The 135,494-nt window shown below is 46.7% G+C and overlaps 2 protein-coding genes and 1 pseudogene across 4 annotated transcripts; all 3 read left to right on the forward strand.

Annotated features, from left to right (window-relative positions):
• Window positions 1-250: 250 nt before the first annotated feature.
• Window positions 251-6,780, forward strand: LOC115136937 (uncharacterized; annotated as a pseudogene).
• A 3,594-nt stretch (window positions 6,781-10,374) lies between these two features.
• LOC115136938 (alpha-actinin-4-like) lies at window positions 10,375-63,232 on the forward strand. 2 transcript variants are annotated; one of them, XM_029672859.2, is made up of 21 exons: window positions 10,375-10,694; window positions 34,361-34,475; window positions 34,869-34,988; window positions 37,899-37,985; window positions 38,869-38,956; window positions 40,509-40,587; window positions 40,685-40,766; window positions 42,418-42,503; window positions 43,496-43,588; window positions 49,931-50,161; window positions 50,497-50,644; window positions 51,018-51,168; window positions 52,924-53,032; window positions 53,261-53,401; window positions 53,808-53,990; window positions 54,215-54,349; window positions 54,621-54,800; window positions 55,287-55,433; window positions 59,147-59,227; window positions 60,874-61,032; window positions 61,187-63,232. In XM_029672859.2, exons 1-21 carry the CDS (start codon window positions 10,560-10,562, stop codon window positions 61,343-61,345), a joined length of 2,709 nt encoding a protein of 902 aa, XP_029528719.2. In that variant the 5' UTR covers window positions 10,375-10,559; the 3' UTR covers window positions 61,346-63,232. The 2 variants fall into 2 exon arrangements, with proteins under 2 accessions (XP_029528719.2, XP_064880635.1); XM_065024563.1 differs by lacking the exon at window positions 42,418-42,503 and adding an exon at window positions 41,148-41,233 and having other exon boundaries at window positions 10,376-10,694.
• A 463-nt stretch (window positions 63,233-63,695) lies between these two features.
• LOC115137635 (SPARC-related modular calcium-binding protein 1-like) lies at window positions 63,696-81,798 on the forward strand. 2 transcript variants are annotated; one of them, XM_065024565.1, is made up of 12 exons: window positions 63,696-64,177; window positions 68,282-68,456; window positions 69,458-69,561; window positions 71,637-71,736; window positions 72,082-72,138; window positions 72,298-72,378; window positions 72,468-72,660; window positions 76,440-76,519; window positions 76,878-76,971; window positions 79,180-79,475; window positions 80,606-80,786; window positions 81,259-81,798. In XM_065024565.1, exons 1-10 carry the CDS (start codon window positions 64,106-64,108, stop codon window positions 79,472-79,474), a joined length of 1,251 nt encoding a protein of 416 aa, XP_064880637.1. In that variant the 5' UTR covers window positions 63,696-64,105; the 3' UTR covers window position 79,475; window positions 80,606-80,786; window positions 81,259-81,798. The 2 variants fall into 2 exon arrangements, with proteins under 2 accessions (XP_064880637.1, XP_029529817.1); XM_029673957.2 differs by lacking the exon at window positions 80,606-80,786 and having other exon boundaries at window positions 63,697-64,177.
• The last annotated feature ends 53,696 nt before the right edge of the window (window positions 81,799-135,494 follow it).

Consider the following 135,494-nt stretch of genomic DNA (forward strand, 5'->3'; position numbering starts at 1 on the left):
GTTGTTTTTTTGTCATGAAGGCACAAAGGTCTCCTTGCCTACTGTATACATGTTGTATTCACTTTGTTACTCTCCATTGAAGATGGAGTCTTGGGTCAAAACGCCTGTCACCATAGATCTAGGCACTTTTTTCAGTTTATTTGTGGTAGGCCTAGTAGTGATCAGTCAATCTTAAATCATAAAAGCAACAGTGAGGACCGGTGGGTTAAAGTCTCTACACTACTTTAGATTATGTAAACAGAGTAGATTTATGTCCCTGGTATGTTGTTATCCACTTCATCTTACCCAGTAAAGGGGACACTCAGCTAAAAGTCTGTTAAGAGGCATGTTGTGTCTTGCTTTCTCTCCCCTCTCAGGATATCTGCCCTTCAGCACAGATCATAGTGGATGGACCACCACGTATGGACGTGTGTCAGCGAGTTCTGAGTAAGTGGAACATGCCATGTGTATGTTGCCCGACACAGTGTCTTTTCACCTGCCTCCTTACATATTAGGGCCCTGTTCAATGCGGAAGTTCAGCTTTACAGCGTGATTGACATTTAAAGGCAATGTTCCCGCTTTGCTGGAGGCTTCATTCACCGTAAACACTGCATATGTCTGCTGGGAAATGACCTTCAATTCTACTATGGAATATGTAACGCTTCAGCTTTACTGATTGAATAGAGCCCATAGTCTTGTTTCCAGCCATTGCAGTACCACAATAAACTGGGATGTGGTTGATCTGTTTCCTTATTACCCAAAGTTTTCTCCCATTGTCTCCCATAGTTCTACCCAAGAGTACAGAATTGCTTTGACATCATGAATGAATTGAATGTCTGACATACTGTACAGTAAACGCCAGGTGGCCATCATCAAACTACTTACCCAGTGAAGTGAATGTGATATATAATATTCCTTTACCTGTTCCTCTGTCCTCCTCTGCTCTCTGTTGATTAGATGACTGCTGGTTCCTGTCTGCGGTGGCGTCCCTCTCCATGCATCGCCCGCTGAGATTTACAATGGCAGCTTTTACTTCCAGGTCAGGCTCGGGACGTTAGGCACACCTAATTAGGCTGTCATTATCTGTCAAGGGTTGTTGAATTTGCACTCCTGTATATAGGAGATATGGGCGAATAACTATTTGGTTGGAGTTTGTTGATGCCCATCTCTGAGATTAAAATGAAAACCTGTGTGTGTTTACCTGTCTGTAGTTCTGCAATACGACGAGTGGGATAAGGTGAAGGTTGACATGTGTTGTGTGTGTGGGGGTTGATTTTCCCACAGGGCCCCCTTGAGCAGAGAAATGAGTTTGGAATCCTGTCCAGTCATGCCTACTCTGTAACCGGGATTGAACAAGTAAGACTACCCCCTCTGCTGGATACTAAGCACTGTTGTCAAATTCACGCTCATATTCATGACTGCACACCAAGGCCGACAGTGTCCAAATGCCGCCAGCCAAAACCTGCACTCATACATTGGTGTTGGGTTTCCTGTGTTTAATAGTCAAATATGTTTTCAGGTTGGGCGACTCTCTGTCTCCCCCCACTCCTCCACTCCCTCAGGTGAAGTGTGTGTGTGTGTGTGTGTGTGTGTGTGTGTGTGTGCATGCATGCATGCTTGGGGCAGGTTCCTCAAAGTGTTTGTCCAAAGGCCTGAGTGGAGTTGTCCGTGAGGAAGGGCAGAAGCGTCTGGACAGGGTTCAGAAGGAGGATCGGGGCGTTTCGGTAAGTGGACCTTCATAGACTCTCACTTTGTGCCTCCATACTTCACCTGTTCTCATATATTAATAACCTCTCTCTCCCTTTACTCTCTGTCTGTCTCGCCCCCTCGCTCTTTCTCCATCTCCCCCTTCTCTCCCTCAGGACGGCGGTGTCAGACTTCTGTCGGAACTTGGGCGTGGTGGAGGTGTTTCACCTGAGTGAGGAGACCCTGAGCGAGCTAGGCGCCACACAGAGACCATGGAACTGCACAGAGTTCTGACGGAAGTCTGACACCACCATCCTGAGGGGGAGAGAAGGGGGAAGAAAGAGAGAGGGGGAGAGAAGGGGGAAGAAAGAGAGAGGGGGAGAACTGGGTACCACACATCTCCACCGGGGGTTCCCCAGAGGGGGTAAGATAAGGCACAATCCTACTGACCCACACACAAACTAGGACATAAAGATGAATTTGGTCATACATAATCTGAGAAGAATAGATTGATATCCATGTGTTTCCCTTATTGTACATAAATAGTTAGTAATGTACATATTGCACATAATCTTTATGTACTGGATATGTATGTGTCCAGGCTGGTTCTGCCAGAACCCTCAGTTCCACTTGACCCTGTTGGAGGAGGACAATGACCCCAGTGACCTTGAGCTGACCTGTTCCTTCCTGGTGGCCCTCATGCAGAAGCACCAGAGACTTAGAGGAGTCCACCTGGGCATCGGCCTGGATACCCACACACCTGCACATGAACGTATGCACACATACACAAACACACCCAACAGGAAATACAACCAGAGTAGATTTAAATGAGCCACAGTAAATGTGAGAGAGAAAAGAAGAGAGGAACAAGTGAGGGAATATTTGAGTGTGGCAGCATATTTCTCAGTGTGGAAATGTGTGCACACCCTACGGTATCTAACCCTCTCTTCCCAGGCATGCTCAGTGTGCTTACCTGTCCTCTCTGGACCTGAGCTTGCTCCGCCCACTCATCAGCACCTGGAGGTGGTGATTCGCGGTCGCCTGGCACCCGGCCATTATGTCATCATCCCCTCCACCCTGGAGACCAATCAGCAGGGAGAGTTAATTCTGTGGGTGTTGACAGAAAAGTGACTGGACCAGTCCATGACTGGAGGTTGGAGGAAGAGTTACCTATGAAATATGTTAAAGTATCAGGGCACTCAGTCAAGAAAAGGCTCTCTAAATTACACTGAGTTTACAAAACATGAGGAACACCTACTCTTTCCATGACATAGACTGACCAAGTGAAAGCTATGATCCCTTACTAATTTCTCTTGTTAAATCCACTTCAATCAGTGTAGATGAAGTGGGGAGACATTTTAAGAAGGATTGTTAAGTCTTGGGACAATTGAGAATGTGTCATTCAGGGGGTGAATGGGCAAGACAAAATATTGAAGTGCCACCGGTTTGTGTGTCAAAAACTGCTTCACTGTTGTGTTTTTCACACACAACAGTTTCCCGTGTGTATCAAGAATGGTCCACCTCCCAAAGGACATCCAGCCAACATGACAACTGTGAGAAGCATTGATGTCAACATGGGCCAGCATCCTTGTGGAACGCTTTCGACACCTTGTAGAGTCCATGCCTCCACGAAATAAAGCTGTTTTGAGGCAATAGGGGGGGGTGTAACTCAATATTAGGAGACGGCACTGATAGAAGCCCTACAGGTAGAAGTCATGGCATGCTATTGAAGTCCAAAGTATCCACATTCCATCACCCCCTGTTGAGTGTCTGTGATGTGACTAAATGGTCCTGTGTGTTTCACTGTGGATCTCCCTGTCGGCTCTCCTGAAGCCACACGACAGGTGAGAACACCACCTCCGTGTAGTAGGTTCCATGTAAACTCTTCCATTCTAGCCTGAGATATGCAATATTTACTCTCCAAACTTTTTCCTAACCTCCCAGTGAAAGGGGAGTGTCGACCTTTGGAGCTTCTCAACCTGCTAACAACGGCCATAAAATGCGGAGGCAAGGGTTTGGCTCCAAACATGGACACCTATCCTCCCTCAAAAATGGGAGCCAAGACACACCTTTTGTGTACACACTTCCCCTTTTACAACATTGCCTCGTCCACATGCATCTTGGAAATTCTGGAGAGCTGTACGAATCCCTCTGCTGATTTAGTAGTCTTCCATAAGCCATAACCACTGTGGGAACATTCAGGAAGAAGTGACGTCACTGCAGGAGGAGGTTTTATCTTTTCCTAACTGATGTTTTGTCTGTGTGGAGCAAAATAAGCTGGTCCTGGAGCACTGCAAGGGCTTTGTGGTCCTCATGCATGTATCCTTTCTCTTGGGGAAAGAAATACATGTATGGCTGAACCAGTGTGCATCATGTCTCAGCATGGCTGTATGGTTAGTAGTTGATATAGATCAATAGCCATGTTAATATAGGTTAAATTTATGCCAGATTCTGGTGTAGCGGTCTAAGCGCATATGTCCCTGGCGAAACGGGGTTCGAGCCACGGCTTGGCCGATTGTTTGAAGGTCATAGCTCCCCCCAAAAAAGGGCTATGCAATGTGTAACGTTACACACATGCCATGTATGTACATAGACATACAAAGGTAGGGTAACTTGTCTACCATGACCTCACTTGGTCTGCTGATCTACCAAGACCTTAATTTTGTCATGCGTTTTTGATGGAACATTCCCTTGACTGCAGTGTCAACCCAGAGTCGGGGGTTAGCTCACTGTGTTCTAGGCACTGTGGGACAAGATCAGGAAATGTAAATGGACGATAAGGTCTAAACCATACTAGACCGTCTGTCAGTGGAAGGTTTACAGTTTCAATCATTCTGTTCTTTCAAAATGATGAAAGTTTGGACAATAGTTTGATTGGCTAAAGCATGCTTTGTGTCTTGGATGTCTAATTTGGATTGGCTAAAGGAAATATTATAGTGACTTGTGACTTCTGATTCAATCATGTGTCACTGAGCTAATTCAATCACACGACCTGTTGCGATGCATGTGAAGTGATTGAATTATATTTGTCTGAAAATATTATGCTGGCCTTGATCTTCCACTTAACAAAAGGATATATTCATGACGTTTGACAATAACAAATCCCAGTTGCTGGAGCACCCTGAAGTATCACCTGCCTCAAGCTGCAGGTAGGACACACTTATGATATGACAAGCTTCCATTGGTGCCTTTTAGGGGGCACCAAAACACCATTCTTCATGTTCAGTCCCTATTGGTCCATATGAACAGTATGCCAACAGCATTTACACTGCTGAAACAGCAGGGGATGTGGTTGAACATGAATTGATCTGTGTTCGTCTGGTCTGGTCTAGGCATGGCGGTGGATGACTTCGTCCTGCAGCTGATTGGCCTGCGCAACACGGAGCCGGACATGACATTCAGTTACCCCGGTTTCCTTTACCTGCTGATGGAACTGGACAACATGATCCGTAAGTGAGGGCAGAGGTGTAGAGAAGGGTGTGGTCCAACAAGTGCTGAAAATAGGAATTTAGGAAGACAAATTGATGTGGGATTTAAAATGAGTGAAGAGAAATGGAAGAGAGGATGAGATGCTACTTTTGGGGTGCACTTAGGATTTACATTTTAAAAATAATTATCATGCAAGAGCAAAATGTGTGTGTGTGTGTGTGTGGGGGGGGGGGGGCTAATTGGTCTAATTCATCATATTTTGTCCATTCACAGATACATTTCAAGACTTTGTATGACATTGTGGGAATGGGGACCATGTCAGTCAGCTACAGACAGGTAAGAGCATACAGGACAGATGATCCACACCTACTCTTTTTCTCACAGCCTAGTTAACATGCAGAATACGGCATACTTAAAATGAATGAAAAAACTGCTTTTGCATATGATCACACATATCCAGTGGTGTAAAGTACTTAAGTAAAAATACTTTAAAGTACTACTTAAGTAGTTTTTTGGGGGTATCTGCACTTTACTTCACTATTTAGATTTTCGACAACACTTTCTACTTCATACATTTTCTCCGACAACCAAAAGTGCTAGTTACATTTTGAATGCTTGGCAGGACAGGAAAATGGACAAATTCAAGCACATATCAAGAGAACACATGGTCATCCCTACTGCCCCTGACCTGGTGGACTCACTAAACACACGGTCATCCCTACTGCCCCTGACCTGGTGGACTCACTAAACACATGGTCATCCCTACTGCCCCTGACCTGGTGGACTCACTAAACACACGGTCATCCCTACTGCCCCTGACCTGGTGGACTCACTAAACACATGGTCATCCCTACTGCTCCTGACCTGGTGGACTCACTAAACACATGGTCATCCCTACTGCCCCTGACCTGGTGGACTCATTAAACACATGGTCATCCCTACTGCCCCTGACCTGGTGGACTCACTAAACACATGGTCATCCACATGGTCATCCCTACTGCCCCTGACCTGGTGGACTCACTAAACACATGGTCATCCCTACTGCCCCTGACCTGGTGGACTCACTAAACACATGGTCATCCCTACTGCCCCTGACCTGGTGGACTCACTAAACACATGGTCATCCCTACTGCCCCTGACCTGGTGGACTCACTAAACACATGCATCTTTTGTAAATAATGTCTGAGTGTGGGACTGTGCCCCAGGTTGTCCATACATTTAAAAAACAAGAAAATGGTGCTGTCTGCTTTGCTAAGTATAAGGAATTTTATACTTAAGTATATTTGAGCAATTACATGTACTTTTTATACTTTATACTTAAAACCAAATACTTTTAAACTTTTACTCAAGGAGTATTTTACTGGCTGACTTAACTTAACTTTCTATTAAGGTATCTATACTTTTACTCAAGTATGACAATTGGGTACTTTTTTCCACCTCTGCACATATCCACATTGGCCTGGACAGCCATTTAAATAAATATTGATTTGTTGTGTCTCACCCTCTTTCTGGTTGTAGTGGCTCCACATGACGATATACAACTGACGATGGCTCCACATGACGATGTACAGTACAACTGACCCGATGTGCAACTGATCCAATCTCACTGGATTTCAGCCCCTCCTCCGCCTGTTCAACTGGTTTTTGTTGCAATATTGTTTTAAATAAAAATGTACCGTAGATTCACTTTGCAATAAAGACTTCCAGTTATTTGTTCCGAACATCAGATTTGAGTCATTCCATAACAATGCTATGTCATCATAGCAACTAAGTGCATGCTTTAATTTTGTTAACTTTATGTTGCCTCCTTTTCAGCTGACTGATTAAGTGTAGAGAAGAGGAGTTTGACACTGGGAATGTTTTGAGAAATGTTTATTCTGCAGAGAGACCTTGACTTTTGGTATGTGTAAATATCCGCTTCAAAGCATCACTCTCTATGGACGGTCTTAATATAGAGTACCAGTCAAAAGTTTGGAAACACCTACTCATTCCATGGTTTTTCTTTATTTTTACTATTTTCTACATTGAAGAAAAATAGTAATGACATCAGAACTATGAAATAACATATATGGAATCATGTAGTAACCAAAAAAGTGTTTTATTTTATATTTGAGATTCTTCAAAGTAGCCACCCTTTGCCTTGATGACACTCTTCTCTCAACCAGCTTCATGAGAAATGCTTTTCCAACATTCTTGAAGACGTTCCCACATATGCTGAGCACTTGTTGGCTGCTTTTCCTTCACTCTGCAGTCCAACTCATCCCAAACCATCTCAATTGGGTTGAGATCAGGTCATTTTGGAGGCCAGGTCATCTGATGCAGCACTCCATCACTCTCCTTCTTGGTCAAATAGCCCTTACACTATTTGGACTCCCGAGTGGCCCAGCGGTCTAAGGCACTGCATTTCAGTGCTAGAGGCATCACTACAGACACTCTGGTTCGATTGCAGGCTGTATCTCGACTGGTCGTTATTGGGTGTTCCATAGGGCGGTGCACAATTGGCCCAGTGTCGTCCGGGTTTATCCCGGCGTAGGCCGTCATTGGAAATAAGAATTTGTTTTTAACAGACTTGCCAAGTTAAATAAATATATATATTTTTAAATAGACAACCTGTAGGTGTGTTTTGGGTCATTGTCCTGTTGAAAAACAAATTATAATAAAGTGCAAACCAGATGGGATGGCGTATCGCTGGAGAATGATGTTTTAGCCATGCTGGTTAAGTGTGCCTTGAATTCTCAAAAAATCACTGACAGAGTCACCAGCAAAGCAACCCCACACCATCGCACCTCCTCCTCCATGCTTCACGGTGGGAACCACACATGCAGAGGTCATCCGTTCAACTACTCTGCGTCTCACAAAGACACGGCGGTTGGAACCAAAAATCTCAAGTTTGGACTCATCAGACCAAAGGACAGATTCCCACCGGTCTAATGTCCATTGCTTGTGTTTCTTGGCCCAAGCAAGTCTCTTCTTATTATTGGTGTCCTTTAGTAGTGGTTTCTTTGCAGCAGTTAACTTTTAACAAGGCACACCTGTTAATTTAAATGGATTCCATGAAGCTGGTTGAGAGAATGCCAAGAGTGTGCAAAGCTGTCATCAAGGCAAAAGGTGGCTACTTTGAAGAATATCAAATATAAAATATGTTTTGATTTGTTGAAAACTTTTTTGGTTACTATGTGAGTAGATATGTGTTATTTCATTGTTTTGATGTCTTCACTACAATGTAGAAAATAGAAGAAATAAAGAAAAAACATTGAATGAGTAGGTGTGTCCAAACTTTTGACGGTTACTGTATGTATAGTCAAAAAAGCACACTACGGACCCAGGGGGACTGTGGCAAACTTTCAAGCTATTTCCTGTTGCGCCATTATTACGCTTGTGTTAGATAACTCAGAAGCAAAAAATTGAGCTTGAAGAAGTACAGCTGCTCATTTTGTACTTCTCTCAACACACACACACCCCAGACTCATTAAACTATCTTGAATAACGGAAATTATGATCAATAAACATTGATATCAAAGGAGAACAGCTGTAGATGCACACCTTGAATTAATTTTCCTTCTCATCATGTATTAGCTTCACCTGCAACAGGCTGACTTTGGGGATAAAAAAAAAAAATAGGTGCCAAATATCGGCCTAACTGTCATTACAATGAGATAGAATTCATTATAAAATGGTACGACGCTTTGATGTGTAATCATTTAACCGTGACATTGTACACACCACAATGATTCCTTATAGTAATGGGGATGGAGTCCAATGCGAATGGGATTTCTGTATATCAGAAAACGATTAGGAATGTGGCACTATGTGGCAGTCATGGAAACATCACAAAACATGAAAGGGAGCGATGGCGGCCTGCGATCATTTATATGGTATGTTGGGCCTCGATGATGATAATTGGCACAGACACACAGTTAGAGTGTGACCTACTTAATGTAGTGTCTGGGCATGTCAGCCAGACCCAGCCTATGAAATTTGAATGGTAAATATAAGCTGCTTTACACACGACAAACAAAAGCGTAGGCCGAAGTGAATTTCATACGGTTTTTGTTTCGATGCACCTGCATGAAGGACTATTAGTTTGGGCACCAGTGAGGTGGCATAGGCTCTCCATGAGGGGACAACAAAAATCTGAGTAGGGTAACAAACACCAATGGGCTCACTGGCTAAATGATTCATGGTGTAGCATGTCCTCATTAATATTACATAGAATGGGTGGGTCTTGTTATGGGCTCCATCTGATTCTTGTCTTGCAAGAAGAAGAAGCATTGTAGAATGTTGCAGATAGAAATTCCATTAATAAAGCTGCCACAATTCAATTCAGAGAGGTATGTTTGTTCTACATTGTATATTTGTATCCGAACGATCCAAAATGTTGCACTGCTGAAAGCGCCCCTGTGTAGAGTCATATACTTAGACTAATATATGACTCTTGCTTGCGCTTAAAGTAACTCTCCAGATTTCTATTAAATATGACCTAAAATGAATTACAATATGAGATAAATAGTTTGTTAAAAATAAGCTTTTCTGTGTTGGAATGGTGTGGGCGTACCCCTAAAACAGAATGGTGTGGGTGTATACTGGTTGTTAAAAAATATGACTGTGAGTAGACCCCTGATTGGCCAGCCTATCCTCCTCAGGACATCATCCACAATGAGGACATAGCAGGCATTTTTTAAATATCTGTTTAAGATACAAGTTGAGGTGGGGTTTTTAACGTTTTTTTCTCTCAAATGTATGAGAGAAACGTATTGGCCACGTATAAGATGAGTCAACAACATTATTTGGATATGAGTTAACATAATATGAACTTCTAAAAGTGAAATTTTAGCTGGACAGTTACTTTAATATTCTATGGATATTATACAGGTAGCAGTTATCAGAACTATTGTAGTTTAGAGCTCCAAATAATGTTTTAATTCGTAAATCTGTCTATACTGGCTACAAATACATTTGTGCATTATTTTATTTCACCATTGTATCGTTTTAAGGGGCTGGCATTAATTGCATCTTACATTTTGATACAATGTTGCAATTATATAGCAACATGTACAGACTTCCATCTGCAATGATTTGCGCTACTTGACAAAGGCATTAGGCTACATATCAGGCATAATACTTTTTAGAACAATACTTTTAGTAGGCTATAGTCTACTACTAAGTTATGTGTTCTCCAGCCTTTCGGGTGCAGTTTTTCATGAGCTCATGAATAATAAGCAGGTCACTGAATATTCATGAGCTATTTGGGCCTGGCAACCTACTCCAGTTTTGTAGGAGCGGCTCTTTGCTTGCGACCACACTATTCCCTCCTCGGTTGGAGATTAAGCGTTCTTGTAGCGGGTATTTTCAGTGTATAGATCGGATATTCCTGACCGAACGTTGAAACAAATAGAGTTACCGCAACTGGGTCACATCCCCTTTTATTTCTCTTTCTATAGCTAATAGCTTGACTACCATAGACTATGGTAGATTATCACGCTTCTAATAGTCAAGCATCGTCTGGAGGTCCAGCCATTTACATGGACCCAAGAGAACAAGAAAATGACTGGGACCGGGACCTGCTGCTGGACCCGGCCTGGGAGAAACAGCAGAGAAAGGTAAAATGACAGGGAGAGGTCGGGGACTGAATTTGGGCCCTGGTTGCATCTATAAAGCAACGAGATTTTATTCCGTCTCAATGTAACGAACTTTCCTGTGTCGATATGGTGGTATACGTTTAACAAGAAATGGGCTATAAAACTCTTTCCACATGCGTCATTTAGACAACTACCGGTATTTTCTAACTCGACTGGGGACAACGGTGATTTTTCTTTTTATTGGAATGAAACATTGTAGCCTATATAGTTCTGGCGTTTATTTAGCCTTAATTTTCCAGGCGATATTTCTGCCATTTTTCTTGAGAATAACAAGATTCAAGATGGCCAACGTAATATGCATAATTTCGATGTGACTCAAAAATAGCATACGGAATGGTGTCCTCTAAGTCCTATCAGATGTTCTGGGTCGAAGCAGATCAAACACTGCTGAGTTCAATTGTTTTTTTGTTATCTACTTGTTCTGTCGCACATTATCGCAGCACCATTTCCAGCTGAAAATATTTTTACGGTTTTTAGACTTGACTTAATCGTTTAATGTTCGAGCCCATGTAACTATGATCAATCCCTGGAATTGTGAAATGTGGAGTAAGAACAATTGATGATTTGAAGCAACGTTGCTTGACAGTCTGGGATGATTGAGGGTGTTTAGTGTTACACATCTCACTGTCAAAATTGTTTGCGTTAATTTAGTGGAGTGACACCACACCGAGCATTCTATTACAGCCCGTCGTTACTCAGCGTTTTGACGCTCAGCATTATTCATTAAACGAACTGATATAGCCTAACCCTGCGTTCAGCTTTACCCTCTATGTATGTCGATATACTCTAAATATGTCTGCCTGTAAAAGAAGGGAGGCCAAAGTTTCCCCACAGGAAGAAAAATAATCAATGATTGACTCAGATGGCCTACAAACGCAGGCAATGGGGACTAATTAACTGAAATCAACACCGGTTACTGAAGAATGTATAGATTTTTGGAACACTTAAAATGTGTATCCTTAAATGTAAGGAATAAAAATAAAAAAACACGCTACTTAAATTCAACATGGAGTTTGATTGGACGAGAAATTGGGGAGGCGTGACATTAATTTATTTCAGAAAAGTCGGCGGGGGAATGAAGGGCAAATTCCTGTGGCGTTTTCACTGCCGCTGTGCCAGTTGCATAAAGTTAATGAATGCCTCCCACCAATGATTCTACACTTAATGTAATGTAGCCAATGTATTTAGACCTACTGCATGTATGTGGAAATCAGACGTCAAGTGGAGGCATTAAGCAGAGTATGGACAAAGTTCTCATGTCAAAAGAAACTGTCAATTATCTATGAATGGCCTACCTAAAGTGTTTTTTCCAACACCCAAGTTTCGTCCTGCTCAGTCTAGTCCAGTTTACTACACTGGTTACAACTTAACACACTTCAGAGAGCTCCATTTCAGCTTGAGAAACATTAAGTCCAACCTAATGCATTAAATCAACTGCAGGCTGAGACATGTTGTAGTACACAAAATTCTGTGAGGCCATTCTTTTTGTTTTATTGCAATTCTAATGGCAATGTTGGAATCAGTGTCCATGCAAATGTCTCTCGGGATGTCAGTTTGCCAACCCACTTAAAGGCAAAGGACATTCAGCCACCAAATATGTGCAAAAGGGGTAAAAGCCACCCAAAACCCAACCACTGTCAGTCTGATGTGATGGCAACACTTTTTCGTACCCTGTTTTGATATGGTCGCTCACATTATTCAATTGAACGGGAATTTGTATCACTCCTCATTTCCCTATTATCACTGCGCTATCAAAGTACCTGCCTTGTTTGCATGACTGTGATTTGTTGGTGACTGACAGTCTTTTACAACTCAGCCCCACCGAGAGAAACGCTTATTCTCTCCTAAACTGACTCACCCATGTCACAGTGCCCTGACTTGCACAGATTAGCACACTGCTAAGGTGGGCAGTGTTCTAAATGTCTTACTTCCCCTCCCAGTTCCCATAAGATATTCATTTGACTGGCTGACTCAATCAGTTTGGGGCTGGCTGGCTGGTTTGGTTTCTCCACACGTGGCGTGGCCATGGCTGTTTTAGGGAATTGTGGCACAAAGCACTGGACTACTGGGAGTGGCTGATTTTGATTTCTGTGTTAAAATAAGGCAGTTCTCTCTCCTTTGTTGATTTTATGTGACTGGGGCTGATGTAGGGATGAGCAGGAAAGACTTGATTGTGGGTGTGGATATACCCGTCTCCGCCCATAGAGAAACTACACCTGAGTTTCAATTGTTTCATCTGCCCGAGGGCCTTCTAGCTGCCCACTTTTTTACAGGTGTGGTCCCTCCCTAATCTCACATCAGTGTTCGGCCTGTCATCTGCCTGGGAGCAATACTGCTGACCCTGATCTGAAATCAGCGGAATGTAAAACGACCAGGCGGCGAGAGGGACAGAGCAGAATGGAATGTAACCCCTCTCCCTCGCTCCCTTTTTCGCTCACTCCCTCTTCTCTCTCTCCCACAGCAAGAGCATGCAGGGGGAAACATTCCATTTGTGGCCCATTATAGCTAGTTTCAGGGGGGTGGGGTGTCCTGTTTTTTGTGTTTTTTTTTTGTTGCCTGACTGAAAAAGAAGGGGGTTTTGCAGGATTGCAGATGTGGACAATGTGGCGCGCTGGGAAAGTCCTCCAGGGCAGGCAGGCCGGCTAACCGGGAAATTGCGTGGTCACATTGAGGGCAAGGAGTGTCGTCCTACCCATCTTTGGGTGCACTTGTTTTTGAAGTGGTCAGTGGGGGGCTGTTTGTTTTTCCATGTCAGCCATTCTTTCTGGTCTGTTTCTCGCTCCCCCTCCTGTTTGTTTGTGGGGCTACATTTTAGGGGATTGTGGAGAGGTCCATCATGCCTTCACATGGTAGAGGCCATAGATGGGGTCTTTGAAAACAACCCACACGCTATAGTAGTGTTGCTGTTGGCTAAGGTTAGTGACTTGTACATCTTCTATATCCTACTTATCATTAGTACTACTACTCTGCGTTTCTGTTGGGAGATTGTGTTCTGAGCTGGTGCCAACATGCCACTGTGTTTGGCTATAGATATCAACCCACAAATCTCATTTTGGATTGTTTAAAGTCAGCACTCAAATATCTGCAATGTGCAGCTCCCCTACTTCCGTCTGTGGTTTCTGTCTGTACGTGTGAGATATATATCACATCACATTTTTACATCAACTAGAAGTACTGCCTGTTTGTACGTGTGTGTTTCTGTGTTGATTGGACCAGGGCCTGTGCTTTTGGGGACTTGTAGGCAATTGGGAGAAAGGAATGTTTGTTTAGGTGTGGTGGTCTGTGCAAAATTGGGAGGGGCTGCATTATTATGGGGCAAAGAGGGGAGTGGGAGGGTGCTTTAGGAGAGAAGTTAGTTTCTCCACATAGCAGAGAAATTACTGTGGGGTTTCGCCATGGGTTGGTGGTAAACATTGTTCCGTCTAACCAAACAAAGTTCCTCCTCCTGTTTCATGTTCTGGCAATTTAGCCAGTCAACGCTAGTAGATTGGTGTGTGTGTGTGGAAAAATAAATGCATGAGCATTTTTTTGTCCCTTCAATCAGCAAAGGTGTGTGTGTCTAACATTTGTCTGTTCTGATAAAAGCCTCACCAAGGACGCAGTGCAGGTAGCATTTTTGGCAGTTGTGGACTAGTCATTATTTAGTCTACCTGTGAGAGCCAAGCTTAGTGACGCAGGGGAGCCAGACCACAGTGCTGCACAGCAGGGCTTTTAGCAGGTGGCCCTCTGTGCTGCTATTAAAAGCACCACTACTGCAATCCACTGTCTAATCATGGCCTTGTGTCTGAGACTCTAATTTCATAGACACCCATATATTATTTTGTATGTATTCTAATGCAGAAGTGGGCTAAGTTAGCAGCCTAAGTAACCCATACAAACTATGACCGGGGTAGGCAACCCTGTTATTGGAGTGCCACAGGTCCTGCAGGATTTTGTTCCAACTCGGCACCACACCTGACCAACTGAGCTAATTGATCAGTTCAGCGATTGCCTATATTCCCCACACCTGGTTTTCCAGGTCGGTTAAATGAAAAACATACCTGTGGCACTCCAGGACCTGGGTTGCCCCCAGCCCTGCACTGAGATACTTTTCTTTAGAAGTTCAGATTAAGCATCTTGCTTTAGAGAAAAATGGCAGTTCTAACCAATTTCCGATCTGAGTCACCACCATCAACACTGGCTTTTAGTCACCAGTGCGTTTGTCTAGCTGGCTCTACCACAACGCTCATAGTCAAGGACTTAAGTGTAGGACCTGAAATACCGTCCTCTAGTGCAGCCTACCAGGTTTCACTAGATGTCATTTGTATCTCTGTCAATTGACCCATGTTACTGGTCTTGCCAAGTGCCACCACCGCAGCAGCAGTAGATGTCCCCAATCTGTTCTGGAAGTTAACCCTGGCCTGAACCCTACACATCATATTTCCCACAAATCCCCTGAAACCCCCCCCAGGAAAGACTGTCTGGATAAAAGGCTGGTTCTAATATTTGATATCATATCCAGTCAGTGTCAGGCCACAGGGAGACCCTGTTACTGGGAGCAGATGTGCAGAGACGACTACGTTGTACTTTACATCAATATGTTGCTGCAGAGAAACATGTTGTCTGTATGAGTCTGCTGAAGGCCTTCGTCTCTGCTATTGGAAAGGCTCCTCCACAGTGAAACACAGACATTTCGGCTGGTAGAATGCCTACTACAGCTACGCAGTCCACCTGAATTCACAATGAACCAGAGACCAGTTACTTTTAAAGGTGACCTTCGACTGGGTCATCATCACCAGGGGCATGCCATCATTGGATGGCTCTATCCCAACCACATCAGTGATATACTCCAGGCGGTTACAGTCTGGCGCTATACCATTTGGTAAAGATCTGCCTTGGACAACACCGTTTTTAAAGTTGACTCGCAATAGAACATTTTCTACCATTGACCCCATCCTCCCACTGACTTGTCATTGAGTTTTTAATGTATCTAGTGTTTGTTTAACCGCAGCACTTGGTGTCTGAGCTGCATCAAGCTCTGGTAGCAGGCTGGCCCCTGACATGATCTCACCCTTATCCCAGCTGGAGGAGAGGCAGCTGCATCAAGCTCTGGTAGCAGGCTGGCCCCTGACATGATCTCACCCTTATCCCAGCTGGAGGAGAGGCAGCTGCATCAAGCTCTGGTAGCAGGCTGGCCCCTGACATGATCTCACCCTTATCCCAGCTGGAGGAGAGGCAGCTGGATCAGGGGACTTAATAAGAACATGGCTCTGGTAGCAGGCTGGCCCCTGACATGATCTCACCCTTATCCCAGCTGGAGGAGAGGCAGCTGGATCAGGGGACTTAATAAGAACATGGCTCTGGTAGCAGGCTGGCCCCTGACATTATCTCACCCTTATCCCAGCTGGAGGAGAGGCAGCTGGATCAGGGGACTTCATAAGAACATGGCTCTGGTAGCAGGCTGGCCCCTGACATGATCTCACCCTTATCCCAGCTGGAGGAGAGGCAGCTGGATCAGGGGACTTAATAAGAACATGGCTCTGGTGGAAGGGCTAAGGAGGATCAGGAGGGCATGGTCAGAGACCCACAGTATCGGTAAGCCTTTTGGTCAGTGACTTTACATAGCTGTGGAGAATGCTGCTCAAATGGTAACCTTGAGCTAAAGGACACATTCCCAACGACCTACTTTACAGATCTGTTTGGATAGAAGTGATGCAAGTGTTGGCTTATAAACTGCAGGTTTGATGGGTTTAACCGTCGGTCAGCTGAGTTTGGCTCAGGAATGGTTGGTCTGGATAGATGTGGTTCGATCTGATGAACCTGCTGCTGGGGTGCTCCTAGCAGGTGTGTATTAACAACCAAAGTGAACTGCTTCCTGTCTTTTTGAAGGATCTATACTAGTTAGTTCATTGGCAGACAATACTGCTTCTCACAACACCTTTTTATGGGGCTCCTGATACCCTGTAGCCATGATAAGGGAAGGTCATAAAGAAGAGCAGCTCTTTGAAGTGTTTTCTCTGAGGCCGTCTCTCATTTCTATTGTGGCTTCTCGTTTTATTATTAAAGACCCTGGTAAGTGGGGCACAGTGTGAGAGAGGGTCTCAAAACTAGGCCTGTTGGGACTTGGGATGTTGTTAATTGCCCCCGGACCTTGGAAAACAACAGAAAATAAACAAGTGCCTGAACACACGCATACAGTCCCTGTCTGACTTTGTCGCTGTCTGCCGGTTCGTGGTTTCACCCTGCATCCAGTCAGAGGGCACAGAGAGAATCAACCACAGCAACACTTCCTCTGTCCTTGGCCCATTGTTTGCATCTAATGTCTGCAGCGCCACTGAAAGACTCAAGTGTACAGGGCCCAGACAAAAGACTGTAAGAGGATTAGAGCACTGCCCACGGGAATACACAGGCTTATTTTTAGGATTTAGGCTATATATTTATATTTTTGGGCCAGCAGCCGGTTAGATTTTGTCTTCATCAGCAAGCTAGTGCGGTTTAACATTTCAGCCGTGTGGTTGGGTCCTCGTGTGGGAGGCGCTCTTTCTAGTCAGGCATTTACAGAGGCAGACCGGCAGATTGTAAGGGAGGAAGTGAAATGCCTGTCTTTTTTGCCTTGAGTGTGTTGCAACACAAAGGCAGCTCTTCAGAGACTGTTGCTAGCACACAAACAACCTTACAAAGACCAGAAGTGTACAGCTATGCCAGACAGTTCACCCACTAGACTCATAAATGTTTGTCCTCTAACTTGAGAGGTTATTCGGGCTAGGTTGGGCACAGCCGTCACCATCTCTCTAGTATGATGTGTCAAGACCACTGGCTCATCTCGTGCCGTAGATGTCCCCATTTAAACTCGCCCAGTCCCGTGGGCTTGTTTGCCCTAGTTCAGCCCAGTATGTGACTCCTACTAGAGTCCATCTCAAGGGAGTAGCAGGAAAGGGGAAGAAAGGTTGTGGCTTCTGTGGTTTTCTGTTGCTTCCTTATTCAACTCCAGTTGTAAAAGTAGCCCTGAGAATCAGATCACTCTGTGCCTTTCAGTTCCACAAAGTAGGAGAGATTTGGGGCCATAAGCGTAGCGTGAGGCAGATTGGGAGCGAATACAGAGTGATGATCCGTGTTCACTGAAGGAGGAGGATTGCCCTTGATGTGTCTCCCTCCACCCTTAACCAGGCCTGTTAGTGGATAACCTGCCGGATGAGAGATGAGGAAAGGACTTGGGGTGATTTATCTCTGTCTGTACTGTGACCTGCCTTTCCCTGTTGGTCACTGGCCAGCTGACAGAGGACCTTATCACAGCAGGCCCAGGGTGTGGGTCAGAGATATGTTTCCCCCCAGTGAATTCCTTCCTCTCCTATACTCACTGGGGAATCATCCAACTGCCTGCATCTCTGTTCTCCTTCCTCAAAGAGCCGTGCAGGCCAGGGAAGTGCACCAGACAATATCTTGGACAAATCAAAGCCCCCAAAGGCATTATTTAACAAGAGAGCTTTTAACAAAGAGTGCTCTGTACAGGGGGCCCTCCACCGCAGCTGTGTACTGGAAAATCTAACAACCTGCAGCAGTGTAGGCCCAGCCAAACAGATGGGTGAATCTCATGTGTGAATGAATGCCTCAGTGTGTCACCGTTCACACCACCAGCGTTCACACTGTTCTCATGTGTCACACAGTACCACTGTTCTTTGAAGTGTTCTTTACATTGTTGTTGGTATGATCTTGTACAGTCTCTCTGAGCTCAGTCTTTGGTGTTGCTCTACTACCATGGTCTTTAGGGACCAGGCCAGTGTAATTCATTTCCAGGATGTAAGAATGTGAAGATATCGGTTTCTGAAGCTTACACAGGACTGGTCCACGCAGCAGCCCAGAGGGGGAGGGGGGTGACTCCAGTGCATTATGAAAGTCATTAAGAGGGCATTACACTCAACGGCCTTGTAATGTCCCCCACCTGCATGTATGGTACCCCCCCCCCGGCTTAGCACCCCAGGCCAACTGTCTCTGTGGGGGTCAATCTGAGACGGGCTCATTGTATCAAATCCACTTAGATTGGGGGGAGAGTGGGGTTAAGTACTGTACATGTGTTTATGACATGAAGCAGCAGTGAGTCTGATTCAGCGGAGACCCCTGGAGAGGGGAGGGGCGGTGGATGGGGAGGGCGGGGAGGTGGGTCACAGCCAGTCAGTCTCTCCCCAGTCAGTGATGTGGGTTGTGGCCGAGCCAGAGATCCTGCTCCGGGTTGGTTCTTAAGAGGCTCTGTATGCCCCCCTCTTCTGCAGAGGGGCTGAGCTCCAGGGCTCCCTCCCTGCCCACTCTCACCACATCACACACACATCACCTGTCACACACTCTGACTGCAGGAGAGGGGTGTGGTGTCTGGTGATGTTCTCTCCCTCAGCACCGCCCCCTTCTCGTCTTATTCATAATGTTTGGGATCAGTGTTTTGTTTAGAAAAGGCTGGTTGGATGTTTATGTGTTGGGTGAGAGTTATGTGAGTCTGCTCTCGACTGTGTATAGGTACGATTAGGCAATGGCCATTTGGACAATATTTAAGCAAGAATCTTGGCATCCTGTATGTGTAACTATGTTTGTATATGCCTTTGCAATATGTGTTGAACAGTTTCTTGGCATCCATTGTGTGTGTGTGTGTGTGTGTGTGTGTGTGTCAGACATGAAGGGCTGTGAGTCATAAAGGGTCGGGTTAGCTGTGGAATGTCTGTCGGTGGTGGGGCGGGTTCTGACTTCCTCCTCCTGCCCCCCTCCTAATGACCCACAGGACAGTAACTCACCAGCCTCCACTGCAGGGTATCTCAGGCCACGCACATGCACACATTGGACTTTGCTATAGGAGACCTTTCCTGAGACCGGGAGCATGACGCCTTCTCCAGTGGCAGGATGGAGGGTGCTGTTTGCACAGTTACAGAAGCTACAGCAGTAATGCAGTGTGTTTTCTCTCTCTCCCTGTTTTTTTCTTCTTCTTCTTCTGGCTCATAGGAGGTGGGGGTGGGTGTGTGTGTCGTGTTTCACATTCCTTCACTTTAGAACAAACACACACACATCCAGGACACAATTGTTGTGAAAGGATGTGGGGGTTGTCGCTTTAAGATGCAGGCCATTATTTGAACAAACTTTTTCATCTGATAAAGAGGTGTTTTTGAAGAAGAAGAAAATGCTTTGCGTGTGCAGGGGGGGTGCACTTTAAGCTGTTACATCATCGCCACAGTGATAACGCCACCTTATAAGGCAACGAGTGCGAGAGGCAGGCAACGACAGGAAGAGGCAGTTAAATGTGACAATGCTGTCTACTGGGCCAGCCTGCCTTTCTGGTTTGGTTACATTTTCCTCAGGCTCGCTCTCCCGCTCCCTCTGTTTCCCTCTCTCTATCCTCCACATAGGATTTCAAAGGCTTTCTACAAATAGCCCACACCTTCCCCTCTGTCACATTCTGGCTTTTGCCTTGGTCTTAAAGCCTTTGCCTGACTTACTGTTAATGAGAAAGATATTTATGATTGATTATTCCACTGCCATGTTTTGTCCTCATTTATTTATTAATATATAATATATTTTTAATCTCCGGCCCCGCAGGAGGTCTCGTGCTAGGCCGTCATTGTAAATAAGAATTTGTTCTTAACAGACTTGCCTACTTAAATAAAAAATGTAGTCTGAACCAATTTCACAAGATGAAACATTAGTTGAGTAACTTCAAGACAATTGAATCTATAAGCCTAGGCTATGTTTCATAAAACAGGCCGTGGAATCCATAAAATCATCAACTACATTTAAAAAAAAAAAATTAAGTGGAAGGTTGGGTTGCAGGAACATAATTACAAATTGACTGCAAGAAGCACAAACATGTATGTTTGACTTAAACAACTTCAAGCCTTGCTTACATTGTGCACACCATCGTGTGTATACGTGGGAACACTTCAACAACTTCAAACCTTGCTTACATTGTGCACACCATTGTGTGTATACGTGGGAACACTTCAACAACTTCAAACCTTGCTTACATTGTGCACACCATCGTGTGTATACGTGGGAACACTTCAACAGATTTCTTACATTTAAAATCACTTGGAGCTTATTTCCTGATGTTTTTAGTCTTATTTCCAACAATGAGAAGGATTTATTGTTTTGGGGGTAAAACTACCCACTGGCCAGTTAGGGAAGCCTGCCATAGACCATTCATGTTTAATATATTCTGATCTTGCAGACCAGGCTGACTGTCGCTATTAAAGAGATGATTCCAGGCTGTGCTATTGCTTGTGGCTGTTTTAGACATCTCCTCTGACTCTGAGAACGTGACAGATTTCGAGGAGATGACAGATTTAGAGGAGGTGACAGATTTAGAGCAGATGAGGTGCAGGCTAATGAGGCCGGAGTTACACACTCCTGCCCCAGTGGGAATGTCTGGAATAAAGCAGAAATGTCACGCTCCTTTTTCTCTCTCTCCCACCATCGCTGTGAAACGAGTCCCAAGGGTTACCTAAGCATGTTCATCTGGGCACAAAGGCCAGCGTTCCCACTGAACATCTCTTGTTCTTACATCAGTGGTGTTGGAGCCATGAAGTTCAGACTCTTGCCGACCGTTCACAAATTCCTTGGTCTTAGGACGGCGGTCAATTCCAGCCCTACACCCATTTGAGGAAATGACTATCCTCCCCCATAATCCTCTGTCTTTGACTAAATGGCTCATTGGTAGTCCAGTTCAGTCTGTGTTGAGATGTCTGGGACAAGGGCAGGCATCAAGTTCACAGTAACCTGTTACAAATGTGCTGTCTGTGTGTAGGTGTCAAACTGCGCACCCACACAATCTTGGCTGCCTGTCCAGCTTTACTGATGGCGGGGGCTGCTGGAGATGTCATATTGGCCAATTTAGAGGAGGCAGACGTGGTTCTACCAACCGAGCACCCTGTTTGGTTACAGTGAGTCTTGGGATTAAGTTTGAAATAACTCGCGCCTGGTTGAGTAAAGTGAGAACTATCGGCTTGAGGAACATCCTGCTAATATTTGACCACAGTTGCCTTGTTTAGAGTGCTTGCGGTTGCTGTATTTGTTCCTCAGCTGTGCTTCACTGTCCTGTACTTCTTGTTTCTCTTTGTAATGGCTTCCTCTTTCAATGGCCAGAAAGATAAGGTCAGCAGTCACTCTGGTTGGACTGCTTCACGCTCTGGTAAGCACCTACAGAGAAGGAGATGCTGTGGCTTAGCCTCTGTACAGTCAGGAAATAACATATTTAAACTGTATGTCATCCATAATGTTACTCAAATAGTGTTGTTTCATGGTAATATAAAAAATGGAATGAATAGACAACTCACTTCTCATAAATTTGCTTAAAAAAAAATCTATTGTAGTTTGAGTGATGGGTGGAACCACACCCTTAAGTCGTGACCCATCCTCCCATCATCGTTTAGCCCACAGTAGGGTAAATCTGCGCATCTGGATGTATTATGTGGAAAGTCTGTGTCATCATTATGGTGACCAGCCCCATTGATGCTGTCATCAATCACTGCTTACTCATAAAGGCTGCAGGAAATGCTGACTGATCTGAGCCATATCAAAAGCATCCATCCTGTTGGGTGACTCGCCTCACACTACACATCCTCCCTGTTTGGCAGGATTGGACCTAGATTCCCTCCAACCCAGCACAAACAAACATGCATATCCCTAGAATGAGCCATGTAATGACAGAGCCGTGTAATGACATCAGCTTATTATGTGATTGGCTGAACTGCTGCGTTGTTACTAAAGGTCAAAGGGTGGATAAAGAGCTTCTGGAAAGTAAATAAATGTATTTTGGGGTGGCTGAAGTCTGTAATATGTAACTCGATCAAAGGTCTTGCATTACAATCGCAAATTCACTCAAGGCCATTTCTCATTTCAAGCCGTGGTCAAGGTCAATTTTGATACTCTGATTGTATATAATTGACGTAAATACAGTTTCATGACTACTAACATACAGAATAATACAAGCAGGTGAAGAATCAGACCATGATTTATGGTCTATCAGAATGTCTGGGCCGTAGACAATGGTCTGGATGTGCCCCCATAGAGGTCAGTCTGCACGCCTCCATTGTGTGGGATTCAATGGTTGTGTTTCCAGGCGTTGGCCTCGAACTGGGAGGAGACTGAAAGGGATCCTTATCTCATGTTTGCCATTTGAAGAATCTGGATAAGGGCACAATCCTTAAGCGCTCGCCTCTGCAGAGGAGTGGGGGTGGAGGGTTTGGGACGGAAGGAAGGAAAACCCTTTAATTGAATTTTTCATTTATTTCCGTACCTCCTGTCATGCATTCTACATTTACTATGTGAACCTTGCCACAGTATCTCCATCTGATGTGATTGATTTGGGTGATGTACCCAATGTATTTAATAAGTGTCCATGTCATAGTGGAATGTGAGTTGGGGTAGAGGTTTAAAAGGGGTAAGGCCCAGTCCTCCCCTAAGCCAACTGCCAAAAGGATGAGGCCTGAGCTCGCTATTTAGTCTGCACACTCTTATCTCCTTTCCGTACGGGCTGGGTTTGTTTACATTTGGCATATACTCTGAAAGTGATCCTTGAGCGGCTATGAAAGCATTTCCTTGACAAAGACGTCTGCTCACAATAATCGAGATGATCATTTGTCTTTGGGCATGAAATAGCTGTAAACTTCACATCTGAGCCATTGGAATTTGAGGATGTCATGACCTGAAAAGACCATTTGAGGACTTGGACCAACTTGTCACTACCTAATTTATACTAGAGGTGTGACTCTTGGTCAGGAAAAGTCACGGGTAACAAGGGACACCACTAGACTGCTAGATGTTCACATGGGGCGGTCTATTGACAAAGCTCAGAATGTGGGGGATTTAACCACTTGACTGTAGTTCCTTAAGATTTACACTTTCACTTGCTATTATAGCACATAAGTTCCAACCCATAAAAACGTAAAATACCCTTGTGTTGCTGTACCTCTTGAACCCATGAACAAACATGACTATCCCCATCTTATCTTGAAGTGATCTCAGCTATTTTAGATGCACCAACATAGCGTGATACTTTAAGGTTGACTTCATTTCCTGTGGTTTAGTTTCCTGGTGTCTACATTGTTAACTGTGGTGGTGTTACACTGATGGATCACTATCATTCCTAATGATTCATCTCAATACAATCTTCTTCCTGGATGGATGTAGACTAAAGGATGGACGTCACCGTCACCCCCCGGTTTTCCTGTCCTGTGGCTCGTTAAACAGGAAGTTGATTTGCGGTGTTTGTGAACGGGTGGTGTGAGGTGTTGCAGTGAGATTTCATACTGACTCAGGGTGACTAAGGCTGCTTACTCCAGTGGCTGCAAGGGCTGTGGAGCCTAAAGTTCTATTTACTAAGTCATCGACACGGTCTCGTAAATATCCAATGTAGACGTTTTTTTAAAAACTATATCAAATTATTTCTGGGTAACAATTAAAACTACTATTTGTAACTTTTTGGGCGACCTGACCAAATTCACATAGAAATGTGAGCTATAGATATTCCATTCTCATTGAAAGCAAGTCTAAGAAGTGGTAGATCTGTTCTATGTGTGCTATTTCGTAAATTTTGTTTTGGAGTTTATCATTTCGTTTTTGTACACCAGCTGAAAATAAACCAATTAAATTTATGGAAAATATATTTCACAGCTGTTTAGATGGTACAATGATTCTCTAGACAATGACTGCTTGTTTTGTCACAAACTAAAATTGGGCAAACCATTTTAGCAACAAGGAACTTGCAGAGACTTCTGCATAGTGCATATTTATGTACCTTACTGTGATTGTTTCCAGTTAAAATGGTTAAATTAGTTAAGAGCAATTTCTCAAGCAATAATTCTGCTCGGTCGTCTGGTAGTGGTCTGCGCAGGGAGGGGAAAACTAGCTGGTATTGATAGAGAGGTTGGGAACTTTCTTATTGGTCTAACTAATTTTCCATCTGGTGATTTTCACCGGGCTGGCAAAAACTCCATCCCACCTAAACAGGCTGAAATGTCAGGCGGCCTTTTCAAAAAGCTCTTACTGCCCTTTTAGTGTATCACATTTTTCACAATTTGACAGTATTATTCCAACCTCAGTGTGGAAATGTATATTAAACACATGAAAATCACATTTTTGACACCCCTGGGCCTTTAAAATTAGGTTAGATATTTTTTGTAGGTAGTTTTCATCTAAAGCATCACTAACATATGTAGCTTAAGAAACACGTTTAATGAAATCAATAATTTGCTAGTAACAGATGACATTCATTCTGTCGATCTCTGAAACTCACTTAGATAATACTTTTGATAGTGGTAGCAATACAGAAATGTTTATATCACTGATGAAGGATTATGAGGCTGATTCCCTGACCTGTCAATGTTTTTAATTTGCTGTTTGCTCTTGTGAATTCAATGGTTTTTACTAGATTACTTGTTTTTCATTTTGTCGGTCTGTAATTTTTTTGTAATGACTTGGTGCTGCCGATCTTGGCCAGGGCGCTCTTGAAAAAGAGATTTTAATCTCAATGAGCCCTTCCTGGTTAAATAAAAAAGAAATGCCAAAGGTGGAGGTGTGGCCTTTTTATATTCAGAACCACATTCCTGTAAAGCTTAAAGAATCATGTTAAACACCCTTGATGTAATATGGCGACAGGTTCATCACCTCACCTAAAGCCCATTCTGGTGGGAGCTGTTTATACATCACCAAGTGCAAGCAGTCACTATCTGGATAACGTGTGAAATGCTTGATAATGTATGTGATATCAACAGAGGTATATTTTCTGGGTGTTTTAAATATTTACTGGCTTGCATCAAGCTGCCCACTCAGGAAAATACTTCAAACTGTAACCAGTGCCTGCAATCTACCAGGGTAGTTACAATCAGCACAGGAATGAAATCATCATGTATTGATCACATCATTACTATTGCTGCAGAAATGTGCCAAATCCATCAGATGTAGTTATCACATTATATTAGCCATATCTAGGAAGACCAAAGTTCCAAAGGCTGCGCCTATTACAGTGTACAGAAGGTCATACATAAAGTTTTGTAGTGATTCCTATGTTGTTCATGTAAAGAATATTAGTTAGTCCGTGGTGTGAAATGAGGAGCAACCAGACGCTGCACTTGACGCATTTATGAAATTGCTTATTCCTGATTCTAATTAGCATGCATCCATTAAAGAAATGACTGTAAAACAGTTAAATCCCTGTGGATTGATGAGGAATTGAAAAATTATATGATTGAGGGATGAGGCAAAGATAAATGACAAAGATTGATAGTAAAAAGCTTTGGAGCCCCTTAAATGACATTTTGGGCAAAAAGGCAAACTCTGCTTCATCATTAATTGAATCCGATGGCTCGTTCATCGCAACACCCACTGATCTTGGTCATTACTTTATTGATTTCTTTCATTGGCATGATCAGTAAATTTAGGCTTGAAATATGTCAGCAACAAACACTGACACTACACAGCCAAGTATCTCTGATCAAATTATGAAAGATAAGCTTTGTAATTTTGAATTCTGTAAAGTAAGTGTGGAAAAGGAGAAAAATTGTTTATCAACAATGACAAGCCACCGGGGTCTGACGACTTGGGTGGAAAATTACTGAGGATAAAGCAGACGATATTGCCACTCCTATTTGCCATATCTTCAATTTAAGCCTACTAGAAAGTGTGTGTGCCCTCAGGCACCTGTCTAACAGAACACAGAGGGTGTTCTTTAATGTAAACCTTGTCAATATAATCCAGGTAGAATTAGGAATTCCCCAGGTCAGCTGTCTAGGCCCCTTACTACTTTCAATCTTTACTGATGACAAGTTAGGGACAAATCATTCACTAAACCTCAACTAAATATTGTAATGACTAATGTGGAAATTGAGCAAGTTGAACTAAACTGCTTGGAGTAACCCTGGATTGTTAACTATCATGGTCAAAACATATTGATACAACAGTGGCTAAAATGAGAAGTCTGTCCTCCATAAAGCGCTGCTCTGCCTTCTTAACAACACTATCAACAAGGCAGATCCTACAGGCTGTAGTTTTGTCGCACCTGGACTACTGTTCAGTCGTGTGGTCAGGTGCCACAAAGAGGGACTTAGGAAAATTGGCTCAGAACAGGGCAGCACGGCTGGTCCTTGGATGTATACAGAGAGCTAACAATAATATGCATGTCAATCTCTCCTGGCTCAAAGTGGAGGAGAGATTGGCTTCATCACTACTTGTATTTGTGAAAGCTATTGACTACTGGCACACAGCTCAGACACCCATGCATACCCCACAATACATGCCACCAGAGGTCTCTTCACAATCCAGAACAGAATATGGGAGGCACACAGTACTACATAGAGCCATGACTACATGGAACTCTATTCCACATCAGGTAACTGATGCAAGCAGTACAATTTGTTTTTTTTTTAAACTGATAAAAATACATTTTATGGAACAGCCGGGACTGTGAAGCAACACACAGATTTTGTGTTGTAGATATGTGGTAGTAGAGTAGGGGCCTGAGGGCACACACTTAATGTGTTGTGAAATCTGTTAATGTAATGTTTTTAAAATATATAACTGCCTTAATGTTGCAGGAAGAGTAGCTGCTGTTTTGGCAGACTAAATACAAAAAATGTGTGTCCCCTCCCACCACCACACTTCAGTCGTTAGAGGTCCCTCTGACTGCATGGCCCCCTCCGGCCTCACTGTTCCTTCTGCGGTTTTGCCCAAAATGCCATGACCCAAACCAGCCGCCTCTCAGAAGTTTGCTATCAATAGACATAGTTGGCATTCCTGACATCTCTATCGTTCTAATTAAGATGACGGTCATTCCTTCGACGGCTCTCGTCACCAACCCTCCCTCTCTCTCCCTTTTCCCCCTCACTCTCTCACCCCCCCTCCTGAATTGAAGGGGGTCTATACTGGACCGCAGATGAAAGGAACCGTGCAAATATTTGGAGATTCCCTCTCAGGTCACTGCCACAGCCTCTCATTAAACACTCTTTTATCCTCTCGCTGAGCAGGGAGTGGGAGGCTAGGGTGGGCGGCCATATTGCCTGTGTCAGCTGAGCTGCCTGTGGCCTACATACTTTACCCAGCCATGTGCCATGCTGCTGCTGAATGGATGCTACTAGGCCGTTTCACCTCACTGTGACTGCTGCCTGGTGCCTCTTTTAATGTCATCCTTTATAAGGTAACAGATTCTCCTAGGACTGCCTGCTCGGCCCTACTAAATCCTAGGCCAGTAACTAGAATTACAGCATGTACGTCAAATGTGTGTGTCCATGGTCAGATAAAGTTGTCTAATTTGTTCTGTGTATTGAGCATCGGAGCTGCAGCTGTTTAAGACTTGAGTATTGACACAACGTATAGGCTAATTGGCAGTTGTTGACATTAAGCAACAGACTGTGCTCAGAGCACTACTATTGACACACAACAGTCCACATTTGCACAACAGTGTGTCCTCACTGTCCTGAGTGTTGACATGTTGGTCTGTAGGATGTGTGGCCCTATCCTGCTCTACTTCTGTAGCTGTACCTCTCCTCCCAGTCTGTCTCATCCCCCGGGTCTTGGCTGGTAACAGAATCTGGCCCAAGGCAGGTCACTGAAAGGGTTAACAGCGCAGTAGAGCCCCCTTGCTCGGTGCAACCCAACCTGGACTCGCACAAAGACAGGAAGCCACATAAATCAACAAATAAACACTGCTTCCCCCTGCTGGAATTTCCTGCGGTGTGTGAAAAGTCCAACAATTTGCCCCCAGGATTTTACTCTCCCTCTCTGTTCTACCCCCCCCCCTGCTGCAGGAGACTTCAAAAGAAGGTCCACAGAGCTGCAGCACTAATACTTCTAGGTCACTACTTCTCTTTAACCAGAGCTTCCTCTAGTTGAGTCTGACCTGGGGACAACTCTCCTGCCCACCACCGCTGTGCAACACTGTGTCCCACTCCCAAGTCTCTAGTTCCAAAGTGTGCAGTTGTTAACGTCCTTGCACGGATTTGAAAGAATTTGAGGAATCTCCCACCAGCCCATGCCTCCACCAATCCAACACTTTTATTTTTGTGGGCTGTAGTGAACATCAGGAGGAGGGAGTGATTTATTTGGACACATTCTGAGACTCTTCCCTATTAGAGGTGTACCCTACACCCATCACATAACATGAGGTGCAGGTCATGTGTGGGTCACTGTCATGCTGCAGGGCTTTGACATTCGTACCTTCATGCATTATGCTCACACCTTAACCAAATCGTGTTCCCGCTTTTCATCTCTGTTTTTCTGGGCGACCATAAGAGAGCCCACTAGAGATGTGTCAGGATAAGCTCTCATTTATCAAACTGTTTGTCAGCTTCTGTTTACAGCAGTTTGCCCTAATGGTCACTTCTACTGGCAAACTGAAACAACACTTTCTCACTGGAGGAGAATCTGTACTCCGATGAGTTCCTCTTTTTAGTGTTGGCTTGTCAGCACACGAAGAGAGGGAGGTTTGTGTGTGATATGTTTTTTTTTTTATGATCACCTGTCCAGACCTGACAGGGTAATGAGAGCAGAGTGACTTCAACACCAGGGCATACTCTTTAAAGGCTTCTGTAATAGATGGCCTGTCCCAGGGAGGGAGCGAGTTGCAGGGAACAGCCCAGGGCTTCTGTAATACAGGGGCAGGATCAGGGAGGAGCCAGTCAGGGAACAGCCCAGGGCTTCTGTAATACAGGGGCAGGATCAGGGAGGGAGCCAGCCATAGGGAACAGCCCAGGGCTTCTGTAATACAGGGGTAGGATCAGGGAGGGAGCCAGCCATAGGGAACAGCCCAGGGCTTCTGTAATACAGGGGTAGGATCAGGGAGGGAGCCAGTCATAGGGAACAGCCCAGGGATTCTGTAATACAGGGGCAGGATCAGGGAGGGAGCCAGCCATAGGGAACAGCCCAGGGATATGAGCCAACCATGAACTATCTCTAACAGAAAGTCTCTGGGAAATGGTTGAGGATGAGTGCTCACTACTTATGGTAGCTGGCTAGATTATTACCATGCGTGAGTTTGGACTGGAGACCGGAGCTATGTAGATGGTCTGTAGGGCCTACAGCAATAAGAACATTCTGGCCATCAAAGAATCCAATTCCCTCAAGGTTGCCTTTTGTGTTGCTGTATTGAGTCATTGATAAAAGGTGGAAGACCAAGGTGGAGTGGTGCTTCACTGTCTATGGTAGAGCTGACCTTGAGAGAATTCTGATATTGTACAAACAGCTGTTTATGCATTCAGCTGGAGTGCGGCTCTGATATTGTACAAACATCTGTTTATGAATTCAGCTGGCGTGCGGCTCTCTCTCTCTCTCTCTGGCGTGTGTGTGTGTTACAGAGGCTGAACACTGGGGGAAAATGAACCCTGCCAGTGCATTTTAGTGCACCCTAACCCCCACTACCTCACACCAGTCCTGTGCGCCCTATGGATGTGCTGATTCATTGCATGGTTCCCTAGCTATGTATCGTGTGTGTGTGTTGTGTGTGTGTGTGTGTGTGTGTGTGTGTGCTAAAGGTGAGAGGTGGTGTTATAGAGCAGCAGGGTGTGTTTGTGTGCCTTCCCCTATAAGCTGCCACAGGGGGTAGGTGAGAGTCAGCACTGTACAGCCTTTCCAGATTACATAGCCAGCCAGCTCCCCCAGTGTGTGTCATGTTAAGCTCTGTTGGGGTACTAGGTGGGTTCGTTCTATAAGGAATGTGTCTAAAATGAAACCTGGGCCCGTATTGATAGTGCCTCAAATCAGGATAGCTGATCCAGTTTGTTTTAGATCATAATGAATCCGATTAGAAAGATCGGGGGGACCTGATCCTAGATCAGCCCTCCTGCGTTGCTTTATGAATACGGGCCCTGGTCATTCTTCCATACATGATTTGATCCGAATGGCCAGCCAGCCGTCAAACTTGAAGGAAGTGGTGTTGGATAATCAAGCTTCCTCCTGCTCCAAGTGTGTTTGTGTGCTCTTGTCAGGAAAATGCTATTACTCCTAATAGTCATCTAGTGAAATAGTCTGGCTGGTGGGCAGGCACAATGAGCTACCTGTTCCAGTGTGTTTGAACAGAGGGGCTATTATGCGACTACTGACTGAGACGATGGGCACCTCACAGACCTCTAGTGCGTCGGCCACCAGGCAGACCTAGCTAATTGAGCCGTAGCCTAAGAATAGGTGGCCTTGTGTGGGCCAAGGTGTTGACGACTGACTCCCAGACCTCTGCCTGCCTGCTACCTTCCACTCCCTGTACTCAGTCACAGGTGGGCGACACACACCTCTGCTATCGCCTCTCACGAAATCCTCACAGGAGCTCCATAACAGCACACAGCCCCCTCCACACCTCATACAGGAGCAGTTATAATGATGACAATAACTTTATAATCAGTAGCGTGGGAGCTTCCTCCCTGTTCATTGGTTTCCTCACCTCTGTGACTATTGAGAGCACACACTCACTGTACCCACCACCAGTCCATGTCCCTGACTGGGCCTGTCAGCCGTTGTCCCTTAGGCCTTAATGATTTTAGGGCACACACACATGGTTGGGGCGTAGCTACTAGCTGACACTCCCAGAGCTAAGCTGGCCTTGCTGCATGTTGCTGCCTGCCTTGTTTTCTGACTGGGAGACAGCGTGTTACTGACTGGGAGACAGCGTGTACATGTATGTAGTTACAGAACGAGCACAATATGGTGAGAGAGTGAGCTCATCAGTGAGTGATTGGGTAGGCTGTCATTCATTACAGCAGTGGGCGGGTCATCACATCATGGAGTCATGCGGAATGCACAGCGGTTGTGCAACAGCATTGTGTTGCGAGCCTATGTCTGTCTTTCTAGGTGCAGCCAGCCACACCCTTACCCGTTTTAGTGTGTCACAAAAGCAGGTGTTTGATTAGGGTGCTGCGTGCGTCGTCAGGGATAGTGTGTGTCAGAAGGAAGGAATGGGTGTGTAGGTTGTCGGTTCTTGCGTCTCCCTTGCATTCCTGCTCAGGGAGTGCTGCTGGTCTGTTGGCAGGCAGAGACCTGAGTTGTTTGTCTCCTTGTTGTCTAAAACCTGGGCTCTCCGTCCATCTACATGACCCTTAAGTTAACCCTTGTTAGGCCGAATTGAGCAGAACACAGCGGAACTTGAGTTATTCTGATCCTCATTAGTCAAGCGTGGACATACCGGTAGCTTTGGAAAGAAAAACGCATGGCTTTTATCTCCAGATAGTGAGACATTGTCTCAAGGTTTCCTCTTGGCTGTTGCCCTGTGTGTCTGTGTCCAATTTTAGTCGAGGTCATTGGTTGTAGACAGAGAGCAGAGATCCCTGTAATCCACTTGACCTGTTTTACTAGGATCTGTCCTGAGTGGCAATGATCCTGCTCTGTCCTTCAACACGACAAGAATAGTGTCCCCTCACGGACACTCAACCAACACGTACCTGGCCATAGAAGGGCAAACTATTTGAGCAACTCTGAGGTGTAAAATGCCACCGCTAATGCTAACAGGTCTGCCATGCCCCATCCCTTCCTGACTTAGAGATGCCCACCTGTGTCGCTGTGTGACATCATGCCTGTTAGGGATATGGCGCCGGAGCCTTGGCGCTTCCTATTAGGGTTAGTAGTAACCTAGTGGTGTCGCTGAACACTGTTACCACAACAAGGAAGTAGAATACAATAGATATTTTCAGCTGGTGGTTTTGTATCATATAGGCTATTGGTGTCTAGCTAGAGTAATTAGAATGTGACCTGGTTTACTCTGTCTATGTTCAAGTTAGTTTGTTGTGTTGGTAATTATCTGTGCATGTTAATGCTGCTGTGCTGCGCCACATCCCTGCTCTGTTACAGGTCTGATGGCGAGCTACACCGTGCGGGAGCAGTGTTTGCAGGGGTTGTTTGTTTGTGTGTCAGCCCTCCTCTCCTGCCCCTCCCCTGTCCCCGTGGGTCTCGCTCAGGCAGGGGCTGGAGGGCATGGAGGGTGCTGAAGGGACTCATTATATACATGCTGCTCAATGGGCCCTTTGTGTGGCAGCCCAGTGGAATGGGGAGAGGGCAGGCCCAGGCCCATGTCATAATGTTGTCATACTTCAACACACATCGTAACACCCTGCCATGCCTAACCTTGGGGGAGGGAGGGGAGACTGATCCCAACTCTGGGTTGTGAAACAGGGTGATACGGGGAGACGGTGAAACAAAGTTATTGGGGGGGGGGGGGCAGCAAAGGGCAAAGTGGTGTGTTCAAATGGTAGCTCCGAGGTTGAATGGAGCCATATTGGGTCTCGTTGACTCTGGACAAGGAGAGAGGTGTACGAGGGTTAGTGTCTCCCATCTCTACTGTTTAACCCACTCAGGAATCGCTGTGTTTTATTGGTGTTGGTGTGGATTACAGAAGCTATGTTCCAGTCGACTACAACCCACAGAGTTAAGAACTGCAAGTCCTCTTATAATGCCATTTCTGACGGATAAGAATAACCCAGTCAGGAAGGAACACTATTTAGCTCACATTTCAGACGCTAGTTTCCTTCTGAGGGATTTTTTTTCTTTTTTAAAGAAAGACCAGGAGTTTGGTGAGAACATTTTTAACCCTCCACTAATGAAGTCTGTGCCACAACTTTTCAAAATAAGCAGATTCAAAACACATGTTTTCCAATTACTGTCACTAGAAAGTGCCTCGTGAGCTAATGTTGGTGGGATAAAATGCAAAAAAAATGTTTTGCGTTGGTGCCGGCCTAGTTTTTAATAATGTGTACAGTTAGCCCGGTCCCATATCTGTTTTGTGCTATCGTGTCAACTACTTGTCATACGAGCCCTTTTTAAAGAATGTGTCACTGAGCACAGAAACATGTTTGTCATGACGGTGAGGGACTAGGAGTTAACGTGATGGTACAAGCGGATATGTGACCAGGGTAGCGTACACTGCAGTATATCAACCTTACAGCTCACTCACTTACCTCATGAAGCACTCTGGTAAATACTGACTGTTAGTTGAATTAAAGAGATTAGGGCCTATATTCACAAAGAGGCTTGAAGTAGGAGTGCTGAATTGGGATCAGTTTTGCCATTTTAAATCCTAATGTATAAGATTGTATGGCCCGGGGGAGACCTGATCCTTCAATAAGCACTTATACTCAGAATTACGTCAACCAATCACAGCGCACTTCCTGTCACCTGTAACCTACTGTCTGTGCGCCCTGAGGAACTGCAGCTCCCCTCTTCCTGTTTTCTGTTTGTTCCTTTGTCTGTTTTTTTACATTTATTTAACCCTTATTTTACTAGGTAAGTGTACAGCAACAACCTGGGGAATAGTTACAGGGAAGGGGGGGGGTTGAATGTGCCAATTGCAAGCTGGGGTTGACTGGGACAATTGCAAGCTGGGGATGACTGGGCCAATTGCAAGCTGGGGATGACTGGGCCAATTGCAAGCTGGGGATGATGGTGGCGATGATGGTATGGACACCGAGGTTAACACTCTTACGATAAGTGCCATGGGATCTTTAGTGACCACAGAGTCAGGACACCCGTTTAACATTCCATCTGAAAGACAGCGCCTTACGCAGGGCAATGTCCCCAATCACTGCCCTGGGGCATTTGGGATATCTTTTTTTGACCAGAGGAAAGAGTGCCTCCTACTGATGCCTCCTATTGGTTACACCAATCTGTGACCTCTCTTCCGCCCACTCTGACCTCCCTTCCTCTCTCTCCAGACGTTCACGGCCTGGTGCAACTCCCACCTGAGGAAAGCAGGCACGCAGATCGAGAACATCGAGGAGGACTTCAGGGATGGCCTCAAACTCATGCTCCTGCTGGAGGTCATCTCAGGTGAGCCAGCCCATTGACTAGATCATTATGACACATGCAGAGCGCTACTACCACAGCTAAGCGCTAATCTACTTTACTGCACTCAGCACCAATCTACTGTGGCAGAAAGTGCAGTGCCAGAAAAGGACTGTAAACGCATTAGTGTCCCCTGTTCTTTTGATACCTTTCAAGTAGTCTGGTCGTAGGCCATGGTTCTGGCCCTGTAGAGGATGCTGTCTGTTTTGACTCTGAAGGTTGATACTGTGACTTTAAAAGGAGCTGTGCCTGTCTGTTCTGCTGAGACAGTGGAAAGGGCTGTTTTCGTCATGAGACTCTCTGGGCTCACTGCATTTTGTTTGCCTGTGTTTTTGGCTGTTTTTGTGTGTGTCTGTGTGTGTGTGTGTTCATCCACAGGGGAACGGTTACCTAAGCCCGAGAGAGGCAAGATGAGGGTCCACAAGATCAACAACGTTAACAAAGCGCTGGACTACATCGCCGGCAAAGGAGTTAAGCTGGTGTCCATTGGCGCGGAGGGTCAGTTTACCTACCTCACAAGCACTCTACACACACACACACACACACACACACAGAACATTGAAAAGCTCACAGCATCCTGCCAAGTACATCTCCCACTCGGGAGCGAAGTCATTTGGCTGGAGAGGAAGGGAGCTCTAGAGGAGAGGGAGCAAGAGGCCCTTCACACGGCCAGTAAATCAGCCCGAGAGTGCACGTCCGACTCTGTCGCCGTGACAATGACCTTTCTGCTCCAGCTATCTTGACAAATGGCCCGGCCAGCCTCCACCCCTCATTCTTACTGCATGATACACACGGCCTAGTTGAGGTTCAGCTTAGCCCCCACCACCCTACACTGCCAAAGGTCACCTGCTGGAAGCATCCTGACCCCAGGGAGAGAGACAGAGAGGCGGACAGAGATGGAGAGACAAGGACAAATGGCAAAAGAGAGAGACCGAGGCAGGCACAGAGAGAGAGAGAGAGAGAGAGAGAGACCGAGGCAGGCACAGAGAGAGAGAGAGACCGAGGCAGGCACAGAGAGAAAGAGAGAGAGAGAGAGAGAGAGAGGCACAGAGAGAGAGAGAGAGAGAGAGACCGAGGCAGGCACAGAGAGAGAGAGAGAGAGAGACCGAGGCAGGCACAGAGAGAAAGAGAGAGACCGAGGCAGGCACAGAGAGAGAGAGAAAGAGAGAGACCGAGGCAGGCACAGAGAGAGAGAGAGACCGAGGCAGGCACAGAGAGAGAGAGAGAGACCGAGGCAGGCACAGAGAGAGAGAGAGACCGAGGCAGGCACAGAGAGAGAGAGAGAGACCGAGGCAGGCACAGAGAGAGAGAGCGAGAGACCGAGGCAGGCACAGAGAGAGAGAGAGAGAGAGAGACCGAGGCAGGCACAGAGAGAGAGAGAGAGAGACCGAGGCAGGCACAGAGAGAGAGAGAGAGAGAGAGGCCAGAGGAGAGGCCGAGGCAGGCACAGAGAGAGAGAGAGAGAGACCGAGGCAGGCACAGAGAGAGAGAGAGAGAGACCGAGGCAGGCACAGAGAGAGAGAGAGACCGAGGCAGGCACAGAGAGAGAGAGAGAGAGACCGAGGCAGGCACAGAGAGAGAGAGCGAGAGACCGAGGCAGGCACAGAGAGAGAGAGACCGAGGCAGGCACAGAGAGAGAGAGAGAGACCGAGGCAGGCACAGAGAGAGAGAGAGACCGAGGCAGGCACAGAGAGAGAGAGAGAGAGACCGAGGCAGGCACAGAGAGAGAGAGAGAGACCGAGGCAGGCACAGAGAGAGAGAGAGAGACCGAGGCAGGCACAGAGAGAGAGAGAGAGACCGAGGCAGGCACAGAGAGAGAGAGAGAGACCGAGGCAGGCACAGAGAGAGAGAGAGAGAGACCGAGGCAGGCACAGAGAGAGAGAGAGAGAGACCGAGGCAGGCACAGAGAGAGAGAGAGAGACCGAGGCAGGCACAGAGAGAGAGAGAGAGACCGAGGCAGGCACAGAGAGAGAGAGAGACCGAGGCAGGCACAGAGAGAGAGAGAGAGACCGAGGCAGGCACAGAGAGAGAGAGAGAGACCGAGGCAGGCACAGAGAGAGAGAGAGACCGAGGCAGGCACGAGGCAGGCACAGAGAGAGAGAGAGAGCGACCGAGGCAGGCACAGAGAGAGAGAGAGAGCGACCGAGGCAGGCACAGAGAGAGAGAGAGAGAGACCGAGACCGAGGCAGGCACAGAGAGAGAGAGACCGAGGCAGGCACACACAGAGAGAGAGAGACCGAGGCAGGCACACAGAGAGAGAGAGAGAGACCGAGGCAGGCACACAGAGAGAGAGAGACCGAGGCAGGCACACAGAGAGAGAGAGACCGAGGCAGGCACACAGAGAGAGAGAGACCGAGGCAGGCACACAGAGAGAGAGCGACCGAGGCAGGCACAGAGAGAGACCGAGGCAGGCACAGAGAGAGACCGAGGCAGGCACAGAGAGAGACCGAGGCAGGCACAGAGAGAGAGAGAGACCGAGGCAGGCACAGAGAGAGAGAGAGAGAGAGAGACCGAGGCAGGCACAGAGAGAGAGACCGAGGCAGGCACAGAGAGAGAGAGAGACCGAGGCAGGCACACAGAGAGAGAGAGACCGAGGCAGGCACACAGAGAGAGAGAGACCGAGGCAGGCACACAGAGAGAGAGAGAGAGACCGAGGCAGGCACACAGAGAGAGAGAGAGAGAGACCGAGGCAGGCACAGAGAGAGAGAGAGAGAGACCGAGGCAGGCACAGAGAGAGAGAGAGACCGAGGCAGGCACAGACACAGAGAGAGAGAGAGAGACCGAGGCAGGCACAGACAGAGAGAGAGAGAGAGAGACCGAGGCAGGCACAGAGAGAGAGAGAGACCGAGACCGAGGCAGGCACAGAGAGAGAGAGAGAGAGAGACCGAGGCAGGCACAGAGAGAGAGAGAGAGAGACCGAGGCAGGCACAGAGAGAGAGAGAGAGACCGAGGCAGGCACAGAGAGAGAGAGAGAGACCGAGGCAGGCACAGAGAGAGAGAGAGAGACCGAGGCAGGCAGACAGACAGAGAGAGAGAGAGACAGGGAAAGAGAGCAGCACAGAGAGAGTGGGGGATAGAAACTAACACGCTGACTCCATGATGAACCGTTGGAGGGTCACGGGGACAGACACAACCATAGTCTCTTACCTGTTCAAAGCTGCTGTAACACCTTGGGACTTTGCATTATTGGGACTTTGCATTATTTATGCTGTACCCAGCCCATCACTGTGCATATTTGCACTATTCATATTTTAAGCCTACAAATATATGCAGAACTTGTCCCAGATCTGTTTGCGCTATTATGACAAGGAGTTGACCTCATGTCACAAACAGATCTGGGACCAGGCTCATGTACAAGAGTTGATATTTATTGTATTTCTGAGTGATTATCTGGTCTCCCCTCCTTAGAAATTGTGGATGGCAACGCCAAGATGACCCTGGGCATGATCTGGACAATCATCCTCCGTTTCGCCATCCAGGACATCTCTGTGGAAGGTCAGTCTCTCGCTCTCCCCCTGTTAGGCCTCATCAATAGGCAGCTAGGATTTTAATCAGCCCCTAATGTTGCTTTAGAAAACACTTTGCTTTATGTTCTTCCTGTTCTCTTTTAAATCAGAAACTCATCTGGAAACGTTATGACTGGTTTTAAATAATTTTCTTTGAACCTGGGGGATGACACTGTCCTTAAATCACCCCTCATTCATTATATCCGTGCTGCTCCACATGTTCTTATGCCAGAAACAGAGCAGGCATTTCCCTCTTCCTCCACACACACTCCTATTCAAAACACAGCTGTGCTGAGGGGATTCCACCGGGAAGTGGAGTGGAAGCAACTGGGTCTCTCAGATGCAATGCATCTCCCCTGCTCTGAACTGTTCTGCTGAGACCACAGGGGGTTGAGTGAGCCGAGCCAAGTGAATACCAGTCTGGCCTACATGCCTGTTCTGCTCTCACTGGTACTTGACGAACAATGTCAGGAGAGATCGTTAACCCACGGCTCCACGGCACACTCTGACCGGGAGAGAAGTTAAACACGTTGGCTATCTATACTGCACTCTCAAACATGGTGGAAGATGGGTCTAGGCTGCGTCTGACTCTGAAATGTCAACTTATTCCAAGAGGGCTCTGGTCAGAAATAATGCACTATATAGGGAATAGGGTGCCATTTTGGACATAGCATAGACCCTTCAAATTCTAATCTGGACCTCGAAGACAGTTCCACTGCTTTTTCCCCTTCTTCCCCTCTAAGCAGGGACTGATTTTTAAACCTGGGACACCAGGTGGGTGCAATTTAATGATCAGGGAACAACCGGCAGTACATCACACTCCGGAGCTCCTGCTGTAGACTGGTATCTAACTCTCCTTCTCCCCTTTCCAGAGACCTCTGCCAAGGAGGGCCTGCTCTTGTGGTGCCAGAGGAAGACCGCGCCCTACAAAAACGTCAACGTGCAGAACTTCCACATCAGGTAGCAGCGCACACACACATACACCACACACACACACACACACACAAAACCTCGACAAGAGCTAGACGTCATTCCTGGCGACAGAACCTGAGACCGGAACTGGTTACAGTATTTCTCCAGACATTCTTGTTTGACCTCTATAAAATTCCACAGTAGTGAAGCCTGTTCAAACATTGCGTTACCCACACACTCCAGCAAACTCCACCAGTGCTTCTAGAAAGGCTGCCCTCTGCTGGTGAAACTGTAACGGTTTTGACTTGAGGTTATTATTTATAGGGGTGCCAGGTAGGTTGTGCCTACCAGAGAAAACATTGGTTTCTTCTTTTGGTTTGGGAGGGGATGAGTCCCATCTGGTCCGTCAAGTCTACACCAATACAAAGGACTTATGTAAAAGTCAGGATGGAAATAAACTTTTCATAAACCCTTAAAACATTGGAAAGAACTTCAAAAACAACTTATTTTGCGTGGGTTGTATTACCAACATAAATGATTACACACACATATCATAGTATACACAATGAGTTCTGATTCCTCCAGAAATGTCCTGTACCTCGGGCCTAAAAAGAGTCCAGCCCGGTAAAGGAGTTCAGGGAACTCAAGTGACCTTTGTCACGCAATGTTTGTCCGTTCATTCAAGTGTAGCGTAAACCCAGTATTAATCATACAATCAATGTAACAATTATTTTACCACAGAACTTTAAAGCGTATCAACTCTTACCAAGTCCTCAACTACAACTAACTACACAAATCATCACCGTATACATCACATCAAAACAAATGAAATACCGTATACAAAAAGGTTGTAGTCAGTCAGACAATCCAATCCGCCAACAGATCTCCAGTGGAGAAAGGCCACAAAGAACGGAGAGGTGTAGTCCACGGACGCAAAGAGTGGATCCTGGGTAAACTCTCTTAGGCTACAAAACACATGTTTAACGGCAACAAAAGAAACGGAATAGAGAAGCTTCGGAACTGAGGGTTGAACACATCCTCATTCACGTCTCCATCACAACCCCACTTTTGCGCAGCTGATGCTGGCTATTTAATTGGGAATTAAAGGGAAAGCGCCCTATTGGAAGGAGCACTATTTAAATGGGAATTTGAAGGGGAAGCACCCTATTGGAAGGAGCACTATTTAAATGGGAATTGAAGGGGAAGCACCCTATTGGAAGGAGCACTATTTAAATGGGAATTGAAGGGGAAGCACCCTATTGGAAGGAGCACTATTTAAATGGGAATTGAAGGGGAAGCACCCTATTGGAAGGAGAAGCACTGAGATGGTTCAGAAAAATTCAGGGCCGCCACAAAACGTAGGAGAGACGTTAGAAGTGTGTGCATAAGGGAAAGGGGGATACCTAGTCAGTTGTCCAACAGAATGTATTCAACTGAAATGTCTTCCGCAATTAACCCAAACCCCTCTGAATCAGAGAGGTGCGGGGGGCAGCCTTAATCGACATCCACGTCTTCGGCGCCCGGGGAACAGTGCATGACCTATGTATGTGCTTTGTAGAACAGTCTTCCTGATCTCTCTCGCTCTCTCATATATTGCCAGCTGGAAGGATGGCCTTGCCTTCAACGCTCTGATCCACAGACACAGGCCAGAGCTCATTGACTACGACAAGCTAAGGAAGGTGAGTGGGTCAGCACGTACTCCCGTCAGCACATCTCTCTTTGAGTGCATGCCCCCTTCTGTGGCTTGTTTTTCTCACCTTCTAATTGGTTACTCAGGATGACCCCTTGACCAACCTGAACAATGCCTTTGAGGTGGCTGAGAAGTACCTGGACATCCCCAAGATGATGGACGCTGAAGGTATGCACAGGGCACAGTTGCGTGTGTGTGTGGCGTGTTTCCTGCATGTTCATATCGTATTCATTCATCTGACTGCTCTTCCATCCCAAGACTCCAGTGTGCAGGTGGATGTGTTGTGACATCACGGCTGCTGTGGTCATCCTTACACACAGACCGTTAGCCTCAGCCCCGCCTACCCCTCTCTCCCTCCATCTCTCTCACTGTTTTTTCTGTTGGATCGTCCATTCCCCATTGTCCCTTGTCTGTGTGTTCGCAATTCTATCCTCCGGTTTGTATACCTGTTGTAAAGTGTTTGTGTCTGTCCGCCTGTGTCTCCCTCTACGTGTGTAACTATCTCTGTCTCCGTCTGCCTGTATGTGTGTAACTGTGGTTTCCCTACAGACATTGTGAACACTGCCCGTCCGGATGAGAAAGCCATAATGACCTATGTGTCCAGTTTCTACCATGCCTTCTCTGGAGCCCAGAAGGTACCCCATTACCCCACCCCCACCTTACCCCTGCTCCGATACTAACCCTAACCCCCCCCGGTCCTGTCCTCCACATCTACCCCCACCCTCTGCTCCTCTCCTCTCCAGCATGGCTTTCTCCCGCAGCATTGGTGTCGACCTCATGGGAAACTGGTTCGGGACCCTCCTTTAACTCAGACACAACACACACGCTGTCTGGAAGTCTCTGAATCTTCCTGTCCTGCTGGTAATAACAGGGCCCTCTTGCTCCTGTGTACTGGCCTGTCTGTGTATAGTGATTGAGTTGGAGTGCATCGGGCCTCAGGGGCCCTTGGTAGTTAAACAAATAATTTTAAATGAGGCACTGAGCCCTGGGTCAGATGGTATCTGAGCAGAGAGGAGACAAGTCAGAGGGACTTTGAGAACTCTACATAGATGTTTTATCTGTTTGTGTTTTCACCCTCTAGCTCTCTCTGTCTGCTGTATTCATCCTCTGTCCCCCACCTCTTTTCCCTCTCCGCTTTACCCTTCTCTCTCCCTGTAGACTGAGAACAGGAAGCCTTCTGACGGGCATGTTTTTCGACGGCGCTTTAATGAGTTTTTTTATTCATTAAGAAGTTGTTTATGAGCTCCAATCTCAGGAGGGGTGCACGTGCAGAACTGTTTGCCACAGTCCCACTGTTGCCTAGACTACAGAACACCACAGTAAGCTGCTAGTGGGCCGGGTTACATACGGCCATTTGAACAATCATTGTTCATTATGGAAAACAGCCGTTAATCGTGAAACAGTATGGACACTGGTTAGACTAGTGTACCCTTCTCTTTAGTTTTGGGACCAGGAGGACCTTTTCTGTTATTACCAGCTTGACAGTTGAAATATTATAGTGTGTGTTGAGTGAAGAGGTGTGTCCCAACCTCTGCATCGTGGCCCCGGCAGACTCCTCCTCTCTCCCGAGGTGGACACGCCCGCTCTCTCTCTCCTGGTTACCATGGTACCCCCCCCCAGTGCATCATTGGAGGCTCCAGAGTGGGGGGGGGCAGCGGCAGAGGAGTCCGGGGTCTACTCCCCTTACTACAACCCCTCCCCTCATCTCACCCCCCCACCTCGCTGTGTGGCGGGACCCTCTTGCTTTGGGTGGCTTTGCTTCACCACCTCTCTCTCTCTCTCTCTCTCCTTCGCTCACTGCCTGGCCGTGGTTGTGTAGACATCGTGGGCACGCTGAGGCCCGACGAGAAGGCCATCATGACCTATGTCTCCTGCTTCTATCACGCCTTCTCTGGCGCCCAGAAGGTGAGCACCGCCACTACGCCACCTTTAACCCCTGACCTCTGTGACACCAGCCGGGGTCACAGGCAATGTCATACTGGCCAAGGACACTCACTGACGCTTTGGGCTCACAGTACACCTCTATGGAACAACAAACACACACTCTTCCCTGCTCTAGAACTGCCCTGTTTCAACTCTGCCCCCATAGACTGGTCGTTAGCAGTGTTTCTCATAGCTACAGTTAAGGCATGACATTTCATAACTGATATGTTAGAGTATAATCTAAAGTGGGATGAAATAAGCTTCCACTGATCTGTGGGAAACACTGTTAACGACGGTTCAAATGTCCGCCTATTAACACTACAGCTGTTTCAATGTGTATAATGTGTTTTTCTGAGATGACTCCATAGTGTGTTAAGATCCAAGGGCATAATACAGTTTCTTACTGTTTCTTTATTTCAGTGGTTTAAGTTTAAGTCCCTAAACACACCAGCTGACGTGGACAAAAGCGGTACAGAACCAGACTGAATGCTCCCATTGTATAGGAGAAGCATGTAGCTTTCTGAGGCACAGAGTGTGGAGTTTGGCACACAGAGTCCGTGGAACTAACCATTGTCAGCTGTAGCATGTTGCATTAGCCTGTACCCTTACCACTGTACAGCCATCCAACAGGTGTGTGTGTGTGTGCACGGTGTTGAAATAATCTGTGAATTCAAGTCACGGCTAGTGTGTGGTTTTTGCGTTCACACTCAGTTTACTATGTTGTTCATAGCTAAAAAGTAGAAATGACACTCCGTCCAGTTGGACATGAAACTAACTGGAGTTGAGTAAGGCCGGCACACAGTACGTAGTACTTTCAGTTTCAGCTTCCACTGCAGTTGTACGTTGTCTTTGACTGGTAGGCAGCTGATCTGAATTGTAAAAAATGTGCCCAAGCCACACGTTCGTGCACGTGCTCCTAATCCATAACAAGCAACCTGTGTATTGGCTCTGCTGACGACTTTCATCCGTGATAGGCTGAGACTGCAGCCAATAGGATCTGCAAGGTGCTGGCTGTCAACCAGGAGAATGAGCACCTGATGGAGGACTACGAGAAGCTGGCCAGTGACGTGAGTAGTACACGTCTGTCGGTCTGTCTGTACCTCCCTCTATCCTCACCACACGTCTACTGTCTGTCTATACCTCCCTCTATCCTCACCACGCGTCTACTGTCTGTACTTCCCTCTATCCTCACCACACGTCTACTGTCTGTCTGTACCTCCTCTATCCTCACCACGCGTCTACTGTCTGTCTATACCTCCCTATATCCTCACCACACGTCTACTGTCTGTCTGTACCTCCCTCTATCCTCAACACGCGTCTACTGTCTGTCTGTACCTCTCTATCCTCAACACACGTCTACTGTCTGTCTGTACCTCTCTATCCTCAACACACGTCTACTGTCTGTCTGTACCTCTCTATCCTCAACACACGTCTACTGTCTGTCTGTACCTCCTCTATCCTCAACACACGTCTACTGTCTGTCTGTACCTCCCTCTATCCTCACCACACGTCTAATGTCTGTCTGTACCTCCCTCCCTCCTCACCACACGTCTACTGTCTGTCTGTACCTCCCTCCCTCCTCACCACACGTCTGTCTGTCTCTGTCTGTACCTCCCTCCCTCCTCACCACACGTCTGTCTGTCTGTACCTCCCTCTCCCTCACCACACGTCTGTCTGTCTGTCTGTACCTCCCTCCCTCCTCACCACATGTCTGTCTGTCTGTCTGTCTGTCTGTACCTCCCTCCCTCCTCACCACATGTCTGTCTCTGTCTGTCTGTACCTCCCTCTCTCCTCACCACACGTCTACTGTCTGTCTATACCTCTCTCCCTCCTCACCACATGTCTACTGTCTGTACCTCCCTCTCTCCTCAACACACGTCTACTGTCTGTCTGTACCTCCTCCTCCACATCACCACCTCACCACATGTCTGTCTGTCTGTCTGTCTGTCTGTACCTCCCTCCCTCCTCACCACACGTCTACTGTCTGTCTATACCTCACCTCACCACACGTCTACTGTCTGTCTATACCTCCTCCCTCCTCCTCACTGTCTCACCACACGTCTACTGTCTGTCTGTACCTCCCTCTATCCTCACCACACGTCTGTCTACTGTCTGTCTACTGTCCTCCTCTCTCTCCTCACCACACGTCTACTGTCTGTCTGTACCTCCCTCCCTCCTCACCACCACACTACTGTCTGTCTGTCTACCTCCTCTATCCTCACCACTCCTCTGTCTGTACCTCCTCACCACACGTCTACTGTCTGTCTGTACCTCCTCTATCCTCACCACACGTCTACTGTCTGTCTGTACCTCCCTCTATCCTCACCACACGTCTACTGTCTGTACCTCCCTCTATCCTCACCACACGTCTACTGTCTGTCTGTACCTCCCTCTATCCTCACCACACTGTCTGTCTGTACGTCTCCTCACTGTCTGTCTGTCTGTACCTCCCTCTATCCTCACCACACGTCTACTGTCTGTCTATACCTCCCTCTATCCTCACCACACGTCTACTGTCTGTCTGTACCTCCCTCTATCCTCACCACACGTCTACTGTCTGTCTGTACCTCCTCTCTGTACTCCCTCTATCCTCAACACCTCTACTGTCTGTCTGTACCTCCCTCCTCCTCACCACACACGTCTACTGTCTGTCTGTACCTCCCTCCCTCCTCACCACACGTCTACTGTCTGTCTGTCTGTACCTCCCTCTATCCTCACCTCACCACACGTCTACTGTCTGTCTGTACCTCCCTCCCTCCCACACGTCTACTACCTCACCACACGTCTACTGTCTGTCTCTATCCTCACCACCTCCCTCTATCCTCACCTCACCACGCCTACTGTCTGTCTGTACCTCCCTCCCTCCTCACTCTACTGTCTGTCTGTACCTCTATCCTCACCACACGTCTACTGTCTGTCTGTACCTCCTCTATCCTCACCACACGTCTACTGTCTGTCTGTACCTCCCTCTATCCTCACCACACGTCTACTGTCTGTCTGTACCTCCCTCTATCCTCACCACACGTCTACTGTCTGTCTATACCTCCTCTATCCTCATCTGTCTGTACTCACCACACGTCTACTGTCTGTCTATACCTCCCTCACCACGCCTATGTCTCACCACACCCTCTGTACCTACCTCACACGTCTGTCTGTCTGTACCTCCCTCTATCCTGTCTGTCCTCATCCTCACCACGTCTACTGTCTGTCTGTACCTCCCTCTATCCTCACCACACGTCTACTGTCTGTCTGTACCTCCCTCTATCCTCACCACACGTCTACTGTCTGTCTGTACCTCCCTCTATCCTCACCACACGTCTACTGTCTGTCTGTACCTCCCTCTATCCTCACCACACGTCTAATGTCTGTCTGTACCTCCCTCCCTCCTCACCACACGTCTACTGTCTGTCTGTACCTCCCTCCCTCCTCACCACACGTCTGTCTGTCTGTCTGTACCTCCCTCCCTCCTCACCACACGTCTGTCTCTGTCTGTCTGTACCTCCCTCTCTCCTCACCACACGTCTACTGTCTGTCTATACCTCTCTCCCTCCTCACCACATGTCTACTGTCTGTACCTCCCTCTCCTCACCACACGTCTACTGTCTGTCTGTACCTCCCTCTATACTCACCACACGTCTACTGTCTGTCTGTACCTCCCTCTACCTCACCACACGTCTACTGTCTGTCTGTACCTCCCTCTATCCTCACCACACGTCTACTGTCTGTCTGTACCTCCCTCTATCCTCACCACACGTCTACTGTCTGTCTGTACCTACACCACATCGTCTACTGTCTGTCTGTACCTCCTATCCTCCCTCCTCCTCACCACACGTCTACTGTCTGTCTGTACCTCCTCCTCTATCCTCACCACACGTCTACTGTCTGTCTGTCACCTCCCTCTATCCTCACCACCACGTCTACTGTCTGTCTGTACCTCCTCTATCCTCACCACACACGTCTACTGTCTGTCTGTACCTCCCTCTCACCACACGCCTACTCTGTCTGTACCTCCTCTATCCACCACGTACTGTCTGTCTCCTCTATCCTCACCACACGTCTACTGTCTGTCTGTACCTCCCTCTATCCTCACCACACGTCTACTGTCTGTCTGTACCTCCCTCTATCCTCACCACACGTCTACTGTCTGTCTGTACCTCCCTCTATCCTCACCACACGTCTACTGTCTGTCCTCTATCCTCACCACACGTCTACTGTCTGTCCCCTCTCCTCTCCTCACCACTCCTGTCTGTACCTCCCTCCCTCCTCACCACACCCTACTGTCTGTCTGTACCTCCTCCCTCCTCACCACACGTCCTACTGTCTGTCTGTACCTCCCTCTATCCTCACCACACGTCTCCCTCCCTCTCCTCACCACACGTCTAATGTCTGTCTGTACCTCCCTCCTCCTCACCACGTCTACTGTCTGTCTGTCCTACTCTGTACCTCCTCACCTCACCACACGTCTACTGTCTGTCTGTCTACTGTCTCCCTCCCTCTATCCTCACCACACGTCTACTGTCTGTCTGTACCTCCCTCTATCCTCACCACACGTCACTGTCTGTACGTCCTCACCACACTACTGTCTGTCTGTCTGTCTGTACCTCCCTCTATCCTCATCCTCACCACACGTCTACTGTCTGTCTGTACCTCCCTCCTCATCCTCTGTCTGTCCTCACCACACATCGCCTAATGTCCTCCTCTATCCTCACCACACGTCTACTGTCTGTCTGTACTCTCACCTGTCTGTCTGTACCTCCCTCTCCTCAACACACGCCTACTGTCTCTGTACCTCCCTCCTCACCACACGTCTACTGTCTGTCACCCCTCACCACACGCCTACTGTCTGTCTGTACCTCCCTCCTCCTCACCACACGTCTGTCTGTCTGTACCTCCTCCTCCTCACCTCACCACGTCTACTGTCTGTCTGTACCTCCCTCCTCCCTCTATCCTCACCACACGCCTACTGTCTGTCTGTCTGTCTGTACCTCCCTCCCTCCTCACCACACGTGTCTACTGTCTGTCTGTACTGTCTGTCTCCCTCTCCTCACCACACGTCTACTGTCTGTCTGTACCTCCTCTCCCTCCTCACCACACGTCTACTGTCTGTCTGTCTGTACCTCCCTCTCAACACACCTCACTCACGTCTACTGTCTGTCTGTACCTCCTCTATCCTCACCACACGTCTACTGTCTGTCTGTACTCCTGTCTGTACCTCCTCCTCCTCACCACACGCCTACTGTCTGTCTCCTCCTCTATCTCCTCACCACACGTCTACTGTCTGTCTGTACCTCTCCTCACCACACGCCTACTGTCTGTCTGTACCTCCTCCCTATCTCACCACACGTCTACTGTCTGTACCTCCCTCTCCTCACCACACGTCTACTGTCTGTCTGTACCTCTCCTATCCTCACCACACGTCTACTGTCTGTCTGTACTCTGTACCTCCCTATCCTCACCACACGTCTACTGTCTGTCTGTACTGTCTACTGTCTCCCTCTCTATCCTCACCACACGTCTACTGTCTGTCTGTACCTCCCTCCCTCCTCACCACACCTCCTCTACGTCTACTGTCTGTCTGTACCTCCCTCTCCCTCCTCACCACACGTCTACTGTCTGTCTGTACCTCCCTCTATCCTCACCACACGTCTACTGTCTGTCTGTACCTCCTCTATCCTCACCACACGTCTACTGTCTGTCTATACCTCCCTCTATCCTCACCACACGTCTACTGTCTGTCTGTACCTCCTCTATCCTCACCACACGTCTACTGTCTGTCTGTCTGTCTGTACCTCCCCTCCTATCCTCACCACACGTCTACTGTCTGTCTGTACTCTATCCTCACCACACGTCTACTGTCTGTCTGTACCTCCTCTATCTGTCTGTCTGTACACCTCACCACACGTCTGTCTGTCTGTCTGTCTGTCTGTACCTGTCCCTCCTCTATCCTCACCACACGTCTGTCTGTCTGTACCTCCCTCCCTCCTCACCACACGTCTACTGTCTGTCTGTCCTCCCTCTCCTCACCACACTGTCTGTACCTCCCTCTATCCTCTGTCTGTCTGTACCTCCCTCCTCACCACACGTCTCTGTCTGTCTCACCACACGTCTACTGTCTGTCTGTACCTCCCTCTATCCTCACCACACGTCTACTGTCTGTCTGTACCTCCCTCTATCCTCACCACACGTCTACTGTCTGTCTGTACTGTACCTCACCACACGTCTACTCTACCTCCTCAACCTCACCACACGTCTGTCTGTACCTCCCTCTCCTCTCACCTGTCTGTCTGTACCTCCTCTCTGTCTGTCTGTCTGTACCTCCCTCTATCCTCACCACGCCTACTGTCTGTCTGTACCATCCTCACCACACGTCCTCCCTCTATCCTCACACACGTCTACTGTCTGTCTGTACCTCCCTCTATCCTCACCACCGTCTACTGTCTGTCTGTACCTCCTCTATCCTCACCACACGTCTACTGTCTGTCTGTACCTACTGTCTCCTCTCTATCCTCACCACACGTCTACTGTCTGTCTGTACCTCCTCTATCCTCACCACACGTCTAATCACTGTCTATACCTCCCCTATCCCTCACCACACGTCTACTGTCTGTCTGTACCTCTCTGTCTGTACCTCCCTCCTCACCACACGTCTACTGTCTGTCTGTACCTCCCTCTATCCTCACCACACGTCTACTGTCTGTCTGTCTGTCCTCCCTCCTCCTCACCACACGTCTACTGTCTCCCTCCTCTCCTCACCACACGTCTACTGTCTGTCTGTACCTCCCTCTATCCTCACCACACGTCTACCTGTCTGTACCTCCTCCCTCCTCACCACACGTCTACTGTCTGTCTACTGTCTGTCTGTACTCCCACCACATCTATCCTCACCACACGTCTACTGTCTGTCTGTACCTCCCTCCCTCCTCACCACACGTCTACTGTCTGTACCTCCTCTATCCTCACCACACGTCTACTGTCTGTCTGTACCTCCCTCTATCCTCACCACACGTCTACTGTCTGTCTGTACCTCCCTCTATCCTCACCACACGTCTACTGTCTGTCTATACCTCCCTCTATCCTCACCACACGTCTACTGTCTGTCTGTACCTTCCTCTATCCTCACCACGCGTCTACTGTCTGTCTGTACCTCCCTCTATCCTCACCACACGTCTACTGTCTGTCTGTGAGATGTTGCTCTGTCCCTCTGATGTGCTGTCCATGTTTTCCTAGCTCTTCAAGTAACGTCCGTAGGTTATATTTCCTCTCATCCCCTCCACATAGGCCATTTCTCCACTAAACTTCCCTTCTACCTTTACAGTTGTATTCATCTCGCACAAACATCTGCCCTCCTTTCTCTCACACTTCTCTCTCGTGTCATTTGTGTCACTCTATCCCCCTCTCCTCTGCCCTAGCTGTTGGACTGGATCCGCCGGACCATCCCGTGGCTGGAGAACCGGGCTCCAGAGAAGACCATGGCCGAGATGCAGCAGAAGCTGGAGGACTTCCGGGGCTACCGCCGCGTCCACAAGCCCCCCAAGGTGCAGGAGAAGTGTCAGCTGGAGATCAACTTCAACACCCTGCAGACCAAGCTGAGGCTGAGCAACAGGCCCGCCTTCATGCCCTCTGAAGGGCGTATGGTGTCGGTGAGTGGGACTGGCGGGCGCATGGACACTCTCTCAGTATTAGAGACATTTAGAAGCAGTATGGATGATGCCATCCATATCTATTGGACAATTCACCGGGCCATCCTAATGCTCTCCTGTATTATTCCATTCTTATTTAGATCGTAGTGGTTCACGTTGTTGTCCCACAATGGGAAATTGGTTTGTGATTAGTTTAAAAAGACATGACTTATAACAGCAGCATACGTATCACCAAATGCATCTCCACATAAATTGCGCCGCAGGGAATAATGCTGGTATACAGTGTAGTGCTCTTTCTGCTGTATGGTGGGTCAGTGTCCTCTCCCTGGCTGCAGGACATCAACGGGTCCTGGCACAACCTGGAGGGGGCGGAGAAGGGCTACGAGGAGTGGATGCTCAACGAGATCCGTCGCCTGGAGAGGCTGGACCACCTGGCCGAGAAGTTCCGTCAGAAAGCCACCATCCACGAGTCCTGGACCGATGGTGCGGAGACATTAGTTACTGTACAGACAACACTGATCCCTCACTCTGCCGTAGGGTCGCAAAATTCCAGTCACTTTCCCAAAATTCCCAGGTTTTCCGGAAATCCTGGCTGAGAGATTCTGGATTTCCTGCTTGTTCCTTCCTCCTTAGGCTCTTCCAACTGGGATTTCTGGAAAACGTTAGTTTGGGGAAAGTTTACCGGAATTTTGCAACCGTACTTAGACCCTTGTTGGTGCCACCGCTCCCTGTAGATCCCAAAGTACTAGGTGGAGCTTTGACCATATTGATAATGAGGACGTAAGGGTTTGAGTGAGTTGATTTGGGTTTGGATATCTTGACGCTTACTGTCTTTAACCCTTCCCTCCCACCCCAGGTAAGGAGGCCATGCTGACCCAGAAGGACTATGAGACAGCCAGCCTGTCGGAGGTCAAGGCTCTGCTGAGGAAACACGAGGCGTTTGAGTCTGACCTGGCCGCCCACCAGGACCGCGTGGAGCAGATCGCCGCCATCGCACAGGAACTCAAGTGAGAGGGAGAAAAGGAGGGAGGGATGGGAGGAGTTGATGGAGGGAGTAAATGAGATATGGGGGGGATGGGAGATCGTGGGAGGGGACTGAGGGTGGATGGGAGATCGTGGGAGGGGACTGAGGGTGGATGGGAGATCGTGGGAGGGGACTGAGGGGATGGGAGATGGGAGGACTGGGGATGGGAGATCGTGGGAGGGGACTGAGGGTGGATGGGAGGATGGGAGATCGTGGGAGGGGACTGAGGGTGGATGGGAGGATGGCAGATCGTGGGAGGGGACTGAGGGTGGATGGGAGGATGGCAGATCGTGGGAGGGGACTGAGGGTGGATGGGAGGATGGCAGATCGTGGGAGGGGACTGAGGGTGGATGGGAGATCGTGGGAGGGGACTGAGGGAGGATGGCAGATCGTGGGAGGGGACTGAGGGTGGATGGGAGGATGGCGGATCGTGGGAGGGGACTGAGGGTGGATGGGAGGATGGCGGGTCGTGGGAGGGGACTGCGGGAGGGGACTGAGGGTGGATGGGAGGAAGGCGGATCGTGGGAGGGGCCTGAGGGTGGATGGGAGGATGGCAGATCGCGGGAGGGGACTGAGGGTGGATGGGAGGATGGCAGATCGCGGGGGGGACTGAGGGTGGATGGGAGGATGGCAGATCGCGGGAGGGGACTGAGGGTGGATGGCAGATCGCGGGAGGGGACTGAGGGTGGATGGGAGGATGGGAGTTCGTGGGAGGGGACTGAGGGTGGATGGGAGGATGGGAGATTGTGGGAGGGGACTGAGGGTGGATGGGAGGATGGCAGATCGTGGGAGGGGACTGAGGGTGGATGGGAGGATGGCAGATCGTGGGAGGGGTCTGAGGGTGGATGGGAGGATGGGAGATCGTGGGAGGGGACTGAGGGTGGATGGGAGGATGGCAGATCGTGGGAGGGGACTGAGGGTGGATGGGAGGATGGCAGATCGTGGGAGGGGACTGAGGGTGGATGGGAGGATGGCAGATCGTGGGAGGGGACTGAAGGTGGATGGGAGGAGGGGACTGAAGGTGGATGGGAGGAGGGGACTGAGGGTGGATGGGAGGATGGGGGATCGTGGGAGGGGACTGAGGGTGGATGGGAGGATGGGGGATCGTGGGAGGGGACTGAGGGTGGATGGGAGGATGGGGGATCGTGGGAGGGGACTGGGGAGGAGGGGACTGAGGGTGGATGGGAGGGGGGACTGAGGGTGGATGGGAGGATGGGGGATCGTGGGAGGGGACTGAGGGTGGATGGGAGGATGGGGGATCGTGGGAGGGGACTGAGGGTGGATGGGAGGATGGGGGATCATGGGAGGGGACTGAGGGAGGATGGGAGATCGTGGGAGGACTGAGGGAGGAGGGGACTGAGGGTGGATGGGAGGAGGGGACTGAGGGTGGATGGGAGGATGGGGGATTGTGGGAGGGGACTGAGGGTGGATGGGAGGATGGGGGATCGTGGGAGGGGACTGAGGGTGGATGGGAGGATGGGGGATCGTGGGAGGGGACTGAGGGAGGAGGGGACTGAGGGTGGATGGGAGGAGGGGACTGAGGGTGGATGGGAGGATGGGGGATCGTGGGAGGGGACTGAGGGAGGATGGGGGATCGTGGGCGGGGACTGAGGGTGGATGGGAGAACGGGAAGGGTCGGGAGAAAGAGATGAACAGAGAAATAATCCAGAAGAATGAAAAGATGGAGATTGTGGTCAGGTTGAGTAATAATTCCACGTGTGTGTTCCCTGCGCCTCAGTGAGCTGGACTACTACGACTCCCCCAGTGTGAACGCCCGCTGTCAGAAGATCTGTGAGCAGTGGGATGCCCTGGGGTCTCTCACCCAGAGCCGCAGGGAGTCTCTGGAGGTACGCCCCCAAGCCGGACACCTTTCACACAGTCCCATCTAGTCATACTCTACAGGTCATAACAAGGACACGTTTACACTGGGAAAATGGGTAGACACACACACACACAAACACACGCAGACTATCTGCCAGGGTTCCCTTCCCCCACTTCTGTGTCTCATGGTGAACCCCTGTCACATAGATGCTAGTGTTCCCAGCAGGCACCTGACCCCAGTCTCCCCCCCACAGAGGACAGAAAAGCAGCTGGAGTCCATTGACGAGCTGTACCTGGAGTACGCCAAGAGGGCGGCACCCTTCAACAACTGGATGGAGGGGGCCATGGAGGACCTGCAGGACATGTTCATCGTTCACAACATCGAAGAGATCCAGGTAAAAGACACGGGGACACCGTCACCAACCGTTTACTGCTTTACGTCCCCAGAGGGTCTCCACTACCACAATGTATCATCATGACCTGTGCTGTTAACAGTAGGTTGTCAATAAAGTTGTCATTTAATCTCATACTGGGTAAAGAACATTTAGCAATGCTACCGTACCCATAGACTGCCAGTCATAGCTCTAACGCTACTTAGCATTGGTTCGTGAAGCTACCGGTAACTTCCTTCACACTGCGCGCATGGTATCCATGAGTTCATCTGGCTGATGTGGGTATGCACTGTGATACCATGCTGATCTCTCTCTTCATCTGTCCTTTCACTTTGTCCTTCACCTCGTTTCCGTCCTTCTCCTTCGTTTCAATATCTCATTTTTCTCCTCCTCCTCCTCTCTCTTACAGGGCCTAATCACAGCCCATGAGCAGTTCAAGTCCACCCTCCCAGAGGCCAACAAGGAGCGGGAGGCCATCCAGGCCATTCAGGCGGAGGTGCAGAAGATTGCCCAGTACAACGGCATCAAGCTGAGCGGGGGCAACCCCTACACCACCATCACACCCAAGACTATCGACAACAAGTGGGACAAGGTGTGTACCTGTGTCTGTATGTACATATATGCTTTGCGATGTGTGCAATTACTGCTTTTGCCGGTTTGAATTCAATCCATATATATTTATTTATGTCTGTTCCCACGTGCTCGTTAATACCTAAAACAGGCCCCTGAGTGAGCCTCAGCCTTGTGGCATTGCTTCTACAGTGGGAATGAGTGTCTGCTGTGCTGACTGGCGCCCCCATGTGGTGTGTTTTGTAGGTGGAACAGCTGGTTCCCCAGCGTGACCAGGCCCTGCAGGAGGAGCTGGCCAAGCAGCAGTCCAATGACCACCTGCGCCGCAAGTTTGCCACCCAGGCCAACATCGTCGGGCCCTGGATACAGACCAAAATGGAGGTACAGCAAAGAAACCCAGACCGACTCGTTCTACATAAGATTGATCCAGCCCTCTTAGTGCCATGAGTTCTGTTGGCTCTGTGCCTCCTGGGCCGTGTTCATTAAGGCATTCAACAGAACATGTTTTGTAAACGGGGAAGAAAATTGAGCGTCCAGGTTGACCCTACCTGTTTCAGCTTGTTTTCTTCTGTTTGGTGCCGAGTGAATACACGCCAGCTCTGGCCTTTTTGGGATCTGGTCCTTGAATATGTGTGTGTGTGTGTGTGTGTAGGAGATTGGGCGGATATCCATTGAGATGAATGGAACTCTGGAGGACCAGCTGGTGAACCTGAGAGAGTATGAGCAGAGCATCATAGAGTACAAGCCCAACATCGACCAGCTGGAGGGAGACCATCAGCTCATCCAGGAGGCTCTCATCTTCGACAACAAATACACTGCCTACACCATGGAGGTAGCTACACACAACACTGACTTTTCCCTGCACCCTGGGCAGCCCAAATGGCCCCCTATTCCCTTTATAGTGCACTACTTTTGCTCCAGGCCTGGTAATAAGCAGTGCACTGTGTAGGGAATAGGGGGCTATTTGGGCTGCCACCCTGCTCTCGACTATCTGTTGGTTCTTTGTGGAGAATAGGTCACTATGTTTCGCCATCCTTTTTTTTCTCTTCAGATTTTCATTGTCTGTTCTATTTTTATATTTTCTTTGACCAGGCGGGTTAGTTGAGAACCAGCTGTTAATTACAATGATAGCCTGGCGGTTTCTGGTGTCCTCCCTCTTTTAGAGCCGTTTGTCCGTTCGTCTCTGTTCCACATATTACGTTTCTATCTCTCCTCCTTACTCAATACCGTTTCTTCATGTGGTTAACCTTCATTGTATGTTCTCTCTCTCCGTGTTTCCCACCCTCCCTCTCTCTCCCCTTCCATTCCTCCATCTCAGCACCTGCGGGTGGGCTGGGAGCAGCTCCTCACCACCATCGCCCGCACCATCAACGAGATCGAGAACCAGATCCTGACCCGTGACGCCAAGGGCATCAGCCAGGAGCAGCTGCATGAGTACCGCACTTCCTTCAACCACTTTGACAAGGTCAGGGGTCAACACCAGGGGTCAACATGGGGGATCAGGCGAGAGGGAACAGGGGGGCATCTTTCTGTAGGAAATAACGTCGTAAAAAATGTCTGAGAATGCTGTTATTTCCACCGGCTTTTGCAGTTGAGTGTCTTACTCTAGAAGTGTTTACACTTAAGACTCGACATATACAGGAGTTAAGTCCCCCCTCTTATTTCAGAAGGGAAACTCAGGTGGGACTAAGAAATGGACTAGACTTGTGAGGACGAACCTATTCCTTATTTGTTGACATTCACAGGTGGAACTAGTAGTGTTTCACCCTGGGTTGGAGGTGGCTGGGGCTGTGTGGAGCGGAGTGCCCTGAGAGAGGGGGGGGTAACCCCCGAGTTCACCTCACCCATCCCACAACAGCGTACCTCATCACTTCACCTCACTGTCTTTATGCATGCTGTGTTTGGCTCAACATCAAGACAGAGTTTGTGTCCCAAATGACACCCTATTCCCTATATAGTGCACTGCTATTGACCAGGACCCATATGGCTCTGGTCAAATGTAGTGCACTATATAGGGCAGGGGTATTCAACTATCACCCTATGAGGTCCGCAGCCTGCTGGTTTTCTGTTCTACACACGCCTGGTCCCAGGTCTAAAGCAGTCCCTGTTTAGAGGAACAGTGTGGCGAAAGAGCCGTGGAACTTTGAGGTCCAGAGTTGAATTTGAGGGTTATAAGGAATAGGGTGCCATTTGGGACGAAGCTGTCCTGTCAGTAGCACTGTGGTGATATTTTGTCATTCCCATAAAGAGCTATAGGGGACACCGTTTAAACAGCACTTTGCTCTCCTTTGGAGAAGTTGACCCCTCACTGTCACTGGTGTCTGTCTGTCTAGTATCACGGATGTGTTTCCCTGTAGGCTGCTGTCACTGGTCTGTCTGTCTGTCTAGTATCACGGATGTGTTTCCCTGTAGGCTGCTGTCACTGGTGTGTCTGTCTGTCTGTCTAGTATCACGGATGTGTTTCCCTGCAGGCTGCTGTCACTGGTCTGTCTGTCTAGTATCACGGATGTGTTTCCCTGTAGGCTGCTGTCACTGGTCTGTCTGTCTGTCTAGTATCACGGATGTGTTTCCCTGTAGGCTGCTGTCACTGGTCTGTCTGTCTGTCTAGTATCACGGATGTGTTTCCCTGTAGGCTGCTGTCACTGGTCTGTCTGTCTAGTATCACGGATGTGTTTCCCTGTAGGCTGCTGTCACTGGTCTGTCTGTCTGTCTAGTATCATGGATGTGTTTCCCTGTAGGCTGCTGTCACTGGTCTGTCTGTCTGTCTAGTATCATGGATGTGTTTCCCTGTAGGCTGCTGTCACTGGTCTATCTGTCTAGTATCACGGATGTGTTTCCCTGTAGGCTGCTGTCACTGGTCTGTCTGTCTGTCTAGTATCATGGATGTGTTTCCCTGTAGGCTGCTGTCACTGGTCTGTCTGTCTGTCTAGTATCACGGATGTGTTTCCCTGTAGGCTGCTGTCACTGGTCTGTCTGTCTGTCTAGTATCACGGATGTGTTTCCCTGTAGGCTGCTGTCACTGGTCTGTCTGTCTGTCTAGTATCACGGATGTGTTTCCCTGTAGGCTGCTGTCACTGGTCTGTCTGTCTGTCTAGTATCACGGATGTGTTTCCCCGTAGGCTGCTGTCACTGGTCTGTCTGTCTGTCTGTCTAGTATCACGGATGTGTTTCCCTGTAGGCTGCTGTCACTGGTCTGTCTGTCTAGTATCACGGATGTGTTTCCCTGTAGGCTGCTGTCACTGGTCTGTCTGTCTGTCTGTCTAGTATCACGGATGTGTTTCCCTGTAGGCTGCTGTCACTGGTCTGTCTGTCTGTCTAGTATCACGGATGTGTTTCCCTGTAGGCTGCTGTCACTGGTCTGTCTGTCTGTCTAGTATCACGGATGTGTTTCCCTGTAGGCTGCTGTCACTGGTCTGTCTGTCTGTCTAGTATCACGGATGTGTTTCCCTGTAGGCTGCTGTCACTGGTCTGTCTGTCTGTCTAGTATCACGGATGTGTTTCCCTGTAGGCTGCTGTCACTGGTCTATCTGTCTAGTATCACGGATGTGTTTCCCTGTAGGCTGCTGTCACTGGTCTGTCTGTCTGTCTGTCTAGTATCATGGATGTGTTTCCCTGTAGGCTGCTGTCACTGGTCTGTCTGTCTGTCTGTCTAGTATCACGGATGTGTTTCCCTGTAGGCTGCTGTCACTGGTCTGTCTGTCTGTCTAGTATCACGGATGTGTTTCCCTGTAGGCTGCTGTCACTGGTCTGTCTGTCTAGTATCACGGATGTGTTTCCCTGTAGGCTGCTGTCACTGGTCTGTCTGTCTGTCTAGTATCACGGATGTGTTTCCCTGTAGGCTGCTGTCACTGGTCTGTCTGTCTGTCTGTCTAGTATCACGGATGTGTTTCCCTGTAGGCTGCTGTCACTGGTCTGTCTGTCTAGTATCACGGATGTGTTTCCCTGTAGGCTGCTGTCACTGGTCTGTCTGTCTGTCTGTCTAGTATCACGGATGTGTTTCCCTGTAGGCTGCTGTCACTGGTCTGTCTGTCTGTCTAGTATCACGGATGTGTTTCCCTGTAGGCTGCTGTCACTGGTCTGCCTGTCTGTCTAGTATCACGGATGTGTTTCCCTGTAGGCTGCTGTCACTGGTCTGTCTGTCTGTCTAGTATCACGGATGTGTTTCCCTGTAGGCTGCTGTCACTGGTCTGTCTGTCTGTCTAGTATCACGGATGTGTTTCCCTGTAGGCTGCTGTCACTGGTCTGCCTGTCTGTCTAGTATCACGGATGTGTTTCCCTGTAGGCTGCTGTCACTGGTCTGTCTGTCTGTCTAGTATCACGGATGTGTTTCCCTGTAGGCTGCTGTCACTGGTCTGTCTGTCTAGTATCACGGATGTGTTTCCCTGTAGGCTGCTGTCACTGGTCTGTCTGTCTGTCTGTCTAGTATCACAGATGTGTTTCCCTGTAGGCTGCTGTCACTGGTCTGTCTGTCTGTCTAGTATCACGGATGTGTTTCCCTGTAGGCTGCTGTCACTGGTCTGCCTGTCTGTCTAGTATCACGGATGTGTTTCCCTGTAGGCTGCTGTCACTGGTCTGTCTGTCTGTCTAGTATCACGGATGTGTTTCCCTGTAGGCTGCTGTCACTGGTCTGCCTGTCTGTCTAGTATCACGGATGTGTTTCCCTGTAGGCTGCTGTCACTGGTCTGTCTGTCTGTCTAGTATCACGGATGTGTTTCCCTGTAGGCTGCTGTCACTGGTCTGCCTGTCTGTCTAGTATCACGGATGTGTTTCCCTGTCACTGGTCTGCTGTCACTGGTCTGTCTGTCTGTCTAGTATCACGGATGTGTTTCCCTGTAGGCTGCTGTCACTGGTCTGTCTGTCTGTCTAGTATCACGGATGTGTTTCCCTGTAGGCTGCTGTCACTGGTCTGTCTGTCTGTCTAGTATCACGGATGTGTTTCCCTGTAGGCTGCTGTCACTGGTCTGTCTGTCTGTCTAGTATCACGGATGTGTTTCCCTGTAGGCTGCTGTCACTGTTTACCATCTAACATCCGTTTGTTTGTTTGTCTGTCTGTCCATCATCATCACCCCTCGTTTTGCCTGCCGTGTCCCCATCACCTGACCACTCCCACCTGGCATCCCTGTGTTGTGATGGTTCCATCATGGCTTCCGTCGTAATTGGCTGATGGTGACCTCACAGGACCACAGCGGGGGCCTGATGGCTGAGGAGTTCAAGGCGTGTCTGATCAGCCTGGGCTACGATGTGGAGAATAACAAAACGGTAAGGAGCACAGACAAGCCAGGGGGCGAGAACGTAGGAGAGAGGGGCTGCTGCTGTTTCCCCTGTCTAACCCGCGGGTGGTGCTCTCTGCCTGGCTCTTCTCCTTGCCGGTGCTGTAATTCACTCATTTCACTCACCCACTCACTCACTGGCCTCCACTCCAGCCTCAGCCTCGGCTCCAACAGCGCTGCTGCATTACCTTGATTTGACTCTCTTTTAAATATGTTTTTGCCTTTTCCTTTTGTTCCCCACTCTACTCGCATTACTCACCTCTCCGCACCTCCCCTCCTTTGTTCCTCCTCTTTCCATACTTCTATCGGTTCCTCCTCTCGTGCTTTTCTGTCCTCCCCGAATCTACTCTCCCTCTATTGCTCTCCTTTTTCTGCCCTATCTGTTCCTCTTCCTCCATCTCTCGGCCCCTGGGAACAGAAGCGCACAGGGCAGATGGACATGGACAATTACCGTGCTCTGCTCGTTGCCACTGGAAACAGCCTGGTACTGCCTTTCTCTGTCTGGCTCTCTCTGTCTGGCTCTCTCTGTCTGGCTCTCTCTGTCTGGCTCTCTGTCTGGCTCTCTCTGTCTGGCTCTCTCTCTCTGTCTGTCTGGCTCTCTGTCTGGCTCTGTCTGTCTGGCTCGCTCTGTCTGTCTGGCTCGCTCTGTCTGTCTGGCTCTCTGTCTGGCTCTGTCTGTCTGTCTGGCTCTCTGTCTGGCTCTCTGTCTGGCTCTCTCTGTCTGGCTCTCTCTCTCTGTCTGTCTGGCTCTCTGTCTGGCTCTGTCTGTCTGGCTCGCTCTGTCTGTCTGGCTCGCTCTGTCTGGCTCGCTCTGTCTGGCTCGCTCTGTCTGTCTGTCTGGCTCGCTCTGTCTGTCTGGCTCGCTCTGTCTGTCTGTCTGTCTGGCTCGCTCTGTCTGTCTGTCTCTCTCGCTCTGTCTGTCTGTCTGGCTCGCTCTGTCTGTCTGTCTCTCTCGCTCTGTCTGTCTGTCTCTCTCGCTCTGTCTGTCTGTCTGTCTCTCTCGCTCTGTCTGTCTGTCTGTCTCTCTCGCTCTGTCTGTCTGTCTGTCTCTCTCGCTCTGTCTGTCTGTCTGTCTCTCTCGCTCTGTCTGTCTGTCTGTCTCTCTCGCTCTGTCTGTCTGTCTGTCTCTCTCGTCTGTCTGTCTGTCTGTCTCTCTCGCTCTGTCTGTCTGTCTGTCTGTCTGTCTCTCTCGCTCTGTCTGTCTGTCTGTCTGTCTGTCTGTCTCTCTCGCTCTGTCTGTCTGTCTGTCTCTCTCGCTCTGTCTGTCTGTCTGTCTGTCTCTCTCGCTCTGTCTGTCTGTCTGTCTGTCTCTCTCGCTCTGTCTGTCTGTCTGTCTGTCTCTCTCGCTCTGTCTGTCTGTCTGTCTGTCTCTCTCGCTCTGTCTGTCTGTCTGTCTGTCTCTCTCGCTCTGTCTGTCTGTCTGTCTGTCTCTCTCGCTCTGTCTGTCTGTCTGTCTGTCTCTCTCGCTCTGTCTGTCGCTCGCTCTCTGTCTCTCTCTGGCGCAACCTTTATCGTTAAATGTTTCATTAATTAGTGGTTATATTGCTTGGAGGTTGGTCATTGGTCAATGAGGCCCTCGATTTCCTATTGGTGTGTCTGGGTTAACCTGTGTCTTCCTGTGATGGTGGTTTCCAGGGCGATGCGGAGTTTGCCCGCATCATGGGCATAGTGGACCCCAACAACAGCGGCGTGGTCACCTTCCAGGCCTTCATAGACTTCATGTCCCGGGAGACCACGGACACCGACACAGCCGACCAGGTCATCGCCTCCTTCAAGATCCTGGCTGCAGACAAGGTGAGGGGTTTTGTGTGGGTGGAATGGTGTTGGGCTCGTGTGAGAGAGAGCGAGAATGTGTGTTACAGCTACTTGAGACTGCTGAAATAGGCAAACTATCACTCTGTTATTCACTGTCCCTCTCTCTTTCCCTCTCGTTCCCTCTCTCTGTCAGAACTTCATTATGGCTGAGGAGCTGAGACGTGAGCTGCCTCCAGACCAGGCGGAGTACTGCATCGCCCGCATGGCGCCCTACTCTGGCCCCGACGCGAAGCCCGGAGCCCTCGACTACATGTCCTTCTCCACCGCCCTCTACGGGGAGAGTGACCTCTAAGAGCACACCACAGGAGGGGGAGGGGGACGGGATGAGGTTTGGGGTGGGGGGGGGGGGGGGGGGGGGGGGTACGTAGAGGCTTGCCAGGCCCAATGCAGAGCAGACACTCTCCACCCCTCTAGGTCTAGCCTGCAGTCACTGGGAGAAGAGGGGAGTGATTCTGAAGCCAGTGGTTTGATTGGCTCTGTAGAAGAGGGAGGGGCTGCAGGTGGAGGGTCCTGGGAAGTGATTAGTGGACAGCGCTACTGCTCCCTCTAGATTCTGGTCCCGCAGTGCCCCTGAGTGTGCAGGTTTTCATCTGGTTGGCTGTCGCAAGCTGTTATCCTCAACTTAGTTCACAGATCAACTACAATCAAATGCACATCATGTTATGGGGTGAAAACTAGCAACCACAGGTGCACCTCTGGGTCAGGACAGGATGGGAACCCAAGTCCCACCTTCACCCTCTGCCTTGGAGATGGGGGGGAGGGGCACGTGCTATTCTGATTCTTATACTACTTTTTTTGTTTATTTTATTTTATCTTGCTGGGGGGTGGGGTGGGTGGAGAGTTTGCGTATTAGAACACAGAGATATATGAAGGGGAGCGGGGCAGGGGGTTGAACAGAAAATAATGACGTACCCGTACCACATTTTGCTGGATAAGTGGAACTCGGATATCTAACCTCAACGCTTTCCTTTTCCTGTTTGTTTCTTTCTTTCTTTTCTCCAGCAAATGTGAGTAAGTGGTTTCAGTGCTGTACATACTTATTTTTCCAGTACGCAACAGTCAGAATATTCTTCGCAGGCTTGTAGGGCAACAAAAAAAAAAGTGGCATTTTTTTTAAAGCAAAACAACAAATAGAGAAAAAAAAATAGCAGTTTGACACATTGAGTACCGTAGATAGGTTTGAATTACTGAGAGTCTTCATTTGGATTAAGTGATTTTTCAACGGTCAAATATGGAATCCTGTCCTATTAAAGATATGGTGACAATTTAGTTGAAGGAAGTATATGTGTGGCCTTCATAGCTATGTAACCATCACATGACATAAACATGTTGGCATTTATGAAACTTTGCTTATGTGATATATCACTTTCACACGGAGGTGTATAAAGGTGCTCATGTTCACACAATCTACTCATTTATTATAGTTTCAACTGAAGAACATATTAAGAAATATCCCCTAGAAGCACAGCATGTCAGGTCATGTAAAGCTTACATGGACAAAGTGAAGGCCCACCGCTACCATTGGCTGAATTGTTTCTATAGGAACACCGCTTTAGAGAGTTCCCCCGAGGAAGTTGGAAACGATGGGAGAACAAAAAAAATGTGCCTGTTAGTGGCTACAGCCCTGTCTCTCTGTCTCTCGCTCCCTCGCAACCCTCCAGCTCCTTGTCTGTCTTCTCTACACAGCAGGGTGGGGAGGGACCCAGCATAAAGAAGGGCGAAGGGAGGGGGCCAGAGTCTTAATAAACATTCCATTATGTCTTAAATAAAAAGGAAATTACTGTCTACCAATCTATGCAATCATCTATATCCAATATCACAGAGTTCAGAGAGAAATGGTGGGAATTGATTTGAAGAAATTAATTGACTAAATTAAGTGCATGACATTTTGTTTTATTTCTTTAATATTTGTAAAGGGGGGGGGGGGGGTCAAGGAGCTTAAGGAGCTTAGGGGGAGAGGGATGTGAGCCAGAGTGAAGGAGGACAAAATAAGACTTGGGCCAAAAGCTTGTACTTTTACCTGCAAGGTTGGAAAGCATTGAGCTTTGGATTTGTGATTTCTTCTTTTTTTTGTACTCTTTAATATCAAACCTTATCTGCTGTACTGGAAACTGCAAAACAGCCTTCTGTCTAAAAGTGCATTTCACAAGCACACATAAAGTTTCCTTATAAAATACTATGACTTGGTCTCTGTTTTTATTTTCCTTCTCTAGGCCTACTTCTATATATATATATATATGCGCACACACAAAGCCTTTGACTCTGAACAGTTAATGGGCCTACTCATACTACCTTTTAAAATAAGCAAATAGTCATTTCCTCCTGGTAGGATACGTGTAAATCAGCTGCTTGCCCTATGGGCTGTCTAGTCTGCATGTTTATGTCCACGTGAGGGAGACTTGGGACCAGCAGTAGCCTAGTCGTAGACGGACCACTAGGTGTAGACCGTTTTAACCTCTACAAATGACCCTATTAACGTTTTATAAAACACTAGTAGATTTAGATTTAAAAAATAATAATAATACTATGTCTATTGCTATAACTACTTTTTATACAATAGCCACTGTGAACAAGTAGGCCTGAAGTATGGCAACCAGTTGTGCAGCAGTTACGCACATGTTATTGTCGAACGGAAAGGGGCTGGCTACTTGGGGATAAAGCCACGGTAGGGATTTGACAGAGGAGGTCTTGATGCTCATGTAGACTGCGTTCAAATCCAGGATGACAGAGAACCATATTTATAATTATAGTGTGTGTTTTTGAAGACAATTCTCCGTGAAACTATTTCTGATTATTCATCACTTGCCACCGGTTTTGCGGAAAGCGCAACAATTTGGGATCTACCCGTTTTGTCGTTCCACTTGTCAAGAGATCTGCCGCTTAACAACAAAATGGCCTGCTGAAAGTGAAAAGAAGATAAAAAGCTGCCCTTAACGTTCTTACGTTAACGGTGCCACCGAAGGCTGGATTGGCTGGCGATTTGTACACGGCGCTTTGCCACAGAGACAGAAGTGCGCGCAACACCTCCAGCAGAGCCACGCGCCTGGGCAGTATGCTGGTGTTCACCTGTCTCGTGCTGCTCATCATCTTGTTCTCGGAGTCTATTCAAACTGAGAGGTCACCGGTAAGTCCTCAAGGATTTACACTTTCATACTTCAGAAGTGCTCATTTTGAGAGACCGTCTAGCATGAACTGTTACATTTTTTTATTATCATTCTGTGATTGTCACCTGAACTTAAACCAACATCCAATCACCGATGGTGCGTTTTAAAACATAACTAAACGTGAATGCAAAACGTTTTATTACATCTGTGCTCTGGCTGAGTGAAGTAGACTATAATAGACAGAAAGGAATGGTTGCCATCTCAAGCAGTGCTGAAACCCTTTTCATTCAGATTGGTTACAGCCATGAATTAAGGGCATACCTGTTACCTTGAGTCATAGAGCTCTCAAAGTGATCTAAAGTCGGTTTAGTTTAGTACTGACCATAATCATTTAGGAGATTAGAGTATGACAAGCTGATCCAAGATCAGTGTGTAAGGGGCCACACCTACCTCCAAGCCATGGAGTGGAATCTGAGAAAGTCTATGAAGCCAATGTTCCCTGAAGAGGTAGTGTATGGAGTAGACAAACACTGGCTAACTAGCCCAGACCGCAGGCCAGAAACCGCCTAAAGGCAAATATTGAAACTAGTTTTTTTTTTTATTTTACCCGAGGGAAAACGGGTGTGTGCCTTCAAAAAGAATTCACACCCCTTGTCTTTAGTCACTGGCCTAACCATAATGTCAAAGTGGAGTTATGTTTTTAGAAATGTCTCCAGATTCATAACAAATGAAAAGCTGAAATGTCTTGTGTAAATAAGTATTCAACCCCTTTGTTATGGCAAGCCTAAATAAGTTTAGGAGTAAAAATGTGCTTCTCAAGTTGCATGGACTTTGTGCGATATTATTGATTAACATTACTTTTGAAGCACTACCTCATCTCTGTACCTCACACATACAAGGTCCCTCAGTCGAGCAGTGAATTTCAAACACAGATTCAAGCACAAAGACCAGGGAGGTTTTCCAATGCCTCACAAAGAAGGGCACCTATTGGTAGATGGGTAAAAAAAAAGCAGACATTGAATATCCCTTTGAGCATGGTGAAGTTATGAATTACACTTTGGATGGTGTATCAATAAACCCCGTCCTTCCTAACTCAGTTGCTGGAGAGGAAGGAAACTGCTCAGGGATTTCACCAGAATTGAATGGCTGTGATAGGAGAATTGGGGATGGATCAACAGCATTGTAGTTACTCCACAATACTAACATACAGTAAATTAAAGGGTGAAAAGATGGAAGCCTGTACAGAATTAAAATATTCCAAAACATGCATCCTGTTTGCAATAAGGCACTAAAGTAAAACTGCAAAACAACTTTATGTCCTGAACACAAAATGTTAGGTTTGGGGCACATCCAAGTACCACTTCACTTCTTCATATTTTTAAGCATTGTGATGGCTGCATCATGTTATGGGCATGCTTTTTATGGGCAAGAACTAGGGAGTTTTTAGGATACAAATAAACGGATTTGAGGCAAAATCCTAGAGGAAAATTACTTCAGCCTGCTTTCCAACAGACACTTGAAGACAAATTCACCTTTCAGCAGGACAATAACATAAACAAGGCCAATTATATACTGGAGTTGCTTACCAAGATTACATTGAACGTTCCTGAGTGGCCTAGTTACAGTTTTGGCTTAAGGCAAGACTTGAAAATGGCTGTCTAGCGATGAACAACATCCAACTTGACAGCGCTTGAATCATAAAAATAAAAAAATGAAAGTGCAAATATTGTACAATCCAGGTGTGCAAAGCTCATATAGACTTGTGCAGTAAGACTCAGAGCTGTAATTGCTGGCAAATGTGATTCTAACATGTATTGACTCAGGGGTGTGAATACTTGTGTAAATGAGAATTCTGTATTTAATTTTCAATACATTTGCAAAAAATTTCTAAAAATATGTTTTCACTTGGTCATTATGAGGTATTGTGTGTGTATATGGGTGAGAATCTATTTAATCCATTTTGAATTCAGGCTGTAACACAACAAAATGTGGAATAAGTTCAGGGCTATTACTGCTTTCTGAAGGAACTGTACCTGTTTGAGTGTGTGCATACAGTACATGTGTGTTTGGTTACCATGCCAATTTTGAAAGGTGAGAGATGGTGTACTTGTACAGGACTCGGCTGTGAAAGTGCACATGTTTAGCATGTCTGCAATGTTTGGTTGTTTTGTATTCTGCAGGCGCATGACAAATTGCACACACAGGCTGTTTTGTCTGTCCAGACTTCCTGCCACGCCATAGAGATGAATGGAGGAAAACTCTTCCCATGTGCCTGATTCACTGGTCTCATTACTTTTACTCCGCATACGACAGGGGAGGGGGCTTATTTCAACATAAAAGTGACTGATATGGATATAAAAATATACATGTGCCAGTCTTTCAGCAGCATTTCAGTCTCCGCCAAAACATCGTATTTCATCACACTAAGGCGACCCTCTCGAGATATATCTATATTTTCATATATAGTTATAAAATCTAACACCAGGTTGCCTAAAACATTGCCGCCTTGTTCGTCCATGCTTCAACGCTCTGCCCAGAACACTGACGCTAATTGTAGCTGGAACACGTAACACTGCAGCTGGACAGAGAAGCTCACTCAAGGCTACTAGTTACTCTTTAGACCTGAACCTGGTCCATTCAGTGGTACTGAACTCATAGTTAGAAAGCCATGTCCCGTCCTCCAGCCACAATGACACCACCTCCAACATGCACACACACATCCAAAGTATACGCTGTCCTCCACAAGGAATCAATCGATGAAATGATGCCCTCACCACCTAGCAGCACAGGCAGGTCCTTTCATCAGAGGATAGTTTTTTTTTTTTTTTTCAATCAGGAAAAATTATGCAAACAGTGAAACACACACCATGGCAAATTGACTGAGCTATGACAGAGTGTGAGGGAGAGCAGGAGACAAAGAGGTATTGAAGATCGGGCCTGGAGGATGGCTGGGGCTTGGGGTGGGGGGTGGGGGGCAAGGTCTGGGTCCAGGGTTATCTGAGTGGGAGTGAAGGTCAACGACAAGAGAGGGACCCGTGTGTGAGTGCATGTGTGATACCTAGCTTTTAGTGCAATGTCTGGCACTGGGCAGCATGTGTTAGCAATTTAGCAGAAGCCTATGGCCTGCGGTCCGAGTACCTCTCTCCATCTCTGTTCTCGTCTCTCCTCCGCCCACCTCACTGGAATGTTGATGTAAAAAACACATGGTGTGTCAATAGAAGTTTATCAAATGCAGTCTAGGCCTCGGGCATCCTACTAACGATTAGGAATACCACTGTGACTATGAACAAGGCTGGAAAAAGCTGCGGTGTACCATACTATAGCAGGGATACAGGGAAAGACCTCGGACAGCCGTCGTGTTCTGCAACAAGTGTCCTCTAGGATGGTGTGTGTCATGTACTGAAGCATTGACTCAAGGACAGGTAAGAGATTTTAGAGGTCATGCATGTCTGGTGTATGGTCCAGTATTACAGCAATATTCAGATGACCGAACAGAAATGTTCCAGCATCTTCCCTTTGGTTGCAGGCCTGTAAATAAAATACAGTACTTTACACCAGCCATGACAATGAGCTACAGACTGAGCCCACAGTTGGCAGGCAGGGGGTGAGGCGGGCCTGAAGAGTCTGGAACCTTCCCCTCAATTAGACCTGTTTATTTACAGAGCAGTTAGCTAGCAAAAACAGCTCTCACAGGTACAGGATCAGGTGAAATCCAAGATATACACACACACATTTCCTTATTCTCTATTTTAACATACTTTGGCCATGTGTTGACTGCTGCGGTGCTTATCTTTTACGTGCTCCCTCTCTCAGCTTTTCCCAGCGTGACACTGAAGCACTGTTCGTGTGCCAGACAAGCAGCAGACAGAGTGTCCACTAGCCAAGGCACCAACAAATAGCTCCTTTTTAATCCCTCTCTTTGACCAGCTCCGCTTAAGTCTATCCACACCAAACACTCCAAACGTGTATTTACCCGTGTTCTGATTGGTCACACAACTTCGGTGCGAGCCCTTCTCTGCTCTCTGATACAGTACGCTGCTGGGGGGGTCAAAGTGTGTCATATGAGAGTACAGGTCAGGAGGGTGTAATTGCATTGTACTGCCTGTGTTGCTGCTTGTTTCCAGCCGTTTCTGATCCCAGAAAACATGTGGCCCCGGGGCTGTGCGCTGGACTGCCACAGGGAGCGCCACCGGACAGTATGTGGCAGCAACGGACGCCTTTACATGTCCCTGTGTGCCTTCCAGAGAGCCCAGTGCATCAACGCTCAGCTACGGACGGCACCACGAGTACACTGTGCAGGTAAGTACCCTTTAGTGACCATAAACTGTGTACATTCTATGAAAGTCAGTAATGGACGCCTCCATCTATACACGCGTATTCACACTGTACACATATATACATTCCATCTATTAATCACCATATATACCAGGGATGGGCAACTTTGATGGGAGTGAGAACTCATGAGGTGCTGCAGTTGCTCGTGGTTCTGTGTCCACCGCCTCTCACATTGCGAGTTCATTTCGTGCAATTCTACAAATTTGGCCATGGAAGTGTAGAGAAAATGTTTCAGTTTTAAAGCAAATTTGTTAAGATTCCACTCATTTTGCCATGAGTCAGAGAGGAAAATGAGCTGTCTTAGTACTAATTTCATGCAATTCTACACATTTTGCCATAGGGTGGAGAGAAATGTTTGCCGTTTTGAATATGATATCTGAGTGAGACTGACTGACGATCTGGTAATTTGACCACGATAACAAGTTTAGACAGCTGGCCACTAAACTAACTCCGAATTCTGAAAAAGAATTGCTGACATGGGCTAATTTACTGACTATCAGTCAGTAGAGGCTGCTGAGGGGAGGGGTCTGCTTATAATAATGGCTGAAATGGAGTGTAATTCTGGAATGGAGTGGATGGAATGGTATCAAACACGAGAACCCCCATAAAACATGTTTGATACCATTTCATTCACTCCATTCCGGGCATTATTATGAGTCGTCCTCCCCTCAGCAGCCTCCACTGCTGTCACTGACTGACATAACAAGAGAGAAACTGCTGATGCACAACCACACTTCGAAATTACACCTGGTCTATTCTTCTATTCTTACTCTCAACAGTAAGTTTAGACCCCGACTGAGATCCTAAAACCTTTTTTGTGTGTAGAATTTGATCCGAGGGCCTTCAAAAGGGCTGCCAGTTGACCATCCCTGATATATACAGTACACACAATCTATACACACTTCTGCATTGATTATATATGCCAATGGAAGTAGTAGAGATGGTTGCTGGACATCCCCCTTCAGATTCCACCCAGTCCAAGTGCCAGCTGGCTCGTAGTCAGGCCCTGGAGTCCAGCGTCCGCAGCCACACCGTCCCAGAATGCGGTGCAGATGGAAGTTTCCTGCAGGTACTGTCTGTCTTTCAAATGACAGAAAATCATAGCAAATCACATTGGATTTGTCACATGCGCCGAATACAAAGGATGTGGTCTTTACCCTGAAATGCTTGCTTACGAGCCCTTCCCAACGATGTACAGTTAAAAAATTATAATAAAAATAATAACACGAGGAATAAAATACACAAGAATGGAGGTATATACAGGGAGTACCAGTACCAGATCCATGTGGAGCTATATACAGGGAGTACCAGTACCAGATCCATGTGGAGCTATATACAGGGAGTACCAGTACCAGATCCATGTGGAGCTATATACAGGGAGTACCAGTACCAGATCCATGTGGAGCTATATACAGGGAGTACCAGTACCAGATCCATGTGGAGCTATATACAGGGAGTACCAGTACCAGATCTATGTGGAGCTATATACAGGGAGTACCAGTACCAGATCAATGTGGGGCTATATACAGGGAGTACCAGTACCAGATCTATGTGGAGCTATATACAGGGAGTACCAGTACCAGATCAATGTGGGGCTATATACAGGGAGTACCAGTACCAGATCTATGTGGAGCTATATACAGGGAGTACCAGTACCAGATCTATGTGGAGCTATATACAGGGAGTACCAGTACCAGATCAATGTGGAGCTATATACAGGGAGTACCAGTACCAGATCAATGTGGAGCTATATACAGGGAGTACCAGTACCAGATCAATGTGGAGCTATATACAGGGAGTACCAGTACCAGATCAATGTGGAGCTATATACAGGGAGTACCAGTACCAGATCAATGTGGAGCTATATACAGGGAGTACCAGTACCAGATCTATGTGGAGCTATATACAGAGAGTACCAGTACCAGATCAATGTGGAGCTATATACAGAGAGTACTAGTACCAGGTCAATGTGGAGCTATATACAGAGAGTACTAGTATACAGAGAGTACTAGTACCATATCAATGTGGAGCTATATACAGGGAGTACCAGTACCAGATCTATGTGGAGCTATATACAGAGAGTACCAGTACCAGATCAATGTGGAGCTATATACAGAGAGTACTAGTACCAGATCAATGTGGAGCTATATACAGGGAGTACCAGTACCAAATCATTGTGCAGGGGTACGATGTATTTGAGCTAGATATGTACATAAAGGCAGGGTGAAGTGACTAGGCATCAGGATAGATCATAATAAGAGTAAGAATAAAGAACAGAGTAGCAGCATACAAAACATCAGGATCACCTGCTCTGATCAGGTGAATCCAGTTGAAAGCTATGATCCCTCCACTTCAATCTGTGTAGATGAAGGGGAGGAGACCGGTTAAAGAAGGATTTTTAAGCTTTGAGACATGGATTGTTTATGTGTGCCATTCAGAGGGAGAATGGGCAAGAAAATAAATATTGAAGTGCCTTTGATGGGTATGGTAGTAGGTGCCAGGTGCACTGGTTTGAGTGTGTCCAGAACTGCAATGCTGCTGGGGTTTTCACACTCAACAGTTTCCTGTGTGTCTCAAGAATGGCCCACCACCCAAAGGACATCCAGACAACTTGACACAACTGTGGGAAGCATTGGCGTCAACATGGGCCAGCATCCCTGTGGAACGCTTTCGACATCTTGTACAGTCCATGCCCCGGTGAATTGAGGGGGGGGGGGACGACTCAATGTTATGAAGGTGTTCCTAATGCTTTGTACACTTTGCGTATGATGAGTTTAAAAGTGTGCGTGTGTATTTATGTTGTGTGTGTGTGTGAGTGTGTGTGTGTGTGGGTTTTGTGTGAGAGGGTCAATGTAGTGTGTGTGTCTGTATATATAGTCTTGTGAGTGTGCATAGAGTCAGCACAAGATGGGGTCAGTGAAAAGAGTCTGGGTAACCATTTAATGAACTATTTAGCAGTCTTACGGCTTGGGGGTAAAAGCTGTCTCGAAGCCTGTTGGTTCGAGAGCCGATGCGTCGGTACCTTTTGCCGGACAGTAGCAGAGAGAACAGTCTATGGCTACCCTTTAGTGAGCATACATTTCAGTACTTGGCTTTGATGAAGTTGGCAAAACGCAGGTTCTGACAAATGTCCCACTTCCTCAGATGCAGTGCCACAACCAGACTGGTTACTGCTGGTGCTCTACTCCAGATGGGAAACCTGTCAGTGGGACCTCTGTCCTGCACCTCAGACCCAACTGCACAGGTGAGACAGAGTTTAGACCCAAACGGCCAGGGGGAAATAGTTGTGAATTAGCATCTATCAAGCCACCCATTAAACAGATCTTCACCCAGCCCTCTTTGTAGTATGTTGTGTTGTGCCATGAGTCATTTGTCTGAAATTACACAGATGACTGATCTGGAGTCAGCCCAAAGAGGTGAGAATTCACCTGACTGACACGCATAAGTACTGTACTGTATATCAATCAATAGTGCTCCACTGACACTAATATAAAGACTCACTCAAACACTGCCACACACGTACCTACTCTGGTACGGGCTTTTATCAGTCACTTTGGTCCTTGAAAAGTTCTTGTCTCTGTGGACACAGGTGAGGGTGGTCCCTCCCGGCCCACCGCCGACCCTAGCAGGACCAAGTCTGCAGCAGGTGAGAGGAGTGGACTTGGAGAATAACCGTTGAACATGCTTTTAAGTCGAGCACGAGGCTTAATCTGTCTCTGGGAAACCGTCCCGTAATGATGGACATTTTCAGAATGATACTACCATATTGTTTGTTTACACTAATATCGCTATATTTCCTGTACAGGAATCACCGCTCCTCCGCTCTGGGTGACCATCCGGTTGAACTCTGACCCCAAAGGGAATCGTTCTGTAAAACGCCCTACAGGTAAGGAGTTTTTCTTTTTATGAGCTTTCATAGCTATCACTTCTGTGAGATAATGATTAGTGTGTGTGCGTACATTCGTGCTTCCACAGACAGTCCTCAGACGTGTGAGAGGGAGAGAGCAGCGTTGATGGACAAGGTGCATGTTCTGTGGCAGGAGGAGCGCTTCATCCCAAAATGCAGTGCAGATGGGCGCTACAGCCCCATCCAGTGCCACGTCACCACGGGGTACTGCTGGTGTGTCCGGGTGGACACGGGACGGCCTCTACCCGGCACCTCTGCCAGGTATGGCCTCAAACAAGGCACCTAGTAGATAGAGAAATGTGGCTAACGCTTTATTTTACAGCCTGATAATTACCAGGTAGTTACATAGGAATGACTTGTACCAGCTTAACTTGGCAGTACAATAAAGTTTTACCTAAATGCATTCTCCACTCCCATGACACGCACAGTCCGCTATCAGAACTCTCCCATTCCACACTTTACTAAACTGATCAATGCACCCCATGTAGCCCAGGAGCCTAAGAAACTCAAACACGGAGTATACAAAACATTAAGAACACCTGCTCTTTCCATGACATAGACTGTCCAAATCAAATTCTATTGGTCACATACAGGTGTTTAGCAGATGTTATTGCGGGTGTAGTGAAATGCTTGTGTTTCTAGCTCTGACAGTGCAGTACTATCTAACAAGTCATATCTAACCATTTCACAACATATGCCCGATACACACAAATCTAAGTAACGAATGGGATTAAGAATGTATAAATATATAGACGAGCAATGTCAGAGCGGCGTAGACTAATATACAGTAGAATAGAATACAGTATATACATATCAAATCAAACTTTATTTGCCACATGCGCCAAATACAGCGAGTGTAGACCTTACCGTGAAATGCTTACTTACAAGCCCTTAACCAACAGTGTAGACCTTACCGTGAAATGCTTACTTACAAGCCCTTAACCAACAGTGTAGACCTTACCGTGAAATGCTTACTTACAAGCCCTTAACCAACAGTGTAGACCTTACCGTGAAATGCTTACTTACAAGCCCTTAACCAACAGTGTAGACCTTACCGTGAAATGCTTACTTACAAGCCCTTAACCAACAGTGTAGACCTTACCGTGAAATGCTTACTTACAAGCCCTTAACCAACAGTGTAGACCTTACCGTGAAATGCTTACTGAAATACAACAAGCCCTTAACCAACAGTGTAGACCTTACCGTGAAATGCTTACTTACAAGCCCTTAACCAACAGTGTAGACCTTACCGTGAAATGCTTACTTACAAGCCCTTAACCAACAGTGTAGACCTTACCGTGAAATGCTTACTTACAAGCCCTTAACCAACAGTGTAGACCTTACCGTGAAATGCTTACTTACAAGCCCTTAACCAACAGTGTAGACCTTACAATGAAATACTTACTTACAAGCCCTTAACCAACAGTGTAGACCTTATAAATGCTTACTTACAAGCCCTTAACCAACAGTGTAGACCTTACCGTGAAATGCTTACTTACAAGCCCTTAACCAACAGTGTAGACCTTACCGTGAAATGCTTACTTACAAGCCCTTAACCAACAGTGTAGTCCTTACCGTGAAATGCTTACTTACAAGCCCTTAACCAACAGTGTAGACCTTACCGTGAAATGCTGACTTACAAGCCCTTAACCAACAGTGTAGACCTTACCGTGAAATGCTTACTTACAAGCCCTTAACCAACAGTGTAGACCTTACCGTGAAATACTTACAAGCCCTTAACAAGCCCTTAACCAACAGTGTAGACCTTACCGTGAAATACTTACTTACAAGCCCTTAACCAACAGTGTAGACCTTACCGTGAAATGCTTACGTACAAGCCCTTAACCAACAGTACTTACTTACAAGCCTTAACCAACAGTGTAGACCTTACCGTGAAATACTTACTTACAAGCCCTTAACCAACAGTGTAGACCTTACCGTGAAATGCTTACTTACAAGCCCTTAACCAACAGTGTAGACCTTACCGTGAAATGCTTACTTACAAGCCCTTAACCAACAGTGTAGACCTTACCGTGAAATGCTTACTTACAAGCCCTTAACCAACAGTGTAGACCTTACCGTGAAATACTTACTTACAAGCCCTTAACCAACAGTGTAGACCTTACCGTGAAATGCTTACTTACAAGCCCTTAACCAACAGTGTAGACCTTACTTACGCCCTGTGTAAATGCTTACTTACAAGCCCTTAACCAACAGTGTAGACCTTACCGTGAAATGCTTACTTACAAGCCCTTAACCAACAGTGTAGACCTTAACCGTGAAATGCTACTTACTTACAAGCCCTTAACCAACAGTGTAGACCTTACCGTGAAATGCTTACTTACAAGCCCTTAACCAACAGTGTAGACCTTACCGTGAAATACTTACTTACAAGCCCTTAACCAACAGTGTAGACCCAACAGTGAACCGTAAATGCTTATTAACCAACAGTGTAGACTTACTTACAAGCCCTTAACCAACAGTGTAGACCTTACCCAACAGTGAAATGCTTACTTACAAGCCCTTAACCAACAGTGTAGACCTTACCGTGAAATGCTTACTTACAAGCCCTTAACCAACAGTGTAGACCTTACCGTGAAATACTTACTTACAAGCCCTTAACCAACAGTGTAGACCTTACCGTGAAATACTTACTTACAAGCCCTTAACCAGCAGTGCAGTTCAATAAGAAGAAAATATTTACCAAGTAGACTAAAATAAAAAGTAATAATTAAATGTAACACAATAAGAATAACAATAACGAGGCTATATACAGAGGACACCGATACCGAGTCAGTGTGCAGGGGTACAGGCTAGTTGAGGTAATCTGTACATGTAGGTGGCAATTTTATGGGCTTATGGGCCTATGACACCGCTGAGTTGAGTAATGCAAGATATGTAAACATTATTAAAGTGACTAGTGTTCCATGTAATATAGTGGCCAGTGATTTCATGTCTATGTATATAGGGCAACAGCCTCTAATGTGTTAGTGATGGCTATTTAACAGTCTGATCGACTTAGGATAGAAGCTGTTTTTCAGTCTCTCGGTCCCAGCTTTGATGCACCTGTACTGACCTCGCCTTCTGGATGATAGCGGGGTGAACAGGCAGTAGCTCGGGTGGTTGTTGTCCTTGATGATCTTTTTGGCCTTCCTGTGACATCGGGTGCTGTAGGTGTCCTGGAGGGCGGGTAGTTTGCCCCTGGTGATGCGTTGGGCAGACTGCAAACACTCTCTGGAGAGCCCTGCGGTTGCGGGCGGTGCAGTTTCTGTACCAGGGGGAGGAGGGAGGAAGGTGTGGGGGGGGTCCCAACTCAATACTAGGAAGGTGTTCCTAATGTTAGGTATACTCAGTGTATACTGTATATTGTATATTTTAACATTGTATTATATTTAAAGTGTTGTGCTAGTTTAGGATTTTACCATTCCATACTAAAGTATTGATAGTGCAAAGCTATGGTTTTATTGATGACGTTTAATATCCTGGTTCCATAACATTATTTAATGGACATTTCCATCCATTTTCACTGTATTTTCCCTCAGCTTCATATACTTATCTGGCTAACAATGCCACTGACACCCTTGTGAGCAAAATTGGTTGAAGACGTCTTTTCAAATTCACCTCAACCAAAAATACGTATACTCATAGGGTATTTGTGTTTTATTTAACTAGGCAAGTCAGTTAAGAACAAATTCTTATTTACAATGTTGGCCTAGGAACAGTGGGTTAACTGCCTTGTTCAGGGGCAGAACAACAGATTTTTACCTTGTCAACTCGGGAATTCGATCTAGCTACCTTTCGGTTACCGGCACAACGCTCTAACCGCAAGGCTACCTGCCACCCCAAATAGTGTATAGTGTAGCCTCTACTGCATCTCCTCCTGTCCATGGTGAATAGTAACAAAGATGATAACAAATGGCAAAAGGGGACAAACCATTGGGTAAATGCATTGTGATGTATGATCACAATGATTAAATGGTTGGAGAGGAGTCTGAGTTTCGGCTGGAGATCATTCCCATGGCTGTTGTTGCCCCCTTCAGGAACCGGCTGCCAGACTGCAGCCTGGAGGAGCCCCACAACAGCCAGCCTGACAGGAGCTACAGAGACAGATCTCTACCAGGTCAGATCAACAAACTGCACTGCACTATACCTGGATAGATCAACAAGGATCTTTCTCGTTTTTACTAGCCTGGTCCCAGATCAGTTTGCTCTTTCTGCCAACTCCTTTGGTTATTGTCACTCCTATGGCCATTGGCAGACATCACAAACTGATCTAGGACAAGGCTAACACTAACTGTACATCTGATTGGTACTTTCTATGCTGAATACTGTGGGTACTGTGTCCTTGAGCTGTGGCGAATGCAACGTGGACTCTTGTCTAGATTACATCATAGCGGGTAGGCGTATCTCATTTTGTCAAGAGTCACAACTTAAACTGACCCCATTGCCTTGCCTTAATAATCTCTCTCTGCTCCCAGGGTGCCCTGGGGCCCAGAAGAAAGAGTTCCTGCAGAGTCTGTTGAGAGCTCTGCAGCTGGAGGTTGAACAGTCTGGAATACTCAGCCCTCACAGGTCAGTCTGCATACCACTCTATTTATACTAAACACAAATATAAACACAACATGTAAAGTGTTGGTCCCATGTTTCATGAGCTGAAATATTAGATCCCAGAAATGTTCCGTATGCAGACAAATATTATTTCTCTCAAATTTTGTGCAAAAATGTGTTTACATCCCTGTTAGTGAGCATTTCCTCTTTGCCAAGATAATCCATCCACCTGACAGGTGTGTCATATCAAGGATCTGATTGAACAGTATGCTCATTACACAGGTGCACCTTGTGCTGGGGACAACAAAAGGCCACTCTAAAATGTGCAGTTTTGTCACATAATACAATGCCACAGATGTTTCAAGTTTTGAGAAATTGTGCAATTGACATGCTGACTGCAGGAATGTCCGCCAGAGCTGTGGCCAGAGAATTTCATGTTAATTTCCCTACCATAAGCCATCGTTTTAGAGAATTTGACAGTACGTCCACCTGGCCTCACAACCGCAGACCCACGTGTAACCACGCCAGCCCAGGACCTCCACATCCGGCTTCTTGGATGTGGGATCATCTAAGATCAGCCACCCGGACAGCTGATGAAACTGAAGAGTATTTCGATCTGTAATAAAGCCCTTTTGTGGGGAAAAACTAAATCATGTTAAATCTATGGATTTCACCCCTGCCCAGTCATGTGAAATCCATAGATTAGTGCCTAATTAATGTATTTAAATTGACAGATTTCCTTATACGAACTATTACACAGTAAAATCTGTGAAATTGTTGCATGTTGTGTTTATATTTTTGTTCAGTATAATTAAACCCACTGGACTTACTTCTCCTACCACCTGTTTATATCTTCACTCCATCCCTCTCTTTCTCACTACAGGCCAGTCTGCATACCACTCTATTAAACCCCACGGACCTACTCACCCAATCTATCTCTCTAGTTCATCCCTCTCTTTCTCACTACAGGCCAGTCTGCATACCACTCTATTAAACCCCACGGACCTACTCACCCCATCTATCTCTCTAGTTCATCCCTCTCTTTCTCACTACAGGCCAGTCTGCATACCACTCTATTAAACCCCACGGACCTACTCACCCCATCTATCTCTCTAGTTCATCCCTCTCTTTCTCACTACAGGCCAGTCTGCATACCACTCTATTAAACCCCACGGACCTACTCACCCCATCTATCTCTCTAGTTCATCCCTCTCTTTCTCACTACAGGCCAGTCTGCATACCACTCTATTAAACCCCACGGACCTACTCACCCCATCTATCTCTCTAGTTCATCCCTCTCTTTCTCACTACAGGCCAGTCTGCATACCACTCTATTAAACCCCACGGACCTACTCACCCCATCTATCTCTCTAGTTCATCCCTCTCTTTCTCCACTCTATTAAACCCCACGGACCTACTCACCCCATCTATCTCTCTAGTTCATCCCTCTCTTTCTCACGCTTACATCTCTCCTCCCTCTCGTGGCCACTTAAATGCTCCGTACCTCTTTTCCTTTCTCTCTCTCCGTCTGTCTGTTTTTCACTCAGTTCATTTATACACACAACTCTCTCCTTCACTCGACCTCTTCTGTTTTACATATCTGCCCATCTGTAATTCCCTGTTTCTCTCACCCCGCTCTCTCCAAAACCTTCCTCTATTCGCGGACAGATATTAGTACACAGGAGGTTGGTGGCACCTTAATTGGGGAGGACGGGCTCAGGGTAATGACTGGAGCAGCATCAGTGGAATGGTATCAAATACATCAAACACATGGTTTCCAGGTGTTTGAAGCCATTCCATTTGCTCTGTTACGGCCATTATTATGAGTCGTTCTCCCCTCAGCAGCCTCAAGAAATCTTTTTCATACCGATTGCCTTTCTGTTTATAAATAACTTGTTTGTTCTTTTCGGCTCCGACGCAGACATTGGAAAATGGTTATATGTTCAATATGACTGAGGCTTAGGGTTCAGGAATGGAGTGCTCGAATCTCATCAATATAGATTCACTGACTTGTCAGGCTCTGTGGTTCTGTAAAGAAACACAGTGGAACGTCGTCTTCGGTATGTCAGTGGGAGGCCGTTTAAGAAGTCTTGTGTCTGCTAGATTCTCCCTGCATGTGGCTCATCTTAAAATAAACGTTTGATTTCAATTCAAGACTATACAAGCCAATACATGACTGTTGTCCGCAGAAGAGCAATGCTACTGGTCTAATGTGTGTCATTTCTATACCAGGGTGTCGGCGGACGCCCCCCTGTCAGGCCCCATGTCCCCTCCCCCATCCACCCCGGTCCCCTCCCTGAGGGTTGAGGTGTGGGACGGGGAGGAGGAGGTGTTGCGTTGGCACTTCAGGCAGCTGGATACGGATGACAGTGGAGTGCTGAGCGAACGTGAGGCACGGCCGCTCCGCCTCTACCTGCGCAGGAGGTTAAAGCCACGCCGCTGTGCTAAGAAGTTTGCCCAGTACTGTGACCGCGATGGGGACCGCGGCCTCACCCTGTCTGAGCTCAATGCCTGTCTGGGGCTGTGAGGTGGGTTTGGTTCTAGGAGAGAGTTGAGGTTGTGAGGTGGGTTTGGTTCTAGGAGAGAGTTGAGGTGGGTTTGGGTAGTTGTGAGGTGGGTTTGGGCTTTGAGAAGAGGTGAATATGGGTTCAAATTTGGCTTTGTGATGTGTTTAGTTTGTTACCACTTTGAGCTGAAAGGCTTTGAGTTGTGAGATTAGCCCTTTTGTAGATGTTATGTAAGATCTACTGTATTTGATGCAAAGTCCAAGATCGGTTTAGAAAACCACTCAGGGATATATTAAGTGGACACTTTATTTGTTGGGGTCTGTGCCAGGTACAGAGTTCTTTCTAGCTGGGAAATTGGATTTCCCTGCTCTCTTTATCATGAGTCGCCTTTGAAGTAGTGCCAGGAGGAGGAGAGTGTAGGACAAGTGTGTGTTTTAGAGATGAGTGAAGCGGAGGTTCAGTAAATGACTATCAGTGAATCCACATTGAGAGAGAGAGAGGGGGACGACTAAATACATTTGTGTGTATTTCAGTACTACGTCTCTATAGTGCGCATCTCTATAGTGCGCGTCTCTATAGTGCGCGTCTCTATAGTGCGCGTCTCTATAGTACTTGTCTCTATAGTGCGCGTCTCTATAGTACTTGTCTCTATAGTGCGCGTCTCTATAGTACTTGTCTCTATAGTGCGCGTCTCTATAGTGCGCGTCTCTATAGTGCGCGTCTCTATAGTACTTGTCTCTATAGTGCGCGTCTCTATAGTACTTGTCTCTATAGTCTCTAGTGTCTCTAGTGTGTGCATGCGTGAAATTAGAAGCGTTCTGTCTGTTACGGCTGTTAACACGTCCCTGGCACAATAGTGAATTATGGAGCTCAGCTTGCCCTGTTGAGTGTCTATATTTCAACAGCACAGAAAGAACATCTGAGTGAGTTAGCAGAATAAGAATGTGTGTGTGCGCGTGTGCGTGCGTGCGTGTGTGCGTGCGTGCGTGCGTGTGTGTGTGTGTGTGTGTGTGTGTGTGTGTGTGTGTGTGTGTGTGTGTGTGCGCGCATGTGCGTGTGTGTGCGCGTGTGTGTGTGTGTGTGTGCATGTGTGCGCATGTGTGCATATGGCTTTCCAGGTGTTTGATGCCATTTAATTTGCTCCATTCCAGCCATTATTGTGAGCTGTCCTCCACTCAGCAGCCTCCACTGTCCCAGACCCACTCCTTACCAGCTCCAGATGGGTCTCTATGTTTTGGTTTCTCTCTCTCTCCTTCTCTCCGTTCCACATACGAGAGGGTGAGAGAGAGGGAGAACGAGACAGAGGAGAGAAAGAGGCTCTTTTACCTCAAGGTTAGTGCTAGCTCACCAGGGACCGCTGTTTTTGGCTTGGTGTCAGATAAATTAAAAGGCTGCTGCGTGTTTATGTACATTTAGAAACCAAAACAAACCTCGAGCCAAAATTACCAGTCCCACCCCGTCCTTAACCTCCAATTATTCAGTCTAGCTGAGGCGTACTGACAGCTAGGGGAGAAGGTGAGAGGTGTTGTAATGGGTTCTACCTAACACACGTATCTGGCCTCCAGACACTCCTGATGACAGTAATGGGAATAATGAGGAAGGCCTCCAATGATTCAGAACGACTCGTCTGAATCAGAACTAGAGCCCACAAGACGTAGGTTAGAGGTCCTGTTGAATTAAACAAGACAGTCATTCATACATCTGTCTCTCTCTCCTATCCTCCCCTCTCCTATCCTCCCCTCTCCTATCCTCCCCTCTCCTATCCTCCCCTCCCCTCTCCTATCCTGTCCTGTTTTACCTACAGTATCCGTCAGTAGAACCGAGGAGAGAAGGAAGAGAGCATTGAGCAACAAAAGATCCAAGATCCAAGTCCTGGGCCTGTATTTGTCAAGCGTCTTAGAGTAGGAGTGCTGATCTAGGATCAGGTACATGTCATCTTATTCATTATGATCAAAAAGCTAAACTGATTCTAGAACAGCAATCCTACTCTGAAACGATTTGGTAAATACAGGCCCAGAAGACCTGAATTCTGCTCCACTCCTGTCAAGTTGTCATTGGAAGATCCAGTTCTACAGCACTTTGTAAAGCACAAAAAAAAGGCCTCAATTGAAGCGTCGTTGCAGAATATACAGCACACAGAATAGAGTATAGAGTCGCCGCTTTATTTGAATGTGTCCTATGTCTTTTGTGTTGCCTTGTCGGCTCTGATCATTTCCTCATGTTCATATTTATCAGTAATGGTCTTCTGCTGTAAAACCACAATGTCATTTGTGTATTTGTCATTTTAATCCGTAAACCGTGCTCAAATATTTGTCGACTATAAATAAAATGGGTTTTAAAAATACACTACTCTATTATGCAGTGTACAAATCAAATCAAATGTATTTATATAGCCCTTCGTACATCAGCTGATATCTCAAAGTGCTGTACAGAAACCCAGCCTAAAACCCCAAACAGCAAGCAATGCAGGTGTAGAAGCACGGTGGCTAGGAAAAACTCCCTAGAAAGGCCAAAACCTAGGAAGAAACCTAGAGAGGAACCAGGCTATGTGGGGTGGCCAGTCCTCTTCTGGCTGTGCCGGGTGGAGAGTATAACAGAACATGGCCAAGATGTTCAAATGTTCATAAATGACCAGCATGGTCGAATAATAATAAGGCAGAACAGTTGAAACTGGAGCAGCAGCAAAGTCAGGTGGACTGGGGACAGCAAGGAGTCATCATGTCAGGTAGTCCTGGGGCACGGTCCTAGGGCTCAGGTCCTCCGAGAGAGAGAAAGAAAGAGAGAATTAGAGAGAGCATATGTGGGGTGGCCAGTCCTCTTCTGGCTGTGCCGGGTGGAGATTATAACAGAACATGGCCAAGATGTTCAAATGTTCATAAATGACCAGCATGGTCGAATAATAGTAAGGCAGAACAGTTGAAACTGGAGCAGCAGCATGGCCAGGTGGACTGGGGAGAGCAAGGAGTCATCATGTCAGGTAGTCCTGGGGCATGGTCCTAGGGCTCAGGTCAGTTGAAACTGGAGCAGCAGCATGGCCAGGTGGACTGGGGACAGCAAGGAGTCATCATGTCAGGTAGTCCTGGGGCATGGTCCTAGGGCTCAGGTCCTCCGAGAGAGAGAAAGAAAGAGAGAAGGAGAGAATTAGAGAACGCACACTTAGATTCACACAGGACACCGAATAGGACAGGAGAAGTACTCCAGATATAACAAACTGACCCTAGCCCCCCGACACATAAACTACTGCAGCATAAATACTGGAGGCTGAGACAGGAGGGGTCAGGAGACACTGTGGCCCCATCTGAGTGTATTAACAGACTAGTTGTCAAAGGAAATAAAGGGCCAAACAGGAAGGATATAACCCCACCCACTTTGCCAAAGCACAGCCCCCACACCACTAGAGGGATATCTTCAACCACCAACTTACCATCCTGAGACAAGGCTGAGTATAGCCCACAAAGATCTCCGCCACGGCACAACCCAAGGGGGGGCGCCAACCCAGACAGGATGACCACAACAGTGAATCAACCCACTCAGGTGACGCACCCCCTCCAGGGACGGCATGAGAGAGCCCCAGTAAGCCAGTGACTCAGCCCCTGTAATAGGGTTAGAGGCAGAGAATCCCAGTGGAAAGAGGGGAACCGGCCAGGCAGAGACAGCAAGGGCGGTTCGTTGCTCCAGAGCCTTTCCGTTCACCTTCCCACTCCTGGGCCAGACTACACTCAATCATATGACCCACTGAAGAGATGAGTCTTCAGTAAAGACTTAAAGGTTGAGACCGAGTTTGCGTCTCTGACATGGGTAGGCAGACCGTTCCATAAAAATGGAGCTCTATAGGAGAAAGCCCTGCCTCCAGCTGTTTGCTTAGAAATTCTAGGGACAATTAGGAGGCCTGCGTCTTGTGACCGTAGCGTACGTGTAGGTATGTACGGCAGGACCAAATCAGAGAGATAGGTAGGAGCAAGCCCATGTAATGCTTTGTAGGTTAGCAGTAACACCTTGAAATCAGCCCTTGCTTTGACAGGAAGCCAGTGTAGAGAGGCTAGCACTGGAGTAATATGATCAAATTCTTTGGTTTTAGTCAGGATTCTAGCAGCCGTATTTAGCACTAACTGAAGTTTATTTAGTGCTTTATCCGGGTAGCCGGAAAGTAGAGCATTGCAGTAGTCTAACCTAGAAGTGACAAAAGCATGGATTAATTTTTCTGCATCATTTTTGGACAGAAAGTTTCTGATTTTTGCAATGTTACGTAGATGGAAAAAAGCTGTCCTCGAAATGGTCTTGATATGTTCTTCAAAAGAGAGATCAGGGTCCAGAGTAACGCCGAGGTCCTTCACAGTTTTATTTGAGACGACTGTACAACCATTAAGATTAATTGTCAGATTCAACAGAAGATCTCTTTGTTTCTTGGGACCTAGAACAAGCATCTCTGTTTTGTCCGAGTTTAATAGTAGAAAGTTTGCAGCCATCCACTTCCTTATGTCTGAAACACATGCTTCTAGCGTGGGCAATTTTGGGGCTTCACCATGTTTCCTTGAAATGTACAGCTGTGTGTCATCCACATAGCAGTGAAAGTTAACATTATGTTTTCGAATAACATCCCCAAGAGGTAAAATATATAGTGAAAACAATACAGATCCCTATACGGGTTAACCCATCTGGGGAGCAAGTGGGCATAGTAAAATTATTTAAGGTTTTCATCTGTGTGTGTGTGTTTAGGATGAATGCAACAAGGATTTCCAATATCTTTCGAAGGAATCACTAACAAATGGAGGGTTTAGGACCCTGGGGGTCCGGTTTGACACTCGAATGATACGGGCGGAGCATATTAACAGACTAGCTGTCAAAGGAAATAAAATATTGAATGTGATGCTTTGCCCGTCCGGATTGGAGTGGGGGGGGGGGGCAGGTAGAATAGCGTTGATGGTGCTATATATAGCGCATTTCAAGTCATCACTGGGTTATGGAAGTGTAGCATATGGATCAGCAGCTCCGCCATCTTTTAAAAAGCTACATGTAAATCCAGTCCCAAGCCCAACGAATATGTTGTGGAGCACTCAGTACCTCCCCGGTGGCAGCGATTCGGGTAGAGTTGAGAGAGATGCCGTTAAGGTTAAGAAGACAACAGTTAGCCATGACATATTGGGTAAATCTACAAGGACATAAAGCTACACATCTTACAAAAAAAAGGTACTTCTAGAGGGCTGGAAACATGAATGAAATCTGAAAGCAAATTTGGGGTGGATAGGCAATGACATGGTGAGAGAGATGGGGTTGTTTGGGAGGGAGTTTAGCCTCTCTATGGTTCTTCCTGCTATCGCACCTTGGTTGCTCCCTCAGCCAATGAGGGAGGGTTCCTTGAGAGGGTAAGAGCTGTTGAGGAAAGAGTAGATTCAGTTGTAAGTGAACATTTAAGAACACAATACTATTATTTCTTGAATATATTCACAGATGGATCTAAGGACCCTAAAACAGGGGGACAGGTGCAGCTTTTAGTGTTCCTGAGTTTAAGAAAAAATCATGAATCCATTTACACAATGCAGTCGAAGGTCATACTAATGGCTGCAGAGTGGGTGCAGGTGAGTATGGGTAGTTATCTGCTCTGACTCCTGTGCAGCACTGATGAGCTTAAATTCATTTGTGCCTCTGAGCAGAGTATAGGGTGAAACAGGTGGGGGTATTTGTGATGTTCCTCTGGGTACCAGCTCATGTGTGAGTAGAGGGGAATGAGGAGGTGGATTTTATAATCAAGCAGGCTCTTAAACATCCTAGTGTTGAGATGGAATTGTCAATCAGTAAAGCAGAAACCAAGGGGTTGATTAAAAACAAATGGCAAGAGTTGTGTGACAGGGAGAGAAAGGGAAGACATCTGTATACGATTTAGGAAAAGGTGGGTGCAGGGAGGTCCTCGGGCTGAGAGAGAAGGGAGGAACGTGTAATCACAAGGCTGAGACTGGGACACAAAAAGGCTCAATAGTACAATTGAAATTGGTGGGGAAACATCTGACTGGGCTGTGTGATCATTGTCAAGAGGAGATGTAAAAAGTGGAACACGTTCTATTTCAGTGCCAGAAATATGGGAATGAAAGGGAGCGATTGTTATTAGATTGGAGTGGTAATCGGGTTGAAGAGCCAAGATTAAGTGACCTGCTGGAGAAATCGTCAGGGAATGTAGTATTTAATTATGTATTTTGTTTATTTAGGGAGACGAGAATATTGGATAAGATTTAGACCTTACGTGTCTCTGGACCACACTCCAGTCCAGTTGGTGGCAGTAATGCACCTTAATGCACCTCAACCTCAGGAGCCTAAAGAAATGTGGCTTGTCATCTAAAACCCTTACAAACTTTTACAGATGCACAATTGAGAGCATCCTGTTGGGCTGTATCACCGCCTGGTACAGCAACTGCACCGCCCATGACTGCAGGGCTCTCCAGAGGGTGGTGCAGTCTACACAACGTATCACTGAGGGCAAACTACCTGCCCTCCAGGACACCTACAGTACCCAATGTCACAGGAAGGTCAAAAAAAATCATTAAGGACAACAACCACCCGAGCCACTACCTGTTCACCCCGCTATCATCTAGAAGGCGAGGTCAGCCTGCACTAGCACAAAGAGGCTGCTGCCTATATACACAGGCGTTTAAATCATTGGCCAATTGAATACATGGAACACTAGTCACTTTAATAATGTCACTTTAATGTTTATATATCTTGCATTACTCATCTCATATGTAAATACGGTATTCTATAATATTCTACTGTATCTTAGTCTATGCCGCTCTGACATTGCTCGTCCATATATTTATATCTTCCTAATTCCTTTACTTAGATGTGTGGGTATTGGGTATATATTGTGAAATTGTTAGATATTACTTGTTAGATATTGCTGCACTGTTGGAACTAGAAACACAAGCATTTTGCTACACCCACAATAACATCTGCTAAACACGTGTATGTGACCAATAAAATGTCATTTGATTTGATTTAAAGTTGTTTGCCAACAGCCATAAAAATCCAAAGAAGAAGAAAGCCACTGCTTTCCCATGATCCTTTGGGTCTTTGCCCAGGGCATCACATAGGCCAAATTGCATATGAACTGACTGAAAAAGGCCAGTAGGCTGATTCAGGCATGACACTGTTTTTCACTCTCATGGCTGCCTACTTATCTCTCCCAGAGGTTAGGACAAGTTTCCTGTGACAGAAAAGAGCCTGGTGAGAACGAGAGAGGCACTTATTTGGTGCAAATCTATTTTGTGTCACTGTGCTGCTGTCATGGGCAGGATCTAAACCCTGATCTCCCACGTGAGAAACCAATGTCTTGACTGTTAGGATTGTGTAGCGGACCCTTGTATAACAACTTCGCTTCCTCCACTGTTCCTGTCCCTTTACTGGGCTTCTTGAACTGGCAGTGGTCCTATGATCAAAAACACTTGTGACTGCTCGCTTGACAACGTACAAACCAGTTGTGCCAACGAAAATGATCTGATTTCGCATTGGGCGGCGCAGCGTCGTCCGGGTTAGGGGTTGGCCGGGGTAGATAATAATAATTTGTTCTTAACTGACTTGCCTAGTTAAATAAAGGTTAAAAAAAATAATAATAATGAATTTATCCCGTATGATCTGACGCATTACATAAACATATCTGCAACAATTTTGTGCACACCTATTTCGGTGCAATTGCCATGTTCAAGAATAGCGAAGAATTGCAAACTATTAGCCAATGATCTTACTATTGTCTGGTTATGCATGGTTTTGTGTGTTAAATATTGGGATATTGTTGTGTTTAAAACAACTCTCGTTGCACAATCAAAAGTCTGTGAAAGACACAGTATTTCAGGTAATATCTATAGTTTTACCAGGAGAGGGGGCTATTTTGCCAGATATGCTTCCAGCCCAGAGGCAGAACAGCACCTCAATGCATGCATACATAAAATGAGTGTGTTTGCGTGCGTGTGTGAATGGTTGGTTGGATATGCAAGGTTATCCGTATGCTACATTTGAATATGTGATGTGATATTGTGTTTGATCTCTCCACTGGGGCCCTGTATCAAAGGACCAACACCGTGACAATGGCTGGAGCGTGACCATGAGGTCATACAGGGTGATAAATATCCCAGCAATCTCCAAATTGGTGACATATCTCACTCCCCCTTCCCACTACCCCAACCCCTTGAGAAACTCAGACATTTGCATGCTACGATGAATCTATAATTCATGCAATCCATAGCTCCTTTTGCAATACCATATACTTTGGATATTGACATCTATGTTTTTTACATTCTGCTGTTACTATGCCATCTCACTGACTTAATGAGATGGAAAAAGAGATTCTATTAAATTCCACTGTGGGGTTGACTTGTCTGGACCATTCAACTTTAGATATGGCACCACATAGATTTAGCTATTTTTATTAAATTTTCATTCACAGAGCTGGATTTGGTAAATTCTCCAGGGCCTGTTTTCACAAAGTGTCTCAGAGTAGTAGTGCTGATATGAATCAGGTTATTCCTACTCTGAGAAGCTTCATGTATTCAGGCCCAGAGCTCTTTTCTGAATGAGGAGGATTAATGTGTTTGTGTACCTTAATTTGACCATTTTCTAACATAAGGAAAATAATCTTTCAGCAACAGGAAATGTAAATTATTGTGTGTATTCTAGTTAATGGACATTTCTGTAGGGATTGATACATTTTTTGTTAGGATAAATCAAGTCTGATATTTTAAAGTGGAAATTACAAACTTTAGAAGCCTTTTCAAACCTTGAATACACTACAATTTGCATTTTACTGAGTGATCAAATTAAGAGAGCAGACCAGTAATTGAATTAATTTACTTTACAACTAATCACATGCTAATTTGTTTGGAGTCTCTTTTTAAAGTTGAGTGTGCTTGAGCTGCCTGCAGCATCTCTCTCTGGTGTCTTGAGCTGCCTGCAGCATCTCTTTCTGTCTTGAGCTGCCTGCAGCATCTCTCTCTGGTGTCTTGAGCTGCCTGCAGCATCTCTCTCTGTCTTGAGCTGCCTGCAGCATCTCTCTCTGGTGTCTTGAGCTGCCTGCAGCATCTCTCTCTGGTGTCTTGAGCTGCCTGCAGCATCTCTCTCTGGTGTCTTTAGCTGCCTGCAGCATCTCTCTCTGGTGTCTTTAGCTGCCTGCAGCATCTCTCTGGTGTCTTGAGCTGCCTGCAGCATCTCTCTCTGGTGTCTTGAGCTGCCTGCAGCATCTCTCTCTGGTGTATTGAGCTGCCTGCAGCATCTCTCTCTGGTGTCTTGAGCTGCCTGCAGCATCTCTCTGGTGTCTTGAGCTGCCTGCAGCATCTCTCTCTGGTGTCTTGAGCTGCCTGCAGCATCTCTCTCTGGTGTCTTGAGCTGCCTGCAGCATCTCTCTCTCTGGTGTCTTGAGCTGCCTGCAGCATCTCTCTCTGGTGTCTTGATCTGCCTGCAGCATCTCTCTCTGGTGTCTTGAGCTGCCTGCAGCATCTCTCTCTGGTGTCTTGAGCTGCCTGCAGCATCTCTCTCTGGTGTCTTGAGCTGCCTGCAGCATCTCTCTCTGGTGTCTTGCCAATTGTCCCATACTGCATGACAGTATGACATCTAAATGTTGTTCTGTTTTTCATCATTTGTCTCAGATGCTCTTTTGGCAAACAAGTTGTTTTGACAGGAGACAAGCTCACAAGTCAGTGTATATGGTTCATATCTATCACTTCTCTCTGTTGTTGGGTAACTCTTTGTCTCCTTTTCTCCTGTTTATCATCTATTCTCTTTTTCTCTCACTCCTTTTGTGCAGCTTCCACACTGACACTCCTCGGGGCATGAGCAGTTTAGTGCTAATATAGTTAACAGTATATTCATTCTAATGTCATACACACTAAATGTTAAGCGGAGCGACACAGGGGAACCCAAGAGCAGACTCAGATGAGGAAACAGGGATGAATGAACCAAAATATTTGTTACACTGGGAGATATGGAGTGCAGATCCGGGGAAGCTTGGATGAGTTGCAGAAAAACCAGATGTGGAGACAGGTTGGAATTAGCTGAGTAGAAAGGGGGAACAGGTCCTGAGGGGAATCCAAGGTAGTGGTTGTGAGTCAAATCCAGAGCAAGGTAGTTGGGTGGTGAGAGAGAGCGGTAACTGCAATGAGACGATAAACGATATCAGGCAGGGAAACAGGCACAGCTGAGTAATGGGATGTTGAATAATCATAAATGGCTAGAATCATGAACTGACTGGGCAGAGATTACGATCTGGCAGAGTGGAAGTGGCAGGACTGAGTAATTGTAGAGGTCTTGATTATGGAACGAGTTGCAGCTGGTAGGGATCTGCTCTGACTCCAGCACACCTGTCTCCAACCACACAATCACACAGAAAGGGAGAGGGAGAGAGAGAGAGTGTACAGGGGCAGTAACTGCAGGTCAGGAAGACACCGGATGAACACCAGAGGGCGTAGCAGGAGCAGATGTGACACTGAAGGCACCGCTCTAACACTGATGACCCCAGGGCATCCATTCCATTCCTTATCTCTCCTCTTCTCCCTATTCCGGAATCCCTTCTCTCTATTTCTCTCTCACCCAGTGTTGCATCCTTCCCCTCCTGCATTCTCTTCGTCCATTGTGAAGGTGTTACCTTTAGTTAAAACTGAGACCTTAGGGTTTTATTTATACTGTGCCTCAGTTGAAAGCAAGGTGTCTTCTTAATGATTTCCAATAGGCCCACCCACCCAACGACCGTTCAGCTAAGACTTGATAACAGATGGGTTTGGTTCAGTCCTCGTACCTCAGAGGGCATTGATTTAACTCTAATTTGTTTTTCTTTGTAGAGAGCAGAAATTGCCTCCCAGCGGTCGGTGTAGATTTAATTTAGATTAGTGTGACACACAGGGATTGGCTGGCCCAAACCGCTTCCTGTCCTGCCTGCCTGCCTGCCTGGTACCTCCATTATGGGTACCAGACATTGGCAGATGCATTATTAAAAAAGCTGTCCTCTGTTGCATTTGAGGAGGAGACAAGCATGGCAGGCAGTCTGTCGTTTGAACTCTTGGGATTCCTGGCCACTACCACAGTCCCCACTGGACACAAACTGATTAAAACAATGTTGTTTCAATGTAACTTGTCAACGTATTGTGACGTGGAATCTTTGTGGAAAATACATTGGATTTGCAAAAAGTCCCCAACTGTTGTTTTGAGGGTGAAATTTCAACCACAGGATTATGTCATCATGGTAACCAATTTTGAACATATTTTATACTAGGTTTGTCTATGTTGAATTTATACCTTTGAAACAACATCAGAGAGGGGCAGCACCTCCTAATGGAGAGCGTATATCTACAGCTATCCATTTGGTCTCCGATCCAGGGTTTTAACCTTCATTTGATCACTCTTCTCTTTTGTTGCTAAGAATATTCCTGCACAGCAGGAAATGTACATTTGTAGAGTGTTCAAGGTTTAAAAAGTATTCTATAATGTATAGTTTCCACTTTAAAATGTCTGACTTTATTTGCCCTAACAAAAAATGTATCAGCCTCAAAAAAAAAAAAGAAGATCATCCACATAATACTTCACATTTCCTGTTGCTGCCGGATCCTTTTCCTGTTGTAGCAAACTGGTTCAAATTAAGACCCTACATCTGTACATTTCTGTAAAAGACTCAGTCAGCACTGGCAGCATTGGCATTGACAGCATTGTCCAGCCCTGAACTGCTTCCATCTCCGTCACCTCCCTATCCGACTGGTCCCTGTATGAGAGTAGATGGATTTCTGGCACAGCACCGTCTTGGTTGAGTTACTCTGCAGAATTTTTGATTATCTCAGCTGTTCTGGTTCCACAGAAATATCTTACACACACAGTCTTGTATAACTATCCTTGTGGGGACACACAATTCAGTCCCATTCAAAATCCTATTTTTTATTAACCCTTACCCTAAACCTAACCTTAACATTAACCCTAAACTTAACCCCAGAACCTAACCTTAACCCTAACTCCTAACCCTAAACCCCCTTTATTTAACTAGGCAAGTCAGTTAAGAACAAATTCTTATTTACAAGACAGACTGTTTTTATCTTGTCAGCTCGGTTACTGGCCCAACACCCTAACCACTAGGCTACCTGCTGCCCGGCAGCGCCCTGCTGAGCAAAATGTATAATAATCTGACAAGCAGTCTAATAATCTGACAATCAGTCTAATAATCTGACAATCAGTCTAATAATCTGACAATCAGTCTAATAATCTGACAATCAGTCTAATAATCTGACAATCAGTCTAATAATCTGACAAGCAGTCTAATAATCTGACAATCAGTCTAATAATCTGACAATCAGTCTAAAAATCTGACAACCAGTCTAATAATCTGTGTCTACAGCCCAGAGAGACGAAATGACAAGTCAGTAGCTTTTTATTTTTATGTCTGTCACTCTCTCTCACCCCCCCCCTCCATCTGGGGTGATTGAGAGATAGCAGAAAAAAGGAAGAGATGAGGCTGTGTATTGTCATGATGTTTGACTGGCCTTCCACGTCTGTCTCCACCCATGCAAATTGTTACTGTAGCAATTGCTCAGTGAGTGAAAGACCAGGAAGTGGTCAGTGGTGTAAAGTACTTAAGTAAAAAAAACAAAAAAAAACAAGTACTACTTTAGTAGTTTTCTTGGGTATCTGTACTTTCCTCTGCTAATTATATTTTTGAAAACTTTTAATTCACCATTTTCCTAAAGCAAATAATATACTTTTTACTCTATACATTTTCCCTGACACCCAAAACTATTTGTTACATTTTGAATGTTTAGCAGGACAGGAAAATGGTCCAATTTACGCACTTATCAAGAGAACATCCTTGGTCATCCCTACTGCATCAGATCTGGCGGAGTCACTGAGTTGTGCAATCTGGTTTGCGTAATATATGGAATTTTAAATTATTTATACTTTTACTTTTGATACTTAAGTATATTTTATCAATTACATTTACTTTGATACTTCAGTATTTTTTAAAACCAATTACTTTTAGACTTTTACTCAAGTGGTATTCTACTGCATGACTTTCACTTTTAGTTGAGTAATTTTCTATTAAGGAATCTTTACTTTTACTCAAGTGTGACAATTTGGTACTTTTTCCACCACTGCAAGTGGTGACAGTGCACAGGGACTCTTTTGGGACAGGCCGGAATCCTGGACAGGGCAAATCATGTGTCACTCACAAATTGGGTGCCCTGGTCAAAAGTAGTGCACTATCTACAAAACAGGGCACCATTTGGCAACCACCCAATTTTAATGCATGTTTCATCTACTCTTTTGTGAACATGTTGTAGCGATCCTTGCTGTTTGAGTCACATTATAATTCTCACCAAGTGGGTTAATCTTACTGGTGTGATGAGTAGGGTGTTTGCCTTCACGCCAGCAATCCCGGTTCACTTCCCTGCTCCGCAGTTCTCTAAAATATCAATATTTGATTATTGCTTATGCACAGGGCAAGGTCCTGTATGGCATCCATCAAATTCATATTCATAAATAGCCTATTACCAAAACACAGTAGAAATAGAATAATACATAATATATGATCAGCAAAGGAGGATTACAGACAATAACACATTAAAGTAACAAAGGCTCCTTCACACTATTTAATTGCCAAATTTGCATTGTTGCTACATGCAAGATTCTATAGCCTGTGTTATTTATAGATCATTTCTCATCTCGGCATGATCCTACAGAATCATCGACATGCTTGAAGGCACTAACGTCATGCCTGTAGGAGAAATACACAGCTCTGTCGTCACAACTCACTGGTACATACATGTATAGCAGTAGTAGTGGGTGGAAATATGTCTTGTTGTTGAGGATATATTAGAAAAGACCTCCAATACGCCTCACACCGGGATGATACAGCTAAAGGTAGGTGTGTGCATGGTGCAGAAGATGAGTGACATCCTATTTGGAGATCAGACAGGTGACCAGCGGTTACTGTCCTGTGTTGCCAGCTTCCGACCTGGCCTAATGGCGTGCCACTCAGAAAGAATGGGGGAGGATGCCACTGTGTCCTAGTTGAGGTGAGCTAAAAACCAAACACTTGAGACGCTGCAGAGGCACTCTTTCTCTCCCCCCCCCCCCCTTCTTCCTACTTGCACATCTCTGTTTGTCTTTCTGTTTGTCTCTCTTTTTCTCTGGTCTCGCCACCACTCTGGCATTCTTACGTCTTGTCCCTGAAAGTGTCCTCTCTCAACGACCCTAGTGAAGAGGCTCTAGTCTACCATCCCATTCATTTGTATCTGATTCTCTCAACGTGACCTATTTGAAGTGGAGTAGAATTCCACAAATATCATGGGGAACCAAACCCAGCTGGGAAGTCTATTATTGAGCACCATCCACTGAAAATGTCCTTGGTCAGCAAACATCAGCAGGAACAAGGGAGTTAGTGAACAGTAACAACAACAAAAAAGTAAAGGACCCTTTTCTAGACTTTGAAAATACATATTTCCCCTTCAAGGCTATCACACACACTGACATGGTTCCATCAATATGATGGTAACCTTAGCTTTCCTCCCATCAAATAATGTCAGCTCAGGAACGGATAGTGTTCCACCTGCACATATTTTAGACAACATGAAATACGACTGTTATTATTAACAAAGAAAGTAGGTTAGCTTATAAATCATTTCTCGAGTGTATGACACATGGTCGTAGCCCTGTGCCATGCGCGCTCCTGAACGTAACTCCCTCCCTTCCCTGAACGCGCACTTCCAATGTGATTGTGAGAGAGACTGACTGAGCGTGTGTAGCCTACTGGTTGTGAGTGTATGTCAGAGTGCGAATCGATCCGCGGCTACGACAGCAAAATTAACGGGAGCAGTTTTTCATGTTAACAGCAGCAGTATTTGCATTACGACCACACCTGCATTGAGCGACGCTAAAAACTTGGATATAAGGTAAGAATGTGTTTAGAAAAGTGATCGGTTTTGAATGTTGAGGACATGTCAGATGTGTTTAAATAGATTAATTCCTTGCTTTTTACACTTTAACGATCTTTCTGCTCTACACTGACTTGCTCGATGTTTGTTTGGGTTATGGGTATGGTTATGGATAAATATGTTACAATGTACCATGTGGGGAAGCTCTAATATTCGCAATTGATCCATTGATTTAATGATAATTGAAAATGCTAAGTAGTAATCAGAAGTATGATGTACAATCGAGCAAATTATGATGGAAAGAGTGAGCATAACCGACATTTAAGTCTGCCACTATTTTCGTTTATTGTAAAAGGCTGTGTTGATAAAATGCACGCTCACATATATTATCAATAGAACTTACCATGTTGCATCATTTCCCTGAAGCGGTCCACTGCGTGATTGAAATACACAAGATGTTGCAGAGATGGAAGCGTGCTTTAGGCTACTCAACACTGTGTGTAGAACCAATACCTTGATTTGTCCTGAGATAAACGCTCCATTCAATTCATTTGAAGGCAAATGTCCTGCAATTGCATTGGCCTACTCAACAGTGCCCTTATAGCTTATTAGTTGACAAAGTGTTTCTTTATGATATAGCAAAAAGCTCAACATATAGACTAGCCTAATCATGATCTTCAGTTTAGAATGCAATTAGATTAATCAGCTGTGTTTGCTAGAGATGGAGAAAAAGAGGAACAACAATCTGGCCCCTGAGGACTGGAGTTGCCCACCCCTGGCCTAGCCGGTCAATTGGAAATAATAGAGACCTTTACAGTAGTTCGCCTGTGAGTTCACCTTGATCCATAACCGTGGGAAGTAGGGATGCTGAAGGTGCTGCAGCACCTGATAAATTGAAATTAATAATTTAAAATAAATAAAAACAATTCTAAATCAATTAGAGTACTAGGCATTTTTTACTCCTGTATAAGTGGAGAAAAAAATACTCTTCAACCCCCCCCCCCCCTCATTGAAAGCACCCCAACCCAAAACATCATCATGCAGCCATGTCTCCATCATCTATAGCCTAAAATCAAAGAGGCATTGCATAACAGGCTTTTCTAATAATTAACATATACTCGTATGCGGAATCAACAGCATCATCGTTAAGCAAGTGCAAGTCAAGGCTCAATTGGTCCCCCTTTAAAATTGGTCATCTATTCATTGTGCTTACATCATAGACATGGGAAGTGGGGATTCACCCAGCTCAGTGCAGACTGGGGTGGGGCAGGCTGGCGAGGGGCAGGCTGGCGAGGGGCAGGCTGGGGTGGGGCAGGCTGGCGAGGGCAGGCTGGGGTGGGGCAGGCTGGCGAGGGGCAGGCTGGGGTGGGGCAGGCTGGGGTGGGGCAGGCTGGCGAGGGGCAGGCTGGGGTGGGGCAGGCTGGCGAGGGGGGGTGGGGCAGGCTGGCGAGGGGCAGGCTGGCGAGGGGCAGGCTGGGAGGGGGCAGGCTGGGGTGGGGCAGGCTGGCGGGGGTGGGGCAGGCTGGCGAGGGGCAGGCTGGGGTGGGGCAGGCTGGCGAGGGGCAGGCTGGGGTGGGGCAGGCTGGCGAGGGGCAGGCTGGGGTGGGGCAGGCTGGCGAGGGGCAGGCTGGGGTGGGGCAGGCTGGGGTGGGGCAGGCTGGCGAGGGGCAGGCTGGGGTGGGGCAGGCTGGCGAGGGGCAGGCTGGGGTGGGGCAGGCTGGGGTGGGGCAGGCTGGCGTAGGGCAGGCTGGCGAGGGGGCAGGCTGGGGTGGGGCAGGCTGGCGAGGGCAGGCTGGGGTGGGGCAGGCTGGGGTGGGGCAGGCTGGCGAGGGGCAGGCTGGGGTGGGGCAGGCTGGCGAGGGGCAGGCTGGGGTGGGGCAGGCTGGCGTGGGGCAGGCTGGCGAGGGGCAGGCTGGCGAGGGGCAGGCTGGCGTGGGGCAGGCTGGCGAGGGGCAGGCTGGCGTGGGGCAGGCTGGCGAGGGGCAGGCTGGGGAGGGGCAGGCTGGCGTAGGGCAGGCTGGCGTGGGGCAGGCTGGCGAGGGGCAGGCTGGCGAGGGGCAGGCTGGCGAAGGGCAGGCTGGCGAGGGGTAGGCTGGCGTGGGGCAGGCTGGCGAGGGGCAGACTGGCGTGGGGCAGGCTGGCGAGGGGCAGGCTGGTTGAAGGGCAGGCAGTAGTGGGGCTTTCCTCGGTGTGGCATTTTTCTGCAGTTTGGATTTGATCCCTCCACTCCCCACCCCCGAAACGGATGGAGGATAACCAGTATTAATTGCTCCTGGGATGGCAGTTTGTGCACGTTGACTACATGTAGGCTATATGTTTCATTCCTCCTTTTTTCATTACAGTTCGGTATTCCAAAATGGATTATTTTCTCTTCAATGTATCCAAGTGCTCATCTCACAGTTGGTCTATTGTGGGCTATTGTTTGCACATTTGTACAGACTGCAGACTAGACTGTTAGAGGAAACACAATTGAAATCTGTCTATCTCAGAGGTTAGAGTGTGGCTGTTTCAGTCTGCAAATCCACCGCACACCTCTCTCCTGTTGGAGATTCTAATTCCCCAGAAAACATCTCATTCAGTTAGGAAATACAGTCCTGATTGCTCCCTGAGGGGGGAACAGGCTGCTCAATCTGTCTAATGCCACCCAAAGAGCAATTGTCACCGTTTGTTAATTACACAAATTAGGTCCTTGATTGTTTTGAAGCTAAATTTGCGCTTGGCCTTTGAAGTTGTGGAGTCGAGAGTTTTAGTGCGAGGGTGAAGGCTAACATGGTGTTGATGCAGACCCCTGCAGGATAGGGTGTGGGTGGGGGGAGACGGGACACAATGCAGTGCAGTCCGTGCAGTGCGAGGCTGAGCAGCGAGACGTGAGTGGGGTGTTCCAGAACAGAGGGAGAGCGGGAGCTGCTGCAGTGCTTGGGCAATGGGGGGGGGGGGTCTGAGGATGAGTGAGGGAACTCCCTTCTCCAGCACTATCACTCCCACGCTGCAGTTTGCTGAGGAGTGTGTCGCCCGGTCCTCCTGTTGGGTGGGTCTCAGTGTGTATGTGCTCCTATGCTGTGTGTATGTTGGCCTTACTGTATGTAGGACAGTCTATGACTGCACAGTGTGTGTGTCTGTCCAGTGCACTGCACATCTCTGCTGCTCCTCATACCCAGCTGGGGTGCTGAGGAGCGTGTCGCCTGGTCCGCCTGTTGGGTGGGTCTCAGTGTGTATGTGATGTGGTTCCCCTCATCATGGAACTTCGATCAAATAATGAATAATCTGCCGTAAAAGCAAACAGAAATGAGCTTTCCCGTTGTGAGCAGAAGCCTCGCCCTCTCACCATTTCATTGTCACTTTTTCTACCCCTCGATCAGGCTGGGAATTTACACAGTAACCTTATCCTTCCTCTCTGACATGGCTTCCATTAATATTTATGAAGATTATAATGTGAAATGTGTGTTTCTTCAGGGCTGAGGGCATTTGCCCTGCTCTCCTGTACATCCCAAATGGTGCCCTATTCCCTGCATAGGGTACTACTTTTGACCAGGACCTACATAAAGGGAATAGGGTGCCATCTGGAAGGTAGCCTCTCTTGTTCTGCCCTGGCTGCCGAGTCACTGGGCTGATCTTCTCATTGGACCCCTTGGGTGAAAATGATTCTGGGGTGTTACTGTACAGATCCAGAATCAGGGATTCCCTCTCTAGGTAGGGTATGTTGCCTTGTACACTTTCGTTTTGACCCTCTCTTTCAGAGGATGTGATGGACAGTGTCGTTTTCTTTCTGTTGATCCTTTTGGGTTTTGTGTGCCAGGTGGTTCTGACCCAGTTCTTGGTGACAGGTGTTTATCATAGTCTTTGTGTCCACTGTATCAATGCTGTACCTATGGGATGGGAGGAACTTGGTATTGGAGGGATCCATGGTCCTGGTTTTGACTCTATCGTGACCCTAACATCCTTCCTCCTAACAGATACATGTAGAATATCTCACATGGGAAACACAAGTCCCGCTGTGATGGCTCGTCATACACATGGGAACACAGTGGCCAAGGAGTCGGGACACATGCTAAGTTCCCAACTGCTCTCGCCCACACACTCTCCTAATGGCTGATATCCAGGCACTGTGGTACCAGCTGTCCTGCTATTGGTCGGGTTCTGCTGTCGTTGAGGCAGGGTCTCCGGTCTCTGCTGTGCGTATTGTGAACACCCTCCACAGTCACAGTCTGTCTGTCTGTCTGTCTGTCTGTCTGTCTGACACTGTCTGTCTGTCTGTCTGTCTGTCTGTCTGACATTGTCTGTCTGACACTGTCTGTCTGACACTGTCTGTCTGTCTGTCTGTCTGTCTGTCTGTCTGTCTGTCTGTCTCTGTCTCTGTCTCTGTCTCTGTCTCTGTCTGTCTCTGTCTGTCTGTCTGTCTGTCTGTCTGACACAGACTGTCTGTCTGTCTGACACAGACTGTCTGTCTGCCTGTCTGTCTGTCTGTCTCTGTCTGTCTGTCTGTCTGTCTGTCTGTCTGTCTGTCTGTCTGTCTGTCTGTCTGTCTGTCTGTCTGTCTGACACAGACTGTCTGTCTGTCTGTCTGTCTGTCTGTCTGTCTGTCGCGCCATCAGATCTTTATCAATCTGTCCTGTGTAATAAGATTCAGGGCTGCTGAAGCACCAACCTACTCCGTTCCAATTCACACAATGACCCTTGAATTGGCAGAGGCAAAACACAAACAGGCTGCTGTGTGTTGGGTGGTAAAGAACACAGCTTAGTGTTCTAGATGCAGCTGAATTTACTCTCCCATCAGCCACTGAGAGATTTTCCGCATGTGGCTTTTTGACTCTCAACTTAACTTTTTCGGATATAAGAAGCTGATCTCATGCATTGAGATTTCACGTTGCATGTTTCTTTAAGTCTTAGCACTCTTGTGTGAAGTCTCGGTCTAATTTGAGGAGTTGTTACGTAACATGTTGATTTACATCTAACCAGCTTTCATGGGCTTTCGTGCAAATTGCGTTTGCATATGTCAGAGCTGTGTGCTTATCCGTCAGCCTGCAGCCAGCCCTTGGGATCCCTTCTGTGTGGATGATTGGGAATGAATCCCCTGCCTGTGTGCGTTGGCTGTGTTAGGGTTTGTTTTTGAGAGAAAAGGGCCATCAGTGGACAGTTGGTCAGCCCAGGGTTAGGCAAGGTGGTGCAGCTCTCACTGTTACTGTTGGTCAGCCCAGGGTTAGGCAGGGTGGTGCAGCTCTCACTGTTGGTCAGCCCAGGGTTAGGCAGGGTGGTGCAGCTCTCACTGTTGGTCAGCCCAGGGTTAGGCAGGGTGGTGCAGCTCTCACTGTTGGTCAGCCCAGGGCTAGGCAGGGTGGTGCAGCTCTCACTGATACTGTTGGTCAGCCCAGGGCTAGGCAGGGTGGTGCAGCTCTCACTGTTACTGTTGATCAGCCCAGAGCTAGGCAGGGTGGTGCAGCTCTCACTGTTACTGTTGGTCAGCCCAGAGCTAGGCAGGGTGGTGCAGCTCTCACTGTTATTGTTGGTAGGGTTGATTACCAACAACGACGAGACGGCCTACAGGGAGGAGGTGAGGGCCCTCGGAGTGTGGTGTCAGGAAAATAACCTCACACTCAACGTCAACAAAACTAAGGAGATGATTGTGGACTTCAGGAAACAGCAGAGGGAACACCCCCCTATCCACATCGATGGAACAGTAGTGGAGAGGGTAGTAAGTTTTAAGTTCCTCGGCGTACACATCACAGACAAACTGAATTGGTCCACCCACACAGACAGCATCGTGAAGAAGGCGCAGCAGCGTCTCTTCAACCTCAGGAGGCTGAAGAAATTCGGCTTGTCACCAAAAACACTCACAAACTTCTACAGATGCACAATCGAGAGCATCCTGTCGGGCTGTATCACCGCCTGGTACGGCAACTGCTCCGCCCACAACCGTAAGGCTCTCCAGAGGGTAGTGAGGACTGCACAACGCATCACCGGGGGCAAACTACCTGCCCTCCAGGACACCTACACCACCCGATGTCACAGGAAGGCCATAAAGATCATCAAGGACAACAACCACCCGAGCCACTGCCTGTTCACCCCGCTATCATCCAGAAGGCGAGGTCAGTACAGGTGCATCAAAGCTGGGACCGAGAGACTGAAAAACAGCTTCTATCTCAAGGCCATCAGACTGTTAAACAGCCACCACTAACATTGAGTGGCTGCTGCCAACACACTGACTCAACTCCAGCCACTTTAATAATGGGAATGGATGGGAAATGATGTAAAATATATCACTAGCCACTTTAAACAATGCTACCTAATATAATGTTTACATACCCTACATTATTCATCTCATATGTATACATATATACTGTACTCTATATCATCCACTGCATCCTTATGTAATACATGTATCATTAGCCACTTTAACTATGCCACTTTGTTTACATACTCATCTCATATGTATATACTGCACTCAATACCATCTACTGTATCTTGCCTATGCCGCTCTGTACCATCACTCATTCATATATCTTTATGTACATATTCTTTATCCCCTTACACTTGTGTCTATAAGGTAGTAGTTTTGGAATTGTTAGCTAGATTACTTGTTGGTTATTACTGCATTGTCGGAACTAGAAGCACAAGCATTTCGCTACACTCGCACTAACATCTGCTAACCATGTGTATGTGACAAATACAATTTGATTTGATTTGGTCAGCCCAGGGCTAAGCAGGGTGGTGCAGCTCTCACTGATACTGTTGGTCAGTTGGCACAAAGTCACAGGGGCTATTATTCAGCACCTCGGCCGATATGTATACACACACACACACACACACACACACAGGGTGCTCTCTTTTTCTAAACGTGAGCGAGTGTTTTGTTTTCTCTCCTCACGTAGCCTGTAGCTTTGTGTCGGTCTAGGCTGCTATCTCTCTGCCTGGGTGGTTTTCCTGTTTAACACTTTGTTGCTCTGGCAGTTAGCTCTGTCATCCAGTTAGCTACCCAGTGAGAACCTACCCAGTGATGGAGAAAGGATGAATGAGTGCAGAGTTAGTTGAGGGAAAGGGAGATGGGAGGGGGGGGGGAGAGAAGAGCAGGAGTGGCCTTCACTCCAGCCGTATTTCAGCTCTATTAGAAGAAGCCATAATCCTCTCTGGTCCTCTCACAGACCTCAGAGGAACAGTCTTGGTCAGTGGTCAGCACGTAACACCAGACACCTCCGCCCCCACTCTCACTGCTCCTGACATTTTAGGTGGTGAGGATGTCCTGAGCACCTGTTCCATACAGCTACAGCACCTGTTCCGTACAGCTACAGCACCTGTTCCGTACAGCTACAGCACCTGTTCCGTACAGCTACAGCACCTATTCCGTACAGCTACAGCACCTGTTCCGTACAGCTACAGCACCTGTTCCGTACAGCTACAGCACCTATTCCGTACAGCTACAGCACCTATTCCGTACAGCTACAGTACCTGGCTAAGCAGTGTGTCTGTCAGCTCAGTAGACTTCCATCACAGTGAGTCTCATGGAACACAGAGGTTAGACCCCTCTGGCAGGTTGAGTCCTGACAACCATGGTTCTCACTGAGGCATACTGTCTGCTGGAGGAGAGACAGAGAGCATGTCCTGTCAGCCTGTCTTCCTGAAAATTCATTTTCTAGGAGAGGTAACAGGAGCGTAGGCACACAGGTGGAGGTGGTCGTGACTCTCCAGGGGGAGGGATCAGCAGCACTGTTTCTCTGTTGTTTTCACTTTGTCTGTTGCTCGAGCACAGCTCTCACCCTCCAGGTATATCGTATGAAATGCAATGATCGTTAGGAACAACAAGGGAAGAGAACCGTGTGCCTGTGCGTGTGCCTGTGCGTGTGCCTGTGCGCGTGCATGTGTGTGAGATAATGAAAACGGCATGTGCTGTTGTCTGTATCAGTGTGTTTGTGCAATCTCTCAGACCCAGTCTTTTCCCGATTTTTCTCATTCTCTCTTTCTCTCTTGTTCATCCAATCCTCCCTTGCTGTCACGCTGAGATCTCTGGGCTTAGTGTGGGAGTGGTGCAGCCTGACACAGAGTGACATACCCCCCCCCCCCCCAGACACACACACACACTCAAACTCTCCCAGTCACACACACACACAGGGTGGGTTCGGCAGCTGAGTGCCTCGGAGCAGTAGAACAAGAGGACGTGGTGACAGGAGGAGAGGCGAGCAAAAGCATCAAATAGAGAGGAATGCAGTAGGGGACATTATAATGGCATAACTAAGAAGTCATTTTCTACTTGGTTAGCTAGACTATATTTGTATAAATGTAGGGTTTCCATGTTAAGTGCAGTACACCACGGCCGTGATCATTAATATTCACAATGAGTCCCCATTTAGACCTTACGAATAACCTCCAATAAGTGCAATTGCATGTTTGAATGATTTTTTTTACACCTTTATTTAACTAGGCAAGTTGATTAACTTGATTAAGAACACATTCTTATTTTCAGTGACGGCCTAACTGACTTGTTCAGGGGCAGAATGACAGATTTTTACCTTGTCAGCTCGGGGATTCAATCTTGCAACAGTTAATCTTACAGTTAACTAGTCCAACGCTCTAACCACCTGATTACATTGCACTCCACGAGGAGACTGCCTGTTACGCGAATGCAGTAACAAGCCAAGGTAAGTTGCTATCTAGCATTAAACTTATCTTATAAAAAACAATAAATCAATCAATCATAATCACTAGTTAGCTATACATGGTTGATGATATTACTAGTTTATCTAGCGTGTCCTGCGTTCCATATAATCGATGCGGTGCGTATTCGCGAAAGACTGTCTTGCTCCAATGTGTACCTAACCATAAACACCAATGCCTTTCTTAAAATCAATACACAAGTATATATTTTTAAACCTGCATATTTAGTTAATATTGCCTGCTAACCTGGCTCGTTGCGAAATCTGAAGACTAACGGGGGATGATTTAACAAAAGCGCATTTGCGAAAAAAGCACAATCGTTGCACGACTGTACCTAACCATAAACATCAATGCTTTTCTTAAAATCAATACACATAAGTATATATTTTTAAACCTACATATTTTGTTAAAAGAAATCCAGGTTAGCAGGTAATATTAACCAGGTGAAATTGTGTCACTTCTCTTGCGTTCATTGCACGCAGAGTCAGTGTATATGCAACAGTTTGGGCCGCCTAATTTGCCAGAATTTTACGTAATTATGACATAACATTGAAGTTTGAGCAATGTAACAGGAATATTTAGACTTATGGATGCCACCCATTAGATCAAATACGGAACGGTTCCATATTTCACTGAAAGAATAAACGTCTTGTTTTCGAGATGATAGTTTCCGGATTTGACCATATTAATGACCTAAGGCTCGTATTTATGTGTGTTATTATGTTATAATTAAGTCTATGATTTGATAGAGCAGTCTGACTGAGCGATGGTAGGCATCAGCAGGCTCGTAAGCATTCATTCAAACAGCACTTTCGTGCGTTTTGCCAGCAGCTTGTCGCTGTGTTTCAAGCATTGAGCTGTTTATGACTTCAAGCCTATCAACTCCCGAGATTAGGCTGGTGTAACCGATGTGAAATGGCTAGCTAGTTAGCGGGGTGCGCACTAATAGCGTTTCAAACGTCACACGCTCTGAGACTTGGAGTGGTTGTTCCCCTTGCTCTGCAAGGGCCGCAGCTTTTGTGGAGCGATGGGTAACGCTGCTTTGAGGGTGGCTGTTGTCGATGTGTTCCTGGTTCTAGCCCAGGTAGGGGCGAGGAGAGGGAAGGAAGCTATACTGTTACACTGGCAATACTAAAGTGCCTATAAGAACATCCAATAGTCAAAGGTATATGAAATACAAATCGTATAGAGAGAAATTGTCCTATAATTCCTATAATAACTACAACCTAAAATTTCTTACCTGGGAATATTGAAGACTTCTGTTAAAAGGAACCACCAGCTTACATATGTTCTCATGTTCTGAGCAAGGAACTTATACGTTAGCTTTTTTACATGGCACATATTGCACTTTTACTTTCTTCTCCAACACTGTGGTTTTGCATTATTTAAACCAAATTGAACATGTTTCATTTTATTTGAGGCTAAATTGATTTTATTGATGTATTATATTAAGTTAAAAGAAGTGTTCATTACGTATTGTTGTAATTGTCATTATTACAAATACATTTTTTTAAATCGGCCGATTAATCGGTGTCGGCTTTTGTTGGTCCTCCAATAATCGGCATTGGCGTTGAAAAATCATAATCGTTCGACGTCTACTTTGAATAACACACATGCGTGCTGGCTAAAGAACCGTGTTGGAACTATAAGCCACTGTGTGTTGGTTGAGCTGCTTCTCTTGTGTCTCTTATGATGCACTAATTGTCTCCCAGGGACAGTAACGATTTACTGAACGTGGTCAGAACCAAAGAGCTTTACGTACTGGCCTTAGCTGAAGTACTGCTCACTATCTGGACCTCAATGAACCTATTCACCTCTTACTCCAAGTGCTACAGAGTCAGGTTGAGTCCCAAATGGCACCAAGGCGCTCCAGTCAAAAGTAGTGCACTATATAGGGAATATGGTGCCATTTGCTTAGTATGTTATACTGCTATACTCTTCTACAGTTGACTCCGATTCTTCTTCATTGTTGTTGCCTTTCTGTTTGTGTGGCTATAGCATAATGAGGATATTTGGTGAAGTGTTACAAATCAAGTCCCCATGAGATGTCTTCCTCCTCAGGTCTTGCTGATAATTGTGTCGTTTTACTCCAGGCTTTATGATTAGTCATGTTGTTAGTCTCATGCCCTGGAGGCTTGTACCGTAAGGACTTTGTCAGGCATGTGAGCCACATTGCAGAATTCATGATAAATGAATGAATACATAAATAAATCACTGAGTGAGTGAATGAATGATTGATTTTTTTTCATGAATCTGCAGATGAATAGATTTATTTGAATTCAATTTAAATTCCTTTTAAATTCCTTTATTTGTATGGCAGTCGAAAATACAGTGTACTCACTCCTGCTGAATACGAAGGGTCAACCCTTTTTACTGCGACTGCAGTGGGATTTATTGCTCTATTTCGGCCACGCCAGATGATTTCAGACAGTAGTAGGTTTTATTACACCGAACAAACGAAAGGAGACTGAAATCAATTAAATGGAAAGATGAATTAACCTCTCTTTGTGCGGGGTCAGCATGAGATTGGGAAAAAAGAGAGCGAGAGAAAGAGGGTGTGTGTGTGAATGCGTGTGTGTAGTGCTCTGAGCGCTGGGCTGTTATGCCACTTCTCCACTACCAGTAGTGGTATGTGGGTAAAATCACTGGGGAAGCCAATCCAGGAAAAAAAGCAATATTACAATTTATGTGTTGTGATAATTGTGTTGTTTGCTCTATAACCTGTTAGTTCATATGCCTTGACACTGTGAGATATAAGCCTAAGGGTGAGACAATAAGAAGACACAGTGGCAGAATAAATTCAACAACACATTTGTCTGGTTACAAAACCGGAGAGCAACATCTCTCCGGTGAAGTCCACAAAATATATTGCAAGTAACAAACATGACCTACAGCATGGTCAAGCAAGGTAATGTTTTCCGACATCTTTGGACTATTAAAACAGGAGTTGCCTTCACTATTCCAGCACCATTTCAACTTCAACATTACAACATCATGATGATTACTTTTTGTCTTTTATCCACTTTTTCGCCCCAATTTTGATCTTGTCTCATCGCTGCAACTGCCCAACGGGCTCGGGAGGCGAAGATTGAGTCATGCGTCCTCCAAAACATGTCCAGCCAAACCGCGCTTCTTAACACCCGCCTGCTTAACCCGGAAGCCAGCCGCACCAACGTATCGTTGGAAACACCGTTCACCTGACAACCGAGGTCAGCCTGCAGGCACCCGGCCTGCCACAAGGAGTTGCTGGAGGGCGATGAGCCAAGTAAAGCCCCCCTGGCCAAACCCGAACAACGCTGGGCCAATTGTGTGCCGCCCTATGGGACTCCATGTCACGGAACATCATAACAATTCCGATACCTTTTGGAATCAAAACACGTTTTTATAAGGAGGATGGGATCCATCTGAATCATTTTGGTTCCTGGATCCTTTCACAGCATTATAAGGCTGCGTTGAGACAATAACTTATCAATGACCCAAGCCCAACTCAGTTAATCCCTACTATTGTGTTGTTGAGTTCTCATAATGCTTCAGCAAATGTACATTATCCCAGGGATGTTGGTAGACACAATGTAAGTAACCTAATTTATATCCTTCTAACTACCTTAAATGCCTCTGCTGATCCTGCAGCTATTGTATGCTGTAATCATGTCCCTATTAACTAGACTTATACTGTTAGCACTGAGGCGGAGTGCCCTAGTAGGAAGTCTGCTGTGTTCAGCTCACCCTACACTGACATAAATAACATGAGCATGTCTACTTCTGCTTATCTTCCCAGTAAAGCAATGAAAACAATCAAGCATCCCAGAAAAGTTCTAAAAATAGCTTACGTTAACATATGTAGCTTAAGAAAAAAGGTTCATGAAATCAATAACTTGCTAGCAACAGATGACATTTACAGTGGGGAGAACAAGCGACAGCCCCGAAACCTGAAGGATCTGGAGAAGGTCTGTATGGAGGAGTGGGCCAAAATCCCTGTTGCAGTGTGTGCAAACCTGGTCAAGAACTACAGGAAACGTATGATCTCTGTAATTGCAAACAAAGGTTTCTGTACCAAATATTAAGTTCTGCTTTTCTGATGTATCAAATACTTATGTCATGCAATAAAATGAAAATGAATTACTTATAAATCATACAATGTGATTTTGGGGATTTTGATTTTAGATTCCGTTTCTCACAGTTGAAGTGTACCTATGATAAAAATGACAGACCTCTACATGCTTTGTAAGTAGGAAAACCTGCAAAATCAGCAGTGTATCAAATACTTGTTCTCCCCACTGTATATTCTGACTATCTCTGAAACGCACTTATATAATATATTTGATAATACAGTGGTAGCAATACAGGGTTATAACATCTACAGAAAATACAGAAATACCAAATGGTGGAGGTGTTTTGCAGTTTAAATTCAGAACCACATTCCTGTAAAGCTTAGAGAGGATCTCATGTTAAATACCGTTGAAGTAATATGGCTACAGGTTCCTCTGTCTCATCTAAAGCCCATTCTTGTGGGAAGCTGCTATAGACCACCAACTGCTAACAGTCAGTATCTGGAAAACATGTGTGAAATGCTTGATAATGTTTGTGATATCAACAGAGAGGTATATTTTCTGGGTGATTTAAATATTTACTGGCTTTCATCAAGCTGCCCACTCAAGAAAAAGCTTCAAACTGTAACCAGTGCCTGCAACCTGGTTCAGGTTGTCAGTCAACCTACCAGGGTAGTTACAATCAGCACAGGAATGAAATTATCAACGTGTATTGATCACATCATTACTATTGCTGCAGTACCCCACTCTTCCACCAAGGCACCTGCAAGTTCCCGGACATTTCTGGAGGGAATGGCCCTAGCCCTCACCCTCCTATCCAACAGGTCCCAGACGTACTCAATAGGATTGAGATCCGGGCTCTTCGCTGGCCATGGCAGAACATTGACATTCCTGTCTTGCGGGAAATCACGCACAGAACGAGCAGTATGGCTGGTGGCATTATCATGCTGGAGGGTCATGTCAGGATGAGCCTGCAGGAAGGGCACCACATGAGGGAGGATGTCTTCCCTGTAACGCACAGCGTTGAGATGAACTGCAATGACAACAAGTTCAGTCCGATGATGTTGTGACACACTGCCCCAGACCATGACGGACCCTCCACCTCCAAATCGATCCTGCTCCAGAGTACAGGCCTCGGTGTAACGCTCATTCCTTCGACGACAAACGCGAATCCGACCATCATCCTTGGTGAGACAAAACCGCGACTCGTCAGGGACAAGCACTTTTTTCCAGTCCTGTCTGGTCCAGTGACAGTGGGTTTGTGCCCATAGGCAACGTTGTTGCCGGTGAGGTCTGGTGAGGACCTGCCTTACAACAGCCCTACAAGCCCTCAGTCCAGCCTCTCTCAGCCTATTGCGGACATTCTGAGCACTGATGGAGGGATTGTGCGTTCCTGGTGTAACTTGGGCAGTTGTTGTTGCCATCCTGTACCTGTCCCACAGGTGTGATGTTTGGATGTACCGATCCTGTGCAGGTGTTGTTACACGTGGTCTGCCACTGCGAGGACGATCAGCTGTCCATCCTGTCTCCCCGTAGCGCTGTCCTAGGCGCCTCACAGTATGCCCACATCTGCAGTCCTCATGCCTCCTTGCAGCATGCCTAAGGCACATTCACGCAGATGAGCAGGGACCCCGGGCATCTTTCTTTTGGTGTTTTTCAGAGTCAGTAGAAAGGCCTCTTTAGTCCTAAGATTTCATAACTGGGACCTTAATTGCCTACCGTCTGTAAGCTGTTAGTGTCATAATGACCGTTCCACAGGTGCACGTTCATTAATTGTTTATGGTTCATTGAACAAGCATGGGAAACAGTGTTTAAACCCTTTACAATGAAGATCTGTGAAGTTATTTGGATTTTTACGAATTATCTTTGAAAGACGGGGTCCTGAAAAAGGGCTGTTTCATTTTTTGCTGAGTTTAGTTGACATTTCTAGGAAAACCAAAGTTCCTAATATAGTGTACAAGAGGTCATACATGACGTTTTGTAGTGATTCTTCTGTTGTTGATGTGAAGAATATTTGTTGGTCTGTGGTGTGTAATGAGGAGCAACCAGACACTGCACTTGACACATTTATGAAATGTCTTATTTCAGTTACTAATAAGCATGCACCCATTAAGAAAATGACTAAAACTGTTCAATCTTTTGGTTTGATGAGGAATTGAAAAATTGTATGGTGAGGCAAAAGGAATGGCAAATAAGTCTGGTTGTACAATCGGTTGGAAAACTTACTGCAAATTGATATTTGAACTAAATAAAAAGAAGAAACTATACTATGAACAAAGATGATAAATTATATGAAGAATGATAGTAAAAAGCTTTTGGAGCACTTTAAATTACATTTTGGGCAAAAAGGCAGACTCAGCTCCATCATTAATTGAATTGGATGGCTCATTCATCACAAAACCCACTGATATTGCCAATTGTTTTAATGATTTTTTTTAACTGGCAAGATTAGCAAACTTAGGCATGACATTCCAGCAACAAACACTGACACTACACATAGTATAACTGTTCAAATTATGAAAGACAAGCACTGTCATTTTTTATTCCATAAAATGAGTGTGGAAGATGTAAAAAGATTGTTGCCTATCAACGATGACAAGCCACTGGGGTCTGACAACTTGGATGGAAAATTACTGAGGATAATTAGCGGAGTATTTGGGACAAATCATTCACCAAACCCTAAACCTCAACTAAATCATGTGGAAATTGAGCAATTTGAGGTGACTAAACTGTTTGGTGTAACCCTGGATTGTAAACTCTCATTGTCAAAACATGTTGATACAACACTAGCTAAAATGAGAAGTCTGTCCATGATAAAGTGTTTATCTGCCTTCTTAACAACACTATCAACAAGGCAGGTCCTGTCACACCTGGACTACTGTTCAGTCGTGTGGTCAAGTGCCACAAAGAGGGACCTCGGAAAATTACAATTGGCTCAGAACAGAGAAGCACGGCTGGCTCTTAAATGTACACAGAGAGCTAACATTCATAATATGCATGTCAATCTCTCATGGATCAAAGTGGAGGAGAGTTTGACTTCATCACTACTTGTTTTGTACGTACAGTGGGGCAAAAAAGTATTTAGTCAGCCACCAATTGTGCAAGTTCTCCCACTTAAAAAGATGAGAGAGGCCTGTAATTTTCATCATAGGTACACTTCAACTATGACAGACAAAATGAGAAAAAAAATCAAGAAAATCACATTGTAGGATTTTTAATTAATTTATTTGCAAATTATGGTGGAAAATAAGTATTGGGAGAACTTGCACAATTGGTGGCTGACCAAATACTTTTTTGCCCCACTGTATTGACATGCTGAATGCACCGAGGTGTCTGTTTAAACTTCTAGCACACAGCTCAGACACCTATCCATACCCCACAAGACATGCCACCAAAGGTCTCTTCACAATCCCCAAGTGCAGAACAGATTATGGGAGGCGCACAGTACTACGTAGAGCCATGGCCACATGGAACTCTATTCCACATCAGGCAACTGATGCAAGCAGTATGATCAGATTTAATACACCTTATGGAACAGTGGGGACTGTGAAGAGACACAGAGACACACGCTTGCACATACACATGATAAGACACGGAATCTACACACACACGTACACATGGATTTTGTATTGTGTATATATGTGATAGTAGAGTAGTGGCCTGAGGGAACACACATCGTGTTGTGGAATGAAATGTAATGTTTTAAATGATATAACTGCCTTAATGTTGCTGGACCCCAGGAAGAGTAGCTGCTGCCTTGGCAGGAACTAATGGAGGTCCATAATAAACCCCAGGAAGAGTAGCTGCTGCCTTGGCAGGAACTAATGGAGGTCCATAATAAACCCCAGGAAGAGTAGCTGCTGCCTTGGCAGGAACTAATGGAGGTCCATAATAAACCCCAGGAAGAGTAGCTGCTGCCTTGGCAGGAACTAATGGAGGTCCATAATAAACCCCAGGAAGAGTAGCTGCTGCCTTGGCAGGAACTAATGGAGGTCCATAATAAACCCCAGGAAGAGTAGCTGCTGCCTTGGCAGGAACTAATGGAGGTCCATAATAAATACAAATAATCTCACTTCTGCTTTGTCTAATACAGGAACAACTAAAAGATATCAAAAACTATTTAGTCCTATCAATGTAAGCTAAATATGATGTGGCTGTCCATGAGTCTGATTTCTCGCCCTCTGTGTGTGTGTGTGTGTGTGTGCGTGTGCGTGCGTGTGTGCGTGTGTGCGTGTGTGTGTGTGCGTGTGCGTGTGTGTGTGTGCAGAAAAACATGGCCATCCTCCTGTCTTTTAATATGACCTAAAATGTCATACTGTATTCACTTTTTTATTTTTTGTTGTCCTAGGCCACTTGGCTAAAATACTTGCTGCTAGCCTGACTTCCTTTCATGGGCAACAATACACCAGGCCAGCTAGTTAACATTGGCATACTACATCTAGCTACATGTTGAACTACCATCCTTTAAGGCCACAATATATGAATTTATGGTTGGATCAGATTCACCATTATAATCATTGACAAGTACAGAGAATGATGTTAAAAGCAGCAGTCCAAATTCCTATCTCCATCGATGGATAATTCAGGTTTTAATTAGCTAGCAAATCCAAACGGGCTTCCCTTGACAGTTGTTTTTGGTGCGCCAGGACCCTTCGCAGATGAGCTCACTCAGCTATTATTTTATAAAACAAAGTTAGCAAGGGAGGCCAAATGCTCGCTGTCTTCCCTTGCATTCAATGCTATGGGCGGCAACAATGTCATACTCATTCTGACCAGATAGCATCAGATGGATACCTACACATACTGAGACAGAGGCACGTTCACGAGGATGCTTTGTCTGGTGAGATATATTCAGCCTATTGCGAACTTAAGGAAAGGTATGAAACACAGAGACGGAAGAAACATGATTGTATATTTGGGGGGGAAGCCTGGCTTCGATTGGCATCCATGAATACACGCCACTATCCAGTACCCCTTGCAAGCAGCACCAGGAGGAGAACATTGCTCATTCTCCATCCTCTATTTTTCCTTGATTCAACCACTAAGTACACTAAAACTGTCCTAGATTACCTGGAATGGGGGTGCCCACTCACCCATTCATTCTGTCCTTCTGTTTCTGTGTTGACTTTGACTAAGGCTGCTGCCTAGCTAGGCTAATCCATGAATTATGTATACTGAACCATCTGCAGGACAGGACCCCTCACGGCTCGGCCAGGCAACACACTGCAGGCTGCGGCCCTGTGAGTGAAGCCTCCAGCTGACATAATGAATATGGGTAATTGGTCAAAATCAGGATGATCTTATAGAAGGACCTGTACGAGCAGCGGTAGGCAGCGGTCATCTCAACCGCCCAGAGAGACTATTGCCTTTCACTGGATGGGCTGCCTGTCAGTGAAAGAGCCATGCTCAGCTCAGCTTACAGAAATCAGATACTGCAGGTTTTAAGACGTAATAAATGACCTGCTTAATTAGCCTGTTACTCATGATTGAGCTGCTGCAGAGAAGGCACGCTATTCCTGGAATTAGGAAGTTAAACAGAACAGAGAACATCTGTTTGTTCTGATTGAAGATGGTTGAAGATAAGATACTGTTCATATTGCATCATCTTACTGTAGTTTCATATCCTCCCTCACTCTGTTTCTTGCCGATATGCGAAAGGTGGGGCATGCATCGGTGTATTCACAGGTGTTCAGGTGGGGCTGTTCTTCACTCTTCTATAATGAAAATGCACACACACAATCTTCCTCCCTTTAGTCCCCCCCCCCCCCCCCTCTGATGCTCTTTCTCTCCTTCTCCCTCTCCCTCTCCCCCGGGTCTATTAAATACAAGACTTACGCATCCAACCTATTACCGCTCTCTGACAAGTCTTTCATTTTAGGGCTTTCATCTAGGCCTGCACTGTCAGATCTGGCCTCCAAAATAGTAACGGTGCCAGGAAGGGATAAAAGAACCTCCCAACCCACGCTATGAAATGTTGTTAAGCAAACAGCAGGCTAAACTGGCGCTGTAATGTGTGAATTAGGAAGGACTGCCTGTGCAGTCTAACGATCATTTAATTATTGATCATGTAGAGAGATGGCCTGTCCCAATTGGCAGCCTATTCCCTATATAGTACACTACTTTTGATTAGAGCCCTATGGACCTTAATCAAAAGAAGTGAACTATTATAGATAATAGGGTGCCATTTGGGATGCATGCAGGGTCTTCCAGCAGGATGCCAGCTAGCTAGTCTTCAACCCGTCCTGCTCCCCTTAGCACTGGGGACGCCTGATCCAATCTGTGGTTGTTAATACCAACATGTGTTCCTATATTCCGATCATGGCCTCATACAGTCCACATTGTTCTGTCACACTGGTTCAGGGTATGAACCTCATCCTCCTTCAAATCAGCATCATCTTCTACACTCATGGCATCCCACAATGACAGGTGCTGTATAGAATCACATTAAAGCTTTGTTCGTGAGACACATTTACTGATTGCATCATGGACTGACATTAAATAAGGCAGTGTAGAAATGATGAAGTGCCGATAACAGGATAATTAATTAACAGCATTGGCTATGAATCTCGTCCACACACACACATCACACATACACACTACACATACACACCACACACACACAGAGACACACACACACACACACATAATCGCAGCAAAAGGTGGCGCTACAAAGTATTAACTTAAGGGGGCTGAATAATTTTGCACGCCCAATTTTTCAGTTTTTGATTTGTTAAAAAAGTTTGAAATATCCAATAAATGTCGTTCCACTTCATGATTGTGTCCCACTTGTTGTTGATTCTTCACAAAAAAATACAGTTTTATATCTTTATGTTTGAAGCCTGAAATGTGGCAAAAGGTCGCAAAGTTCAAGGGGGCCGAATACTTTCGCAAGGCACTGTACACATACACACACACACTACACACACACCACACACACCATTCTTGTGTTATGAATCCAAGCATCATAGAGAGCATAGAGTGGCACCAGAGCCGTTCTCTCTCTCTGACTGAAATAACTAGCAGAAATAAGCGAGGTGGATCTCTACTTCAGTTAAGTTGTCAATGAGTGTTATTTTCCCCCCCAACTTTCACTCTGGATTCTCGGTTTCACCACTAATGTAAACGCTACATTGGCACTGAAAATGTACCGCAGCAATCATTTCTCCTAGCGTTGTTCTTTCTCACAGAGTTTGACACATTCTCTCTCACATTATTCAACGTCCTCTTGTATTTCACTGGGATGGCAGGGATGGTTATTATAGCTCATGACAGTCAAGCATCGAGGACATACTGGCAGGAGGAATCATCCTAAACTAACTGCCATTCTGCCTGCAGAGAAATAAATTATGCACTGTTAATTGCAGCAATTTGCATTGTGTGCCAGCCTACGTCTGAACCAATTAAACCCTAAATGACCCCCTATGCAACCAACCAACTACCCCCTATGCAACCAACCTCAAAGGACTGTACTCGCCACCTCCATGATGATAGAGACTGACAGGTAATATTTCCATGATGCCCCCTCCGGATACAATGGGCCTGATAAGTCCCCGTGTGACATGAATAATGGCTGGTAGAGTCATAACAATCAGTGTTCACTACAGTGTCTCGATACGTCTTTAATAGTCAGTCTGTTGAGTCAATTGGGAGTGAATGGGAGTGGGCCAGCCAACCATTCACACAGCTCATTTCTATTTAAATGCAGTTAGTTGCCAGGCGAACATGGCTGTACCTGGGGAATAGGCAGGAGAGAGAAAAGAGGAGAGATCAATAAAAGTGGAGCACAGAGAAGAGGAGGATTGGTGTTCTGTGAGTGTCACTTTGTTTGATGGTATTGTGCTCTTTTAGCATTATTCCATTGGCCCGGGTCTATTGTTCGCTGGCTGCGGCCTGATCGGATTTGTCTTGCCTCCTGTGTAGCGACGTGCCCAACGGCATAACAACAAGCTTTGGAGGAGAGGAGCTCTAAACAAAGATGGCAGAGGGATGGGACTTTCATACCAAAACGCACACAAACCAGCACAGATACAGACTTTCATACCAAAACGCACACAAACCAGCACAGATACAGACTTTCATACCAAAACGCACACAAACCAGCACAGATACAGACTTTCATACCAAAACGCACACAAACCAGCACAGATACAGACTTTCATACCAAAACGCACACAAACCAGCACAGATACAGACTTTCATACCAAAACGCACACAAACCAGCACAGATACAGACTTTCATACCAAAACGCACACAAACCAGCACAGATACAGACTTTCAAACACACACAAACCAGCACAGATACAGACTTTCAAACACACACAAACCAGCACAGATACAGACTTTCAAACACACACAAACCAGCACAGATACAGACTTTCAAACACACACAAACCAGCACAGATACAGACTTTCAAACACACACAAACCAGCACAGATACAGACTTTCAAACACACACAAAACAGCACAGATACAGACTTTCAAACACACACAAAACAGCACAGATACAGACTTTCAAACACACACAAAACAGCACAGATACAGACTTTCAAACACACACAAACCAGCACAGATACAGACTTTCAAACACACACAAACCATCTCTCTCGCATAGACTTCTGTGGTGACTTCTAAACATTCAGTAGTTGCAAAACAAAAGCCATATGCACACACCACACACACACACACCTACACACACACACACCTACACACACACACACACACACACACACACACACACACACACACACACCTACACACACACACCTACACACCTACACACACACACACACACAGCTATCTCTTGACTCACTCAGATGTTCTTTCTATGCTGTTGAAATATAGACACTTAACAGGGCAAGCTGAGCTCCATAATTCACTATTGTGCCAGGGACGTGTTAACAGCCGTAACGGACAGAGCGCTCCTGGCTCTAATTTCACGCATGCACACACTAGAGACACACACTATAGAGACAAGTACTATAGAGACGCAGTACTGAGAGAATACATTTGTGTGTCAGTCATCCCCCCCCCTCTCTCTGAGATCACTGTACTCTTTTCTCTCTCTCCCTCTCCTCTCAGAAGAGAGCGAGAGCTGGCCAGGATGCCTCGTTGTGGGCCTTGCATACTGACTTCGATTGTCAGCTGTACTGTGTTTCCTCCGACACATTGGTGCGGCTGGCTTCTGGGTTAAGTGTGACGAATAGCAGTGCAGCTTGGCAGGGTCGTGTTTCGGAGGACGCATGGCTCTCAACCGTCGCCTCTCCCGAGTCCGTACGGGAGTTGCAGCGATGAGACAAGACTGTAACTACCAATTGGATACCATGAAATTGGGGGGGAAAAGTGGTTAAAAAGAGAGAGTGTGAGAGCTGCAAAGTTCTGCTAATGGATTAGCTTTCAAGGCATTTTGAGATGTCTTTCTCTCTTTGTTTCTTTATTAATACAATGTAGCAAGAGAAAGAGATGGAGAGAAGTACAATAGAAGAGCGGGATTCAAAAATAAAGGAACTGATGTGGGAAGCATGGAGATTCCATTACAAAACCTCCTCCACTCCTTCTCTCACCTCCATCTTCCTCTGTCCACCACAGCTCAGTAATCAATAGAAGCATGCTCTTTGAAGGGAATGAAACAGATCCCATCAGAGTATATTTTTAACCAGATTGCCACGGGCATATCTGCGGGAAGTAGGGGTGCCTTTCTTTACTCCGATTTGAGAGGAGAAAAATACTCATTAGCAGAGTATCAGCACCCCCACCCCAAAACATCTTCCCGCGGCCATGGAAACAAGAAGCTGTGCTACTCGTTCAACCGTTATTTGCTCAACGTTGTGGCCTTTAGAGGTGGTGGTGACTGATGCAGGTTGAGTGGGTGTTGTATGCAGAGAGAGGGGAGAGATGTAACAAGGGGAGAGTCAACAACAGATTGCTGTTGTTCTAATATATACTGTTGCACGTCCAAGACACTATCCACTTTAAAAACAGTAAATACAGTCACACTTCACATGGCACGTTCAAATCCATTCTGCAATAGTTCTATCCTATTGTGTACATATCAGTTGATGACTTTATTTATTAGTTCTTTGCGGTTCAGTTGCTAGAGCACGGCACTGTCAGGGTTGTGGGTTCGATTCCTGCTGTGGCGGAAATGTATGCAAGTCAGTTTGGATAGAAGCCCTGCTAAATGGCATGAGTGCCTTCAGACTGAAAGGTGTATTCATCTCCCACTGTCTGGGGGAAAACAGACAACCAGGTTATCCTCTAAGATTTGACCTGTGCTGAACTCCATTCTTTTTTTTTTCATCTTGAAAAACTCCCCAGTCCTTAACGGTTACAAGCATACCCATAACATGATGCATCCACCACTATGCTGGAAAATATGGAGAGTGCTACTCAGTAATGTATTGGATTGGATTTTACCCAAACATAACACTTTGTATTCGGGACAAGAAGTGAATTGCTTTGTCACTTTTTTTTGCAGTAATACTTTAGTGCCTTGTTGCAAACAGGATGCATGTTTTGGAATATTTATATTTTGTACAGTCTTCCTTATTTTCACGCTGTCAATTAGGTTATTATTGTGGAGTACTACAATGTTATTGATCCATCCTCAGTTTTCTCACATCAAAGCCATTAAACAAACTCTACCTGTTTTAAAGTCACCATTGGCCTCATGGTGAAATCCCTACGCGGTTTCCTCTCCTTTGTAGTGACAGTGTATTGATACACCATCCAAAGTGTAATTAATAACTTCACCATGCTCAATACGATATTCAACATCTGCTGTGTTTGTATTTTTACCCATCTACCAATGTTTTATTTATCTGTTATTTTACCAGTTAAGTTGACTGAGAACATGTTCTCATTTGCAGCAACAACCTGGGGAATAGTTACAGGGGAGAGGAGGGGGATGAATGAGCCAATTGTAAACTGGGGATTATTAGGTGACCGTGATGGTTTGAGGGCCAGATTGGGAATTTAGCCAGGACACCAGGGTTAACACCCCTACTCTTACGATAAGTGCCATGGGATCTTTAGTGACCTCAGAGAGTCAGGACACCCTTCTTTCGGATGGGACGTTAAACAGGTGTCCTGACTCTCTGAGGTCACTAAAGATCCCATGGCACGTATCGTAAGAGTAGGGGTGTTAACCCTGGTGTCCTGGCTAAAATCCCAATTTGGCCCTATTGGGATATATGTTTTTTTAGACCAGAGGAAAGAGTGCCTCCTACTGGCCCTCCAACACCACTTCCAGCAGCATCTGGTCTCCCATCCAGGAACTGACCAGGACCAACCCTGCTTAGCTTTAGAAGCAAGCCAGCAGTGGTATGCAGGGTGGTATGCGGCAGTCACCCTTTTCCAGACCTTGACACACCTCCCTGGTCTTTGTGGTTGAATCTGTGTTTGAAATTTGTTGCTAGACTGAGGGATAATTGTAATGTGTGGGGTACAGAGATGAGGTAGTCATTCAAAATCATGTTAAACACTATTATTGCACACAGAGTGAGTTCATGCAACTTATTTGACTTGTTAAGCACATGTTTACTCCTGAACTTATTTAGGCTTGCCATAACAAAGGGATCGAATACTTATGGTCTCAAGATTTTTCAGCTTTTCATTTGTAATTAATTTGTAAAAATGTCTGAACATCCTTCCACTTTGACACTATGGGGTATTATGTGTAGGCCAGTGACAAAACATCTCAATTGAATACATTTTAAATGCAGGCTGTAACACAACAAAATGTGTAAAAAGTCAAGGGGTGTGAATACTTTCTGAAGGCTCTGTAGATCCTTGAGACTCAGTGAGAGCCTGACAGGAAGAAGCAGTGTTCATGTGGACCATAGGGTATTTGGTTGGTGGGATACAGGCAGCTGTATACTGCACCCTAGTTTCCTCTTGATTCTTATCCCCCTTAAGGATGTCCATAGCTATTTGCTAGTTCATTTTGGCAAACAGGTCTTGCGGAAACAGATCTCTTAAACCCAGCGTAGCTCATCTCCAGTGGCTGAGGTTTAAATCTGCTGTGTAAGCAGGGCATTCTATTCTCCAATACTCATTGAATGGTTCATGACTGAGCACAACACATTAAAACCAGTTATGGGGCTCTGTTGTTCCTTTAGTTGGATCGCTCATATCTCAGGCCTTACTTACACACTCACACACACCACGCATATACACTGACACACCACGCATATACACACACCATACGCATGCACACACCACGCGTATACACACACACACACCACGCGTATACACACACACACACACCACGCGTATACACACACACACACCACGCGTATACACACACCACGCGTATACACACACCACGCATATACACACACCAGGCGTATACACACACACCAGGCGTATACACACACACCACGCGTATACACACACCAGGCATATACACACACCATACGCATACACACACCACACGTATACACACACACACACCACGCGTATACACACACCACGCGTATACACACACCACGCGTATACACACACACACACCACGCATATATACACACCACGCGTATACACACACCACGCGTATATACACACACACACCACGCAAATACACACACCACGCGTATACACACACCATCAGGCATATATACACACACCAGGCGTATATAGACACACCATGCATGCACACACACACACACCACGCATATACACACGCGCACACACACATACCATGCATATACACACACCACGCATACACACACACACATCACATACATTACATGCATGCATACCACAGGAGGCTGCTGAGGGGAGGGACGGCTCATAAAAATGTCTAGAACGGAGTGAATGGAATGGCATCAAACACCTGGAAACCATGTTTCTGACATATTTGCATTCCGCTCCATCCATTACCATGAGTCCATCCTCCCTAATTAAGGTGCCAACCTTCTGTGGTACACACAAACACACACTTATTTGTGTCACTTACTGCCCTCCTCCTGAGGTACGACCTTCCTCCTCTATGTGATTATAGGTCTGGCCATGAAACCTGCTCTCACCGCCCACTCAGCTTCTGTCTCTCTCTCTCCAATATGAGGCCCAGACCCTGCATACATATACCTAGTTATACCTGGAGACATATGTAGTTTTTGTTTTTGCTGCAGCGCTGTCTGGCGAGGGTGAGGAGGGCCTCCGGGCACCAGCCGCTAGGTCCTAACTGGGAAGGCGACGCGGGCCCCTGATTGGCTGACAAGTGGCAGCGAGCGGGGGTGAGGTGAGAGAGGCCTTTGAAATGAGGATGTAATCTGTTGATGATTCTGCCATCTCCCTGGGTAACTTTATCGGGCAGACGGGGAGACGCCGCCTTGGCAGGGCATTTTCGGTATGTGTGCACGAACACTGCCTAATACGGTCTCAACTGTGGGGATGATGAAGACAAGGCCTCTTTAGTCCCACTTCACCAGGGTGATACACAATCATCTCCACTCGGTCTAGGAGATGCTCTATTCATATTCTCTCTCTCTCGGTCTCTCTCTCTGTCTCTCTCTCTGTCTCTCTCTGCCTTTCTCTCTCTCTCTCTCTCTCTCTCTCTCTCTCTCTCTCTCTCTCTCTCAAAAAATACATAAAAATACAAATGTTTTTCTCCTATATAAATTGTCTTGGTTCTTTCTTTGCCATCCTCTGATTGTTAAGGCTTCTCTTCTCTATTGCATTCATTCCCTCTGGCTGTATCTCTTCCCCTCTCTGGCTGTATCTCCCCCTCTCTTCTCTTCTCTGGCTGTATCTCTTCCCTTCTCTGGCTGTATCTCCCCTCTCTTCTCTTCTCTGGCTGTACTGTATATACCCCTCTCTTCTCTGGCTGTATCTCTTCTCTTCTCTGGCTGTATCTCTTCTCTTCTCTGGCTGTATCTCTTCTCTTCTCTGGATGTATCTCCCCCTCTCTTCTCTTCTCTGGCTGTATCTCCCCTTCTCTTCTCTGGCTGTATCTCCCCTTCTCTTCTCTGGCTGTATCTCCCCCTCTCTTCTCTTCTCTGGCTGTATCTCCCCCTCTCTTCTCTGGCTGTATCTCCCCTTCTATTCTCTGGCTGTATCTCCCCCTCTTCTTCTCTTCTCTTCTCTTCTCTTCTCTTCTCTTCTCTTCTCTTCTCTTCTCTTCTCTTCTCTTCTCTTCTCTTCTCTGGCTGTATCTCCCCCTCTCTTCTCTTCTCTGGCTGTATCTCCCCCTCTCTTCTCTTCTCTGGCTGTATCTCCCCTCTCTTCTCTTCTCTGGCTGTATCTCCCCCTCTCTTCTCTGGCTGTATCTCCCCCTCTCTTCTCTTCTCTGGCTGTATCTCCCCCTCTCTTCTCTGGCTGTATCTCCCCTTCTCTTCTCTGGCTGTATCTCCCCTTCTATTCTCTGGCTGTATCTCCCCCTCCTCTTCTCTTCTCTTCTCTTCTCTTCTCTTCTCTTCTCTTCTCTTCTCTCTTCTCTTCTTTCTCTTCTCTTCTCTTCTCTTCTCTGGCTGTATCTCCCCCTCTCTTCTCTTCTCTGGCTGTATCTCCCCCTCTCTTCTCTTCTCTGGCTGTATCTCCCCCTCTCTTCTCTGGCTGTATCTCCCCCTCTCTTCTCTGGCTGTATCTCCCCCTCTCTTCTCTTCTCTGGCAGTATCTCCCCTTCTATTATCTGGCTGTATCTCCCCCTCCTCTTCTTCTCTTCTCTTCTCTTCTCTGGCTGTATCTCCGTCCTAAGTGGATAAAGCTCTCTGCACGGCCAGTCATTTTCCCCTCCATTTGCCCTTTTTGTCTCTCTCTTTTCCAGTTATTCTGCCTGTTCTATGAGGCCTCCCACAGTTAGTGTTCCTCAGGTTGTGCAGTGACTGCTGTCTTGAATATCCCCCATCCTTCCAGTGTGAAACTCCCCAGCCTCCCCTCCATCACTCAGACCTGCGGTACTGTAGTGTAGTCTGTAGACTGGACTGTAGTCTGTAGACTAGATCCCCTTTTCAGTGCAATTTTGGATGCATTGGTGCGTGTTGACAAGGTCGGGTGAACACCCCCGAAGGGTGTTAAGACTCACTTTGCTGTCAGCACCAGAGGTGTAAAACACAACTGCGCACATTAAACACACATACACTTGACACTGTGTATTTATAAGGTGCATGGGGTAAGCAACACTGTAGGCGGCAGGACATGGTTGGGCCTCGGGCTCTGCATAGAGTATCTGAGGGACGACAGGTGTGTGATTAGGTGAGATGTTGGTGGCAGTAGTGGGAACTACCCATTTTTCTCCACAATTTCGTGGTATCCAATTGGTAGTTAGTCTTGTCTCATCGCTGCAACTCCCGTACAGACTTCGTCTTCCGAAACACAACCCAACCAAGCTGCACTGCTTCTTGACACAATGCCCACTTAACCCGGAAGCCAGCCGCACCAATGTGTTGGGGGAAACACCGTATACCTGGCGACTGTGTCGGTGTGCACTGCGCCTGGCCCACCACATGAGTCGCTAGTGTGCGATGGGACATGGACATCCCTGCCAACCAAACCCTCCCCTAACCCGGACGATGCTGGGGCAATTGTGCGCCGCCCCATGGGTCTCCCGGTCGCGGCCGGCTGCGACAGAGCCTGGACTCGAACCCAGAATCTCTAGTGGCACAGCTAGCACTGTGATGCAGTGCCTTAGACCACTGTGCCCCTCGGGAAGCCCCAGTAATGAGATCTTTGATAAGCGCAGGGATTTAGAGGTTGTGGAAGGGGAGCAGTCCGTTGTGAGGTGGAGGATAGATGGTACTGAGAGATCCCCTCGCCGTGAAGGCTAGATGGCTCTTCTGTTTAGCTGCTTCTCACTAACCAGAGGGCAGAATACAGTTTGCATCCCAAAGGGCAGCCTATCCCCTACATAGTGCACTACTTTTGACTAGAGCCCTGGGAATAGGGTGCCATTTGGGATTTAGTCACAGACTCTAGGGAGAGGCCTTTGGGCACATTGCTCAGATAGTCCTTATGAAGCTGCGCTGTGAGACTAGCAGTACTGTGTATCAGGTTTTTTTTCTCCTTTCCTTTTAAGAGCTTTGTCCCAACGGACCAGTCAGTCAAAGGAGTACCCTACATTCATAACCATAATAGTAGTATGAAAAAGAGAGGCTTCACTGATCTACAGTCTTTTTTGTTCCTCTTGCTTTTTTTGCTTTTCTTATCACCACAAGCCTGGTAGGCCCTCCTCCCCCAGCCCTCCCTTCCTCCCCCAGCCCTCCCTTCCTCCTCCAGCTTCCCGTATCTCCACCAGTCTCTCCCCAGCCTTACAGTTATGATAGAGGGAAAGGGTTTAGTAGCTTGTCCTGGCTTATATATAATAGATTATGCTAAATCTTTATGTCCCTAAATGGTTTATTGTGCCATCAAATGCATTCACACGTGATGTAATCTCATTGTGCAATGGTTTACTGGAGCACCCATCATGATTGCAATGATTTGAAAAACAATGGGAGACATGGAGAGCAGATACGAGAGGGCTGGTTAGGAGGGAGAGGAGAGGGAGCGTATATGCACGTGTGTTACCGTGTATCTGTATGCACGCGTGTGTTACCGTGTATCTGTATGCACGCGTGTGTTACCGTGTATCTGTATGCACGTGTGTGTTACCGTGTATCTGTATGCACGCGTGTGTTACCGTGTATCTGTATGCACGCGTGTGTTACCGTGTATCTGTATGCACGCGTGTTACCGTGTATCTGTATGCACGTGTGTTACCGTGTATCTGTATGCACGTGTGTGTTACCGTGTATCTGTATGCACGTGTGTGTTACCGTGTATCTGTATGCACGCGTGTGTTACCGTGTATCTGTATGCACGCGTGTGTTACCGTGTATCTGTATGCACGCGTGTGTTACCGTGTATCTGTATGCACGTGTGTGTTACCGTGTATCTGTATGCACGCGTGTGTTACCGTGTATCTGTATGCACGCGTGTGTTACCGTGTATCTGTATGCACACGTGTGTTACCGTGTATCTGTATGCACGTGTGTGTTACCGTGTATCTGTATGCACGCGTGTTACCGTGTATCTGTATGCACGTGTGTGTTACCGTGTATCTGTATGCACGTGTGTGTTACTGTGTATCTGTATGCACGTGTGTGTTTTGTGCGTCCGTGATTGTATGTGTGTGTGTTTATGCACAGCTGGTAAGCTGGTTCCCAGCGCATCCCACTGTGTTTGGCTCGGTGGTGACTGTTCAGTGATAAAGCTGCTTGGTGTTGCCTGGAGGGTGGCAAGGGATGAGCGTGGTGCCTCAACGGTCCATGGCTGTTGTCACTGAAACACCTGCACAGAGAGATGGGGAGAGAGGGGATACAGGGGAGGGGTGAGAGGGGTAGGAGGTGGGGGCAGAACGAAGGGGGCCACAGAATCGAAGGTGTTCCTTCCCATGCCATGATGTTGGCCCTGAGCCCTGGGGACCTGCAGGAGGAGTAGAGATGAACTAAGACATCATGGCTGAATCCCAAAATGGCACCCTATTCCCTATAGAGTACATTACTTCTGACCAGAGCCCTCTGGGACCTATGAGCCCTGGTCAAAGGTAGTGCACTAAATGGAGAATAGGGTGCCATTTGGGACACATCCCAGGTGCTCCAATACACTCTTATTACTACCCACCCACCCAAACAGTCAACCCAAAGTCATTCACGGTCCCCTTCCCAAATTCATAAAGCATCTGAGTGCTGATCTTGGATCAGTTTAGCCTTTTAAGCTCATGATGAATAGTAGCATTATGGACAGATGGGACCTGATCCTATATCAGCCCTCTTATGCTTTTTGAATAAGGGCCCAGGCCTGGGCTCAGCGTGGAATCAGGTTATTCTAGGTGAGATACTGAGAGGCTGGCTCCGATCTACACCGACACTGATGCCAGTTCCTCCCCAGTTAATCACAGTGTAATCTGCTCACATGTTCCATTCTGATCCATTTGATCACATTACGCCCGACTGTTATGTCATATCCCCTCAAGTTGATCACATTAGCAGTAACCGACTCCGGCTACATGTCCTTCATATCTTCTCCATATTGGTGTACTGGCGCATGGATATTCCCCTGCACATCAGATCAGATTGTCTCTCCACGACTAAATGAGACGTCCTCGTAATACAATATACTGCCAAGATGTCCTCGTAAAACAATATACTGTCACGACGTCCTCGTAAAACAATATACTGCCACGACGTCCTCGTAAAACAATATACTGTCACGACGTCCTCGTAAAACAATATACTGCCACGACGTCCTCGTAAAACAATATACTGTCACGACGTCCTCGTAAAACAATATACTGCCACGACGTCCTCGTAAAACAATATACTGCCACGACGTCCTCGTAAAACAATATACTGCCACGACGTCCTTATAGTACAATATACTGCCACAATGTCCTCGTAAAACAATATACTGCCACAAAGTCCTCATAGTACAATATACTGCCACAATGTCCTAGTAAAACAATATACTGCCACGACGTCCTCATAGTACAATATACTGCCACGATGTCCTCGTAAAACAATATACTGCCACGATGTCCTCGTAAAAACAATATACTGCCACAATGTCCTCGTAAAAACAATATACTGCCACAATGTCCTCGTAAAAACAATATACTGCCACGATGTCCTCGTAAAAACAATATACTGCCACGATGTCCTCGTAAAAACAATATACTGCCACGATGTCCTCGTAAAAACAACATAATGTCACGGTATCTTCGTAATACAACATACTGTCACATATGAGTGGTGGTTGTTGATCAGATTGACTTTCTATTTTATGCCCAGTGCCACACGTCACTGAGCTGGGATGGGAAGCAGTGGAGAGCAGCCACCACGGCTGTTGATCTCTGGCTGAGCCTCTATCAGAGCAGGAGTCATTATGGCTGACAGCAGGCCCTGATCCATCATGCCTCAGCCTGGGTTATCGAGGGGAGCTCTGGCTCTCAGCCCGCCAGGGGTTAACCCAGCGTGGCCCGCCCCGGTTTGTCCTGTCAGTTAGGTCCCGCTCCGCATCCCCATGACCTTCTCGCTTCTCTCTTTGCTCATCTCTTCTCACTCAACCTTCCCCTTGCCTCCTCTCCACTCTCCAGAAAACACTCCATTAACACAAAAGGGAGAGACTGACCCTCTTAAGGAGCCATCCACTCTGCTGTGTGACTGTGTGACTGTGTGACTGTGTGACAGTACTCTTAAATGCCCTTTCTTTACCTCACCCCCTGTAGTCTACAATCACAATCAGATACTTTATTTGTCCTAATAGCTTGTAGATTCCTTTCCTTGTTTCTACGAATTCCTGGCCTGAAAAGACTAGATGGAGAGGCCTACAGATGGAGAGGCCTACAGTATATACTCCAGGGTAGCCTAGAGGTAGCCTAGAGGTTAGAGCGTTGTACTCGTAACCGGAAGGTTGCAAGTTCAAATCCCGAGCTGACAAGGTACAAATCTGCCGTTCTGCCCCTGAACAGGCAGTTAACCCACTGTTCCTAGGCCGTCATTGAAAATAAGAATTTGTTCTTAACTGACTTGCCTAGTTAAATAAAGGTAAAATAAAATAAATATGCAATGTGGATTTTGAAAACCTACCATACCTTTCAATAGGGATGATGGGATCACTGGCAGATGGCTTTGACCTATCCTGTCAGTCTTGTCTCAGTGGTCAGGGGGGAAATGACCTCTGATCATGGTCTAGTTAGCTGGCAAATGCAATGTGTCCCCGGCGGGTCCTAGGTGGAGGGGTTGTTCACTGAAATATTGCTGATGAAATTAGAATGTTAATGTGTGCTCAGTTGGCGAAGCTCTAAATTAACTTTCTGCATTTCCCCTGTTCAGTTTCATTACTCTCTAACGGATCCAGATGCCCCCCCCACACACCTCCTGCCCTCCTCTCCATTTTAATTAATCTCGCAATCTCTCACAACCATGAAGGTGGCCGAAATACATTTTGTTTGTATTTCCATATAATCAGCCATGACCGTCTCCATTGTGGGACTGAATGTGATTTTCCCGGGAGGAGTGTTCAATTGGCATTGTGATGGCAGATCTGCTATGGAGACACAAGGCATTCTACCCGTGTCCCTGCGATAACCAGAACATTATGCTTCGACTGCTTTCTCAGTCAACATCTTCAGAGGTGAGAGTGACTGAGACAATGTACCTGGCATCTGGTAGGTGGCAAAAGTGAAGCCTGCTTAGTCTCTTTCTCGCTGCGGGAGAAAATTGTCACCGTTTCAGTCCGTCTTGAATGATTGCCAGCGAACAACATCTGTTACCAGATTCTCTTTTGACTATCAGTGGGTTGTGACAGTCTCAGAGAGAGCACATCATTGTTTTACTCCCAGATGGGTAGGGAGAGGTGACACACGCGGAGAGAGAGGGGAAGCTAACAGGGTTGCTAATAATCCAACCTGCCAGAGTGATGTATGGTTGACTTCACCTAAGGGGTGTTGTTACAGTGACGGACCAGACACTGTGAATAGTTGTTCATCACTGAATGGAGGCCCTCTAGTCTGTCTGTGGGGAGGGATAGGAACTGACCACTGACCACTGGGTCTGGATGATGACCATTGAGGCCTGTGTAAGTCATGCTAACTAATCTTCACTGTCGAGTCCAAACAGAATGGACAGTGGATCATGTGTTGAGGTGATGGTGAACGGACTTAGTGTTTGTGTACTAAACTCCTTTTCAGGGACTGGTTTTTTAGGTTGTCAACCAATGGGCTGTTGTGCTTAGAGCTGAGGATGTGACCATGTGGTTTCCTGTCTCGGCTGGTGTTGGATGTCCAGGGTGGTTATTGCCGTTTTCACCTGTACTCTCTCTCTCTCTCCCTTTCCTCAGCAATTATCACAACATTTTATGAGATGGCGGTTCATAACTTGTCATGATAATATTTTTAACTGGGGGGATGGGGGGGGGGGGGTTGTTTTTCAGTGACAACCTGTCTTGAACTGAAAATGATAACTGTTCATCAGCCCCATACTGAGGCATCACCAGATAGTGTCGGTCTGTTTCCATTCTCAGAGAATCCCTTGTTCAATTATTGAGGGTTCCATATCTCTATCTATCCCTTCACTCCTCCATCAGTGGAGAGAGAGGTGGGCTCCGTCTGTCTCTGTCAACGTCGGAAAATACATCTATTTCTTATTATGTACAGCTCACTGTCTCTGTGTGTCTCTGTCTGTGTGTCTCTGTCTGTGTGTCTCTGTCTGTGTGTCTCTGTCTGTGTGTCTCTGTCTGTGTGTCTCTGTGTGTCTGTCTGTCTCGTCTGTCTCGTCTGTCTGTCTGTCTGTCTGTCTGTCTCTCTTTGTCTCTGTCTGTCTCTCTGTCTGGCTATCTCTCTGTCTCTGTCTGTGTCTCTCTGTCTGTGTCTCTGTCTGTGTCTCTCTGTCTGTCTGTGTCTCTCTGTCTGTCTGTGTCTCTCTGTCTGTGTCTTTCTGTCTGTGTCTCTCTGTCTCTGTCCTGTGTCTCTCTGTCTGTCTCTCTGTCTCTGTCTGTCGGTCTGTCGTTCGTTGGGGGACTGTGTGTAGCTGCGCCCTGCCCTGTGGCTTTCTGGCCCCAGTATGGAAAGAGAGAGACGAGGAGTGGGGAGAAACACAGCTCTCACTGCTTTGGGCTCCATTGATCTGCCCCAACTGGCATTCTCTCCACGCACACAGAGAGATGGAGAGATAGAGAGGGGAGGTGATAGAGCAGAGAGGGGGGAGGTGAGAGAGCGGGGAGGGGGCAGGGAGAGTACAGATGTTCTGTGATAGAGTGAGTGGAAATGACCGAATGGAAGCTAAAGGAAGAAGGAGTAATAGATGGAAAGGGTGGAGGAGAGAAAGATAGAGGGAGGACAGCAATGATTGGGGAGAGAGAGAGGTTGTTGTCTAAAGAGAGAGAAGACATGATATTAATGTTGGTAGAGAAAGAGGGTCAGAAAGGAGAGGAAAACAAGAAACAAAAGAGGTTGATGAAGCGAGTGAGTGAGCCAGAGAGAGAGGTTGGTTGAGTGAGCCAGAGAGAGAGGTTGGTTGAGTGAGCCAGAGAGAGAGGTTGGTTGAGTGAGCCAGAGAGAGAGGTTGGTTGAGTGAGCCAGAGAGAGGTTGGTTGAGTGAGCCAGAGAGAGAGGTTGGTTGAGTGAGCCAGAGAGAGAGGTTGGTTGAGTGAGCCAGAGAGAGAGGTTGGTTGAGTGAGCCAGAGAGAGAGGTTGGTTGAGTGAGCCAGAGAGAGAGGTTGGTTGAGTGAGCCAGAGAGAGAGAGAGTTGGTTGAGTGAGCCAGAGAGAGAGGTTGGTTGAGTGAGCCAGAGAGAGAGGTTGGTTGAGTGAGCCAGAGAGAGAGGTTGGTTGAGTGAGCCAGAGAGAGAGGTTGGTTGAGTGAGCCAGAGAGAGAGGAGAAGAGCCAGAGGGAGGTTGGTTGAGTGAGCCAGAGAGAGAGGTTGGTTGAGTGAGCCAGAGAGAGTGAGCCAGAGAGAGAGGTTGGTTGAGTGAGCCAGAGAGAGAGGTTGAAGAGAGAGGTTGGTTGAGTGGGCCAGAGAGAGAGGAGAAGAGAGAGGTTGGTTGAGTGAGCCAGAGAGAGAGGTTGGTTGAGTGAGCCAGAGAGAGAGGTTGGTTGAGTGAGCCAGAGAGAGAGGTTGGTTGAGTGAGCCAGAGAGAGAGGAGAGAGAGAGAGGTTGGTTGAGTGAGTGGGCCAGAGAGAGAGAGGTTGGTTGAGTGAGCCAGAGAGAGAGGTTGGTTGAGTGAGCCAGAGAGAGAGGTTGGTTGAGTGAGCCAGAGAGAGAGGTTGGTTGAGTGAGCCAGAGAGAGAGGTTGGTTGAGTGAGCCAGAGAGAGAGGTTGGTTGAGTGAGCCAGAGAGAGAGGAGAAGAGAGAGGTTGGTTGAGTGGGCCAGAGTGAGAGGAGAAGAGAGAGGTTGGTTGAGTGAGCCAGAGAGAGAGGAGAAGAGAGAGGTTGGTTGAGTGAGCCAGAGAGAGAGGAGAAGAGAGAGGTTGGTTGAGTGAGCCAGAGAGAGAGGAGAAGAGAGAGGTTGGTTGAGTGGGCCAGAGAGAGAGGAGAAGAGAGAGGTTGGTTGAGTGAGCCAGAGAGAGAGGAGAAGAGAGAGGTTGGTTGAGTGGGCCAGAGAGAGAGGAGAAGAGAGAGGTTGGTTGAGTGAGCCAGAGAGAGAGGAGAAGAGAGAGGTTGGTTGAGTGGGCCAGAGAGAGAGGAGAAGAGAGAGGTTGGTTGAGTGAGCCAGAGAGAGAGGAGAAGAGAGAGGTTGGTTGAGTGGGCCAGAGAGAGAGGAGAAGAGAGAGGTTGGTTGAGTGAGCCAGAGAGAGAGGAGAAGAGAGAGGTTGGTTGAGTGGGCCAGAGAGAGAGAAAAGAGAGAGGTTGGTTGAGTGAGCCAGAGAGAGAGGAGAAGAGAGAGGTTGGTTGAGTGAGCCAGAGAGAGAGGAGAAGAGAGAGTTGGTTGAGTGGGCCAGAGAGAGAGGAGAAGAGAGAGGTTGGTTGAGTGAGCCAGAGAAAGAGGAGAAGAGAGAGGTTGGTTGAGTGAGCCAGAGAGAGAGGAGAAGAGAGAGGTTGGTTGAGTGAGCCAGAGAGAGAGGAGAAGAGAGAGGTTGGTTGAGTGAGCCAGAGAGAGAGGAGAAGAGAGAGGTTGGTTGAGTGGGCCAGAGAGAGAGGAGAAGAGAGAGGTTGGTTGAGTGAGCCAGAGAGAGAGGAGAAGAGAGAGGTTGTTTCAGTGGGCCAGAGAGAGAGGAGAAGAGAGAGGTTGGTTGAGTGAGCCAGAGAGAGAGGAGAAGAGAGAGGTTGGTTGAGTGAGCCAGAGAGAGAGGAGAAGAGAGAGGTTGGTTGAGTGAGCCAGAGAGAGAGGAGAAGAGAGAGGTTGGTTGAGTGAGCCAGAGAGAGAGGAGAAGAGAGAGGTTGTTTCAGTGGGCCAGAGAGAGAGGAGAAGAGAGAGGTTGGTTGAGTGAGCCAGAGAGAGAGGAGAAGAGAGAGGTTGGTTGAGTGGGCCAGAGAGAGAGGAGAAGAGAGAGGTTGGTTGAGTGAGCCAGAGAGAGAGGAGAAGAGAGAGGTTGGTTGAGTGAGCCAGAGAGAGAGGAGAAGAGAGAGGTTGGTTGAGTGAGCCAGAGAGAGAGGAGAAGAGAGAGGTTGGTTGAGTGAGCCAGAGAGAGAGGAGAAGAGAGAGGTTGGTTGAGTGAGCCAGAGAGAGAGGAGAAGAGAGAGGTTGGTTGAGTGAGCCAGAGAGAGAGGAGAAGAGAGAGGTTGGTTGAGTGGGCCAGAGAGAGAGGAGAAGAGAGAGGTTGGTTGAGTGAGCCAGAGAGAGAGGAGAAGAGAGAGGTTGGTTGAGTGAGCCAGAGAGAGAGGAGAAGAGAGAGGTTGGTTGAGTGAGCCAGAGAGAGAGGAGAAGAGAGGTTGGTTGAGTGAGCCAGAGAGAGAGGAGAAGAGAGAGGTTGGTTGAGTGAGCCAGAGAGAGAGGAGAAGAGAGAGGTTGGTTGAGTGAGCCAGAGAGAGAGGAGAAGAGAGAGGTTGGTTGAGTGGGCCAGAGAGAGAGAAGAGAGAGGTTGGTTGAGTGAGCCAGAGAGAGAGGAGAAGAGAGAGGTTGGTTGAGTGAGCCAGAGAGAGAGGAGAAGAGAGAGGTTGGTTGAGTGGGCCAGAGAGAGAGGAGAAGAGAGAGGTTGGTTGAGTGAGCCAGCGAGAGAGGAGAAGAGAGAGGTTGGTTGAGTGAGCCAGAGAGAGAGGAGAAGAGAGAGGTTGGTTGAGTGAGCCAGAGAGAGAGGAGAAGAGAGAGGTTGGTTGAGTGAGCCAGAGAGAGAGGAGAAGAGAGAGGTTGGTTGAGTGAGCCAGAGAGAGAGGAGAAGAGAGAGGTTGGTTGAGTGGGCCAGAGAGAGGAAAAGAGAGAGGTTGGTTGAGTGAGCCAGAGAGAGAGGAGAAGAGAGAGGTTGGTTGAGTGAGCCAGAGAGAGAGAGAAGAGAGAGGTTGGTTGAGTGGGCCAGAGAGAGAGGAGAAGAGAGAGGTTGTTTCAGTGGGCCAGAGAGAGAGGAGAAGAGAGAGGTTGGTTGAGTGGGCCAGAGAGAGAGGAGAAGAGAGAGGTTGGTTGAGTGAGCCAGAGAGAGAGAGAAGAGAGAGGTTGGTTGAGTGAGCCAGAGAGAGAGGAGAAGAGAGAGGTTGGTTGAGTGAGCCAGAGAGAGAGGAGAAGAGAGAGGTTGGTTGAGTGAGCCAGAGAGAGAGGAGAAGAGAGAGGTTGGTTGAGTGAGCCAGAGAGAGTGGAGAAGAGAGAGGTTGGTTGAGTGAGCCAGAGAGAGAGGAGAAGAGAGAGGTTGGTTGAGTGAGCCAGAGAGAGAGGAGAAGAGAGAGGTTGGTTGAGTGAGCCAGAGAGAGAGGAGAAGAGAGAGGTTGGTTGAGTGGGCCAGAGAGAGAGGAGAAGAGAGGTTGGTTGAGTGGGCAAGAGAAAGAGAATGAGTAAAGGAAACCGAATTGGAAATAGGAAATTACAATGGCTTGGAATCTCTCCAGCAACAACGAGGTCCCCAGTTGATTTATTATGCAATAAAAGGGGTCTGACACCGTTATGGAATCGGTGGATTAGTGAATCCAGGGGAGCTGAACAGCTGCTTAGAGCAGAGCTCTATATTTTATAGACAGATACAGAAATCTCAGAGATGACCAAATCTGTGTACACACCAACAGCCGACGGGGCAGCTTTTGGAACCATATCTAATGAATCGCTGACAAGGCTCCACAACGGGAGCAGAGGGAGGGAAAATCAAGCAGATGCTGTTGCTCTGTTTCATTATGTTACCCAATAATTAACACTGCCTTCATGACCTCTTAATGATCCAGACGACTTTGTTCCTGAAGGTTTATACTTAAGGCACAGGCGTCAATTCAACATGTATTCCACGTTGGTTTAACGTAATTTCATTGAAATGACGTGGAAACAACGTTGATTCAACCAGTGTGTGCCCAGTGAGTGGGGGGGGGGTATTAATACACAGTGTGTAGGCCTCCACTGTCTTCTCTGAGGAGGAGGCTGAATGCCTTAACTTGTGATGTCACCCACGTTAACGTTGTCAACTTCATTATCGTCGTTAACGTTGTTGTCGGGGTTGAGGGTTCAGCATGTCATTTTAAACATGATCCATCCGTATAGTGCAAATACAGTGCAAATACATTCCAAAGCTTCTCGGGCTCTATTCACTCTCATTTAATGTGTTTTAATATTGTTTCACTCTGGGGACTTCTTGAGCCTCTTTTATATATTTGAATGAAATGGCTTTAATGAAGTTGACATTACACTCATGGTGTAATGAAGTGTCTCACAGCCTCATGTTTTTACCAGGGATGGTTATAGTAAAGAAATGATACTTCTCTGTGGCATAAGGATACCCTATCAGATGACCAATGGCTCAAAACTAGATTGACATCAGAGCCTTTTGGGGGACCGAAGTGGGAAAAAAGGTTTTGAAGGAAAACACTCTTGATGGCAGAGAGACTTTAGAGTATATTTACTGCAATTCTACACATTCTGCCATAGGAAGTAGAGAATGTTGCAGTTTTAAAGCAAGTTTGCTGCAATTCTACACATTTTGCCATGGGGCGAAGAGAAGATTTAGCAATTTTAGAACTAATTTCTTGCAATTCTACACATTTTGCGATAACTGAGTGGGAGTGACTAACAAAATCAATGGGTGCCCCCTCTGGAAGTCAGGGCCCCTGAGCACATGCCCCGGTAATCCGACCATGATTACTACTAGCTGTCTAGACTAATTTACCAATCTAAAAAATGTTAGATGACATGGCTAATTGAGTGACTCTCAGTGACTGATTCACAACCAATTTTTGAAATTGCACCTTGTGTATTCGACTATTCTAACTAGTTGAGTTAGAGGCTACGGTTGAGGTTGGGGCCCCCTTGCGGCCACGGGGCCCTAAGCGGTCTCTTATGTCACTGAGTGGCTAGGGCCGGCCCTGATTGACATGCACACATCTGGCTGTGCTTTCCTTAACTGAGCAGGACTTTTCTTGATATTAGTTTGTCTGTTTCCAGGAAGAGTTTATATGGACATTTTAGGAGAAAAATCTATGAATTATAATTGACCCTTTTCCCGAGGAACAAGAGCTAAATGTGCGATAAAGTGAAGGGAGCAACCTGCTCAAAATAAATCAAATTCTCTAAAATACTTTGCAGACACAGTTCAACCAGGACAGTGTGACAATGGAATACATTTTTATTTTATTTTTATGTACTACAACTATTACATTTTTCATCCCAGGTGTGACATTTCCACAGACACTTTGATGAAGCTATTTTTCACATTATATAGGATCACCTGTTGAAATATGCTTTTAATGGAGTTGGGGACTTTCGTAACTTCCATAACACAAAACAGAAAATACCTTGGTTTCCTAGTAACTACCCTCCAGACTGATTGGAATGTGCAATTGAATGAATTTATCCAAGGATATGTGTTTGTCTTGTTTAAATAGGTAGACTATAATTAGTTTGTTTGCGAGAGTGGGAGTATTTGGTTTGGGGTTTGTGCTCTACCAATTGATTCATGTTTTTTGTAATAAAGATGTGACTTTTGGCTGAGACCTTTAGCTCAGTGATTTGAGTAAGTTAAAGACGGAAGGGAAAAGCAAGGTTCTTAATTTGATTATCAGGGACCAGGTCCTTCAAACATTTTGTTCTCAGCAAACAGCAAAATGTAGAGTTTTTCCACTGATTTCTACCAGTGGTGGCTGGTGGCACTTTAAATGGGAAGTGCTCATAGTAATGGCTGAAACGGAATTAATGGAATGGTCTCAGACCCATCAAACACCTGGTTACCATGAGTTTGATGCCATTCCAATAACTCTATTCCAGTCATTATTATGAGCCCTCCTCCCCTCACCAGTCTCTGGTTTCTACACATAGCATATCTCTTCTGTTCACCTCATGTTTCTTCCCTATTAACAGCATTTGAGTCTCTGTACTATATGTGAATGTATATGTATTTATTATGAATCCCCATTAGCTGCTGCTCCCTCTTCCTGGGGTCCAGCAAAATGAAGGCTGTTATACAATTTTAAAAACATTTACAATACATTCACAACAGATTTCACAACACATTAAGTATGCACCCTCTACTACCACATATCTACAGTACAACATCCATGTATACGTGTGTGTGTGTGTATAGTGCGTATGTTATCGTGTGTGTGTGTGTATAGTGCGTATGTTATCGTGTGTGTGTATAGTGCGTATGTTATCGTGTGTGTGTATAGTGCGTATGTTATCGTGTGTGTGTGTATAGTGCGTATGTTATTGTGTGTGTGTGTATGTTATCGTGTGTGTGTATAGTGCGTATGTTATCGTGTGTGTGTATAGTGCGTATGTTATCGTGTGTGTGTGTATAGTGCGTATGTTATCTAGTGTGTATGTTATCGTGTGTGTATAGTGTGTATGTTATCGTGTGTGTGTTATAGTGCGTATGTTATCGTGTGTGTGTGTATAGTGTGTATGTTATCGTGTGTGTGTGTGTATAGTGCGTAT

Source organism: Oncorhynchus nerka, linkage group LG11 (genome assembly GCF_034236695.1).
Source record: "Oncorhynchus nerka isolate Pitt River linkage group LG11, Oner_Uvic_2.0, whole genome shotgun sequence".
NCBI lineage: Eukaryota > Metazoa > Chordata > Actinopteri > Salmoniformes > Salmonidae > Oncorhynchus > Oncorhynchus nerka.

Coding starts and splice junctions, on each gene's coding strand:
- LOC115136938 (XM_029672859.2), top strand. CDS start 10,560: ATGGTAGATTATCACGCTTCTAATAGTCAAGCATCGTCTGGAGGTCCA. Junction 10,695..34,360: donor GGGAGAAACAGCAGAGAAAG/GTAAAATGACAG, acceptor CTCTCTCTCCAG/ACGTTCACGGCCTGGTGCAA. Junction 53,991..54,214: donor TCGACAACAAGTGGGACAAG/GTGTGTACCTGT, acceptor TGTGTTTTGTAG/GTGGAACAGCTGGTTCCCCA.
- LOC115137635 (XM_065024565.1), top strand. CDS start 64,106: ATGCTGGTGTTCACCTGTCTCGTGCTGCTCATCATCTTGTTCTCGGAG. Junction 72,139..72,297: donor CAGGACCAAGTCTGCAGCAG/GTGAGAGGAGTG, acceptor TTTCCTGTACAG/GAATCACCGCTCCTCCGCTC. Junction 72,661..76,439: donor CTACCCGGCACCTCTGCCAG/GTATGGCCTCAA, acceptor TGCCCCCTTCAG/GAACCGGCTGCCAGACTGCA.